At 36.8% G+C, this 138,158-nt stretch overlaps 5 protein-coding genes across 18 annotated transcripts; 2 read left to right on the forward strand and 3 right to left on the reverse strand.

The window, feature by feature from the left end:
* Positions 1 to 20,332: 20,332 nt before the first annotated feature.
* Positions 20,333 to 50,529, forward strand: LOC131156615 (probable hexosyltransferase MUCI70). 7 transcript variants are annotated; one of them, XM_058110431.1, is made up of 10 exons: positions 20,413 to 20,687; positions 20,847 to 20,885; positions 20,984 to 21,140; positions 21,691 to 21,822; positions 21,929 to 22,108; positions 27,234 to 27,305; positions 27,393 to 27,592; positions 32,257 to 32,672; positions 33,960 to 34,144; positions 49,856 to 50,529. In XM_058110431.1, the coding sequence occupies exons 4-10, from the start codon at positions 21,741 to 21,743 to the stop codon at positions 50,230 to 50,232; spliced, it is 1,512 nt and encodes a 503-aa protein (XP_057966414.1). In that variant the 5' UTR covers positions 20,413 to 20,687; positions 20,847 to 20,885; positions 20,984 to 21,140; positions 21,691 to 21,740; the 3' UTR covers positions 50,233 to 50,529. The 7 variants fall into 7 exon arrangements, with proteins under 7 accessions (XP_057966412.1, XP_057966418.1, XP_057966413.1 ...); XM_058110436.1 differs by having other exon boundaries at positions 20,548 to 20,687; positions 20,852 to 20,903; XM_058110433.1 differs by having other exon boundaries at positions 20,548 to 20,687; positions 20,852 to 20,885.
* Positions 50,530 to 52,887: 2,358 nt separating this feature from the next.
* On the reverse strand, positions 52,888 to 64,310 carry LOC131156616 (V-type proton ATPase subunit B 2). The gene is made up of 16 exons (XM_058110437.1): positions 64,268 to 64,310; positions 64,100 to 64,169; positions 63,566 to 63,628; positions 60,584 to 60,639; positions 60,382 to 60,480; positions 56,783 to 56,842; positions 56,100 to 56,211; positions 55,786 to 55,994; positions 55,189 to 55,317; positions 54,916 to 55,053; positions 54,581 to 54,731; positions 54,407 to 54,489; positions 53,932 to 53,979; positions 53,732 to 53,785; positions 53,549 to 53,632; positions 52,888 to 53,454 (listed from the first exon to the last, which is right to left on the reverse strand). Exons 3-16 carry the CDS (start codon positions 63,618 to 63,620, stop codon positions 53,269 to 53,271), a joined length of 1,464 nt encoding a protein of 487 aa, XP_057966420.1. The 5' UTR covers positions 63,621 to 63,628; positions 64,100 to 64,169; positions 64,268 to 64,310; the 3' UTR covers positions 52,888 to 53,268.
* Positions 64,311 to 66,546: 2,236 nt separating this feature from the next.
* Positions 66,547 to 82,290, reverse strand: LOC131156618 (uncharacterized). Of its 7 annotated transcripts, none has more exons than XM_058110439.1 (13): positions 81,866 to 82,290; positions 81,649 to 81,733; positions 71,401 to 71,507; positions 70,913 to 70,981; positions 70,769 to 70,823; positions 70,398 to 70,445; positions 70,107 to 70,264; positions 69,078 to 69,316; positions 68,801 to 68,891; positions 67,531 to 67,659; positions 67,272 to 67,425; positions 66,991 to 67,085; positions 66,547 to 66,895 (listed from the first exon to the last, which is right to left on the reverse strand). In XM_058110439.1, the coding sequence occupies exons 1-13, from the start codon at positions 82,076 to 82,078 to the stop codon at positions 66,710 to 66,712; spliced, it is 1,629 nt and encodes a 542-aa protein (XP_057966422.1). In that variant the 5' UTR covers positions 82,079 to 82,290; the 3' UTR covers positions 66,547 to 66,709. The 7 variants fall into 7 exon arrangements, with proteins under 7 accessions (XP_057966422.1, XP_057966421.1, XP_057966428.1 ...); XM_058110438.1 differs by having other exon boundaries at positions 69,078 to 69,349; XM_058110445.1 differs by having other exon boundaries at positions 69,078 to 69,349; positions 71,401 to 71,514; positions 81,866 to 81,929.
* Positions 82,291 to 82,895: 605 nt separating this feature from the next.
* Positions 82,896 to 99,488, forward strand: LOC131156620 (protein CHAPERONE-LIKE PROTEIN OF POR1, chloroplastic). 2 transcript variants are annotated; one of them, XM_058110447.1, is made up of 3 exons: positions 82,896 to 83,405; positions 91,039 to 91,399; positions 99,148 to 99,488. In XM_058110447.1, exons 1-3 carry the CDS (start codon positions 83,052 to 83,054, stop codon positions 99,321 to 99,323), a joined length of 891 nt encoding a protein of 296 aa, XP_057966430.1. In that variant the 5' UTR covers positions 82,896 to 83,051; the 3' UTR covers positions 99,324 to 99,488. The 2 variants fall into 2 exon arrangements, with proteins under 2 accessions (XP_057966430.1, XP_057966431.1); XM_058110448.1 differs by having other exon boundaries at positions 82,909 to 83,405; positions 91,039 to 91,394.
* A 1,389-nt stretch (positions 99,489 to 100,877) lies between these two features.
* On the reverse strand, positions 100,878 to 111,148 carry LOC131156619 (protein ALTERED PHOSPHATE STARVATION RESPONSE 1-like). Its single transcript, XM_058110446.1, has 4 exons — positions 109,427 to 111,148; positions 108,263 to 108,483; positions 102,142 to 102,362; positions 100,878 to 102,044 (listed from the first exon to the last, which is right to left on the reverse strand). The coding sequence occupies exons 1-4, from the start codon at positions 110,337 to 110,339 to the stop codon at positions 101,210 to 101,212; spliced, it is 2,190 nt and encodes a 729-aa protein (XP_057966429.1). The 5' UTR covers positions 110,340 to 111,148; the 3' UTR covers positions 100,878 to 101,209.
* Between the last annotated feature and the right edge of the window lie 27,010 nt (positions 111,149 to 138,158).

Here is a 138,158-nt window from a genome sequence, read left to right on the forward strand (position 1 = left end):
TCTGACCTTTTCAGAAGCTCGCTATACGAGTTCAAGACCCAATATCTGCAGTTCACCGACCTTATCTCAGTATAGAGGAGACCAACACCTCTGACCATACAATGCCTCGAATGGTGTCATCTCAATACTAGCCTGGAAGCTGTTGTTATAGGCAAACTCCACTAATGGTAGAAATTGAATCCAACTACCACTGAAATCTAATACATAAGCCCGTAACATATCCTCTAAGATCTGTATCGTCCTTTCTGACTGTCCACCAGTATGGGGGTGGAACGTTGTACTAAAAGTAAGTTTCGTCTCCAGTGCTTCCTATAAGCTCTTCCAGAATCGAAAAGTGAATCTCGGGTCTCAATCTGAAACAATGGACACTGGTACCCCGTACATTCTAACTATCTCCTGCACATACAAATTTGCTAGCCTACTTAAAGAGTAGCAAACCTTCAATGATACAAAATGAGCAGATTTAGTCAACTTGTCCACGATTACCCAGATGGCATTATGCCCGTATAGTGTTGGTGGTAACCCGATAACAAAGTTCATGGAGATATGCTCCCATTTCCACTCCAAAATACTCAATGGCTGCAACGGCCCTGCCTATAATGACCCGAATAAAAATGTAATTTAAATAAAAAGGAAAAGGGAAATGGAAGCCGGAAACAAAAGGAAGCAGTCGACGAAATTGAACTTTAGGAGGAAAAACGAAAAAAGGGGATCAGAAAGACTTTGTCGACGAATACTGGGGGTTCATCGACGAAGGCTTAAGAGAATTCATTGACGAACACATGGGACTCGTCGATGAGAAAATACCGAAAGGGGTTTTTGAGCCGACTGAATTTCATTGACGAGGAGCAGATTCATCGACGAAATGTGTGAAGGACTCGTCGATGAAGGACGGGCTCGTCGATGAAATTCCTTGTTCTATAAATATGGGAAATCCGAATTTTAACTTCCTAATTAAGTTATCTTCACCTTCAATCTCTCCTCTTTGGTTTTCTCCCTCTCTCTCTCTCTCTCTTCAATTTTGGGCTCGTTTCTCGCTGGATCGAAGATTTGAAGCTACCACGATACTCCTGGCGAAGTTCTCTACGAGTTTGTCAAAGCAAATCGTTGGGAAAACGAAGTTGGAAATCATCCCTGAGTTAAGGTAAGACTTTTTAAGTCATATTTGGTCTTGCACTAGTTATAAGAAATGTTGTGTGCATGAAAATATTGAAGTTTAATATTGGGAATTTCCATTTTCAAGGTGTTGAGTTGGGAACCCTGCGGGTGTAGGGAAGATTTTCTTAGGAGCTTTGCAAGAATCAGTTAAGGGGATAAACTAAGTTTGTTTGTTTTGAGAAAATGTATGTATTTATATTTAGCATTTGATTTGCGGAAAATGTATATATATTTATATATATATGTTTTATATTTACAAAATACTGTGAAAATGATTGTATGATTGAATATGTGAAAATCCGCTTGTGTGGCATGAGTATAAAATGTTGTGAAATATTGTTTTCTGAGAATATGGATGATATGGATTTTTATGACGAGAAAACCGACGTACGGGCCGAGATTTTTATGATATGGTTTGCCGGCGTACGGGCCGAGCTATGTGTGTGATTGCCAGCGTGTGGGCTGTGCTATGGTTTGCCGGCATACGAGCCGAGCTATGTATGTGATTGCCAGCGTACGGGCTGTGCTATGGTTTGCCAGCATACGGGTCGAGCTATGTGTGTGATTTGCCAGCGTACAAGCTGTGCTATGATTTGTCGGCGTACGAGCCGAGCTATGATAAAATGTGTAATACCGGCGTACGAGCCGATGATTTTCATGATATACGTGTATGTGCAAATTGATATGATTGGTTTGGTAATTAATGATATGAGATATTTATGTATCACGGTTTTGGTATATGTATATGATATCAGAACCTGGTTGGCTTGGTTTAGGCTAGCACTTGCACGGTACCGTTGCTATGTGTCCATGGTCTTCGTGATCATGATATTTGTGTTAACGCCGCTGTACGGAGTGGTGTGAGATTGGATGGTCGATGTGGTTATTTTCAAGAAGTGTGCTGTTATCGCCCCTGGTGTACGGACCAGGTCTGGCAGACTCATCGGACCTACAGACTAGACTATTGACTTGGTAATGGTCGGCCAACCATTGTCAGGTCCCGCCTTCGAGCCACACAACCCAGTCATGTGGGGGTAATACATGACAACAGTCAGCTAACCTACCAGGAATGTTTTATGTCATTATTATTATTATTATTATTATTATTATTATTATTATATGAGATGAAATATGATTATGAAAATGCAGTATGTTCTGCCATATTTTGATGATATATGTATGTTTTCCCAGATTTGATAAACAGTTACTGAGTATGTTATGTACAATATATGTAGAACATAGAATACTCATGTTGTCACACACTGGTATTAGTTTATTTCCCTTACTGAGAGGTGTCTCACCCCTTAATCTTACAAATTTTTAAGGAACCCCTGATAGGAGAGCGTGAAAAGCCCCGCTGATATAAAGTTGTTTATTTGCCCTCTACGAAGGGTAAGTTTTTGTAGGGACAGTTAGGTTTTTGTGGGGATTGTCCCTAGATGTGATTTTTGAGATGTATATAGGAGATACAGTGATTATAGTAACTCTGGTGTTGTAATGCATGTTGTGATGAGTTGTATATGGTTATATGCTTTCTACTGCTTAGGCTTCTGCTATATATATATATATAAATACTCTGATATATCCCTGGTACCCACCGGTCCAGGTGGATTGTGACCTGCTGAGCTGGAATGTGTGATGTGTGGTATTGATTGATGTTGATATTTTTTTTAAAAAAAATATGAAAAAATAAGCAGGTCGTGACACTACTGACCTCTGATGTTAAGTTTTCACCTACTGACACGTTAGACATTGCTCCACGAACTGGGCAATCTCCCGTTTCATGCCACTCCACCAGAAGGACTCACACAAATCTCGATGCATTTCGTACTACTCGGATGTACCGTATACAAAGAATGACGCACCTCCTCCAGGATCGTCCTCTTTATCCCCTCGTCGCTTGGAACACACTATAATGACTTGCTTAGTTTATCATATAATAATACAAATTGAATAAATAAGTCAACCCGAACCCGACGATAGGACACCTCTGACATTCACAGCGGAAACCTAAGCAATTGTAAATATAAATCACATTTTCATAACCATAAAATACAAATATCAGAGTCAACTACATTCCCAAATATTTGTGTTTATGTACAATCTCCAAACATACAACATACATATAAACATATCTAGGAACCCACAATACACATCTACTGTCCCAATATCAAAACTTACCCTCCTAGGGGAGAGTAGTACTACTAACTCAGCGACGGCCTCGACCCGCCGGTTCTTATAGGTTTCCTGAAAATTATTTAAGTTCAGGGTGAGATACCTCTCAGTAAAGGAAAATAAAATAAATACAATTGTGTGACAATATGAACATTTAATGCAATTATTCATATACAGTACATTTCATATACTTGAAACATTCATCATAACATACTAAATAATCATATACTTTCGTATTTTCTATAAATCATATAGTTCATAAAATGTCTGGTATAACTGATAATACTGAAAACATACCCAGGATGAATAGCTAGCTGATGTCAAGTATTACCCCCCATGACGGGTTGTGTAGCCCGAAAGCGGGACCCAACAATGGTTGGTCAACCACTGCCGAGTCAAAAATGTCTGTAAGTACGATGGGCCTGCCACACCTTGGTCCGGACTGCCAAGTAGATGTTTACAACTCTACACTGAAAGCCACATCGACTATCCATCTCCCACCCCCTCATGGGGGGGGGGCAGTTAGCACAAATCTGAACATAGGTATCTAATCTATATAGCTACGGTACCGTGCTTTTGAAACTGAACTAAACTAACATCCGGGTTATGATAACATATAATACATGACACTATAACGTTTAACATAAATGGATTGATAGCACTTTTTATAATTTCATAAATACGGTCTCACGCCGAACATTTTATAAATACGACATCGCGCCAAACATTTCATAAATACAGCCTTGCGCCGAAATCATACGTAAAACACGACCTTGCGCCAAATATCTTATACATATCATTCTAAATAAATAAATCAATTATCATATATTTTCAAAATCATAATGTACTATATTATTTCATAATTCCTGAAAAACATGTTTTACTCGTAAAATTGCCATGATATAATACTTATCACGCACAATACTGAGTAAAATCATACATTTCATTCTAAAATTACATTTCCTGTATAGCAATAGTATTTTCCCCAAATATGCATTTTCTCAATAATATTCAAATATAACACATGCTTTTATGAAAATTAATTTGCTGATAAATAATATTAATTTGCGTGGAAAAATAAATGCTTTAGTTTATTCCTTTACCTGGTACTAAAAAGAAACCCCCTAATTTCACTCGTCTTGCACCCGCAAGGTTCCCCGTTCAACACCCTAAATTCAACAACTCCTAGAACTAAATTTCAGTATTTTCACGTGAATATCATTTCCTATAACTATGAAAAGACCAAATTCTGAATATTTAGCCTTATCTCGAATTAGGGATGAATTTTGAACTAGCCCCACCGACGATCCACTTTGGCAGATATGCATAGAACTTCCCTAGGAGTGTCGTGGTGACTTCTAATCGTCGAACTAGCATAAATCCAACCTAGAAACTTAAAGAGAAGGAGGAGAAACCGAAGGGAGGAGAAAGAGAGTGAATTTCCTGATTTCTTTGCGTTTAAATCCGAGTTTTAGGCTATTTATAGAGCTGGATTTGTCGACGAGACATGTCACTTCGTCGATGAGTCCCTAAAGAGTTTTGTTGAAGAACGTTCACCTTTCGTCGACGAAATTCATAATTGCCAAAATTCTCCTTGGTATTTTCTCGTTGACGAGCCCAATTGCCGCGTCGTCGACGAACGAAGTCTGCTATGCCCTTTTTTCTATTCCCATTTTTTCCTATCTTAGTTATTATTTAAATACCATTATACTTTGGGTCATTACACATACAACCTGGTCCCAAACCTCAGCACACCTCCCTCAAATATGTTAAAATCTGCAGTCAACTGTTGCTACACTTTCTCCATAACCTCGACTAACTCCGCATCATTAGCTTGCGCGACTTTAATCCTCTCAAATAACACAAATAACATCGGCTGGATCACCAAGTTAGCAATGAAAGCCTGATGATTACCATCCACCAACTCCATGCCAAGACTCTCCAGATCCCGTATGATATGATGCTGACCTACCATTGCAGATACTAACGCGTGCTCTGACTTCCAAATCAACGCATCAGCTACCACATTAGCTTTCCTCGGATGATAGCTAATGGTGCAATCGTAGTCCTTAATCAGTTTCAGCCACCTCTTTTGCCTCATGTTCAACTCCTTCTATGTGAAAAAGTATCGGAGACTCTTTTGGTGTATGAAGATCTCGCACTATTCGTCGTACAAATAGTGTCTCTAGATCTTCAATGCATACCGCTACCAACTCCATATCGTGCGTGGGGTAATTTTTCTCGTACTCCTTGAGTTGCTGAGAAGCATAAGAAATTACTTCCCCTTATTGCATCAGCACACATCCCAACCCCTTCAGCAATACATCATTGTAAATCACAAAACCACCGTCCCTAGATGGGATAGTTAAAACTGGAGCAGTGATCAGTCAGTGTTTCAACTCCTAGAAACTCTACTCGCACTCATCGGTCCATTTAAATCTCACACCCTTCCTCATCGCACTCAAGCACCTAATACCATGCAATAACCAAAGCCTCACAGTGATATCATGCTAATACAGTGTCCACTCACACCCACCGGTGACTATACAGAACAAACAAGCGATATTTCACACCCTTGAATATAGAGTCGGACACTCTCGCCCACAGTATTTAGTCGAGACATGGCGTTTGTGTAATAACCCGAGAAAAAAAAATTAATTAATAAATTAAAATTATTAATCAATTAATTAGTTAAACATTATTAAATTAATGTATTAAATAAACAAATACAAAGAAATAATATGGAAAAAATTAAGACTAATTATTAATTAATTAAACATTATTGAATTAATTAATTTAATAAATAAATAAAAAGGAATAGTTAAAAAAATGAAATAAAGATATATAAATATATATATAAGGTTATTATATAATATAAGTTAAAGTAAATATATATATATATAGAATATTAAAATAATATATATTAAATGTAATAAGATAGATTGGATTTCAATGTGAAATCCAATTCCATCATCATCTTCTTCTTCTTCTTCAGCGTCAATCTCTCTCTCTCTCTCTGTAATTCTTTCACGTCCCCGCACCTCTCCGTCTCTACCTCTCTCTCTCCCTTCATTTTTCGACGGATATTCGACCGATCGGGAAATGGAAGGTGTCGTTGGATTCCTAACTCCGCCACCAACATTTCTACTGGAGCAAATTTATTGTGGGAGCGGCGTAGGCACCATTCCTAAGGTAAGACAGTTTTTCCCTAATTTCTCAATTTCTTATTAAATTTGTTATTAAATCGACAATCAGACACCACCATGGGGTCTTAGTCGTGATCGTCGTCATTTTAGCATAGGTAATTTTTCAATTGGGATTTTTTAGGCCCTACTCCAAAGCGAGAGTGAGATTTGAGAAATTTGATAATTTGACTATATTTAAGGGTATATCTATTTATTTAGAATTTATGGGTTTAAAAAAATATTTTATTTAGGATTAATTACATAGAACTAGGATTTTTGATTCAGGGTCTGGGTGAGCGCTGCAGGTATTTTTCGGGATCCCTGGTGGCGTAGTTTAAGAAACCAGGTAAGTAGAAATTATATATTAAATCAGATTTTATGAAATTAAAAGTAATAATTTATGTTATATTATATGTATGTTTTGGTGTGAATTATTAAAATGCCAACTATGTAAAATTATGATTTTTGAACTTAAGACCACTTATTTAGTTATGTATTTGTGGAAATGAACTGAAGAAAGTGGAAGGAATTTTTTGGATAATTATGTAAAAAATGGAAATTATATTTTCAATAATTAAATGTTAAATGTGCGTTGACCTATTTTATAGGAATATGTATGAATTTTACTGTTAAATTGTGTGACATGAGATTCTGTGCAAATATATGTTAAAGGTATGAGATGTAGGTTAAGTAAGTAATGCATTGAAAATAAAATATGATATGAACTATGTTGTTTGTGTGTGTCAACCATGTAAACAGCTGAAAGATGTTGGGTAAAATAGTTGAAAGATGCTAGATAAATGTATGACAGCTGAAAGATGCTGGGTAAAATAGTTGAAAGATGCTGGATAAATGTATGACAGCTGAAAAATATTGGGTAAAACAGCTGAAAGATATTGGGTAAATGTATGACAGCTAAAAAATATTGGGTAAAACTGCTGAAAGATGTTGGGTATGAAATGAAATGAAATGAAAATAGAAATGAATGAAATGGAAATGAAATGTGAAATATGAATAATGTAAAATGAGAAAGAGCCACTTAAAGTGGAATGAAATGCAATGCTTAAGCTATGAACATGAACATATGTGTGTGATTGAATAATGACGGAAAGGAATAAAGTATTATGATATTAGAAGTACCTATGTACATAGAACATGATATGATTGGGCGGGGCGTACTCTTTGCCTGAGGGCTTGCTGAGAAAGGCGAGTGTACTAGTAGCTTCAGATGTGGCAGTAGCCACATAACGCACTATGGCAAAAGGAACCTACTTGTATGGGCGGGTAGATTTCCCTATCCTTAGGGCCTTTGTCGGTAAGTTATTGTTGAACGGTGTGAGTACAAGATCAATCTAACACTTGAGGGCTTACTGAGTAAGGTGAGTGCCCTGGTATGCTTTAGTAATGACCTTAGGGTTACCTAAATATCAGAGTAGAGGGGTACTACTTGTATGGGGGGTAATCACCCCTATTCTTGGGTAATCTCGTGGGTTAAATCTTTGTATGTAATTGATTAGGTTCAAAGAATGATTTCAGTATTATGTTAATAATTTGCAAATGTTTTTAAAATGATATCTACTTACCTTATGTTAGCTACATGCTGTTTTAATATATTATTTATTCCCTTACTGAGATGTGTCTCACCCGAATATGAATTTATCTTTTTCAGAATTTCCTCGAGATCGAGTTTTGAGAGCTCGAGGTTTTTATAGCATTATTGAGAAATAAAAAAATAAAAGGGTATATTTCTATGTTAATTTTGGGATGTAAATATTTATGTTTCATGTCTTTATGTTTTAAGGTTATTGAGTAAGGAATGATTATGAAAATACTGAAATGTTTTGGGAGTTATGTAGATTTATGGAAATGCAGGTGATGGATGATTACTATGGATTATAGTTAGGATTAGTAAACTCTGGTATTATGTTATATGGAGATTATGTTTATGTTTTTCGCTGCATGTATATTGATTTATGGATTATTAGGGTTTTATCAGGTATAACGCACCAGATTGAGGTTTAAGGGTTCGGGGCGTTACAGTTTGCCTACGTTAATTAGCCGAGACGTGGCAAAATTTTACAAAACCTAGAACAATTTTGGAACTCATGTTCCTATACCTATCAGTGTACGGTAATTAGCCGCCCCTAGCTGTTTTACTAAACCTGAAACATTTTACATATAACAGTTCATTCCACACTTATTTGAGTATACAACAATCATATCGTTTTCAATTCAAGAAATACAGTTTAATACAAATACAAGTACGGTCATCTCATTACTACCATTTTATACAACATATAATTTTCCAACCGAAATAGAGATGATACTCGAAATCCCAAAATTTCTCAAAAACTGTAACCCAAAAATATCACATTTTTACTTGATAAATTTTCCCAAATAAGTAACCAAAACATACATACAATTGTAAACTACATGTTTACCGATTCCGATTTCAAAAATAACTAATATAAATAGAATCCCCTTATATTTTCCCGAATACCAAAATATGAACTCCACGGCTCCAAAACTACGAACCGAGTTCCCAAAAGCTAAGCATCCAAGAACTATACTTTACTATAATTCTTATTGCTACATATATATCGACAGGAAACTGAAATCAGACCCTTACCTCGGTTTGGGTCAAAACCCGAAAATCCTCGAAACGAATTTCTGATCTGCTAAAAACGTAAAGATTCCTCCCTTTATCCACGTGGTAACGTCGAATTATTCAATTAAGTGACGAACAATGAAGAATCGAAGAGAGAATGAGAGATTCCGCTGGTTCTAGAAAGAGAGAGAGAGAGTTTTAGCTTTCTTAGCAACTAAGCAATGAAGGAGGATATTTATAACCCCTTTGACCTGGCCAACCTCATTTATGAAACGGCGCATTCATCGACAAATCATCCACACATTTCATTGATGAACCGGCTCCTTCGGCGATGAACCCTATTATGATATTTTACAACTTGTTCGGTATTTCTTCGTCGATGAGAGTCTAAATTTTGGCGACGAAGAGTATAAGGGCCTTCGTTGACGAGAACAATGGCTTCGTCGACGAAGCCTGCTAAATTTACCTTTTTACCCTTTTCTTACCTATTTAGTCCATGTTACTCAGGTCGGGTTCTTACACAGGGCGTGTCTTTTACACATATATGCTAATTTACGTAAATGGTATTATTATTTATTGAACTGGTTTATACTGAGGAAGCAAATGCATTTTTTTCAACTATAAAGGTGTGAGTACTTGTATGTGAATTAAAATGCATGAATGTTTATGGCAAAGTAAACTCTCCGCCTGAGTGCTTATTAAGAAAGGCGAGTGTCCTGATAAATATTAGTTCTAACCATACTAGGTTGCATGACGTATTAGAACTGAGTGAAGCTATATGTATGAGCATAAAATGTCATGCCCCATAAAATGATATGCTTGGGAATGTAAAAAAAATTTAATTAAATAAAATAATTAACTAATTAATAATAATTCTTAATTAAATTATATAATATATTAATATAATAAAATAATAAAATATATTATTATAATATATATATATATATATATATATATATATATATATTAGATTGGTTAAAGCTTTTGGAAGAAGCTTCACAATTCCAAATTGAATTTGGTATTCAATTCACACCTTTCTGTCTCTCAGCATATCTTATGCTTTCATCTCACTCCTTCGTTTCTCCTTCCCTCTGTACTCATTTTCTTATCCAATATTCGGTCGATCGGAGATCGGAAGATACCGTTGGGTTCCTATCTCCGCCACCGACATTCTTATCGGATTAGATTTGTTGTAGTATTTTATTTGAGATTAAATTTATTAAACTATGGTTATTGAATTCGGGGTTCGAGTGAGCGTCGTGTGTATAATTTCGGGATCCCTGCAAGCAGGGTAGGGAACCTAGAGGGTGTTTCCAGGAACTCAGGTAAGATGATGAACAATTTATAATTCAGGAAATATAAGTATGAAAATTATTTTGGATTTTCAGTTGATTGATGGGGAAATATATATGTGTATAATTTCAGGATTTTAGGATTATGAACACCGTGAGTGTCAATTAGAATTAGCAGACGAGCTTAGTTTGCCAGGTAAGGGAAATATGCTCTGCCAGCTGATTTAGAAATACTTACCAATAAAATATGATATTTGATTATGGGTGTTTTCAGAGTTAGAAAATTATATAGTTTTACAAATTTTAGTATATGTGTTTTATTTGATTAATTGTGTGACATGAGAAATTATTAGTACAATACATAATTTATATAGCTTTCATGTTATCGAGATTTATGTAGTTTTACAGAGTTAAAATATTTAGTTTTCTTAGTACCATAAATATGCAGTTTATACAGAAAACACGAGGCGCAGTGTAACGACCCGAAGAATAATGGTATTGAAATAATAAAGAGGGAGGGAAATGGAAATAGAAACAGAAGGAGGCAGTAGGCTTCATCGACGAACGCAAAGCGTTCATCGACGACGTTGCATTTTGAATATAATAACCCAAAAATTTTTTTACACAGGGTCTCGTCGACAAAGCCACTCCTCGTCGACAAGAAGATACCGAGAAGGGTTTTTGAACAGTTTGAATTTCGTCGACGAGGAGGTAGGGTTCGTCGACGAAATTACTTAAGGACTCATCGACGAAATGACGTGTCTCGTCGATGAATTCGGCCTTATAAATAGTTGAAACCTGAATTTTTTTTAATAAAAATTCAACGCAAACTCTCTCTCTCTCTCTCTAAAATGCTTCTCCCTCCTTCTCTCTTCGATCCTGGCCCCATTTCTGACCAAATTGAAGATCTAAGGCCACCACGACGCTTCTGATAAAGTTCTCTGTAAGTCTGCCGAAACTGATCGTGGGAGAAGTTGGTTTGGAATTCATCCCAAATCGAGGGTAAGACATTTTATTCATATTATGCCTTCCTCGTAGTTATAAGAAATGTTGTGGGTAAGAAAATACTGATGTTTTATTATGGGGGATATTGTTTTCAGGGTATTGAGTGGAGAATCCTGCGAGTGTAGGACTAGAGTTCAGTGAGAAGCTTTTCAGATTTAAGCTAAGAGAAATATGCTATGCTAGGAAATTTACTTACGTTATTAGAAATTATATATATATATATATGTGATGACCCAAAAATATATATAATTAAAGTACAATAATAATAAAATAATAAAAATGGTCATTAAGTTAATATTAATACAGAAGTGTTTTTCTGTAGGATCTTTGATTCCATGTTTGATGCCTAAGAAAGACCTTGTCTTAACGAGTGCTCAGAGACCATTGTGGCTCAGTCGCTCCCTGGAGGTCGGCCTGGTCAAAATGGAATTTCATAAGATAAACAGGATAGACACTATTTGTACACGTAAATAAGTATATATACATAAAATAGTGTTTTGACAGACATAATTTGTAAAAATACATACTAAGATGATAATAATATAGGTATCATATGTGGGGCCCACAAGACTATGTGAGGTCCACATAAGTCCCGGAGCCACAAGACACTATTTATATACGTAAATAAATGCATAAAATAATGTTTTGACTGATATAATTTGTAAAAATATATGATAAAATAATAATAATATAGGTATCCTATGCGGTGCCCACTAGACTGTGTGGGGCCCACATGAGTCCCGAAGCTGTATGGAGGTTTACACGAGTCTCAAAGTTATGTAGGATGTATAAAATCGTATAAGAGTTATTCGAATTACGTAGGATTCATTCGAGTTTCGAAGTTGTGTGGAGCTCATAAGACCATGTCGGGCCCACATGAGTTTTCAAAATTTAAATTTAATTTTTTTTCAAAAATAAATAAATACTAAAAATAGTTTAAAAGTAAAAACAATGATAATAATGATTAAGAAAAATAATAACATAATAAAATAATTAATTAACTAATTGACTAATTAATTAGGTAAGTGATTAATTAAAAATTTATTTAATGGGAATAGTGGCAAGCACTCCCACATGGCCTCCATCCCCATCCCATACTCAACCCATACCTTGCCCATTCCTTGCCCATTCTTTAATTTTAAAAAAATTATGATTTCACCAATCTCCCCACACTTTTATAAATTTCATTTCTTCGCCAAAATTTTCCTATAAATAGGGAGCTCTCAACCTTCATTTTTCACAACAATTTTTCAAGGAAGAGAAGGATTAGTGAGTGAAAGAATTTGTGGTGGAGAGAGAATTTTTGAATAAATTCTCAATCACCCACTCTTTCCGATCTCATTTCTTAGAGATAGTTACAGTATTCGTAAGGAATAAGGTAAGTAAATTTTGATTATGTTAGTTTTTTTTTTATTTAAAATTCATACCCAAGTTTATTTTATAAGTAAATTTCAATTATGTTAATTAGTTTCACAAAATTTCCATAAGTTTATTTTTACGTGTATTTAATTATACCAGTTCTATTTTTAATATACTTGCATCTATTTTTGGGTTAAGAAATGTTCTAATCCCCTCGGATAAATTTTCAGCATTTATTTCTATTCAAAAATAAAATTATATATATTTTTAACACAAAAATTGTGTGGCATGAGTTTATTTTTACGTTACATTTTTATGAAAATATGAGTAAAGATGAGATTTTCACGATATTATTTTAAATTGCATAAATTATAATAAGATGATTTTAAAACCCCTTATGGCAACGAAAGTTTAAAGTTACAGATGCTCGGTACCGCAACTTAAAGTTTATACGGATCAAAGTGCACCCACACTATTTACAGAGTGGTTATTTATGTTAGTGAATTTCTCCTGAGTGCACACCTGGTTCTGGACCAGGACTTAATAAGGAAAATCTCACTTAAAGTTTACGTACGTTGATTTAATTTGGTCGGCCAGCCAGCTAAGTCCAGTCTTCGGACCGCACAACCCAGTCATGGGGGTAAACATGACTTACGGCAAACAGACCTAAGGGTAGTTTTTATAATATATGTTTATACATATTTAATTACATGTATAAAGTTACTGATGATTTGAAGGAAAAGTGTAAGTTTACGTGAAAATGATCATTCTGGTGCTTAAATGACTATCTAAGAAAAACGTATAAGGAAAAGTATATGTATGTTTATCATTAAATATTTTTATAGTTTTAAAGTTAAAAGTTTAATTTAACAGTTATAGTATATGATTATAAAATATGACAAAAGTTTTATGTAGAAATTTTTAAATTTTCTGAAAGCAGTCTTGAAGTTATATTATTAAATATTATTTTACGAAATTCTTTAAAAGCTCATTTTGGCCACACACTAATAATAATCTTATTTACTTACTGAGCGTCGTCTCACCTCAATAATATTTTATTTCAGATAACTCTAAAGGACATGTCGGAAATCAGGCTTAGCAAGCATGCGAGAGGGGGATTAGAAAAAATAAAGATTAATTAGAAATATTAGTATGGTTTCAAATATTTATGTTTGTGTAATTTTTATTCTTTCGAAATAAATGATTGTAATATGGATAATTAGCGCTCTGGTTTAATAAAAATTGAGTTTATTTTGCTTCCACTGTAAATCAATGGTAAAAAGTTAATATCCCAGGCCCCTCAGGGTTGAGGTGTTACAATATATGTATGTATGTATGCCAGATATTATACAAAATATGAATTTTTAAAGTATGTGTGGCCTAAGTACATGATATTGATATGAAGTTTTATGCAGTTTTTTTTTTTTTAGTATTTCAAATTATACAAATATATAGTTAGATATTTGCATATTTTATACAGACAAAGTATGTATATATATGCAGTTTTATTCAGATGATTACATAGACAGATATATATATAACAGTATACAGATAATTATTCAGAATAATATATACAGTGTATATAGAAAGCTATGTTTTCCTAAATGTCAAAACACTTAGATTATACAGATAGTTTATACAGACAGTTTATAAAGACAGATTATACAGTTATAACATCCAGATGTTACAGTTATTCCGATATCACGGTATTTATAGTACAAAATTATGGTGTTATGGTTATTTTGGAAACATGATGAAAACAGTATATATATATATATATATATATATATATATATATATGTATGTATGTATTTATATAGTATCACATTCCTGTGGAAAGATTACAAACAGATACAGTTTATAGAGCACGATACCATTGCTAATATAGATAGAGTGCAACCACATATCTTAGATAGTGTGTGGGTACCGTCAAACTGTGCTCGGAGAGGATGCAGCTCCCCGGTACGCTGGGTTAAGGGGGCCAGTTTGACGAGGTAGCAGCTAGTCACGAGCTTAGAAGTGGATGCAGTTTAGCCGGGCTGGGGTAGTGTAGAGTATGATGACTTACCTAGAGGGCCGACTAGGTTAAGTCCCGCCTATGGGCCGCACAACCTTGTCATGAGGGGTCAAATCATGACATACAGAGTCATAGGGAAAGAGCACAATTATTTATATGTATACAGTTTTACAGCTTTTGTCGTATATAGTATGATATAGCAGTATGAATGATAGAAAGTTCAAATGATACAAATGTTTTAAGCTACTATGCATGTGTTTTACAGATTTGCCAGATCATGTAGTTTTATATATTAATGTTATAGTTTTATGACTCGGTCGCCACACACTAGTAATAGCATATTTCCACTTACTGAGCGTTGTCTCACCCTATTACTTTACTATTTTTTAAGTGAGCCAGTTAGGCGAGCAGAGCAGACTCACAGATAGAGTGAATACTTTGTTGCCCTAGTCGTAGGGTAAGTTTTGCAAAAAAATGTATTTTTGAGATATATGATATTGGAGGGAAATGTTTTATGGTTATAGTTTGTATGTACAGAATTTTGGTATTGTATAGTATATGTGGTTGTATGACTTACATTTCCGCTGTTTAGGTATGGTTATATAGATACAAAAAAAAAAATGGAGAAATTTTAAGGTTGTTGCACGCAGTATTAACCAGAGTTATGATTTATGCAAATTTATGATTTTTAAAACTTATACAAAAATAAGAAATTCAGTTCTAGTAATGTAACAACCTGCTCCTTTTTCACATTTTTTTTTATATAAATAAATTATCATCACATCATACATACTCAGCAGGTCACAATCCACCTGGGCCCGTGGGTACCAGGGATATAACAAAACATACAGCAGAAGCCTACGCAGCAGAAAGTATAAAATCATATGCATCTCATCATAATGTGCATAACACATACCAGAGTCACTACAATTACTATCTCACAGTATATACATCTCAAAAATGAAATCTAGGGACAATCCCCACAAAACCTAATTGTCCCTACCAAAAACTTACCCTTCCAAAGAGGGCAACAACTGATCTAGATCAGCGGGGCTTTTCCCGCTCTCCTATTAGGGGCTCCTGAAAAATGTATAAGATTTAGGGGTGAGACACCTCTCAGTAAGGGAAATAAACTAATACCAGTGTGTGACAACGTGAGTATTCTGTGTTTTACATATACCATACATAACATATTCAATACTGTTTATCAAATATGGGAAAACATATGCATATCAAAACATGGCAGAACATACTGCATTGTCATAAACATTTCTCATCTCATATCATAATAATAATAACATAAAAACAATCCTAGTAGGTTAGCTGGCTGTTGTCATGTATTACCCCCACATGACTGGGTTGTGTGGCCCGAAGGCGGGACCTGACAATGGTTGGCCGACTACTACCAAGTCAAACAGTAGTCTATAGGTCCGATGGGTCTACCCAGACTGGTCCGTACACCAGGGGCGATAACAGCAATAGTACCGTGCAAGTGCTAGCCTAGACCAAGCCAACCAAGTTCTGATATCATATACATATACTAAAACCGTGATACATAAATATCTCATATCATTTATTTTCATATCAATCATATCATTTCACATATATACGTGTATCATGAAAATCATCGGCCCGTACGCCGGTATTACACATTTTATCATAGTTCGGCCCGTACGCCGGCAAATCACATAGCACAGCCCGTACGCTGGCAAACCACATAGCACGGCCTGTACGCCGGCAAATCTCATCCACATAGCACGGCCCATACGCCGGCAAATCACATATACATATAAAAATATCTCGGCCCGTACGCCAGTTTTCCATCATAGAAATCCATATCGTCCCCATTCCAAAAAAAAAAAAAACAGTATTTCACAACATTTTTATACTCATGCCACACTAAACAAATTTTCTACGTATTCAACATATCATTATTTAAACAGTATTTTCCAAATATAAATCATATATATAAATATATTTATTTTTCCTGAAACCAGATGCTACATATATATACATGCATTTTTTCAAAACAAAACTAGCTTAGTTTATCCCCTTACCTAATTCCTGAAAAGCCCCTAAGAAAATCTTCCCCGTACTCACAAGGTTCTCAACTCAACACCCTGAAAATAAAAATTCGCAGAATTAAAGTTTAGTATTTTCGTACGTACAACATTTTCTATAACTACCACTAAGTCAAATTCGACTTAAAAAGTCTTACCTCAATTTAGGGATGATTCCCAACGTTCCCAATCAACACCCTGGAACTGAAAAATTCCAGTATTAAAGTTCAGTATTTTTACGCGTATATCACTTTCTTCAACTATCAAAAATCCAAATATTGAATATAAAGCCTTACCTTGGATTTGGGATGAAATCCAACTTCGTTTCCCTGACGATCCGCTCCGGCAGACTTGTAGAGAACTTCGCCAGGAGCGTTGTGGTGGCTTTGGTTTGTCGATCCGGCGTAAAACTAGCCCGGAATCGAAGAGAGAGAGAGTCGTAGGAGAGAGAGAGAGAGAGGAGAGAGAGAGAGAGTGCACTCACGCACACCAAAAATCCAATTCAATTTGGATTTTAACTTTCAAAACTTCTTAAAGAAGCTTGTGTTAGTTTATATATATATATATATATATATATATAATAGTAAACCTTAATTAAAGTAAAGCTTCTTGAAGAAGCTTTCATACTTTATATATATATATATATATATATATATATATACATGCTTTAATATTTATATATATATATATTTGTTTCTTATCATACTATTCATTTTACTTGTTAATTTAATTAATTAAATTTATTTTATTATTTTTTTATTATTTTTATTTTTATTTTTTATTTTTTTCCCGGTTACTATAAGTAAACCATGATATGCAGATTTAGAACCATAACATACAAATACTTCAGTTTATTCAAATCAATTAATTACAAGGTTATGATTATTTCAGTTAAATAGAATCATGGTTAAACAGTAATATAGAAATATCAGTTATATAAATATAAAGAGTATCAGACCCTGATGGACTAGATCAGTTTTTCAGAGCACGGTACCGTTGCTATTTTAGTTCAAAGTGTAACCACATATCTCAGATAGTATGTGGATTTTTAGTAGTCGATCGTGCCTTTGTTGTGGACAGGCTCTTCATTAGTTAGGGTTGAGGTGGCCGATCTGACTATTGGAGTTCAGTTGACTTATCCTGGTCGGCCAAACAGCATTAAGTCCCGCCTACGGGTCGCACAACCTTATCACGAGGGGTTGATTCATGACTTTCAGTTATCCATCCAGGGAAGTTTTCTCATATATTATTATATAGCTAGATTTACAAAAACCACAGTCATACCTATAGATATTAAAAGTATTTTGAATAGAATATTCAAGAAAACAGTTTATGTTAAACAACATATGTGTGAATTATATTGTGTTTTATTTATATGTGTTTTCTCAGACTCAGTTGTTTACAACATACAGTACTTTTAAATAAGATATTACCATTACGCAAACTCATCTGCCACACACTGGTAATAACATATTTCGTCTTACTGAGAGTTATCTCATCCCAGTAATTTAACACTTTTTAGGTGATCTAAGTACGCGAGCAGATCAGACATAGAGATAAAGGGGATCTTGTGTCGCTCAGTATGTAGGGTGAGTATTTTGGGAGAGACATTTTTGAGTGGCCCCTAGGTGATCAAGTGGGGCATTTTGGGTAAGATTTTGTATGTATATTTTGGGAAAGTATTGACATATGGTATTGTATATAATGTGGTTATATGCATTTTTGTATTCCGCTGCATAGGTAGAACAAGGATATACAGGTTCCACAATCCCCACTTGGACCGTGATAATGTTATAAATTATATTACAGGGTATCAGGGCAGTGAAACTTTACAATATATATATATATATATATATATATAAACAAATAAATAGATAAAATGACATGAAAAATTAGGTCGTTACATGTAATCTCCTCTATCCCGAGGAACTTTTGTTTATAAATAATTGAGTGTGTGTGTGAGTATGGTCTGAGAATGATTTTATAACAGTGGTTAATTAACAACTGATGATATTTTGTATACATTAAAATTCATGTTAGCCACACACTGATATTAACTTAATCTGTCTTACTGACAAGTGTCTCACCCCAATATACAAATCATCTTTTCATGACCATCTCGAGATCGAGCTTAGTGAGCTTTGGGCGGGGGTGATAGCTAGTTTCAATTTTTGCGAGTGTCTATAAGAACTCTAATGTATTTAAATTATATTTGAAATCCCCTGATGTGTATAATGGTTGCATGGACTAAGTGAGTTTTTGTATTGTATTATGGTATGTAATATGGATATTTGGAGACCTTTGTGTATAAAGGTAGTTTAGGACTCTTAGTAATGTATTTTATAAGATGTATCATTTATTTTCGCTGCATTTATATAATGAATATGGTATCAAGAACACATACGTCATTAAAGTAACACCTCCGGGCCCCACGTGGCGGGTCGGGGCGTTACAATTACATTGTCACATTCAACTATAGCAGCTAAATGTTTTGAGGCGTTACAATTACTTTAAGTAATATGTTCATCATATGGAAAAAATTCACTAAACACTAAATGTTTTTTTTTTTTTTTTTAATTTTTGTTTATGACCCATGAATTCTAGTCACCATCGCACCACATTGGACACTATGGTATGACACCAAACTCGAATAGACCCCACCACCAACATTCGATTAATATCTTGAGTATGATCTCAGAGGCAGCGGATTCGAACCCTTGACCATGTGGTAGACAAGACTCCCACCTTAATGTTTAAATATTGAATTAAACTAACAGATTATAATCTTCATTGCATAACCTAGGTCCTTTTTTTGTTGAGAAAAAAAATAATAAAAAAAAAAGCATAGGTTTTCCCAAAATATCAAAACATTACACAAAAAACAACAACACATCTCCATAAGCAAGCCCATAATCTTCACTTGAGTTCATCACTATTTTTCTTTTCAAGCATCTTTACTTTTTTTGAAGGAAGGATCACATCATGACATATTCCATATGAAATGGCATGCATTGCTTGGCTACAAATCAAACTTTAGATGTATCTGACTAAATAAAAATAATATATCATTACTCATTTCTTAATATAGCATTAAAGTTCCAAACATTAATTTGAGGTGTAGGATTTCAACAAAATCAAAGGGGAAAATTGAAGTCAAATATTACTTAATATTAATTTGAGAGAGTAGGGTGTTAATAAACCAAAAGAGAAAATAATTTGATGTATGAAATAAAGAATGCCATAGTTTCTACAATTAAGAAACCTTTTTCCAAGATTAATATTAGTTTGTGATATTCTTAATGAAACTATATTTCTATACTAGCAAATCATTATAAGATTATTCATAAAAGCTGCATCTTTAATCGAATTATACATAAATAATAAAAAGGAAAAGATGATAAGTAATTTTGTATAGTCAAATTTACCAAGTGTGAAAAAAAAAAAACTTCTCTCCCAAGAAAATTTCAAAGTTTAATCAGAGATTTCTCTTACCGAGGGAAAGAAAAACCGCTCTCATTACATTTCTCCTCACTCTCTCCCGCTCCTGGTGCCCATCTTTGATCTGCCATCTCCAGCCGGCCGTCTTCTCTAGCTGATCGATCTTTTCCAGTGGATTATCTATTTCTCTCCTCCTTTTCCCTCCGACTCTCACAGCCAGAGGCTGACCTAAGCCACCTCCGGTCGTCAATCTCTGGCCGCGGTCGTCTGCCCCCCACTCTCTCTCGGTTCGTCTTTGCGCAACTGGCCTTGCGCCACTGCTTTCCAGCCGTCTTCTCCAGCGACGGTCCTCCTCCGGCTCTGCGAAGGTCCTCCTCCGGCTCTGCGAAGGTCCTCCTCTTATAGTAATTAAAAAGTGTAGTTAATTTTTAACATAATGCACATATTTTTGAGTAAATTATACAATATATATTGTAATTAATAATTTAATTAAAATAATGTGCAAATATATCCTCACTAATAAAATTATCACTTTCTTTGTTTTTTTAGTTCAGCACCAAATAAGCTATTGTCACGCATGGTGGTGTAGTAAGTGCAGCCTGATGAGTACGATAGCCATTCTTTGCCGGTAGGCGGTAGGGAATCGCAGTCCTCAGGTGTCTCACAAATCAGCGGTGATTTTGTAGGTCCACGGTGGAGGGTTTGTTAGCGGCGCAACGGTTCGGTGCCCATTGATTTATTCTATCGATGAATTGCGAAGTTGCTTGACGTGATTGTTATTGCAGATAATTGTTATTTCTAAAGAATCATTTTGTCCAACAAAGGCACCAATACCTGCCGTTCGTAAGTAATTGCTTCTAGTTTGCAGAACCTGTCATTTGTTTGTGTTTTCTTGGGTGTTTTTTTTTTTTGGGGCTTGCTGAAATATCCGTTCATATAGCTATGCCTTGTTCTGGAAGCACCCTACTTGCCTCAGATTGACTTTAATTTATTTTAAAAGCTTCCGGATCTGGATTCTCCCAAATCATTATATTTAATATTTTCCTCTTCAAAGTTCTGTTCATTTGTTGTTGTTATGTCTTTTTCTAAAGCTTAAATCTTTATCTCTTTTTTCGATGGTAAACTATACGTACATATTGAAGATGCTTAAATCTTGAGAGTTGTTACGACTCATCCTTTGGTTATTTAATTCTTTGATAACTTAGGATTGGCAATGAGGGGTAGGTATTGATAGAGAAGTTCTGAGTTCTTTGGCTTTTTGTTTTTTGAAGGTTTTTTAGACGTTAGCTGTTATATATATGTCCACTAGTTTTGTGTCTATTATTAACTAGCTTGGTTTCAAGAAACTGAACGGGCACTGGATCATTTTGAATGATTTTCATTTTCTACACAGAGGTATTATAATGTCATGGTAATGATGAGATTAAGTACAAGGGGGTGATTATGGAGATGGAACTTCAACGGTCCATTTCTTCACGGGCAAACCGCAGAGGGGACCGAAATAATCAACACTCACAATCTAAAGGTAAGTAAAAATGTTTGTTCTCTCATGGGTTTTGAATGTACAAGGAGTTAATCTTTAGTGGGTTGCCCAACGAAAATGTGAGTGAAATCTGTCGTGGCTTCTGCAGATGTTGAAGGCAGTTTCTTTTCGCCTGGGAGGTTCTCTCCAGATTATCCAATGAAAATTGTTTGGAAGACAGGTTTTATTCGATTGGTTCTGGTAGGGGGAATTTTGTGGATGCTACTCATTCTCACTGCATTATTATTTCATATTTGGTCTTGCCAATCTTCATTGGCCTTTTTTTCAGGTAATTTGTCAACTCTCAGTAGGTTTATAACATTATTAATATTCATTTTTAGTTACTATTTAATTATATTTCAATTTTTTTGCTTGGTAATTGTTGGATATTCTACTAAAAATCTGTGTTCTTACTTTGGACCAGATATTATCATATTAAGAATCAGATTGAGAGGTTTCTGTATTATTTGGGCTCTAGAAAAAGGAAAAACCTTAAGGAGTATTAGCTTACCAAACCTAGTACAATCACTTGGCCTGATTAATGTTGTTCTCGTTGTTTGGAGTCTAGAAACCCTAAGAAGATAAGAGTGGTAGATTTTTTAACATTTTTTTGTCAATGGAGGGTTAGAGAGAATTTTTTCATGGATAAAGTGATCGTGTCAGAACTATTGACATAATATATTCACTACAATTGGGGTTTGCTTTTGATATTTCATCAGGTTCATGTTTTAAGTACTCCTACCATGTTCAATTCTAATTTCCCTAGGCAATGGTTGCCCAAGAAAGTGCAGATCAAGGATGTCCATGGAGGAGAGCTACATTTTATAGTCAATTGGTCACTTTGGGTGCATCTCTTTATTTACTTCTTAATGTCAACTCTAGTTGCCTTCTGTAGCCTCCTGGGCTGATTTGGAAAACTGAAAGGCCGGAACTCCCCCAAGCTTAAAGCTTTAGTGAGGATTGTGGTTTTAAAAGGTTCAAGAATCAAGTAGTTGCAGTCCCTTGCAATAAAAGAAAACATTAGGCTTTGCATTCCACTGTTTATACTATATTCTAAGCTAGTGACGATATTTTTTTCTTTACTATCTCTCGGGGTGATGGTGTCTCACTTGTGGTCCTCCTTTATGACACTTTTTGATAATAGCTGGGTCATAGTTACCAGAAAAGTTGACACTGCAGCAAACCATGAGCTGGCATGAATGATTAAAAAAACTGCACATTCTCTGTTTGGAAAACTAAATCTGGCAATTTAAAGTTTTAATTCAAAATTTCTTGAATGGCATATTTTTATTAATAAAACTGGAGCATAGTCACAGTCGTTACTTACTTCACTATTCACCAATACTCATCAAATAAAATTTGTATTAGATTTAGAAATGCCTTCAATTATAGAAGTGCCATTGTACGTTTTTCACCTTTATATGTATTTAAGCATACCCTTAATGTATCATATTTAGACCATGTTCCATGCCATGGTCCCTTTTCAGTCCCTTAAAACAAGATGTTCCATGTTGCGGTAACTTTCCTCAAGAGACAGCATCCTTCCTCTTCATATTATTCTTCATTGAAATTTTGTTCGATAGTAGCAAAATCTTATGGAAACGTGGTTTTGTGGCTTCTTTACAATGTATATGGGGCAAAAAGTACACTGATATTTTTTAAAGTATCTTTTGATTCATTACTTCTATCTAGAAGACATATTAGCAACCCCCTTCTGGGTATGGTCCATATGGAATGTATGTGTATGTCCCAGATATTTATGCAATATTCAATTGTTGCGGTCTCCTATCGGCCAGTCTAACATGATTAGGGTCTTGAGATCTGATGGCAATGTAAACTTCGTCAAAGCTGAGTTTCTATTCTCTTATCTGGATTAATTTTGAATTAAGTCACTGATTACCAGTATGAATCTTTGGATAAGGGAAGTTTGAGGATGCCCTTGGAGGAAATTTCACTATTTTGAAGAGCGAAAGATGTTGCTTTGTGTAGGGAGGCACTGGCCAAGCTAGCAACATAAGAGGAGGGTTGTACTGAGTTGCTCCAACAAATTAAACCGTATTCAACTCAATTAAATTTAATTTCAAACAATTAAGCAATCACACAGGAGTTATATAGTGCACATACATAAAAGACTCAGGGTAGAAGTACAAAATGAATTTATAGTGGTTTTGCCCAAATTCCTAGGTCCACTTCTCAAGGCTCCTTTTCTTGGAGAAGATTAAGTTATCTTGAGACTAGTCTCTTTGAACCAATGACTATCCCTCCTACACAAGGAGGACTAACTGTCCTCCAATGAGGATAACTGTCCTCACAATCAACAAGGACTAACCTGTCCTCCCGTAAGTCTTACAATTACAAGTTTCAAATGATCTCATACTACAAGGTGTCTAAGGACAAGCTTAAACCTCTCAATAAAGCAATGAAGAGTAGACTTTGGAAGCAGAATCAGGAAGCTCATAGTACTATTCACATTTACTTAGTACTTCTCTCATGTGTAGTCATCAAATACTAGCCATTGGAATAACGATGCCAATGCACAGTCATTACTACCACTTTGTCTATTCATCAAAGCTGGTATGGAACATGACTCAAGAGACTGGCTTGTAGGGCAGCGGATTTTTCCAATCCACTGAATGTCTTTTTAAAAGGAATTATTGCTTTCTATTATTTAACCATGTAGCCGGGGAACATCGAGAGTCACGTATGAGCAAGATTAAGGCATTTGGAGACATTCATGTTAACATATGTGCAGGCAAAATTTACCAAATTATGTTTCCTTATTTAGGGATTTGACATTATTTACTAGTGATGGTTTCATGTACTCATTTAGTATTAGGAGAAAACCTCTATGAAGGCTTGATGTGTAATTGTGAGAGGCAGATGTCTGAATGTTAAGAATTAAACCCTAAATTGAATCTGCCGTTGATTTTCCCCTTCTCTTTATGTTTCTCATTTTATTTTCTATTACCTTATCTTGATTTTCTCTTAATTTCCATCATTTTCTTGCTGATTTTCTGGTGCCAATCTGTCCTGCATCAATTTGGTATCTGAGCCTCATATCAATCCTCCCCTGCTACCGTCATTGAACCGCCATCCATCACTGCAAGCCCAACGATCAGTCCAGTCTTACCAGCCACAGGTGAAACCTTAGCCCATCTTAATTACATCCGCAGGACCCAGGCAGCAGATCTTCCTTGCTGAATGACTCCCAAATCATCCATTGGAATCCCCTTCAATTGTGGGCCATGAACAGAGAACCATCATTGTCGAAGCCTTGCCACTGTTGCCAGCAATATTTATAGCAGTGCAAGCTACCCTGCTGCTCATCTCCAACAGTGCACGTTTGTGGCTTTTCTGTCTTCCATCTGCATGTGCTATTGAACCTGAGAACTTCCCAAATCCCTAACACACAACCTCAATTTTTATCCTCACTGCTGTCATCATCAAACCACCCTGCGCCCCCACAAATCCAAAATTCTTGTATTCTTGCTGTCATCATCCATACCCAAGCCTTGTCAACGACCATGGTGACTAAGGTCCAATTTTTGAGCCCATTCAGCGAGATGTTCTTGAATTGAAGATTTGGAGAGGTATCCATGTCCTTGTAAATCTACAATATAACCATGGACATGAACAGTGAATTAATAAAGTAAAGGTTGGTTTAGATGTGTCAATAAAAAAGGTTGCAGTTGCAATCAACTGAATTCTTCTCACAGTTACTGAGCTCAAGCAATGAACGCGATTTTGTTAGCTCACAATGTAGCTGCTGAAAAGAGTTCTTCCTTGAAGGAGAAAGGGAGAGATGTGTGGAGATGCTTAGTGAGCCCATGTCAAAACAAGCGATTCTCACTGTTGTCATCATCTACCCCTCACTCTCGTATTCTTGCTGTCATCATCCATACCCAATGCTTGCCAACAACCATGGGGACTAAGGACCAATTCGAGCGCATTCAGCGAGATGTTCTTGAATTTAAAATTTGGAGAGGTATCCATGTCCCTGTAAATATACAATATTATAAGAAGGAACCACGGACATGAACAGTGAACTCGTAGAAGTAAAGGTTGATTTAGATATATAGATGAAAGAGGTTGTAGTTACAATTAAGTGAACTATTCTCACAGTTACTGAGCTAAGCAATCAACCTGATGTTATAGCTCACAACGTGGCTGTCAAAAAGAGTTTGTCTTTGATGGAGAAAGGGAGATATATGTGGAGATGCTTAGTGAGCCCATGTCAAAACGAGAGTTGCAACCTGTTGTAGTAGCAATAGGATCTGAGGACATAAAGGACACTCCAAAATTGACATTCCAGCCCGAAGAATCCACAAAGTAACTTGAGGAGGTGAAAATTGTTGAGGTTAAGCCCTCCATGGAGGGTAAGTCCGTTGAGTTCAAGGTTCAAGACATGCGTGAGACTGCATATCTGGAATTTATTATTCCTGATAAGTTTGTCTTTGATGTCTTTGCTCACTTTCATTCATGCTTATTATTGAGAATTGCGGATTGCATCATTCATTTACAATTTTGCACGATCCATTAGTTTGTCATCCTTCAAATGTTTTGAATTTGTGATTGGAATTTTTTCAGTAAGAGAATGATGAGGAGCATCAAAAGGTCGCATATGAGCAAGATTAAGTTATTTGGAGATGTTTGTGTTAACCCTTTGTGTGGGCATAATTGAGAATATTTGGAATTTTAGTCATTCAATTTTCAGAATTTAGGGATTTTCTATTATTTCCCAAATTATGCTTCCTTATTTTGAGATTTGCTATTATTTTATAGAGATTGTTTCCTTATGGGATTGATGTTATTTCCTAGAGTTTGTTCGGTAGTTAGTATTAGGAGAAAGTCTATATAAAGGCTTGGTGGGTAATCCTGGGAAGCTGATCTGAGTGTTGGATTAAACCGTATATTGAGTCTTGCTTTGATTTTCCCTTTTGCTTCAGTTTTCCCATTTATTTTTTGTTACCTTCCTGTGGTTTTCTCTTAATTTCCTATTTTTTTTTTTTCTGTTGATTCTCTGTTTCCAACCAGTCCTGCACCTAGCCCACATCATTTTTGTCCCAGCTCTTATTGTTGTTCCACCAGTGGAGTATATCTCCAGCTCCGTCCCTTGTTATATTTACTTGTTTCTTTGTTATAGATTTTATTATCTTATTATAAAATTAGTAAGCTATGCATGTGAGGGCATTATAGTCATACATTGTCATTCTATTATTCCAAGCTTTTAGAGATCTTAAGAACAATCTGGACTTGCAGACATCTTTCCATATAATGTTCTAATTATTGAAGTATATATGGTTAATTTGAATTATATATGCTTATAACAGGGTCACGTGTAACTTACTGTTTTCTCTGTGATTGTGCAGATATTTTCTTAATAAATTGAAATCGTTTCATGGTTTTTTGTGCAGCCATATGCAACAGAGAAAGCAAAGTATATTTCATGTTAGACACGATGGGACTTGTACCAAAGGCACCGCACCGTAAGACAACTGTTGTTTTATATGAACTATGGAATTTTCCTCTTGTTGAGTCTGGGTCATCAATGTTGATTGTCTTGATATGCATAGGTTGTCCAATTCCTGTTACCCTTGACCCAAACAAAGTAGTTATACCGAAGAGAAGAACTCCTGATGAAACTGTTCTAAATCTATCTTATATTATGGAAGATGAGCTTGTGAATAATGGATCTCAGTCATCTCCTTTATTTGGTGGACATCAAACGTGGTCTCAAAGAGAGGAGAGCTTTAAATTAAAGCCAACCATGGAGGTAAATGTCAATACTTTCTGCTGAGTCCATTTTGTTAGCAATAAATAACTAAATCAATTAGTTGAATTTCTTATTTTGATTGCTTTTCATTCTTTTGTTTTTTGATTTTTTTGTTTTTTTTTTGGTTTTGGTTGTGTTTGGAGGATTTCTTATCCTCGTATTTTATTTCTTTTCTCCATAAAGTGCCTTCATCTATCCCAAGAAAAGAATTTAATAGTCTGAAAAGTGACGGGCTTAAAGTTTAATTGCTATGAATGTGACATGCCTTTTGCATTCACTCAACAAAAATATTGTCTTGTGTGGCTTGCTTTTTGTGGTTATAGAAAAGCAAAGATTCATCATTAGTTGAAAAAGAGGTTCAAGGCAAAAAAAGTGGGAAAATGCTGAGGAATCTCCACGTACATTATGAACTTGGGTGTGGAAAACAGTTTTCATTTTCCACTTTGAGTTTTTCAAAGAATTAAAAAAATGTCATCTTGTTTTCATTTTTTATATGAGAACTTGGAAAATGGAAAATGATAAAAAAAGATTTTTTTCTAGTTGCTATGCAAATGTTGAAAAATTGGAAAACAGGGTGTCGTTTTTGTAATTCTCTAGAAAGCTGGAAATATAAAATGAGAACTGTTCTCCACAACTAATTAGGCTGAATGTTTTCTTTTGAATTGAGTTTCTCTCTCTCTCTCTCCCTGTAGTCTAAACCTTAGAAAAGATGATTCCTACTTAAAAATAGAAAAAAGAGAAAAGGGTAGCCCAGTGCACAAAGCTCCCACGTATGCAGGGTCCAGGGAAGGGGCAGACCACAATGGGTCTATAGTACGCAGCTTTACCTTGCATTCCTACTTACTGTGTCTAAAATAATACTGGGTATTATTTAAGGAAAAGTCTGTAATTGTGCTTACATTGTTGAAGTACTTTTTTTTGAGGAGTTAAATTAAGCTTTTTTACTAAATGTGATAGCACAGGCTTAGCTGTTCTTGTGCAACACCTCAAATAATTTGCGTCCTCAAATTATTATTTTACCACAGATTCACAACAGATGCATTTGCTGTGTTTGGGCTTAGAGAAATCAAAAGAGCAGATAGAAGTGTCTCCCCTGGCTTAAATATAGTAAATAAACAGAATTTGAGCCTTTTAAAACATTTTGTGGCTATGTATATTACTGGCCTATGAGATTTCCTGGTGACAAGTGGTTCTTAATATGGAGTTCTGGCCTTCATCATTTGATCAATAAAAATGGTTTTTACAGTACTTAAAAAATGCTAACAAGGATGATGGTGCTGGGACAGTTTGCATTATTTGGTGATTGTAAAGACTTGAGGACCGTTTAATTGTGGAATACAATTTTCATTTTCCATTTTTTAGTTTTACAAAAAAATTATGAAAACGTTAGTTAATTTTTCATTTTTACAACATTTGTGGGATATAAAATGAACAACAATAAACAATTTTGGCACTATTTCGTTTTGGAAAATGCTTTTGTCTATTTCTAATTTTTTAAATAATTATAAAAATGCCTCCATTTTTCTCAATTTTTCAAATTTATATAGAAAAGTCGGAAAATATTATTATTATTATTATTATTATTATTATTATTATTATTATTATTATCTAAATTTCTAACTCTTCGCATATCGAAGCATGGATTTGGATCTTGGATTTTAATTTGTGTGGATTGTGCATAGAGTTCCTTCTAAATCCACACAAATCCAAATTCAAGCCCCAAAATCCTTGATCCCAATTATTACCGAATATAATTTTTGAAAAATTGAAAAACAAGTTGTCTATTTTGTAATTATTTTGAAATCTGAAAATAAAAAATAAAAAATTGTTTTACACATTTAAATAAACTCTTTATTTTCTAACTTTTTAATACAACCCTTAAAAAACTAAAAAATAAAGTTAAAATTTTTATTATTCTTTAGAAAATTAAAAAAAATAGAAAATGGAAAATGTTTTCCACAACTAAGTGAGCCCTTATTATTTTTTAATGGAAGGCTCTTGCACCTGAACCACAATATCCTCTTGTTTCCCTCTTGAAGATTATAGTAAAAACCAAATATTTAACTGGAGTACTCTGTTATTTCAAACACTTAATTGCTTTTTATGTTAGTTCACTAGAAGGCTAATGTTGGAGTGCCAGAAATCCACTTATGCTGAGGGTCAACTGTAATCTTATTGTATCAATAGGTTGTCTAAGCGAACAAGAAAATATATACGTGTACATTCAGATCTTAGCATTGTACTTCATTAATTGTAGTAAATCATGGGGTTCTTATGTTCTTGAGTTAATGATAACAAATATCACTTACCATGATCTAGTGTAAAAGATGTTCTGTGCAAGTAAAGGATGGGAATAATGTGTAATAACCTTCTACTTGTTAATAATAGTCTTTTTAATGAGCAAAGAAATATACTGTAAGAGCAAAGAGAATGTACAAATGTGAGAAATATCTTGATGAGGCATCGTCCCTATACAAAGAGAAGAAAAAAGGAAAAAGCTAAAAATGTACAGCTCACTAATCCCTTTGCAAATCGATGTACATCATTGCAGAAATAGCACTTGTCCTCCTATTCCTCTCTTTACCCCTGCAAGCCCTAAAGACAAAAGAAAAAGTATGTTCTCCAAAGTAGATGATAATCCCATTGCACACCAAAAACACTGAAAAACTTATTCCAAATCTCCCACGCATAGCAGCAATGCAATAACAAATTAGAGATTGTCTCATGACTTGAAGGCAAAAGTACATCAGGATTCAGGAGACAAAGTTTATTTGGCTTTCTTCTTTGAAGGACACTATTAGTATTAATGTTTCCAAGATGTTCAGCCCAATAGCGCATATAAAAGCCTTCATTTAGAAGGGATATTAGATTTGGGAATAAAGGGATCCAACTGATAAGGAACATTACCTGAAACATGTGTGAGACGAGTAAAGAATGATTTGCAAGAAAAATCCCCAAAAGATCTATGACGATTAAGCACTAACCAAAAAGAGTCTAAGCACATCTAGCAAAGGAACAAGATCATTTGTCTCCCTCTTGTTTAAATTATGGAGAAAAAAATAAGAAAGTTCCAAAAGGCACATTCCCATGATGAAAGAAATGAACAGGATGGGCATCATGAAGACTAAAAAAAACAGATAAAGATGGGGAAAATTTGGGAAAGAAAGGAGTGTCCCCAACCCAACAATCTTCACAAAGATGATCTCTCTCTCCAATATCAACTTTGTGCCACACATAGGGAAAAACCAAGTTGTTGCCCTGTGACCTGGAGGTCACGGGTTCGAGGCGTGGAAACAGCCTCTTGCAAAAATGCAAGGTAAGGCTGCGTACTATGGACCCATTGTGGTCCGCCCCTTCCCCGAACCTCGCATATGCGAGAAATTTAATTAGTTTAGGGTTATTTGTGCATTTGAAGTACTTAGGGATTATTTTGAAATTTCTTGTTTTGTTGGGTTTTCATGTTAATATGTGTTTTAGTGAGTAGTGTGTATAAAGACTGGGCTTGTAAGTTACTTGGACAATTACTGATTTGAATCCAGAATTCCTTTGCAGTCTCTCTCTCTCTCTCGGGCAGACTCTTTCCCTCTCCTCTTTTTCTCCTTTCTCCTCCTTTCTTTCTTCTTCCTTCTTGTTCCCTTACTCTTATTTCTCTAGGTTCTGTTCTATCCCTGCTGCCCAGTGCCTCGTTTCTTCTCTCTTCTTATCTGTTCTTCTCCTCCTCCTCTTCATCTATTCTTCTTTCCACTCTCCCATAATTCTCTCAATTCCCCCTGTTTCTGATTTCAGTTGCTGTCCTACATCACCATACTTGCTTAGGATTATCTTATGCCACAAGACTCAAATTCTAGAGGAAACAACCATACCAGCATACCACTTTCATGAGGAGGAAATATTTATGGACACTGAACTTCCCAGTCCTAAACTACCCACACTCTTAGACCTACACAGAGTCTCACTGAAATTTTTTTCTAAGACTAGATCTCACCACATCGGCACATCCCAACAACTTTAAAAAAAAAAACCCATGGCAAAACCATCAGATAAGTTTGAGAGCCTCTATACTTCAGATCTGAGAATTGTATTTCATTATTATGTGACATTATGGATTTGTTATATTTTAGAGCGAATGGGATAATGTGTAATAGCGTCATTAATAATAGGAAGGAATGTTCTTGATAGGATTTGTATTTCTTTCCTTTTCCGAGTTCATATAGGTTTTAGGCAGTTTGCTGATTTGTTTAATACTTGTGAGAGGTGTTGGAAGGGGAATGTGGGATAAAGAGTGTGTCAGCTATGCAGCAGTTTCCTATTCTGTGAGAAATATGAAATAATTTCTTCAGTGAAAAAAGAAAGCTTGAAATGGGGTATAAGGAAATAGAAAGGATTGCTTTCAAATGGCAATGAGCAAAATCAATTGAAAGTTTCACTTACTCTTGAAGGAGAGAATCTATTGAGGAGATCAGTAGTTGGCTTTTCTTGATATTCTGTAGCTTTAATTAAAACTAAAAAGAAAGGAAGTACAGCTGGGAAGTGCTTTTTGTAGGTACAAAGTACAATGTATGCTAAAAGCACTTTCATATTTGTTGTCTGAGCAAAAGTTTAGTCAGTGTAGCCTTCCACCTGAATTTGATTTTTTGTATAAATAAAATTTATGTTTTCTATAGGTGCACTGTGGTTTCATGCGAAATGGTGGTGCAGAAATGGCTCCAAGAGACATCAAATATGTCAAGAAGTGTAAATATGTGGTTGCTTCTGGGATTTTTGATGCATATGATACACCTAATCAGCCTTCAAATATAAGCCTCCGTTCTCAAAAGCTATTCTGTTTTCTGATGGTGGTGGATGAGATATCTCTTGACTTCATTAAAAAAAATGTTACTGTCACAGAAGATAATGATGGTGGACAATGGGTGGGAATTTGGCGCCTTGTTTTGCTGAAGCATCCACCATATGATGAGCCCAGAAGAAATGGGAAGGTCCCCAAAATATTAACCCACAGGTTGTTTCCTAGAGCGCAATACAGCATCTGGATTGATGGTAAAATGGAACTAATAGTAGACCCATTGCTCATTCTAGAAAGGTATGTAATTGTTTTCTTGAGAAATATTTGTTTTAATATTTAATATTTTTAAGGCGCAGCGGTAAGTTTGTCACCGTGTGACTTGGAGGTCACAAGTTCGAGGCATGGAAACAACCTCTTGCAAAAATGCAAGGTGAGGCTGCGTACTATAGACCCTTTGTGGTCCCCCCCTTCCCCAAACCCCCCATACATGGGAGCTTTGTGCATTGGGCTGCCCTATTTGTTGGGGGGGAAGAGAGGAATGAGTGGGGAGGGGAAGTATACGATGCCTTTTAGACTTTTACCTCCATTCTGCTGGGTGCTGGCATAAGTTTGAGTATTACAAGCACAGAAAATCTACCTAACTAAATGAGGGAAGAATGATGCTTTTTGACCTATGAAAATGCAGTGTTCCTTATATTAAAAAGTGTGATTAGTTGATCACTGAGAGCAAATTAAAAGCCCTCTTGGGTGATGTTTTGTTTGCAAAATAAAAAATTATTCTCATGGAATGACATTTGAGGGAATCTCATTCCCTGATTTAAGTGTAGATAGGATGCCCATTTTAGTGTTTGGTTCAAAATGGAAATCTTGGCATGTATTTAAAAAAATTTCCATTATACATGAAATTTGTGTATGAACAATATATGAGAATAATGATATTTTTAGTACAAAAATCTACTAAGAGTATGTTTCAAATTAAATCCACATCCTAAAAATTTCATCCATCATAAATAAAAAAAATTTGATGCATTTCTACAACAGCAGCAAACAACAAAAATAATTATCTAATTTACAAAAATAATGGGGGCAATATGGTCCCAAAATTTCTAACATTAGATTACATCTTAATAATAACACTGATGATAATAGATTTTACTGATATCTATTTTTATTGCTATAATAACTTACTATTATAAATATATTTATTGTGTTATAGGAGCATTAATCTCTGACCAGCCAAAATAGTAGCAGCAATTTAGTGTCGGAATAGGATAACCATGGGAATGGGAATGGGAATGGGATTGTCATGAAACTTACCCTGGAGAACATGGGAATAGAATTCTCATAATCTGTGGGAACCCTTCATTCTTAAGGAATATGAAATTACTGTTTACTGCCATGCCAGATGCTTAGCCTCCAAAACAAATGTGAGCATGGGATGTCATGGACATCACATCCCAGGATGGTGACAGATGATGCAAATCAGTAGTCACCCACGTAATCCTCCTGTTTAACTTGCAAGCGTGCATTTTCTTAATGAGTTTAATGCAGGAAAAAATAATTGTTATTGAATGTTATTTGCAGATACCTATGGCGTGGGAAGCACACATTTGCTATTGCTCAGCACAAGCACCATCGTAGTATATATGAGGAAGCTGATGCTATCAAGCGGAGAAAACGATATGCTCGGCCTCTTATTGATCTCCACATGAAAATATACCGTTACGAGGGAATGGAGTCATGGAGTCCAATGAAAAAGACCATTAGTGGTAAGGACGGGTTCTACATTTATAGTCTTCTGCATTTTCTGTTTTCATGTCTTGAGCGAAAGTCAGACAAATGAATTCAACATTTTTACACGCCACACCTTGCAAATACAGGCCCAGGATTTTTCATGCCAGCCAAAAGATGGGTCCTGGTAAAGAAAGTTATCTATATTTAACGCTTTAGACCAAAAAATCTCTATGTAGAGAAGTTTGCTGCCCTAACCTTAAAGACTCTTGGGCACTTGCTGCAATATGGAGTGGGGATTTTCATGTTAGTCCCCATGGATAAAGACGGTTTTGATTCTGTTTACTAGTGCCATGTCTCATCCCCTTCCCCCCTGATGGTTGAAGAAAAGTTTTAATTGGCTTGTGGGCTTGTGTGTGTCTTGAGGTTGGACTCTCTGGGGAGCATGAAAACTTGGGAAATACATTATATGTTTGCGCATGGCATAATCATTGGGTCTAAATTTTTTAGAGAAGATAGCGGTGGACACATAGATTGTCTCATCTAACTTCCGCAGTTGTTTCATGGGTAAATTCCATTATGGTCACTGAAATTTTGACTAAATCCCATTGAAACTTTCAATTGCCTTAGTTACATAACTAAACTTCAGTAAGTCTTGCTGTGTCCATTTTTCCATCCAAGGAAAACACCTATCTGTTGCACCTGCCTTCTGGGCAGCCCTATGACTGATGCACACCTCTCTGTCTGTCTCCCCCCCCCAAATCAATTTTTTTGTGTATCAATAGTACATGTTAATAGCACATATTTGTGAAAAAGGAAGGGTTCATCCCCTTCCTCTGGTCCCCTGCAACCACCTGTGAGGTGTTTCTGGAGAGGCACAATGGGCATCCATTGCAGCCCTGTTGCTGCTGCTGCTGCTGCTGCTGCTGCTTCCCTTACACCTTTTCTTTTTCTTCTACTTCTTCCTCTCCTTCTCTTGTAACAGGCAGAGCAGCATAGCCAATTGAATCTCACGACTGCTCCTGCTTTCCCTCCTCTTCCTTGGCTTTGTCATGGTTCTGCTGGAGCCCACCCCCAAGCACAGCTGCCTCACTACAGTTGACAACCCCAGCAACACAACTCCTGCCCCAACCCAAGCGACGTAACTGGAGATGGACCACCTACCTTAAAGGGCTGCTCCTGTCCGTTGGTCTCCAGTTTCTGGCCAGCACCATTCCCATCATGAAGTTCAACCTCTCCTACGTCACAACCATCAACAACCACCTGTAGGGCACCAGATCTGTGCCACCCTCAGCAGTGGTGCTTCTAGCATTCACAGTTATTAGAATTGTATGACTCTTGATTCTAATCGTACAATTTGTATCGAGAAAGGCATAAGTCCGTTCAAATCAGATGGGAGAATCACAGAATGCTGTGAATCGAGGTGAATCATATGATTCATGTAGATTCACCAGGTGAATTGATGAATCGAACTGAATCAGAAGAATCTGAAGATTCAGATCTGTCTCTTCTAAAATCCAACTTAAAGGCTTCTAAACTTTTTTTTTTTGGTGTGATGGCCTTCTACTTGCTATTTACATGATTTCTGTACTCCCAAGAGAAAAGTAAGAAGTCTGTTGGCCTTCTTATTCTGCACCTTTCTTTTCTGCCATTGGATGAGATTTGAAAAAAAAAGAAGAAAAAGCGAGGGTTAGAGAAGGAAACCAGTCTTGAGAAGAGACCAAAGTCGACTAAGGTGGGTGAGCTTTTGCTTGGCATGTTTCCTTTTCCACTCCAGATTTGTAGTTCTGATTTTTTATTAGATGATTTTTTATATTAATTTTTTTTTATTTCAAAAAATTTATTAATGTTTTTTATTTGCTACTTGTTTTAGTTGTTAGAGAAAGCACATGCACCATTGCCGGCGCGTGGGCCACTGGCAATGGTGCTCCGGCAATGACTTTTCAGGCAAGGGTAGATCAGGGGGTGAGGAATATGGTGGTGGTGGCTGTATGTCAAAAGAACTCTGGAAAGGGTGGATTTTGAAGGGGTCGGCAGCTGGAGAAGTTTGGCTGGCACATGGGCCACATGACTGGTCAGACAGTGATGAAATTTTCAGGGGAAGGGTTTCGGAGGTTTCTGTTTTCAATGGAATGGGTGGTGCTCCAGGATGGTGGCTGGAGATTGCTGTTTGAATAAATGGGGACACGACTGGAATTTTTGAAGAAGTTCAGAAACTGCAGAACTACTTTTTTTCATTTTTTATTTTTTAAACTGAAATTTCAGAAAAGAGAAGAATGAGAGAGAGAATGATGGAATGGAATCAAAGAGAAGAAGACAAGAAGGAAGAATGAAGAAGAAGATGGAAGATTGGAGGAATTGCTGGACAGAGACTGCTGCAAGTAGAGGAGCAACAGAATTCAGAAATCAGAAAGAAAGAGGGCAGAATGCTACTGGGCAGCAGGGGATTAGGGACAGAACTGGAGATCAGAACACAGAAAAGAAAGAAGAAGAAGAGAGGATGAAGAAGAAGAGAAGAGGAGAAGAGTGAAGGAAAAATGGTTGCTCTGACATCAAATGATGCAGGGGCAGCATCAAGGTTCTGCAGCCATGGAGGAATTAGAAGAGGAGAAGGAAGGGGAAGGGAGGAGAGAGGAGATACCGGGGGGAACTCACGTTCACTTCAATTCAAATTCATCATCAACTGCCTACATCATGGCTTTCACACACTATTTATAAGAAAGCCTCTAAAATTACATTGCATTACAAACATATCCCTAGAGCACACAAATATTACAAACAAGCCTCCAAATACACATTATACTATCTTAATTAAACTAAACATATAGTAAATTACTAATTAAACCCAACAATTATCAATCCAATTCTTCTTAAGTAGTCTCCAACATGGATCTTCCCAAGATCTTGCTTCTTGTCCTACATCAACTCTCCCCTAGTTAGAAAAAATTCGGCCTCGAATTTGAAATGTTGGAGGATCAAGTTGGATTTTTCAAAAGCCAACGCTTGAATGAGGCAAGAAACTACGTTTCATTGGCAGTAACATAGACTTGACTTGAGAATTAGCATCATGAACTCATTGGGGTTGACAAACTCTACAATTGGAATGTTTGAAAGACTTTGGATGTCTTTCAAACACATTCATTTCCTTGCCTTGTAATGTCTTCAAGTTGAGTAGCTTTGACATGATCGATAATCTCATATTCTTTGTCCTAGTTGGTTGGTAGAGCAGGCTTCAAAATGATTTTCTTTCTATTATAGTGGAAGACATGTGTTCTCATGTCCTTGAGTCACCTAAATCATCCAACCAAGGAGAACCAAGGAGTACATGGCCAATCTTCATAGGTATAATATCACACCAAACGTTATAAAAAATAGTCACCCATTTGAATAGGAACCGAACATCTTTCATAAACATGTACAGTAGAGTTATCAACCCAAGGAATCTCATAAGGCTCTAGGTGAGGTTCTAAATGATGCTGCATCCAAGTGACTCCATTTATGGAAACCACATTCATTGGAAATCTTCCATCAATGATGATTTTGCATACATTTTCTCTGCATTTGAGAAAGGTACTGAAGACCTTGAAATTGTGTCCAAGGTTTGGAAAATGGCATTCATTTTTCTTATAATTTGTCACCATCTGGCTGAATTTATGGATATATATGCTGCAACACATATATCACCAACAGCCCTCCAACACAATTTTCTACAAGCCTTAAATCCCAATTTCTTAAAAACTATCTTCAATTCACCTTGATATTGATTGTCCTGCTGAAATGAAACAAATTCATGGAGAAAATTCACAAATTACAGCAGCAAAAGCTGATTTTTAGTGCTGGAGTGACAGTTTCTAGGGTTCCATGCCTAAAATTATTGTTTATGCTTGCAATATATTGTTACACAATCAAAATATCTTCTTGCAGCTCAAAATATTGCAAATAAAACCCAAAATATTGTGGCTGGGCAATTTCTCACAAGACTGGAAACAGGAAATTCTGGCAGACACTCTTATTGGCAGTTGCCAGTGCGTGGGGTGCCAGCAGTGGTGTTCTGGGAGGACTATTCAGGCAAGGGTAGATCAGGGGTGGGGAATACAGTGGTGGTGGCTGTATGCTAAAAGAACTCCAGCGGATGGATTTTGAAGGGTTCAGCAGCTGGAGAAGTTTGGCTGGCATGTGGGGCCATGTGACTGGTCTGATGGTGATGAAATTTTCAGGGGAAGCATTTTGAGGTTTCTATTTTCAATGGAATGGGCGGTGTTGCAGGATGGTGGCTGGAGAGTGGTGTTTGAACTAATGGGGACACAACTGGAATTTTTGAAGAAGTTCAGAAACTGCAGAACTACTTTTCGTTTTTTTTTTTTTCAACTGAAATGTCAGAGAAGAGAAGAATGAGAGTGAGAGAGAATGATGGAAGGGAGACAGAGAGAAGAAGACAAGAAGGAGGAATAATGAAGAAGAAAAGAAGAAAAAGAAGGAAGATTGGAGGAATTGCTGGACAGAGACTGCTGCAAGTAGAGGAGACAGCAACAGAATTCAGAAATCAGAAAGAGAGTCGAGAGAATTAAAAGAAGAAGAAGAAGAGAAGGAGAAGAGAAACAGAGAAGAAGAAAGAGGGCAGAATGCTGCTGGGCAGCAGGGGATTAGGGACAGAACAAGAGATCAGAATTGAGAAAAGAAAGAAGAGAGGAGGAAGAAGAAGAGAGAGGAGGAAAGTGAAGAGAAAATGGTTGGACTAAAATGGGAGAATGGAGATCGAGTTTGGGCTCTGACACCAAATGATGTAGGGGCAGCATCAAGGTTCTGCGGCCATGGAGAAATTAGACAAGAAGAAGGGGAAGGGAGGAGAGAGTTGCCAGGGGGTAACTAACATTCACTTCAATTCAAATTTATCAACAACTGCCTACATCATGGCTTCACACACTATTTATAAGAAAGCCTCTAAACACATGAAATTATCAACATACCCCTAAAAATACATTGCATTACAAACATACCCCTAGAATGCACAAATATTACGAACAAACCCCCAAATACTCATAATGCTGTCTTAATTAAACTAAACTCATAGTAAACTACTAATTAAACCCAACAATTATCAATCCAATTCATCTTAAGTAGTCTCTGACATGGATCTTCCCAAGGTCTTGCTTCTTGTCCTGCATCACAACGGTTCCAACTCAACACTCACTACCTCCAAAAATAACTCACTATCACACTCTGGAGACATGTTAATTGTCACGATACCACTCTTCCCCATATTAATTATAAGCCCCAAATACTCTTTCAAAAATATGGAGAGACCCCCAATATATTCAAAATAGAAGGCATGTGATCCTCGAAGAAAAAATATAATATCGTCAGCATATTGAAGGGATGAAACCTTAATCTCCTCCCTCCCCACTCCCAAACCTTTCACTAAACCTCGATCCACCGCCCTATTGACCATCTTAATCAAAGCATCCACTACTGAAACAAACAAAAACTGGGAAAGAGGATCCACTTGTCTAATCCTCCTTGTGGCCCTAAACCAAGATTTAGGCTCACCATTCACTATCACCGAGTAAAACACGTTAGACATACAGCCTTTCACCCATCTACAGCATCTCTCTCCAAATCCTTTACTCATAAAAAAGTTTCAACTCTATCAAAAGCATTTTCGATATTCAACTTAATGATGAAGCCCTTATTTTTCCTCCTAATGTCCTCAATAGTTTTCACAATCAAAATGGCATCCATAATTTCTCTTCCTCACCCCCTCACTAGGGAAAAAAACATTTTGGGCCTTAGAAATAGTCTTATCAAGCACCACACTCAACCTATTAGCTCGTACTTCACTGATTATTTTAGGCCTATACTCATAAATTTTAATAGGCCTACTTTTCTTCGGAACGAAAGCAATAAAGGTAGAATTAATACTCTTACTTAAAGTCCCCATTCCCATAAAATTCGTTGAAAACCTTCATTAAGTCATTCTTCCCTATTGGCTAATGATCTTGATAAAAAGCTAAATTAAAACCATCTGGCCAAGAGCTTTATCCCTCTCCATTTCGAAAATTGTAGACCTAACTTCCTCTTCCTCAAAAGGTCTCTTTAACCAGACTATCTTGTCAACAAAAAGAGGATCTCACTCCAACCTTTCCACCATCAGTCTGCTCATCCTCCTCAAAAAACAAATTGTATTAAAATTAGTGATCTCAAAGGCAATCCTGCTCGTATCTGAGATTTTAACCCCTTTTTCCACCTCCAAATCCCTAATCAAATTCTTTCTCATATTCCCACTGGCTAAGAAAAAATCTAGAATTACAATCACCCTCTCTTACCTATTTAAACTTTGTTTTTTGCTCCAACTTCTCATTTTCTTAAAAATCAGCTCTTCGAATATGTTCTTCAAGGAAAACCTTCTTAGCTCCCCCTCCCTTGAAAGAGTAGCGCTTTCTTCCTTTGTATCCATCTCCTCCAAATCTCCTAATATTCTAGTCTTTTTAAACCTAATATCGCCGAACACCTTCTTGTTCCATTCTTCTAGTTTTTCTTTCAAACTCTTCAACTTTTTTATAAATCTAAACCCCTCACAACCTCTTTCCACATTCGTAGTTCAAGAATTCCTTACAAAGTTTGAAGGAGCCATGGTCCAATCACATAGTTTTGAACTTAAAAAGGAGTGGGACCCTAAGGCACCTTCATTGATTCCAATAAGATGGGAAAATGATCGGAGTGTGTCTAGATAGCACGATTGCGAATAGATTAGGAAACCCCTTCTCCACTTGGTACACAAAACCTGTCAATGCTACTCGCCACCTCCCTGGCTCCACCTACCGACCACGTAAAATTAGCATTATCCAAAGGAAGATCGCTCAAACCACACTCCCTAACAACCAAATCAAACTTCTACATAGTTGCAGTAGCCCTACCACCCCCTTCTTCTCCTGCAGGAACATCATCGCATTAAAATCACCACCCATAGTCCACCTAGGAGAACAAAAGCCAGAGACAAAATAAAGCTCATTCCAAAAAGAGCCCCTAAGAGTAAGTCTAGAAGGACCATACACAGAGGAAACCCACCATTGACCCTTGTCTCTAACTTCTAACTGGATAGAAAGAGAAAAAAAAACCTCTAGACTATCCACTCTGGTAATAGAACAAGTATCCCACAACATGGGGATGCCTCCTGTCGACTCCCATGAGGATACATAAATCGAATCCTTGCAACGCTCTTCCTAAATCCCTCAAACAACCTTCCCATCGACTAAGTCAAGCTTAGTCTCTTGGATCAAAACAATGTCAGGAGAATTGCAAAACCTCCCTAACTAAATTTTCTTCCTAACATCCCTAGACCCCTAATGTTCCAACTTATAATCTTCATAATCTACCACGTTTTCCCCCCTTTCCTTGTAACCTTACTGCTCCCATAATTGATGGAAGAAACCAAATTCTTTAATTCTTTTTGCACCTTCATTTTCTGCTCCTCACTTTTTGGACTCATCCCCAACTTAACTTGAGCTCTAGCAGGAATCACTAATTTTAAACCCATCTTGTTCATAAGTTCATTTGGGTCTCTATAGTCCCTCTCATTATCCCCTAGACCAAAACCAGAGGCGCTAACCCCAATAGATCCCTCATTATGGCATAAAGCATCAAAAGGTAAAAAGGGCTGAACAGGAAGAGGAAGAATACCTTTTCCCGGTTTTGAAGAATTTAGATCACTCGATGGAACTGCTACTTCTTCATCATTACCCTTCCCATTATTGGAAGGTATAGCAACATTCTCCACCTTATTAGGAATAGGCTAAGGAACAAGGGGAAAATATGCTGAATTGCATGAAAGGGTTTCTCACTCTGTATCAAGTTTCCTTCCCTTTCTTAGAAATGAAGTCCTCTTGAAAGTTCTGCCCATTTGTCTTCTTCTTCCATATCTATCTCACCTCTCAACTGGTCAACTAGCAAGCCATTATTAGAATTGCGGAAGCTGTTTAGGTCGTCTTCTGAATCTGAGTTTTCCTCATTGTCAGTAATCGCTTCCCCTGCCGTCTTCAATTTATGCTAGATCTTGAGAGCCAATTTTCAAATGGTATTGCCATCTTTGGTGTGGCGAGCTAATTTCCTGTTCATCTTTTCTCTCACTCTTTGTAACCCTGCAGCTACTTTAACTTTATCACTATTCTCCTCCCCTATCTTCAAAATAGGATCATTGATAAGATCAATCTTATTTTCCTGAAAGAATTTCTTCTGGTTAATATTGCTGGAATCATCTTTTTCTGAATTGACTTCAGTTAAAGATACTCTAGTCTTTGCCAAATTTTTGACCTTAGTGCCTGCATCTCTAGCGTCTCTAGTACTTATTTGGCTTTGGTTACCAAGCCTGATTTTGTTTCTTTTGTGGAAGGCTCATCACCCTGTTGACCTATGCTTGGCCCATTTCCCCCCTTTATCTTTTATGACCCATTTAGTGTTGAACTAAAAAGCCTACTATTGTCAGGCCCAAACCTCCCTCTCCTGAGTCCATAATTATAATTATTAACTGGTTTAAAAGTTGCACTGGAAGGGAAGTTTAAAATTTTATTCCTGATTTCATGGGATTCCCAATCACTTCTTCCTGATTCCCTCCTCCCATCACCAGCGCATTACTGACAACCTTTGCAGAAGTGTGCTTCTCCGACTGTCTCGAACCGCAGCTCTGCTTCATCGCCAACCTCTCATGGCATATTAGGTTCAAGGAACCACACTCCGTATCTGATTGTGAAGTCTTTGCCATGTTCAGACGAAAGCTTTAGTAGGGTTTCAAACAAGCTTCCCTTGGCTTTGCTGTTCTCACTCTTAGGGTCGGGAACATGATGATTTCCTCCTATGAACTCCTTTCTCTAAATGAAGGAATCTCCCCATAACATTGAAATGCAGCTTGATTGAGTCCTATGCACCTTCACCTTTAAGATACAGTCCTCCTCAATTGAGCTCATTGACTCCTTGCTTCCATATGCAGATCACCCTCAGTGGCTTAATGATCCAGAGGAATCCCTCTTTCGTAGTAAAATATGAGAAACTTTTTCCCAAAGAACTCTGAAATCTGGAAGACCCTAATGGCTCTATATTATTTGTGGAATGACGGCTAGCAATGTGAACAACGGCCACGGTTGGTGAATGATGGCCAGCAGTGTGAACGACGGCCACTGTTGGTGAATGACGGCTACCTACCATGGTAGGTGAGCCACTGCCACCTACCATGGTGTGTGAGCCACCACCACCTACCATGACATCTTGCCACAAGCCAGAGGCTATAAATTGAGACCCCCCACCGAAGCTAAACTACACATCTCAACTGCAAGTTGTGTCCTCTTCTATTTTTCCATATGTTATTCTTTCTGTACATGTTAAATAGGGACCCGAGTATGTGAAGAATACACAATTGAATATACAGTTGATTCATTCTCATTCTCTACATGGTATCAGAGCTTGGTTTACTCCATGGCTGCCCAAAAAGGAGACAGCCATGAGTCTAGCCTGTCGGCAACCCAGGAAGGAGAGTCAGAGATAACCTCCTCCATGGGCTCGGCTGGCATATTCAAGAATTCCCCACTCCATCTTATTGTTGAAAAATTCAATGGTAAGAATTACAGAGAATGGGCATAGTTAATCAAGCTCGTTATCGATTTTAAGGGAAATCTTGGCTTTCTTATTGATGAGACTCGGCGACCACTTCCTACCAATGCAGTGGCATCCCAAAAAGGGCGGTCCAAGAACTCCTTGATAATGTCATGCTTGATAAACTCTATGAAGCCAGCCATTGGCAAAATGTACCTGTTTCTCCCGATGGCAAAGGACGTGTGGGATGCGGTGCGTGAGACATACTCCGATGCTGAAAATGCTTCCCATATTTTCGAGTTGAAGATGCAGCTATGGCAGACAAAGCAAGGAGATTGGGAAGTCACGGAATACTACACTGAGATGTTCGGACTTTGGCAAGAACTCGATCCAAGCTACAAAGAGGAATGAGAATGCACGGGTGAAAGTGTATGTTTAAAAAAGAAGACGGAGAACGAGAGAGTATTCGAGTTTCTGGCAGGACTGAACCGAGAGCTTGACGATGCGAGGAGCAGGATTCTAGGTCGTTGGTCGCTGCCCTCCATCCGAGAAGTCTTCTCTGAGGTTCGGCGTGAGGAAAGTAGGAGGAACATGATATTGAAGGAGCAAAACAAGTCTTGGCCCGAGGCATAAGCTTATAACCCATGGGCCTCATACTAGATCCTGCCCAAAACAGTCTAGAAGGCCCTATTGTGAGCATTGTAAGAAAACGAGCCATACTAAAGACATTTGCTAGACCTTACATGGCAAGCCCGCAGATTGGAAGCCCAGACAGCCCAATAAAGCCCATGGTCATCAATCCTCCACCGAAACCTAGGAAAAAAAATTACCCACAGAAGCCTATGGCTCAACAGCTTCTAGTGGGGGATTTAATTTCGACCAACTTGCGAAAATATATGATCTATTTTCCAATTTCCAAGCCTCGGGTCAGTCCGCTAATACTCTGTCATCTGGCTCTTTAGCCCGCAAAGGAACTTTTTTGACAGCCCTTAGTACCACTCCTCATTTTACCCCTTGGATATTGACTCTAGTGCATTTGACCGTATGACTGATGCTCATAATTTATTTTCAACATACTCACTTTGTGCCAGTAATTTAAAAGTCAAAATTGTAGATGAGACTCTATCCCTTGTCGCTGGCGAAGGGAGTATTCATATTTTAGAATCTATTACTCTTGAATCTATCCTCCATGTTCCTAATTTATTGTGCAATTTGCTGTCTATTAGTCAATTAACCAAACAGTCTAATTGCTCAACTAAATTCCTTCCCTCTCATTGTGTCTTTCAAGACCTATCATCAGGGAAGACGATTGGCAATGCTAAGGAATGTGACAGGCTCTACTGCTTCGACAAAGCTAATGTGAATGGATCGTCTCTTCCTACTGTTTGTAATTTTGCATCTCGTCCTAGGGAAAGTGAACTTTTGTTATGGCACAAAAGGATGGGACATCTTAGTTTTCAGTATTTGCAGCACTTATTTCCTTCAATATGTTCGAATAAAATTGCCTTGGATTTTCAGTGTGAAGTGTGTGAACTTGCCAAACACCATCATACTACTTTTCCTAGATCTCAGTATAAACCATCCATGCCATTTAGTCTGATTCACAGTGATCTATTGGGACCTTCTCGTACTCCTAATAGGATCCATGCAAAATGGTTTATTACTTTTATTGATGATCACACTTGTCTGTGTAGGGTATATTTATTGACTGATAAAATTGAGGTTCGATTAGTCTTCATGAATTTTCACTCTATGATACAAACCCAATTTCACTCAAAAATCCAAATCCTTTGTACTGACAATGGTACTGAGTATTTCAATCACTCCTTGGGCACGTATCTTCAAGAGAATGGTATTATCCTTGCATTGACCCCTCAACAAAATGGGGTTGCTGAATGGAAAAATCGACATATCCTTGAAGTTGCTCGTGCCCTGTTGTTCACCTCTCACATGCCAACAAAATTTTGGGGTGACTCAATTTTGACAACCACATACCTCATTAACCGAAGAGTCCTGTCCCTTGCAACTCCGCTCCAGAAACTCCAAGAGACTTTTCCCAATTCTAGGCTCGGCTCACATCTTCCTCTTCGTGTCTTTGGGACCACTGTATTTGTTCACATTCACGCACCCAAGCGAAACAAATTGGATCCCAGAGCACTTAAATGTATCTTTCTTGGTTACTCTCCCACACATAAGGGTTACAAATGCTATGACTTGATCTCCTAGAAACTCTATGTTAGCGTGGATTTCACCTTCTTCGAACATACCCCCTACTACTCGCTTCAGGGGGAGTCCTTGAGCAAAGCTCGACCCTCAAACTTGGACTACTTCGATATTGCTGTTTTCGAGACCACTTCATACCCTATATCCGCTCCTTCGCCTAGTACAGAAGGAAACTTGAGTTTAGGGGGAGATGTGGAAATACAAACAAATAGGGAAACACTTGTCTACTCAAGGAGGCCAAAATCGAAGTCCAATGAGACACTCACTTCCGAAGCACCAAAAGAGTTAGAACCGGTGATAGTTCCAACTCCTCATGAGTCCAACTCCAATCCCGACCAGGTAAAACATGACTTACCATTGCTCTTAGAAAACAACGTCGTTCATGTACTCTCCACCCTATCTCAAAATTTGTATCTTACAATGCTCTTTCTGCCAAGTGTCATCCTTTTACTACTAACCTTGATAGAATCCAGATTCCTAAAAACATTCAAGAAGCCTTGGAGATTCTAGAGTGGAGAGAGGTAGTGATGGAAGAGATAAGGGCACTAGAAAAGAATGGAACTTGGGAGGTGGTGACTTTGCCAAGGGGGAAGAAACTAGTGGGCTGTAAGTGGGTGTTCATAGTAAAGTAAAAGGCTCATGGCACAGTAGAACGATACAAAGCCTGGCTTGTGGCAAAGGGGTTCACTCAGACATACGGTATTGACTACGTTGAGACATTTGCACCAGTAGCAAAGCTGAACACTATGCGGGTTCTCTTGTTGTCCCTAGTAGCAAACTTGGACTGGCCACTCCATTAGTTTGACATCAAGAATGCTTTTCTAAATGGTGAGCTAGAAGAAGAAGTGTTCATGACGCTACCACTAGGATTTTGTAAGGAGGGAGAAGAAACCAGTGTGTGTAAATTGAAGAAATCCTTGTATGGACTCAAGCAATCACCGAGGGCGTGGTTTGATAGATTTGCAAAGATGATAAAGAATCAAGGATACCGACAGGGGCTCAGATCACTTCAAACAGTCCAATGAGGGAAGAAGGACCATCCTGATTGTGTACGTTGATTACATCATTCTCATTGGAGATGACACAGGAGGGGTTGAGAGATTGAAGAAGATCTTAGCCACAGAGTTTGAGGTAAAAGACCTAGGTCAAATGCGACATTTCTTGTGAATGGAGGTCACCAGATCAAGGAAGGGAACTAGTGTCTCCCAGAGAAAGTATGTACTTGACCTTTTGACCGAGATTGGCATGCTTGGTTGTAAACCAAGTGATACTCCTATCGAGGCAGGAAAAAGAACGAAAGACATAGGAAAGCCTGTGGACAGAGAGAGATATCAGAGACTAGAAGGTGAATTGATCTACCTCTCTCTCACTAGACCTGACATTGCTTTCGTTGTAAGCGTGGTCAATCAACACATGCATTCACCAAAGGAGAGTCACCTAGAAGCAGTATATAAGATTCTTAGATATTTGAAAGGCTCTCTAGGGCAAGGACTATTCTTCAAGAAAGGTGACAGTAAGAAGCTTGAGATCTACACAGATGCGGATTGAGCAGGATTAGCAGAAGACAGAAGGTCTACTACCGACTATTGTACCTATGTTTGGGGAAATCTAGTAACATGGAGGTGTAAGAAGCAGAGTGTGGTAGCCAAAAGCAATGTTGAGGCTGAATTTAGAGGTGTTGCACAATGGATGTGTGAAGGGCTATGGTTACAAAAACTTTTGGAAGAACTACACATCACAGTAGAGCTCCCCATCAAACTCTATTGCAACAACAAAGCCGCCATTAGTATTTCTCATAATCTTGTTCAACACAACAGGGCTAAACATATAGAAGTGGACAGGCATTTTATCAGGAGAAAATTGAGAAGGGGGGCAATTTGCATGACCTATATCCCTACAAGTGAAAAATTAGCAGATATTTTCACCAAGGGATTGCAGAGATCTAGCTTTGAAGAGTTTATTTGCAATTTGGACATGATCAATATCTATGATCCAACTTGAGGGGGAGTGTGTGCAAGTTGTGTCCTCTTCTTTTTTTCCATATTTTATTCTCTGTGTACATGTTAAATAGGGACCTGAGTTTGTAAAGAATACACAATTGAATATACAATTGATTCATTCTCGTTTTCTACACTATTCACATAGAAGACCTTTCATTCCATCCTAACCGATGAATGTATTCCCCACACGAACGCCTTCCTTGGGTTGCTGCCTGAAACCCCTCCCACTAGTTCAATCACCTTCTGGAGTCCCAAGGGTGAATTTTGTTGGCGAGGAGACTGGTGAGTGCATTGATTCTAGTTGCACGAGGAATTTGAACGATCGCTGATGGCCAAGGAGGACTTACCAATGGATGCCACGAGAGATTCCAGTGGCAAAATAAAATTTGTGGAGGTATAATCGAAATAAGTTTGAAAGCTGAGGTTTTGTTGATATTTGGGTTGGATCCTGGGTTAGGATATCAATTAAGGGAGATTTCAAGGAGTAGGATTTAGGAGAGGGAGAAGAGAAGTGTCTTGCATGCTCGCTGTCTCAAAGGTGTCGAGGGGGAACCATCGCAACATTATTTTTGTTAAAAGAAAGCATACACATGAATTTTTATTGTTCAACATGTGAACTTACACCATAAACATAAAGTTTAATTTTTTATAATTTTTTGGATCCTTATCTTATTCTTTTAGTGTATCTTGAACCTGTTAGATTTAGTGCTTTAGTTTTGAGTTACTTAACAGATGCTGTAGAAAATAGGAACTAGCTTAACTTGATACTTGATAGAGGTGGAATAATTAGATCATGGTATATTTTTTCTATATGTACTTTTCCCTTTTACATCAATGTAAGATCATGGTAGGATTTAGACCTACAAAACTTGCTTCAAAGGCAAGCACAATTCTAATTATCAACATGGTTGATCCATATTTTTTGAAATTTCAATGTATTTTTTACTTGTTGCACATGTGTGCAAGTCATTTGGGGTCGATTTTTCCAACTTTGTATTGGTCTTACAATTCGATTCAATTCTCAATTCATGAAAGTGTAATTTCAATTCATGATTTGAATCTCGATTTGACAACCATGCTTGTATTGATAAAGGCAGCAGGGTAGGCAACTCTTGAACGGAATTTCGGTAATGGAAGAAACAGGAATAGAACAAGGTTTGCTGGGAAAACATTTAGATCCTTGTTGTACCAGACCTGGTGCCTAAAAAAAGAGAAAATAAAACAAGAATGTGATGCAGCTTTGTTTTACTACTGTTTTTTCCATGACAGAAATTTGTGTATATAAGAGAGAGAGAGAGAAGAAATGGCTTCAGTATAATCTAAGCAAAGGTCTTTTTCGATCAAGAGAGTTAGAAAAGGAAACAAAACCGTTTGGTCTCTTTACTTCGTCATAGGGGTTTTGTCTCAATTTTGGTTCTTTCTTGGGGGAGTCTCAATTTTAATTTTGCGATTTTTGGGGGGAAGGGGAGGGGTGGGGGGAAGCGGTTGAGTGCACAAGCAAGAGAGGGAACAAAGGGGGTTGCTGGACTGGTTCATTGGTATAGCATTGTTCGCTGCAGGATGATGGATGAGATCCGGTCGGTGGCTGGATTTCATGGAGGAGAAAGGGGAGTTGCTGGGGCTGGTGGGGCGGGGACAGAGGAAAGGAAGAACACACACACTCACCCCATTTCTTAAATAAGTGCTAGTAATATTATATATAAAAAATCCAACAAGAAGAGAGTTATGCTTGGTCGCAAGGCTGCCATATAAGCCATTCTGACAGAGGGGCGTTTTCCTTTGACAGAAGAATAATGGACATTGCAACATTCTAAAGTTTAGTGACTTAATTAAATTAAGTTCAGGGACCTCATTGAATTTAGCTAATAATTTAGTGATTAGATGGTATTTACCTATCATTTTTCCCACTCATTTTGTTATTGACATATTTATGTTTACCAAGTGCAGATGTACCAGAAGGAGCCATTATCATAAGGGAACATACAGCACTGAATAACCTGTTTAGTTGCTTGTGGTTTAACGAGGTTAACCTCTTTACTCCGAGAGACCAGCTCAGCTTTGGGTATGTTGTGTATAGGCTAGGGGGTTTGTTCAAGTTCTTTATGTTTCCAAACTGTGAGTACAACTCGCTGTTTGTGCTGCACCCACACATACGAGAGCATTCTTCAAAAATTGAGTGGGTCAAAACGATGGACGAGTTCAAGAAAAATAAAAATGGTGTTTTGAAAGAGGGCAGGGGAGGATTAGGCCTGTGGATGCCGTATCCTGGGAACCTGGATTTGGTTGTTCTGCCGCCTGTAGCCAGGACCTCACAAGCAGGATGAAAAAAATTGTAATCTTCAGTCATTTTTCCCAGATTTCTTTTCCTCTAGAATTCTCACATAATTTCACTTTATTTCTTTGTCCCGGCTTTGCTTGGGGAGCGTAGAGACACCCCTGCTAAATTCCAAATGAGAATGTTGAAGCTATTGATGGCTTTTGAATGTAAATGTCCACCAAGTACCTTAGCTGATGGATTGTTTATCATATTTCTTGATGCCTTAAGGTAAAACTACTCGGTAGCACTTTGTACAAGCCCTTAAAACATCAATGCTGATTACTGGTACATAACCATTTACTAAGCGTTTGGTTCTGAGAAATTGAGAATGTTGGATGCTTGGAAATCCATGCTTGGGAATTAGAATGCCATTTTCATTAGAATTCTTATTAACATAAAATAAGGAGGAAAGGTTTGTGCCAGTTGCAGGGAATTTTTAGATGCTTGGAAATCCATGCTTGGGAATAGAATGCCATTTTCATTGGAGTTCTTATTAACAGAAAATAAGTTTGTGTGAGTTCCAGGGAATCCTTTCTTTAGACGTTTGGAAATCCATGCTTGGGCATATAGAATGCCCTTCTTGGCCTTTTTCAGCGCCCCCTACTCTCTTCATGAGGCAGTGATGAAAAAAAAAAAAAATGGAAAAGGATGCTGCCTTTGGTAAGCAGTGCAGTGTGGAAATCTTTTTTCCTCATCTTCTCCACTTGGAGATATTAAAGAAAATTTATTAGGTCATGTTTGACTTCTGAATGACTATTAAATTTAAGAAATAAAATATAATGAAAAATTTAAAAGTTAGAGGTAATAATTATAATGTATTTCTTTTATATCTATTCCTTATATTTGATGAACATGGAATATGAAAGAAATAAACATTCTTATTGTGAAGTTAAGAATAATTATTTCTTATTATACATTTGTAAAAAATTTTAAATGCAAATTAGTGATTAGCCTGCTTTACGCATCGCGAAGGGAAATGAATGAAATAAAAAAAAATTAATCAAATAAAGTGAGATTGTCATAATTTGGTTCATAGCAGTATTAAGTGTGAAAATAAAATGCCAAAGAGTTCATGTGAGTACTTTTTATACTAAAAAAAATAAAAATATAAAATGAAGGAAACCAATGGAGGACTCAACCGAGCTTGTGGTACCATTAAGAAACCAAAAATGGTATTTATGTTAGAATTTATTTATAAAAAGCTAAAAAAAAAAGGACAAACTGTTCTTTACGAAAAAGAGACACATGGCAAGTGAAATGTCGTTGGACATTTTATACTAGGAAAAAAAAGGAATAAAATAAATCATTAAAAAAAAGATATGTAGCAAGTTGTAGAAATTTGATATGTGCCGCTGGTCACATTTTAATTGCATAAAAAAAAATTAAGAAAAAATTAAAAAAATAAGTCTATTTTGGCAAAATTTGAAAAGGAAAATATGCGTGAAAATCTTAGGTACATTAAGTGTATATATCAAATTTAATATAATTTTATAATGTATAAAAAATTATTTATATACAATTAAAAAAATTATATTAGATTTTGTGTATATATTCATGATATCTAATAAAGTTTCAGGGAATTCGCTCCCTCATCACGGACACGTGTTTTGTCCAGAAGTGCCTGGGCTCTACATATTCATGGTGGTGAGATGCAGGGTGGGGGGCATCAATTGCAAAGTACAACTACACAAAAAACAAAGCTAATTAAGAGATCTTGTAGTCTCAGAGAATCCGAGTCTCCCTCTTTCATCATGGACACGTGTCGTGTTAAAAATGCTATTCTCAACTTTAGTATTGGGTCTAGATTATCAAAACTGGAATAATCATTTTATGAGACAAACATATAACTTATTGTATTGTAAATTATTTAATTTCAATTCAACAAAAATTAAGGGGAGTAATATTGTATATTATAGATTCATTGTGGTTAACCCCTTCATCCTATATACAATCATCATATATACGTGACAGTTGTGTAACAAGTGTCCTATGTAAAGGGGAAAAAAAAGAAAATAAAAAAACAACAGCAGCTGCGGCAACAACCACCACTAGATCTTCCCTTCCACATCCCCTGCTTTCTGAAGTTTGAGATACAAAAATGATTGAATGTTTAGAAAGGAATGATTTGAAATTTAATCTTTCATATTATTTTCAGTTAACCTCAAGTATTATAAACAATAAAAAATCTATTCCAACTATAACTTTTAAAAATATACATTGCAATAAAACTCATAAGTCAAATATTATATTCTGTTGCTTTCTTAAATAATCAAACATAAAAAGAAAAATTATTTATATATATATATATATATATATATATATATATATTTCACTAGTAAATGCCCTGATTTTTTTTTTCTTTTGTACTTTTTTTCTTGGCCTCTTCATGCTTTACCGAGTTCAGGCCTTACCATGGATTTGTCATAAGTTCAAAATCAGTAATAACTCTAATCTGAAGGGATTTTGAATTTAAATTTATATTAATTTTAAATTAAATATAATATAAAATTATATTAAAATTTATCAAAATCTACTCAAATCCAAATCTAAGATAGGTTGAATGTACAACCCACAATTGAGTCTCAATTATATCCATATTCAATAGAGTAACTATGAGGCATTTTGAAAAAAAAAAAGCAAAACAAACCATACGGCTAAGAGATTAAAAATAGATGTTACAGCACATGCATAAATAGTAAACAAGCACCCCACCTGGGTAAAACACCAAAACCAAAACCAACACGTGGCTGGGTAAGTTGGGTAACATAATCATCTTAATTTTTTTTATAAAAAAAATAAATACAGAAACTACGAGTACTAAAACAATCCTCAACAAAAAGAATATCGGTGTCTATTTTAACTTGCTGAACAGCTTTCGCTTTCAAGCCTCAGAAAGAATACAAACTTCATTATTTATGCTCAATGGTGGTGGAGACTGGGGAGAGATCCAAACTAGCAAGGCAAACCAAGGCAAGGAAATGGTCCGAAGATCCCGCTGGAAATGAGCAAGAGACACAAGAGAGTACAGAGCCTGTTTGCTTCCTCAATTGGCTGCATCTCGACTATAGAACAAATCGAGGGTCTTTCCAGGTATACGGTGGAGAAGCTCCCGTGGGAAGATTCGAAGCAGTGTCCACGCCAAATCGAGCGATTGGAAGATGTTGCGGGTGTCATAGGCTCCTTGGGCGACAAACTTCCTCTCAAATTTGTCTAAAAACTCTAGATATAGCTGTTTCATCCAAGAAACTGGTTAGTCCTCATGCTCAATTTCTCTCATTAGAAGAAAGGAAAAGCAAAAAAAATCATTATGAGAAGAGATAGACCAGGTCCTCAGAAGAAAGTGCTTCTTCTCCCACAACAGCTTTCATTGCCTGGACATCCTTCCCAATAGCATAATTTGCATAAAGCTGAAAATAGAAAATTTAAGATTATTATGATGCTGGTAATAAAGAGAAAGTTTAAGGCCAAAAATAAAAATTAAACTACTTATGGTTACCCAATCAGACCTGGTTGGACACATCAGAGTGATCACGGCGAGTCATTCCCTCCCCAATGGCACTCTGCAACAATGAGCAAAAACAAAACATTTAGTCTCCACTCCTCTCTCTCTCTCTCTCTCTCGCTCTCTCCACATGAATAAGTGGGCCGATAAATGCATATTGAGATTCTAAAATTAAGCAGAGATTTATATGCTCAACAAAATTACCTTCATTAATCGAGACAGCGATGGGAGGACATTAATCGGTGGGTATATCTGCCCATTTAAAGAAAGGGGGTCAAACCCAAACAAGAAAAAGAATAATTAACACCTCTAAAATTTAATGAGCCTCAAGGTTCCTGAAGGCATCTGGGCGCTTATTGAAACTTGACTGTGACCTATAGCTAACCTCAATCTGCCTCTAATATCAACACTGAGATGCTATACTAGCAAAGTCATGCCTTAGCGAGCCCCAGTGAGAACTCATATCATCACTAAGAAAAAGGATTAAATTATGCAAGAATATACTGTAGCAGTATAATCACACAAGGCTAACCTTGAATCATTTCCCAAAAAATGGCCAAAAAAAGCCCAAGCCACAATACCATGTTTTCTGTCAATAATTTTCTGTTCTCTTCCGATTTTTCCCATCATTTGAACCCAAAAAATACATTTAAGTGCAAAATCTTCAGTTTTGTAATACCTGCCGATTATAGAGCTGTCTGTCAATATATATCTGACCCTCGGTGATGTAACCCGTAAGATCCGGTGTGGGATGCGTGATATCTGGTCAAGCAGGTTTAGACATTCTATTACTACTCTAACAAGAAGAAATAATATGCTAAACAGCAATTTATATTGGGAAGGTTAACAGTACCATCATTTGGCATAGTTAAAATAGGGATTTGCGTGATGGAACCCTTTCGTCCTTCAATACGTCCAGCACGCTCATAAATTTGTGCAAGATCTGTATACATATACCCAGGATACCCACGCCTCCCTGGCACTTCCTCACGAGCAGCTGATACCTGAAGTCACAACGAGTAAATTGTGTCATTTACATATTTTAGGCTTCAAATATAATTTTTGAAAGCCATTATAATGGCCCCTGAAAGTTTCGTAGTGTCTGAAGGCAATAAAAGATAATTCATTTCATTGAATGGTCAACTACAGTTGAATGACACCAGGGGCACACATTAATAATTCATTTACCTCACGAAGAGCATCTGCATAGGAGCTCATATCTGTCAATATGACAAGAACGTGCTTCCCACATTCATATGCTAAATATTCCGCAGTTGTAAGAGCAATTCGAGGAGTGATGATGCGTTCAATTGTAGGGTCATTGGCCTGCACAATCAGCCATATAAAAAATAGTTCCACACTTCTGAACTAGAAGATGTCAAAACCCATCTATCTAAATCACAAAGGAGTTCTTGAAAAAAATACTACATAGTTTTTTTTGCATATATTAAATAAATATACCAGGTTCAGAAAAAGGGTCACTCTTTCCATCGAACCATTTTCCTCAAAATCACGTTTGAAAAATTGTGCCGTTTCCATGTTTACTCCCATAGCTGCAAAAACAATGGCAAAATTGTCCTCTTCTCCATCCTGTAAATTCATGAAGCAGGAAAAAATAGTCAGCTCATTACAACCTTACCATACAGAATGACGATCAGAAGAGCCAAGGACGTCAAAACAGATATTTTAAAACAACTCATTTTACTTCAAAACAAAAAATTTCCATTGTAAGGTTGTAGCAACACAATATAACACAGCACTTAAACCAGTTAAAACTCAAAAGCATTTGATCCATTTCAACTACTTCAAAGCTTAAGGAAATATTCTGGATGACAAATCATGGGATTTTAAAACAAGGAATGCTAAATCTTAATTTTACAAGGCCAAGAAACAATATCAAAAGTTTCTTATTATATTAATATTCTAATGTTTTATAAACCAAGCATAAAGCATTCACTCAAAATAGCATTATAGTTTTTCTGCTTGCAGTCCTCGGCTCATTAAAGATGTTCGTTATTAAATATTATTAATTGATGAAGACCAGGAAGCTAAAGACACCTCGAGGAGACTTGCGGACTTCTCCAACCGCTTTACTAGACCAGCTTGACGACATATCTGAGCTGCTATTTCATTGTGGGGAAGACCAGCAGCAGAGAAAAGAGGGATCTTTTGTCCCCTAGCAATGGAATTCATCACATCAATTGTAGAAATCCCTGTCTGAATCATCTCTTCAGGGTAAGTTCTCTCACTAGGGTTGATGGAACTTCCTGAGGAAAGCAGACGAATGATAGAGCGAATGATATGAGAATAAACAAAGGATCAAAAGGCACACGTCAATGATTCACATATCTTTGCCTCCTTAAACCACTCACCAGAAATATCCAAGTAAGCCTCAGGCAAGATCGGAGGACCATTATCAATGGGTTTCCCAGAACCATTGAATATGCGTCCAAGCATATCTGATGAGACAGGAGTTTTCAAAACCTGCATCAATCACATGGAAATTTTCAAGGTAGCGGTGCAAAATACATGGAAAACTTGCACTGAAAAAAATTTTGAAAAACAACAACAGCTGGAATCCATAGGTAAATATCAAAACAGAGTTAAAAAGCTCAAGCACAATGTGCATTTTCTTAATTTTTTTCACAGTTCTAATAATTAGGGACGAGGATTATTTGATACTGCATAAATTAATCCTTTAAGAGAAACTAAGATGTAGGCAGTCAGACCTATATGATGAACAAACTACAATTTAGCAGAAGTTATTTCTTTCTTCTATTTTTCCCCCCGAGATTACATGAAAAGGAGTGGTTTCAATCCATGCATTCTGTTCCAGCATTCTATTTAGCATATCATCTGCATACTTTCTCCTGCATTGACTCAATAAATACAAAATACATCCCCCTCAGATTTTTTACATGAATTAAGCTCACCACCAAGAGATTGCATTTAAGTGGCTCAACTCAGTATGTCACACGTTCAGTAATATGTGCTGGGTATACCAAATACAGAAAATTATATAAAATCTCAAAAATTTTAAAAAAAGAATTTATACCTCTCCTGTGAATTGCACAGTTGTGTATTTGTTGTCAATTCCAGAAGTTCCTTCGAAAACCTAGCAAAATAACACCAAATAAAAACAGTAAATCAACAAGTCAAATTCATTTTAAGAACAACACAATCGCATCAAATTGCATCATATACAAGATATTAATGTGAAGATGTCTCCACAGTACAGGATCCAAGGAATTTATAATAAAAACTTGTAATGGAGGATTTTGAAGCTTCCTTAAGATGTCCACATGGTATTGTTTTATTTTTATTATTTTTTAATTATATTTAAATATGGCATTCATTTCACCATGCTTCTCTCTCTTTGTTTAATTTTTTTCCCCATGTGACCTTTATGTCTTTCAATGTGTGTTCCTTTCACATTTCTTCCTTTGTTTGGCATAAGCATGGTTAACATAACATTGAATTTTTTTTTTTATTTTTATCTTTTATTATTTTATTGACATTGACAACCCATGTGATGCTTTTCAAATTTCATAGTTAACTTTTCATTTCACATATGAAAATTCATGAATCTTTTCATTTTTATTAACGTTTAAAAGTCCAATATCACCATGCATATATAAAAGAATCCCTTCTCCCACTTTTACCATCAGGTTCCTTTTTTTTTTTTTTTCTCTTCTCAATCCCAATACCTCATAATTTTTATTTACTCGATTATAGTGGTGTTATAAAAAATCTTACATATCTTAAATATTTAATTCATCACCAGTACATTTGCTTATATAAACACATCTTCTTATAAGCAATCTATCAATTTGTTACCTTCACTCATTTTCTCACTTAGATTGAACTATCACTCTTTGCTACCACAAGCCAAGTACTATTAGAGCTCTCTCCCGAGTCCCGAATGCTTTTTGGGTTCACAAGTTTTAGTTCACAGATTTGTTACCATTTTTTCCTAACTCATGTCTCGTGGCTATTTTTTTTTTTCCAATCATGAATTTTTATTAATATTTTTTCTAATCATAAATTCTTATTTATGCTATAGACTTCATACTTACAGGCTATAACCTCAGATGGCAATATACGAAGGTAAAAACTAATTATAAGTTATGAATTTTTAATTTTATAGTTGATATTCTATAAATTGAAAGCATTAGATTCAACAATTGTACATTCATGTCAAGTTAAAAAAAATTTATTTTCCCCATATATTAAACAATCATGTTATGTTATGTGCAGACATATGACCAAGTGTATATTATACATAATTTTGATGGCAGATATATGGCACAATGTGTTGTGTATGTTAGATTAATGTGTTTGCACAATCAAGAATGTGTATATGAAGGTACTTAACATTGCATTAGTCAATTAATAACATTACTAACACAGCAATGGTTAATTAATAACACTGCTATTTTTAATTATAATTTTATGATGTCATTTGTAAGAACCACCGTATTTGCAATGTAAATTTGAAATTTTAATTTGTTTCATTTTAATTCTATGAGTAATTAAACAATTTAAAATCAACCAACAAGGTAAGTATATAAAATATAAATTATTAGAAATTAATATAAGAAATAAAAAAATAGTTTGGAAGATTATAGACATTAACATGCTTTGTTGTATCAAATGCAGAAATCAAGCTTGAAAAATGAGAAGCAAAATATTGCAAAAAAGTCTATCACTTGAACGAAAAATATTGAGATGCTGACAGACAATAATAAAAAATGATACAAGAGGCAAAAAAGAAAATTTGATTGATATGAAAATAATGCAACACAATTGAAGAATTAAGTGCCAATGGAAGAATTTATAATTATGTAAATTATAGTTCTTAATGATGATACAAGAGGCAAAAAAGAAAATTTGATTGATGTGAAAATAATGCACACAATTGAAGAATTAAGTGCAGATGGAAGAATTTATAATTATGTAAATTATAGTTCTTAATGAATAGACCCATATGCATTTGAATACATAAATAGATAAATACATACATACATACATTGGAGATTAAGTCCTCAAATAATTATATTTTTCATATTTTCTACTGATTTATTCTGATTCTTTACAACTAAAATACTAACAATTTAGTAATATAATTTTGTTATTTTTATTAACATAAATTGAAAGTAGCATTGTTGCATTAAAGTTCAAATTTATAAATTATGTTTAGTAATCTTTATTTTCACTGTTAAAAATTTATAAAATATTTAATAGAAAAAATTTCATGGTTTTTACTGAAAAAATATGACAATATATTAAGTTCATTTAATACTTTTGAAAAGAAGAATATATATATATATATATATATATATATGTATATATATAAATAATTTTTTTAATATTTTGATTAGCAAGGAAAATTCAAGGGTGTCAATTTACAGAAATTTCAATTCAATTCAAAATTTTCAGCAATTCACAGGAAAATTATGAATAAAAAAGTTTAAATTGATGATTATGCATAATTTAAAACCAAATAAATTGAAGGAAATGCACATACAAGAATGTAAGGTAAGGCTACATGCTATAGACCCATGGTCCGCCCCTTCCCCGGACCCACATATGCAGGAGCTTTGAGCACCAGGCTGCCTTTTGTTTTTTTGTTTTTTTCAAATCAAAAGTTAGGGCCCATTTGGTTAAGGTTTCAGATACAGATTTTAGTACCTGAAACCATAAGATACAAAGAGTATGCAAAATTCATGTTTGGTTAAATAATCTCAAAAGAACCATTTTCAGAAATGTATCAAAAAATGCCCCTAAAAACTACAGGTTTTCAGATGATTTTCTAGTGTTCACTATGTTTTCGGATACAGTTTTCCAGATACAATGAAAACAAGGGTTATGAAATATAATCCACTTTATAATGATAATAGTAATTATCATTATTATTATTATTATTATTAACAAATTGCCACTTGGATCAAACTTAACCAAATGCAATTCTGCTGTTTTCATTTTTCGAAACAATTTCAAGAACAGATAAACAAACATGTTTTCGAGTATTGAAAAAAATTACAATATACAATCTCTTATTTTCGTTTCAAAAACAACAATACAAAAACTTGTTTACGATCTCAAGCAAACAGCTCTATACTTTCGATCAACAACAACTTGGTGGAAAGGTCACTGAAATTTCTCAAAAGGTAGTGCTATTCACATGTCTTTTCCCTCTATTAAACTGTGGAGAAACTTATCCATATCTAGTAAGTGTGTTCCACCAAAAGCTCACTTTGAAACAAGAAGTTAAACACATACAACAGCATGCAGGTACATTCTAAGCAAGAATAATATTAGACATCACTACTAAAACAAATTACATAGAAGCATAATGTAGCATATATCTATTATTTTATATTTGCTAATGTCATAATAGTAGAATACCATCCTAACCGAAACAGTGAACCAGGGATAGAATAAGGCAAGAGAAATTTTATGTCCCTCAAGTGGCAGGGTGCAGGGTTGATAACAGATTTTGAGCTACATGTGCAAAGATGAATTCCATCCTATTAAAATAAATATAGGCTCACAACTAAATGCAGTACGTTGTCAAAAATATAGAAACATGCACAATGTACTGTTAAAAAACTTAACAAAAGCAAATAAAGGGGAGCACCAAACAGCAATCACCTGCACAACGGCCTTTTCCCCATCCACTTCCAAGACTTCACCACGGCGAGTTGATCCATCTCCCAGACAAATATTTACAATCTCTTTATATTTAGGTCCCTGACATGTTTACTCAAAGAATGCATGAGTCATTATGGTTCACAAAAGAATATACACACAAGTGTCTGAAGTATGGAGAGAGAAGAATGCATGAAGTATTCACCTTAACTTTGTCGAGAATAACCAGCGGCCCAGCAACTCCAGATACAGTTCTATACTCTGCAATTTCCAGAAAGGGATACAGGTCGTAGTCAATATTCATAAGCTTCAAGCATGTCTAGGAAAACTTTGAGTAAAGCTCTAGCAATATGTTACTCATTCACATAACCAACACTGAAAGAATAACACAGAATTAGAACACCTCCAACTTTTGGAAGATGTTGCATGGATCAAGCAAAATGGAGCAATGTTTAAAAGGTCAAGGTGAAGTGCGGGCATTTTAACCCTAATAAGGCGAGGCAAGCCTTTGAGAATTTTATTTTACATAAATATTTTGAAAAAATAACTAAAATTTAAAATAAATTATGGAAAAAAAATAAAATTATGCAAACAAATTTAAATTCATTCAAGCAAATGATGCTAACGATGATTATAGCATTATAAAAATTCAAATTGATTGTGATTAAAGATGCAACTCTCAATTATTTTGAAAAGGCTTAGGTTCAAGAGTCTATAGAGTCACTCCAATTAGAGCATACCTCAATACTTTCATACATACATCTCACTAACTTTTGCTACTCCTGGTTTACAAACCAAATTTGCCTCTCACAAATCCAAAATGCGTAAGCCTCTAGCAAAAATGTGCAAAAAGAGGACATTTTGCACAAATGCATAAGCATGACCACATTATGCATTTGCGCTCCAGCTCATGGCATTTGATATGCCTTGTCTTGATGCATTTAGCCTCTATTGCACCTTTCAAAGCATTGGAATGGAGGAAAGGACTCATACAGCTAACCCACATAGAGAGACTTAAAGCTTTGGTCCAGCAATAGGCCGTATGAACTACTTGTGCCAAATTTTCTCTCTTCCGAGGAAAAAGTAACTGAAAATGTCACCTAACAAGAAAAGATAGCCACAAATGAAACCAAACTTTTACAATATTAACATATGATGATCCACCAAACTTGAGCCAATTACTCTATCTTCCATTAGAAGGAGTAGGCGATGGAAATTATGGATATTGAGCTACTGCCAACAGCGAAAACAATTGCAAGTAAAAACTCCTACGCCAGTGTAATTACTAATTAGATCTTCTGAACAGACAAACAAGGTCATCTTTTGTTTGCAAACCGCTGGAATAATATTATAAATCACATTTGGGAGTCTAGGACCATAGAAGACCATTAATTTATTTCTAATCCCCCTCCCCCTTCAGTTTTTCAATGCTTGAAAATGTTGATAGAACCAATGATTGCAAGTTCCAAGGTCATGGTTCCATTTATTGTGTTCTAAGATGTGGAGTTGCTGCCTTTAATCTATTTTGGTCAGCTCAGACCACTTAGTTTTTATTGTACTTAACTTTTATGCCCAGATGGAAGAACTTTTGAGTGTTCTCCTATGAAAGTGCTTGCACAATCGAATGGTCATTTGGTATCACTGTCAAAAATTATGAAACTAAAAAAATCAGAAACAAAAACCAAATATTTAAAGCTAGCAATCTGTTTGGTTAATATTTCTAAAACTAAAACAAATTAAAAACTTGATTAACAACTGCTTATTTTTGGCATTAAATCAAATAACAATTTCAAAAATATGATAAAAATAATAAAAAATACAAAATAATACAAATTAAAAATTCTATAATAAAAAATAAAAATTATTATACAATTTTTTATTATACATGACAATTGAAAAATAGTAAAAATATTTTGTAAATGGCTTTTACTATTTTTAAAAATTTTATGGACATGATTATTTTGATTATATTTCAAATTCATATGATCATTTTATTTTTATTTTAATTAAGCACGTTGGATGTTAAAAATATCTTGGCCACAGGTTGCTAGAACAACTAAAAACCACAAAATCTAATTTTCAATTTTCTCATAGATAATTGAAAATCGACAACAAACATAGGCAAATGGCAACATAAACAAATGTGTTTTCATTATTTGTTTATTCACTATGTAGAAACAAAAATTGAAAATAGAAATGATACTAGACATACCCTAAATTAGCAAAAAAGCTCACAAAATATGACTGGAACATTAGTATAGTATAACATACACCAAAAAAAGGAAAATTGACCTCAAAAAATATGGAACAATTTTGAGATACTATAACTATCCATTGTCTTCATGACTCTTCTATACTATATAAAGGATGATAACACCACTGCAATTAGAAGGAATACATTGTTTTATAAGTCCTACTAATGCATACATGTGCAAAACCTCAACAACCAAAGTATATGCTATATATACATTTTATACCTTATTATTCAATATTTCTATTATGCCTAATTCCAAATATTAGAGACCCATAACACAAGCTGATCCAACATTCCCACATGCCAAATCTCATTTCCATAGTGAATTATGTCCATCTTGACCAATTATTGACAACTTTCACATACTCTAGCCATCTAGTTCATAAGTCCTGAACAGAGCTGTCACCATTTTCAATCTAAAGTCTGAACTCTCCAATGACCACAATAATGTACAAGTTCATTTCTTATTTAACATTTCCTAAAACCCACAGCCACCGACTTAATTCTTCATATCCATGACAAAAAATCATAAAAATACAACTTTTTTTGGTAGTCCAACATTTAGCAGTTAGCACCATAATACACACTGATATTAGATAAACCCTGGTCTTGTGAGACACTGTGAAATCACATAAATAACTTGAATACACATCCCTATTCAGCCACACTGTTCCAAACTTTGACCACAGCATTCTCCTCAACCTATTCCTCATAGCGAAACAATCGATCAGGTACCAAAGTACCAAAAAATAGTAGGTCTAACCTATTCCAACTTGATTTGTTCCCTTGATTAACATGTCAATAATTTCAACCATTTTAACGTGCATCTCGACCCAAAAATATAGGTATTTGTATTTGCACACTTTTTATTTTCGAATGCCACTGAACAAACCAACACATTTCGAAGGACAGTGAACGTAATGAAAAACTTACCCATGCCGACCGCCAGCGTGTCCTCCTCCATTAAATTGTTTTTTTCCACACCCATACTTGTTGCTGCAATTACAAAAGGAAACCCAAACCAAAATTTCAACTACGGCTTTAAGAAATGATAACTAGTATTACAAAGAAAACTGCAGAACAGTCCATCAAATTTTCAAAAGGTCAAATAATTTATTCATCAAAGAGTTAGTACAAAGAAATAAAACCTCGAGGGCCTTAATATTCAATAAAATAAAATAAATAAATAAATAAATCAAAGCCACAGCTTCCAAACTTCGTTCGATCCAAAAACGAAGTAATACTCAACCGAAAACCAGAAAGACGAAAGCAAATCAGCTTCAAATTGAAGACAATCAATAACTCTGCATCGGTCTGGCGCGACCGATCATTGGACTTGAATTCCAGGAATAGGATGCAGAGACAACACTAGAATTGAAGAAATCACTTCGATTCTCAAAAGAAACAGAAAGAAACTACAGAGAGCGAGCAAGTACTAATTGAGAAAAGATCTGAAGTAGAACGCACCTTTCGATCGCAGGCTTAGGGGGAGAAAGAGAGAGAACGAGCGAGAGGCACAGGAGGAGAAGAGCGAGATCTGGTGGACACGGAAATGAAAATAAGTAAATATAATAAATAAATGATAATAATTAATAAGTGGTTAAAATTTTTGAAAAATCAGCTCTACAAAAGCACCCTCGTGTTCGTGAGCCGTGGTGCGCAGTGCGCAGTGCGCAGTTGGGCAGGCGTGGATCCTCTACGTCAGCGAACATTTTCTAACTGTGATGATGACAACGTGGCCCACTGTGACTGGTCACATATGGGTTTACAATCATCATTCTGTAAACGGGTATGAAAAAATATTTATTATTATGCTCATAGGGAAAAGCCCAATGATAGTAAAATGGATGCTTTTTTATTAAAATTTGAATTTTTTTTTAAAAATAAATTATATGAGCTTTATTTCAAGATTACACCCTGTTTGGTGCTTGTAAATAAGTATTTATATTATTTATAGCTTACAAGAAGTACTTATGAGGCACCGTGTAGTGTTTTTAGCCTTTTGGAGAATATAATAATAAGGTTGTCTTTGTAAATATTTTCTCATTTAAAATTTTTTTTTTTTTAATTAGTTAGAGATCTCATCCTCAAAACCTAAGTATTAAGGAGAAATAGTTAAAAGAATTTTATACTAACTTGAGATTGCCCACAGAGGCGATGTGAGACTCGACGCACACTAACACTCCCCCCTCGAGCCCATGGAAGGAAAAGAGGCGAGGAGTCATCTAGCTCATAGAGGAGCCAAGCAGCCCAAGACCTAGCTATGATACCAAGTTAAAAAGTTAAGAGGATCTTATACTAATTTGGGTCATCAACTGAGGTGATGTGGGACTGGACACACACCAACATAATTGATGCAAAAGTGATGATTTTTTAGTTAATGTTTCTAAGAAAAATATCCAAAACCATGCTTGTGTGCATTGTTAATATATATATATATATATATATATATATATATATATATAACACTCCTATAATTAAGATCTAAAAGGCTATAAACTTTTACGAAACCTGCTTATGTGGGGATTAATAATTTGATTCCAGAAACTAAATAATACTATGACTAATATCATTTACGAGATGTAATTTTTTATGTGGAAACTTCCATTTATGAAAATGCAAGAACTCAATGTCCAATTTTATGACATTCTTAATGTTGTGATACTATTCGAGAAGTGTACCTAGAAAAATAAGCACTCTAGAATTATGATGAGAATAGTGAAACGATGATACTAGAAGGGTCTCAAGATTTCTTTAAGAAAAAGAAAAAAAAAAAAGAAAAAACTTATTTCTTGCCATATTTTTTCTCATTACAAAAAAAAAACTATTAAAAATATTTTTTATAATATAATTAAAATATTAAGAAATGTTAGATATTAATAACTCGTAAAATTAACTTTTTGTTAGCAAATCCATATATATATATATATATATATATATATATATGCTTTCCTTAATAACCAAACATGAACAGAAAGATTTCTTCACATGTTTATTTTATTTCCCTAACAACTTCCCAATTCCACATAGGTCATAAAAATAATAACTCTATGTTTGGAAAGTATTAAATTTGGACTAATATTAGGTTTGAATAAAAAATAATATAAAATTATATTAAAATATGTCTAATCCATTCAAATCCAAATTTAAGGTCCAAAATTCATGCTCCCAAACTCAGCGCAAGCCTTCCACAAGAAACAATTTGAGCAAACCTACACACTAACACTAATATGATTTTTACAGAGAGAATGCTGCTTGAATGAGACCTTCCAGAGTTCTTTTGAAAGAGATTCCTCTTCTAAAGAGCTAGGAAGCTTCCCTTGAGAGTGTGACAGCTCCAAATAATTTTTTTTGTCACCCCCACCTCCCCACCCCCGGCGCGGGGGGGCTTTTTAGAGAGAGACGGAGAGAAGCACAATAAGCAAATGCAACACCTAAAACTATTGAGCCATTTGATGGCTAAATTGCTTTCTACCCATCAAATCATTGCAACTCCTGAAAGCATTGGGACAAGTTTATGAGGTCATTATTTAATCGAACAAGCTCATCATGAGAATGGCTATAACACTTGCTGCAGTAAAAGCCCATCATGATCTACCCTGCAAGAAGTTGTTACTCCTAGGATTATTTTATAAGCAACCCTCTGCATCATCTGAAGGGCAAAGTACAGGAAACGGCCTGAATGGATAGAACAAATTTGGCCAATCAAACAAATTAAATGGACAAGTGAGACTATCTGATTTTTATACATTCTAAAGGTCCAGACTATTGGACAACTAGAGTGTCCTATCATTATTCAGAAAACCCTGAAGCATAATTAAGGGGCTTTAGAGCATTGCTTTCACTACCACTTGTGGGGTAAGACTCAAGCTGGAGTATAAACAAAAGCCAACGTCAACTACCAACCCCATCTGTCAATAGGAATGTGGTTCTATGCACGATTTCTTAATCAATGGATACCAATTACCTGTTTCTTCTATATTGCTACTATACAACTTACAAAGTGACATGCAGCCATAGCAAAAAACACAGAATAATTTACACATTTCCAGTCCTGAATATAAACCAATGATGGGTTCACTGGAGGAAATAATCAAACAATGGAATCTGGGCTCTTATATCATTAAGGTTTCTGTTGAGGCTGCGAAGCGTTTGGATATGAGGTTCATCTTCTTGAACAGGTATTATTTTGGCGAAGGTACCTTCCTCAAGATAGTCCACGACTCTGTTGGCCGATTCAAGTCCAGTGACATAGGATTTCTCCTGTGAAGAAACAAGTAAATGCACACTTTCAGTTTATCCTGATTAAATTAAATCAGCAGAGGATTCATCTATTAAAGAGAGATCAGTTTTATGACCTGTGACCACGAACCATGTCTGTTTGTTATCCAATCTCCAGCCATGAACAAGTTTGGGAAAGATGTGGACCCACGCATCATGTGCTTGTATGAACCTTGAACATGAATTCAAAAGATCAGTACGGTCAAAATATGTTGGATGTACAGCTGAATAGGAAAACTAGTTCTGAAAATTCCTTTTTAACTCAAAGAAACGCAGCTAAGACTAATTTGTGATGAAACCCTCAGCTAAGATTATTGTGAATCATTGTAGTCATCATAAAAGGCCTTTAAAAAGTTACCTGGAAAGAAGTGAGTCAAAGATTTTGGATATCTTCTGATTTCTTTGACAACAACTGTGGAATTCTCAAAATCCTTAATGCACTTTGACATGTAAGACATTACTTTTGGAACTATTACCTCATCCTTCAGCAGTAACAACTCATTGGCATGATACTGGGCAAAAAAGATACCATGTGAAATAGAGATCGTTTCACAATTTTGAGGTTAGTTCTGTTAAAGTTCCCTCTTTTAGGGAATGTAGAAGGATGCAACACTCACAAAATCAGCTTGTATGACTGTCACTGGATTGTTTTTATGCTCGTCATGGATTGCATTCAAATCAAAGAAAGTCCATCCACTTGAATCATCAAATCCAGAGCACACATTGCTTGCTTTGGGAATGTTGACCTTGTGATACATGGAAATTATAACACAGAATTAATATATTATCATAAGAGAGGAATGTAATGATATTTGGAAAGGACTTTCATAATTTGTTGTTTGCACACTTAACAATAGGCGCAACACCAACTGATGCCCAAAAAGGTGAAGATTAAACACCAGAAACTTCTCACCAGATTGCAGTATAAGAGAAGGTTGTTAATTTTCTCTTCCTGTATCATACACAAGAAACATCTACTGGCTAAAGGGACTTTACTTTTCCACCTGTGGGTGACTCCCCCTTGGAGTCCTTACTATTTCATATTGTTCAGTTATATAAATTTTTTTAAAAAAGTACTTCAATGCAGTGAATTGGAAGCAATATGTTGCCCATGTATCTATCAAAGAACAAAATGGCAGGCCCATTACCTGTCCTTATAAATCAGACAAAGTAGCTACCATAACAATTGAAACAGAAAACAGGTTTAACATACAGATGGTAAAATGCTTGCTTCATTTAAATTTCTTCAGTGATCTCCTCATTATTTTTCTTTGTATAATATTATTAGAAATTTGTTTCATATTTCATGAACTGGTGATGCAGCTAATCAAGCCTGAGCTGTTTTACTTTTTCTAATTTTTATTTTATTTTGTACAATGTGACAACCCTACCCTCACAAAGTGGGAAGCCTTGTGGCCCAAGTATGCCCTTATTTTTTTTTGCTTTTTTATTGGGGTATCTTTATTAGGATCATATCTTCAATATTTTAGGGTATTATTTAAGAAACTAGTATTTTAGTTTATTTAAGTCTCTAAAATTTATTTTTATTATTCTCCAAGTGTTGTAGCCTATAAAAAGCCTCCTATGTATTAGGTTTAGGGGGTCTTGAATTGAAAATTACAGTTGCTGGACATAGGTCTTAAATCAATCAGAAAAGGGAATCGGAAGCCCTTTTACGTGTCGACCATCAGTTATGTTCCAATATCACCAAACCCATGTCTGGCGTGCATATGAATATGTAAGCAAGGAAGAAGAAAGCTTGCACACTATTTTATCCATTTCTACAGTCAGCAGGCCTTTTTTTTTTTTTTTGAAGTTTATTGATTTTATGTCCAATTCTGGGGAATCAAATGCAGCAAGAGTAAAGGAAGACTATCCCTTGTGTACCTTCCTGTCTAGCTGGAGTTTAACAGTCAGAACATCAATGCCAGATAAATTCAGAACTTTCAAGAACTCCTCCCTCGTACGTAGTGCTGCACTACACAAAACTTGGCTGATTAATTCATGGGTGATAGAGAAGGTGAGTCTAAGTCCAGTTTGATGAAGAGTACCATCAACCAATTCATAAATAAACCTTGGCAAAACTAAGACAAAAATCTGACTCAACAAAAATATCCAATAATCAAAACTGCATCAGTAAGATAAGTTTTTCAGTAGAATACACCTGTTCTTAATGATCTCCTGAAGTGTAGTGATTCCAATTGCCAAGATTACTGCATCAGCCTTATAGCTCTCTTTACCACAAACAACTTCCGAAATGCATCCTGTATCTTCATTCATAGAGAAGTTTGTCACTCCTTGGCAATCCAGAATTTCACAATCTCTATTTCTCATAGATTCCATCCATGGCTTGAAAATCTTTTCTCTAACCATCCCCCGACACCATACAAGATCGATATCCTTCTGTAGCCATGGACCAAAGTAAAATCCACAAATCTATATCAAGAACACCAAAATAAATTTTAAAAAATAAAAATAAAGAAACTGATATAATTAAATAACCATAAGACATTTCCAAATTATGTTGCAGATAAAGATAAAAACACCCCTTAAAGGTTTACGGTTGGGTTGGGTCTGCTTCCCAGAATTTGTCTTCTCAACATAAAGAGGTCTCATAGCTAAAATCTTTTCTTAGAGCTCTGTTACAAAGTGCTTGCAAAGAACCAATAGGCAGCTGCAGACTAATCTAATTTTCAGATACTAAACACCAGTACTATCAATAATCTGACAAAGTCTCAGAAACACACTTCAAACTCTCCTAATAGATCCTCTAGCGGTCCAATGGGGCTGTTGTGCCGACTCTGAGTGTTCAATCAGACTCTTTCAACTAAGTTGATGAGAGATGCAAAAGAATTCAAATGATGACATTATTTTTTTTAATATACTGATTGACTGATGGGTTCATTGTTTTACAATTTTAAACTTTATGAAATGGTTGCAGACACCTAGTCATTTTAATAACATCATAATGAATTTGTAAAATTATTTTTTGTTGGGGACCATTGGATGATTTAATAATGGATTTTTAGCTATTATCATTCAAATTCAAGAATTTTTTAATCTAGACTGTTGGCAATGTTACACTTACAGTCCTTAGCTACAGTTTATCTCTGTGAGACAACCTTATCAAAAGGGCTAAAGATATTTGTCAAAAAATTCTCTTTATTCTAGAACATTAGTCAACCCCTCGCACCTGGTGAGCAAGAATGTAATAATATAGCATTCCAAGAGTTGCAGCTGCACTACATTGTTCGGCTGGAGCAAACAAACCAACTTGAAGAAGTGGAGCAAAAATATCCTGATAAATCCTTTTTGAGCAGCCAAACTGTTTAAAAAGCTCCCTTGCAGTAACTGGCAATGGAAATCTCTAAATGAGGCACTTTAACTATTCATCTCTCAAATCTCAATTCATTAAAAGTACAATCCACTAATCATTTAATGCTGGAATTCCCTGAATCTGACTAAAACTCACTAATGTCCTTACTCGAATCATATTTTCTCCAGGCGGTGTCTGTGTTGTCAAAGTCAATTACTGCAAACAGAAGGGTGCAGATGAGAGGACCAATTACATACAGTGCAAAACTACTATGTTTTAACAAATTTTACACAACTAGCAACAAGATTATATACATAGCCATGTATTTCTGTTTCCTAACACATGATGGGATTTCAAAAATAAAATGTTGCCAATCATTTCTTTCCATCATTACTATGAAATTTTATGATAGAGACAACTAGGTACAAGTGGCTCAGTGAGGCATGCACTGTGTTAATCCTACAGAACCCCATAGTATGTTTTTTTTTTTTTTTAAGCCTTATTTAATTTCTACATTCAGATATAACAGGAAACCATACCTGCAGCCATTATAGGAAGTGATGTCAACCGATCCGCCAATGGGAGCCGAATGAACTGTACGAATATGATTGATTTTGGAAGGAGTTAATAAACTGCTATTGTGTATGAAGAAATGAGATAAACAGATGAGCTGAAATGCATACTTGAGTATAGAAGAAGGCACCTAATGGAGCAGGCAATTGAGGTAGATCTTGAAATATTGGAAATTCAACCTGCAGAATAGTCCTGGTTCTTAAGATATTTCAAAGCATGTTACATGAGCTAAATGGCCTTGTAGTTTGTTAAAAAACTAATATCTAGGGTATTCGGAATGATGAATAAAATGAGTTATGTGGCTTTTAACTCAAATAAATAGTTTTCCTTATTTCAGTTATTAAGAAAGAGTTAGTTATTTGAGTCATATGCCACATAAATCATTTCACAAGTAATCTGAAATATCCCACTGTTTGAGCATTTGACATGATTGTGAATAAATGTATCACATTCAAAAATTTTGTTTCATGGAATGCGTTCAACTGCAAAATGGAATTGGAATGCTTTTCAAAAATGTTGCAATACCAAATATTGGTGAATTGGGTTGGATATAGGCACATATCTGGCAAATTCAGACAGCAGACTTGAAGTAAATTACCTCTAATCCCTCTCTAGAATATTGGGCAGAACTTGTCCAACTTGTGAATGGCTTGATATCAAGCTCATCGATGAGGCTAAATATATTATGATAAGAATACCAGAAACCTGGATGCTGAATAGATAATTTAAGTTACCTTCCAAAAAAAAAAAAAAAAAAAACAAATATAAAATGGTTCAAGTTGAATCGAAAGAAAAAAATTAATAAAAAAATGAATAAAGAATATGATAAATACAAGCATATTTAAAACTTAAAATTAAGGAAGCAGTAGAAAAAAATAGTTAAGAATAGCTCCCAAATCAGCTTTTCTGCTTCCTATCGCAATGCCAGGCCTCCAATATAGCCTGCTAACAACATCCCTTCATCTTTCTTTTAAACCAATACCTGTCTGCAAAATTTTCAAACCATTTTTTGGGTTGAACAAATGAAATCTTGTTGTAGTCGTTCTGATTTTTCTATAGAGACGCATCTTCATGACTATGAATATTCAATATTGCATAATTCATACTTTTTTTATAGAAAAAGAAGTTCATTAATAGAAAAGAAAGAAATTCAGAAAGTGGAGGATAAGTAATCCTCGTAAAAATAAATAAAAAAATAAAAACAATGCGAGAGGCCCTTTCCAATACTGCTGAAGATCTAATATAGTTATTCCTTGGAAAAAAAAACCAAGAATGAGCCTGAAAAGAAGCCATAAAAATAACTCTACCCCAACGACAAGTAAAGAATTTGTTGTCATTAAATATTCTTGCATTCCTTTCAATCCACAGAGTCCAAAATAGAGCAAAATCTGCACATCTCCATAGGGCTATTACTTTCTTACTGCTCCCAAACCTGTGTATTGCACCAATGAAAAAGCATCAACAATTCAACAGTCTTTGGCATCACCAAAGTTTCCTCAAAAATCAAAACTAGATAAACCCAAAGCAGCTTAGCCACATGACAATAAAGAAACAAGTGGTCATTCATTCGCCTCCAAACACCTAATACAAATATTGGGACTGATAGTCTTGTAAGGCCTCCTCACCTGCAACAAATCAAGGGTTTTAAGCCTATTAAGAACCATAGTCCACATAAAAACCCTGATTCCAAGACGAACCTTAGCCTTCTATAACCTCAAATCACTCCCCATTTGATGAATAAAGGATTCCAGCACTCACCAAAATAGTCAAATCATCAACCTCTCTCTTATTGAGATTTATGAAAAAAAGAACATCTCAAGAGAAATCCCCCCCCCCCCCTCTCAAAAGAATGAAAAGCATTAATCGGTGCATTATGCATGGAAGGCAATTGAGAAAGATAAAGGAGCAAAGACTCCAACAAAATCTCACCCACCCAAACATCCTCCCAAAACCGAATAAGATTTCCATTCCCAACTCGAAAACAAGTAAAGAGATAAAAGAAGTTGAGCAGCTTGAGAAATAAACGTCCAAGGACATGCTTGAGAAACATTGCCACTCCCTCTAGTATACCAACTAATACTTACTTTTAATAATCTTGTGTCATAAGGAATCAACTTCCAAGGGAACCTCCACAACCAGCTCCCAACTAGCAAGATGTTTATAGACAACAAATTTCCTTCACCTAAATCCCCTTCAGACTAAGGTCTTCTAATCTTCTCCCAACTAACACAATGATCTCTCTTCTCTTCCCCTATACACAACCACAGAAAGTCTCATAACCCTATCCAAGGCAGCAACTGCCCTTGCTGGAATTCTAAAAAAGGAGAGAAAATAAATAGGGATATTAAAGAGATTCAAGAGAACAACGCTAATGACAGTAACACAGCCCCTTAAAGATAACTACGCCACCTTCTAACCTTCCAATCTGCTTTCCACTCTCTCCACCACCCGACCTCAAAAAGGCAAAAGGTAGAAGAATTAGCATTTCCACCTAAAGGGAGACCCATAAGTAAGAGGACAATCTAGAATAGTACAACAACAACAACAAATCAAGCCTTAAGTCCAACTTGGTGGGGTTAGCTAAAAGCTTAAGCCATTGGGTCTAGCTTAGTACAATCAGCTACATCAATGAAAACCTCAATTTCACCCCCATCAAAATTCAAACCCGCAACCCCGCTCTTAGACATGTTGATCATTAATTCTGTTTTCTTAAAAATACTAATCAGGGTAGGGTTAAAACCTTTCAGAATTTCACAACAATGTCCTCAAGAAAGAGAAGGGTATTATTAGCAAATTGTTAAGGCTTGATATAAAGTGTTGGCAACTCGGCCCACAACCTAACAGCTTAATCTTTCAAGTTAAATGGCGATCTAACAAAACCACAACCTCCTCCTTGCCAACCTCAAGTCCTTGAGTCACATCAAGGCCGTAAGCTAGTCTCAAAGACTCAGCACTTCAACAACTAGAGAGAAAAGAAAAGGGGATAAGGGATCCCTCTGTCTCAACCTCACCAAAAGCCCTAAACCACCATTTGTAATGATATACATAGTTACCAAGGATAAGCACCCATTAGTACATCCCCTCCAAACACTTCTTAGTCATCACATTGTCCAAAAAATCCCCAACTCACCATATCACACAAGCTTGTCCAAAAAACACTAGTGCAAATAAAACACCCTTCCTCCACTCCACCTCACATCCTCCACTTCATTAGCCACCAAAACAACATCTAAAATCTCTCTATCCTTGATGAAAGAAGACTGCTCCAATGAAACTTTAACCCTAACACCTCTCACAGCCTCCTAGACAAAACCTTAGCTAGGATTTTGTAAAGGCTAGTAAATAGATCAGCCTAAAATTTCTCACTTTCATCGAACATTCTTAGGAAGAAGGGCAATAACAGTAGAGTCAACACTCTTCCCCACCACCCCATTTCGATGAAACTTGTAAAAAAAATCCTTAAGATCCTCCTAAATCACCTCCATAAAGCCACCAAGGTCAAGAGTCTTATCAGTTATCATCCCCCCCCCCCCCACCCCCCCCCCCCAAAAAACCAAACAGCAAGGTCCATGTTGATAAGATACCAATCAAAGCCCTCTATAATCAACATGTGTTTGTGACTCTCAATATACAAACTCCTATAGAAGTCTGCAATATCCATCCTAATACTATTGGAATTACACACCACAACTCCCGAGTCAATTTGCAATTCTTTGATAAGGTTTTCCCGCCTCCAATTAGCCACCCTAAGGAACAACTTGGAGTTAAAATCCCCCTTTGTCAACCACTTAATCCAAGACTTCAATCTCCAACCAATACCTTTCCGAGAAAGGATCAAATCCAAGTCATTACTAGGGTGACCCCTCCAAATGAGAGCAACTAAAGTTTCCAAAATCCCTACCTTGTTTGGTTGCTAAGAAACTCGAGGTGATATAGAAAAAAATAATTGAAATAATATATTTTTTATTGATTTACTGCCCAAGACAACATTTCAATATTTGGGGAGGGGGTCGGACCAAGTTTTATATGATTAATGACTTATCACGTGTTGAAACACTTTCAACAAATGTTAGCCTACTTGAAAAACACATTACTAAAACCATTTAGATTATCTTATCGCCCCCTAAGCGATTAAAAAGTCATAACACCTCCAAAACTAAAAGCTCTTCTCCCCGCCATTGTGTAAGGCTTACTAGTTAGCTGGTGTTTTGGGCAAACCCCATGAAGAATGGCACACACCATACCAAAGGGGGTTGGGCTTGATCCCTTTCACAAGGAAAGATTTAAGTAGGAGCCTATACACAAGTTAATTGAGACGAGAGTTAGAGGCAACAAGAGGGGTTTTGCCTTCTTCAGATTGTGTTGGCGTTCAAGACACAAGGATTTATTCTTTTCCATTCTTCTTATCTACAACGGCATTTTTGGAACCATTATAAAGTTAGGATTTCTTCCATTGGGAGATAGTCCATCACATTTGTAAGTTTAAAGCTACTTAAGGTAGTGTTTGGGAGCATGAATTTCGAAGTTTGGATTTGGATTTCTATAGATTTGGAAGAAACTCAATACAACTTTATTCTACGTTTTGTCAAAATCCATATAAATCCAAATCCAAGTCCCAAAATCTACACTCCTAAGCACAAAGTTAGTGTATTTCGTGTAGAGGGATGTTCTTGTGTTATTGTCCATTGAGGGTGTAATTGTTGGAATCAGTAGATTCTAGGTAAATGCCCCGTGGTTTTCCACATTCTTGGAAAGGTTTCAACATAAATATTGGTGTTCTTAGTTTATTGATCATTTGATTTGCTTTAGCTACTTCTACTGTTATTGGTTGTTCTTGTGATATTATCCATAGAATTACTTGGGTGGAGAAGTAAACTTCCCAACACATCTGCCTTAGCATCGCTTCTACCATCTAAGAGCGGCTTCTACATTCTTGATCTAGATTTTAACTTATAACCATTTTGTAACTTAGATGAATAAAAAGTAATTTATAAGATTGTGATTACAAGTTTTTCAAGTGGGTTAATGCCAATTAGCCAGTTTTACCATGTGAAGGACAGATTGCAAATTTAAGTTCAAAAAGTAAAATGACAAAATTAAAACTTCGGAGATTGAAATGTAATCTTGGAAGCACTGATATCAACACGAGATACGGATACGACATGATAACGACAAAGCGATATGACAATTTCGAAAAATTGAGGATACGACACTTTTGGGATATGCTAATTAATTGATGTAAAAGTATACATATAGGGATATGTAATTTCATATTGCAGAGTATTGGTCCAACAATATATATAAAATGGAGGCAATGGGCATATCTTATCAATAAATTTTTTTTAAAAAAAGACAGAGAGCAGCAAACGAACAATAGTTTTATTCTATTCTATTTTTATTTTTTTGGAGAGGGGTGGGGTTCTAGGAGTCGGGAGGTCCAGCAGTGCTCTACAAGGCTGGCACACAGGCACTAGTGCTTCAAATCCTAACCACTCAAATGTCAAAGAATCTCTAGACTCTCAGTCTTTCAACTTCTCCTCAATTGTTTTATGGGGTTTTATTAAAAGAATTAAAGAGTGCAACCAAATACAGCATTTCAGACTTTTCAGTACAAGAACTGTCCTGGAGGTGGAGATGTCCTAGTCGGGTGCTGGAGAGTGTTTTAGTCATGTCCAAAAATAAAAATAAGTTAATTAATTCCGACATGTGTTGAATACGCTCTCAAGATTCATGGAAATTGAGAGGTGAGTCAGCAGATAATCCGCCTCATAATCCTCAACCAACGACACAATCAGTGCAGCTCCTTGGAAACATAACTGCCATTTTTGGAAAGACAGTGCCCACACCCCACCCTCCTTGATTTACTCTATGCTTCTGTTAGACAACTTGTATAGGGATTTGTGTTGATCTCTCTTATCTTCTTTATTAGCCACTGCCAGTATTTTTTTTTAGCTAGATTAATTTATTCTTTTTTGGCCTGTATAAATAACCCTCCTGGGTTCCTCTGTAATTAAGTTTTTACAGCATATTTGAATATATTTAAACTCTCATAATCTCCTTGTTTCATGCCATCTTTTTCTCAAAATAATTATGGCTAATCTTCTTTATTCCTCATCCAATTCTAACATGGAATCAGAGCAGGATCTTTGACCTTTTCTTTTGCTCACCTTCCTCATTCTGATTTCCTTCTGCTGCTGTCAACTCTCATTCAAGTTTCATCATGTCTACAGATGAAAGTATCGTTAATCCTTTTGCCAGAAATCTCTCACCATCCGAAGACCCCAACAGCCCATATTTCCTTCACCATTCTGATGGCATTAATACTGTTGTCATTACTCCACCTCTATCTGGCCCCAACTACCTATCATGGAGCCGATCCTTCACTCTTGCTCTCTCTGTCAAGAATAAATTAGGCTTCCTTGATGGAAGCATCACCACTACTGCTGGAACCAGCAATCTTTATGGACCATGGGTCAGATGTAATAATATCATCCTCTCTTGGATCCTTCATTCCATCTCCCCGGAGATATCATCAAATGTTTGCTTCATAGGTGATGCCAAGAAAGTATGGGACAAACTCAAAGACAGGTTTGCACAACCTGACAATGCTCGCATTTATCAACTTCAGCAACAACTTGGGACCATCATACAAGGAACTCAATTTGTAAATGAATATTTCACTCAATTGAATGCAGTATGGGAAGAGATACACAACTATCGACCATCACCAAACTGCTCATGTGGTTTATGCACTTGTAATGCACTTGGTTCTGTTGGAGAGAGGCAGCAAACGGACTATGTCTTTAAGTTCCTTATGGGCTTAAATGAGACATATGATGGCATTCGAGGTCAAATCATCATTATGAGCCCCATGCCCTGACTTGACAAGGCCTTCTCGGTTGTACTACAAGAGGAGGGACAGAGGCAGGCGCGGGTTGCAATTCTTCCTGCTGCAGAATCTTGTGCTTTGGCAGCATCTCACAATCAGACCAAGAAGAAAGATAAGTCTGACCTCACTTGTTACACCAAAACACATCACATGGATAGAGGATACTGGAGCCACAGATCACATGGTCTGCTCCACCACTCTCCTCTTTTCCATCACTTCCACTTCTCAAGCTTATGTACAAATGCCAAATGGAGAAAAAGCACAAGTCACTCGCATAGGCACTGTCCAGATCAGTAACACCTTAACCCTCCATGGAGTACTGTGTATACCATCTTTTACTTTTAATCTTCTCAGTCAGAAAATTAACTCAAAACTCTTCTCTGTGTCTTATTTTCTCTCAAAAATAGTGTCTCATTCGGGACCTAGCTACATGGACAATGATTGGAGTTGCTAGAGTACGAGAGGGACTCTACATCCTGATTCCAATTCACTAGGAAGTCCTTTTGTCAATCAAAGTCCAGCAGCGACTAATTCTGATCCCAGCCATTTATTTTGCATCCAACAAGTTTCAGCAAGTGAAGATTTTCATTTATGACATTTTAGACTAGGGCATAAATCAAATCAGAGGTTAAATTTGATTTCTTCTCATGCCTCAGATGTAAAATGTATTGATTTCAATCAATGTAATGTCTGTCATTTTGCAAAACAGAAAAGAAATCCCTTTCCTCGTAGTGTTTCTTCCACTTCTTCTCCTTTTGAGTTAATCCACTGTGACATTTGGGGACCATATTCACAAGCCACACCTCAAGGACATCAATATTTTCTCACTATAGTAGATGACTATAGCCAAATGACATGGATTTTTTTGATGACGTTTAAATCTGAAACTTGAAGCCTCTTGCAGTTCTTCATCCAAATGACACAAACTCAATACAATCTCAAGGTCAAACAAGTCAGATCTGACAATGGAACAGAATTTTTGATGCAAGAAGTCTATAATAAACATGGAATCCTTCATCAAAAGACATGCATTCATACCCCTCAGCAAAATGGGGTAGTTGAAAGGAAGCATCAGCACCTCCTTTCCACCACTCGGGCTTTGCTGCTCCAAGCCTCTCTCCCAACCAAGTTTTGGGGAGATGCTGTTCTAACAGCAGTTCATTTGATTTTCAGCTCATCCTTCATATTCGCATTTAAGAGTCTTTGGTTGCTTATGTTTTGTCTCCACTCTCAAACACAACCGAACCAAGCTAGATCCAAGAGCTAGGAGGTGTGTGTTCATAGGATATCCACCAGGGGTTAAGGGGTACAAGGTTTATGATCTGGACAGTCACAAGTATAGCATCTCAAGAGACATCGTTTTCCATGAAACTCATTTTCCTTTCCAGCATCATCACTACAATTCTACATCTGCTCCATCTCCAGACTCCATTCTACCTCCACTCCCTTCAGATGTAGACTTCCAAAATCCCCTTCCCTCATCTCCCTTTCCTTCTTTCAATGACAAAGATCCACTCTCACCTCATTCCCCTGATCTTGCCTCTCCAACTGACCCTTCTTCCCCTCCTTCTGATCCTATTCCTTCAACCACTTTGCCAGCCACCACCTTACCCTCACTTTCTCCTTTACCACAAAATTCACCATCCCCTCCACCCCTAAGAAGATCAGATAGGGTCAAAAACCCACCTAAATACCTCCTTGATTATCACTGCAACTCAGCATCTTCACCATCACCTCATCACTCCACTGCTCATCCACTTGAGCATTACCTCTCCTACACTCATTTCTCTCCTTCTCACAAGGCTTATACACTCTCCCTCTCCTCTGCCCAAGACCCCACCACCTATGCAGAGGCTGTTTTTCCTGAGCGTTGGATCAAAGCCATGGCAGATAAGTTAAATGCCTTGGAGGCCAACAACACTTGGACAGTCACTACTCTTCCAAAAGGAAAGAAAGCAATCGGCTGTAGAATATGTCTACAAGACCAAATTGCACTCTGATGGTTCTATAGAAAGGCACAAGGCCTGGTTGGTAGCCAAGGGCTACACTCAAAGAGAGGGATTCGACTTCCATGAAACCTTTAGTCCGGTTGCAAAGCTTACTACTGTTTGCGTCTTCCTTGCTTTGGCAGCACTTCATAATTGGCATTTGAACCACTTGGATGTTCACAATGCCTTTCTCCAGGGGATCTAGAAGAGGAGATCTACATGGATTTACCTCCGGGATTTCAGCCTAAGGGGGAGTCGGTTACAAATCAAAATTTAGTTTGTAGGTTGCACAAATCCCTTTATGGCCTTAAGCAAGCCTCAAGGCAATGGCACTCAAAATTTTACGCATCTCTCATTGCCATTGGTTTCCAACAATCCAGGTCAGATTACTCTTTGTTTACAAATATTCACAATGGCTAGTTTATTGCATTATTAGTGTATGTTGATGACATTCTCATTGGAAGCAATGATCTCAAAACAATTGACTCCGTCAAGACATATCTGCACAGTCAATTTAAGATCAAATATCTTGGGAATCTAAAGTATTTCCTTGGCTTAGAAATAGCAAGATCAGAAAAAGGAATTCCTTTGAATCAAAGGAAGTACACTCTTGAGATTTTAGAGGATGCTGGTATGCTCAGATGCAAGCCTTTCGGCACACCAATGGAACTGAATCATAAACTTTCTCATTTGACAGCAGATCCTCTTATTGACATTACAGGTTATAGGAGGTTGGTTGGAAGGTTGATTTATTTGCCCATTACAAGACCGGATATCACATATTCTGGTAACATCTTGAGTCAATTTATGGATCGATCTTCACAGATCCATCAGCAAACTGCACATCGGGTCTTGAGATATCTCAAAGGATCCATAGGCCAAGGTCTCATATATTCTTCCAAGTCTGAACCACTTCGCAGGGCGTTTAGCGAGTCTGATTGGGCTGCTTGCCCTGAGACCCAAAGATCTACCACTGGTTTTTGCATCTTCTTAGGAGATTCTTTGATTAGCTGGAAATCAAAGAAGCAAACCACCATATCTAGGTCCTCTGCCGAAGCTGAATACCGTGCATTGGCCAACACCAGCTGTGAGATTGTATGGCTGATGAACCTACTGCAAGATTTTAACACAAGTCATCCAGACCTGCCCGCCTATATTGTGATAACCAGACAGCTCTACATCTCACCAAAAATCCAATGTTCCATGAAAGAACAAAGCACATTGAGCTGGACTGTCATTTTATTAGAGAGAAAGTGCTTGCTGAAACCATTACACCAGTACATGTGAGTTCAAAGTTACAGATTGCAAATATCCTGACAAAGGCTCTACCTACTGCTACATTCCATTTTCTACTGTCCAAGATGAACACACTTAATCTGTGACTGTGTGTCCACCTTGAGGGGGAATCTCAAGATTCAAGGAAATTGAGAGGTGAGTCAGCAGATAATCCGCCCCATAATCCTCAACCAACGGCACAATCAGTGCAGCTCCTTGGAAACATAACTGCCATTTTTGGAAAGACAATGCCCACACCCCACCCTCCTTGATTTACTCTATGCTTCTGTTAAACAACTTGTATAGGGATTTGTTTTGATCTCTCTTATCTTCTTTATTAGCCACCGCCAGTAATTTTTTTTAGCCAGATTAATTTATTCTTTCTTGGCCTGTATAAATAACCCTCCTGGGTTCCTCTGTAATTAAGTTTTTGCAGCATATTTGAATATATTCAAACTCTCACAATCTCCTTGTTTCATGCCATTTTTTCTCAACAGAATTATGGCTTATCTTCTTCATTCCTCATCCAATTCCAACATACGCGTCGGGGAGTGTCAGGCAGGTATCTGTATCCAATACATGTTGGACACTGACACTTCAGGCATTCAGAAGTGTCGGCGTGTCCTAGAATGCAATCATGCAAAATTTTATTCACAAACTGCGTAATTTACCTCCCAACAAAAAAATTAATTACCGCGGATACCGATATCATCAGGACTACCGAACGTGCTGTTCAGTCCAGAATCATTAGCTTCTTGAAGGAGGGTGATATCAAAGCCCTAAAACAAGATCCCCAAATCACATATTCCACCTTTTTGAAAACAAAGAAAACAGTTTCATAAACTAAAACAGAATTAACGCGGGTTAGCATGGATATACTTCTAGCCAGCGAGGGAGGTGGAAGAGAATACCTGCTTGGAGAGGTGGTGAGCAGCGCCCAGGGCGGCCCAGCCGGAACCGACGATCACTATCTTCTTCTTGTTGTTATTCTTCTGTTGCGAGCGTGAATGTCCATCGCCACTGCTGGGCAAAGAAGCATTTGCTCTGCAACAAAACCCGCCACTGCGCGTGTATCTGCCTGAGGGGAAGCAAGGCCTTGCACTTGCACTCCCATATCCCAACATCTCTCTCTCTCACACAGACACACACACAAAGCAGGGATGCAGAGAGAGAGAGAGAGAGAGAGAGAGAGAGAGATGGAAATGGAAATGGCCGCAACTGTGCTGCCGTGCTAGAATTAGAATCCACCGCCCTCGTGACCATGCGTTGCAGATTTTTCTTGACACACCTTTCTCTTTTCATTCAGTATTATTAAAAAAACAAAACAGAGAAAAAAAAAAGTGAACAACCTTGCATTTTGCAGTATTAAATTAATATATCAAACTTAAATGTATATAGATTAGATAAAATATAATATAAATTTGTCTTTAAATTTACGCGAATCAAAATTTAAATATTAAAATTTTTATTTTTAAATAATATTAAATTAAATTATACATTTTTAATTTAGGGATATTGAAATTTCAAATTCCACCTTAATTGCTTGCAAGTAGGGGTACAAATAAATCGAGTTTACTCGTAAATTATCTGAACTTGACTTGTTTAGCCCTAACTTGATTTAATTATTACTCAATTTGAATTAAATTTGAGTTACTTTCATATTTTAACAAATCGAGTTCAAATTTATAATAGTACTTAGACTCAAGTTTCAAGTCTAATCGAGTGTTTAAATTTTATTATTTTTATATTATATATATCATATATTTTATAAATATATTTAATATTATATGCACATTATATATATTTAATATTAATTTATATCAAAGTTTTATGAAGTTGCATTCAGTCGAAGTTGAATTTAGAATTTCATATTTCTAACTCGATTTGAATTCAAATATTTTATTACTCAATTCACCTTGAATTTAGTATTTTTATTACATCCGAGATTACACCTTCACTTGAGTCTGTCTTTTCCTCTCGTGACACATCAAAGGCGGGCGGACTCGAGAACAAGATCACCTCATTTCCCTTCATTGTGCTGCGAAGCCCAAAACAAAAAGCCAGCCTCACGCTAGTGCTGATCAACGTCACGAACCAATGGCCGCAACTCTCTCCGTCCGGCCCAACCGTGCCATCGTCGACCGGGCTCAGTCCGGTCTATGCAGGCCTCGGCCGCCGGCTCACCACGCGGCTCGGATGCCGGGGACGGCCAAGAGCAACAACGGCTGGTGGGGCGCGGTGCTCTTTTCTCCCCGGCGCCCGTTAGCGAGGACCGCCATGGCCTCCGCCGGCGGCTCGAGAGCTGACGACTCGTCGGCACCGTTCGAGATGTCGGTGGAGAATGCTCTGAAGCTACTCGGAGTCTCTGAAGGGGCTTCCTTCGACGATATACTTAGCGCCAAGAACTCTATACTGGCCAACTGTAAAGACGACCAGGAGGCCGTTGCGCAGGTTAATTTTGCTGACTTATTCTTTCTATGCGTGTTAAATTCAGTTGCTTTTCAGGCTTCTTTTTTTGTTTTTTTTGTTTTGTTTTAAACGTATGCTTTTGAAGTTCCGACATGGAAAGTTAGAGAGCTGGTTTATTCAATTCGATTTTGGAAATTCGCAATTAGTGGGGTTTGTGAGTGAGTGTGTGGAGTTATATGTGAGGTTTTTCGGTGTGAAACAATGAGATTTGACTGGAATAATTATTCCAGATTCGTCCATTGAGTGCTTTGATGTGTATTCTATTCAATTTCATCCACACGGATTGGTTTGGCTAATCCTTATCTTGAGGGGATTCAAAGTACAAGTAACTAACCCTTATTGAAGGAATTTAAACGTAAGTGGAATCACAAAGTTGTTGCAACAGCATCTAAAGATAAGTGGCGTGATTGCATGGCAACTCTTGAAGAAATGAATGCTTGGGTGGGCACTTGTAGAAGAACCTACATGCATGGGCATGGTGGAATAGAGTCATTGGGGCTTGCCTAACATGCCCCTTCAAGCTCAGTGGGAAAGGCTGTTTAGTGAGCTTGGATGGAAGAAACGTAAAGCAAGAGCTTGGGAACCCCTTGGTGCAATTTTGGCAACGTGCAATTTTTAGGGGATATGTTGTGCAATTAAGTCCCAATGGAGCCTTTCTCAAACAAAGTAATGGTCAATCTTTGTGTGTTTAGACTGAGCATGAAAGCATGATTTGGTGTGAGATACATAGTATTTAGGTATCATATAATTAAAGCAGAGAGAGAGAGAGAGAGATGCTAAACCCAAACTATCTCAGTGGTGGTAAAAGCAAGAGCTTGATATAATGTTCGAGCAAAACATGATCTACACCTTGTGGAAAGCCCAACCGATGAGGTTGGGGCTGAGAAAATACAATATCGTGCATGGAGCATCAGTCATTTGGGTCCTTGGCCCTATCAGCATTGGAATAGTATGCTAAATCAAAGTTTGTGGGAGCCTAGAAGGTTGGAGGACCATGCTAGAGTTGATGATACCTTTGAGAGAGTATGTGTTCCTGACTCACGATAGAGGAGATAAAAAGATGAGCAATGGGAACACATTGAAGGGAACCACAACACTAGGGTGATATAGAGTGATGTCAGACTTGAGATCTTCTTAGATAAATGAGAACCTGCCCCAGCAAAAAGTAGATAGGTTTGGCACCATCCATTTGGATGCGCTCGAGGATGTTGCAGATATATTTTGTCTAGGATAAGTTTAAGCTAGAATAAGAGTTGTGAACTTCAAAACCAAGGAAATAGGTGAGATCACTGAGGTCTTTGAGTGAAAACTTGGTGTCCAAAGCATGTAGTTGCATTCATTGTCAGCAATGGTTGTCATCAACATAGACCAATAAAATTGTATTGAAGGTGTCTGAGTGTTGGATAAAAAATGATGAGTTAGAAGAGGAGTTGTTGTAGCCCAATTGAAGAAAATGATCATGTAGCTTATAAAACCACATGAGGGGCTTGCTGAAGGCCATAGAGAGATTTTTGGAGATGCAAACATAGATGGGATGCTGTTTGCTAATGAATTGTGGTAATTGATGCATATCTATTTCAAGTATCAGTTCTGAGATAAAGAGAGAGCGCCAAACAGATGGTGTTTGGTTTCACCACTGGACTGAAATATCAAAGAGATCCATGTCAAGACATTAGGTAAATCTTTTGGTAACAATTTGAGCATCATAGAGTGCATCAGTCCTTTGGGTCTGTGTTTGACCCAAGCAAGCCACTTACAAAGTTGCAGCTGAAATATTTTGAATGTGAAGTGGTGACACAAGGGGCCAAGAATGATTCTGAAGTAAGGCATCAAATTCAGTTTGCATGGATTTTGGAATAGCAAGTGGGTTGTATGGGGTGGAAGGTTAGTAAAATATGGGATGTTTGGTGGTGTGGTAAAACTTGAGCTTGAAAGAACTAGTTTTGGGATGGGTGGATAAGGAGGCAAGAGGTGGTTGAAATTGGATAGAATTGGAGTTTGGGGAAACACATGTGAGATGGGTGGAATAGTGGAAGGTAATGTGATAAGCAGAGAGAAGATACGGGAAATAAATTTGAGGGAGGAGGTGAGATAGAATGAGGGGACGGATTTGTTGGAGAGACATAAGGAGAGGAGTTGGTGGAAGAAGGTGGGACCATTAAAGGGGGAGAAGTGGATGGAAGCATTAAGATAGGGAGAGGAGATGAATTGGAGAAAAAACAAAATAGGAAATGAGTTGGTTGAGGAGTGGGAACCAATGTGGAATATCGACATTGAGTTTCATGGAAGATAACATGGGGGAGAGAGAGAGATATATTTAGAAGTGGGATGGAAATAAAGGTAATCCTTGTGCTTGTTGCTGTGCCCAAGACAAACGCATGAGGTACTGCAGTACTCTTGCTTGTGGTAATTATATGGCCTACTGTGCAGATAATGCAATCATCCAAAAACCTTAACGAATTTATAATTAGGAGAGCGGCTGTATAATTTTTCAATGGGGGAGACTTGAGAGAGTATGGGAATTTGTAGTCTATTAATGAGATAAAACTGTAGATTGAGAAGCAAAATCCCAAATTTGAAGTGGCAGAGAAGCATGATAGAGAAGGACATGGCCAGTTTCAACAATGTGTCTACGCTTTTGTTTTGCAGAACCATCTTGTGCATATGCATAATGGCAAGAAACTCAATGGTCAATACCATGTTGATCCAAGAAGGTGGAAACATTGTGAAATTCAACCCCCACCCCCCAAAATTTTTGATATGTTGAATGATATTGGAGACCTCAGACTTCTATTTCATTAAGAATAACCAGATAAATCTGGTGCAATCATTGAGAAAATGAATGAAATAACAGTAACCATTAAAGGACTCAATAGGAACAGAGTCCCATACATAACAGCGAACAAAAGAAAAAGGAACATTAGATATGGTGGTCCATAATGGAAGGTGTTGAAGATGACTTTGGTTCAATTGACATACGGAGCATATCTTCATGTGTTTACTATTGGGAAGTGGGAGACGAGGATGGTTGATAGAGTAATTGACGAGGTGAGTAGACAGGTGACTAATATAACGTCCTCTAGGTATCAAATGTGGTTTATTGACCAAGGAAAACAGATGGCATGGATGTTGAGGTGGAGTGGCGTGAGTAGGGGAATTTGTAGAGGCCCTGGTTAAGCTTCCCTTGGAGGAGGATTGTTCTTTGTGGTCCCTCACAAAACAAGCACAGGGGTGAAATTCAAGATACACATTATTATCTTAAGCAAATTGAGAAACACTTAATATATTTGTTTTGATTTAGGGCACTTGGAGAACATCCTTGAGAACTAGTTGGTGCGAACTAGAAGGAATAGAAATGTGTTCGACATGCTGTATGGATAATGCTCAGTGCCATTTCCTACTATGATGTTTTCGGTGTCATGGGAGTCTAAATATATCAGGAGATTATTGAGATCAGTAGGGATGTGATTGGAAGCCCCACTATCCACATACCAGGATGAATTATTTACTTTTTCAAGTGTAGTAAGTACTGCAGAAAGTCCCTGACGTGCTTGAGCTGTGTCTCTGTTATCCAATTGGTTATAAGACTATATGGTCTTGTTTGTTGCAGATCCGACATTGTGGTTATGACCTAGAGTTACGAGGCTGTTTTTTTTTTTTAGGATTTGGAGAGTATTTAGCTGTGGTGGATTTTTCCTGATTTTAGTTGCACCTCACCTTGATTCTGGGACTGATTAGATGCAGATTTGTGAGTAGTAGATGGAGAAGGTTGAGCATTATTTTTGGTTTATATATTGAGGGACTATTCTCTGTGTCTGAATATGCTTAAGTGGCATCTCATATGTGAGTAACATATCTGTTAGATCATCAAGTGAAACCAGATCGAGTTGTGAGAGAGCAATTAACAGATCATTTTGTGACCCAAGACTGCCAAAATAGATGACAAACAGCTCTCTGCTTATTCATGGTTGCAGCAAGGCTGTCCACAAGATTTGTCATAACTCACAAATAGTCAGTCATGGATTTGCCATCCTTCTGAGTATGTTGAAGTTCAGACGTGTTCTAGATTTGGAGAAGAACATCTTCTCCAATGAGATCAATAATGCATGTGAAGTTTTGCATCCAAGGACATGGTCCAAGATTGGCTTGGATAGGAAAGCTGAGTGTTAGATTACCATTATCAAGCCTTAACAAGAAGATTCAACTTAAGAGGACGATGTTGTTTGAATTTTGTTTTTGTTATAAAATCAACTCTTAGTTTGGCCCAGCAGATTAAGCACTGTTGTCACGAGAGGATGAGGCTTCTGTGATAAATTGTGTCAAGCAACTCTTTTACTTGTAATGAAACCATCTAGTTCATAGCCATTTAGCGCCAGTAGCAATTGGGAATGCCAAAGAAGGTAATTGGCTTGATCAAGTTTGATTGGAATTGTGTCGTTGAAGTTGGTGACATGAGTGATGGTTGATTCAAATAGTTAAGTGTTTTGGTTGGGGGAAACCATGGATTGAAGTTTATTTTGTCTCTGTTGCTATGCAAAACAAGTGAGATTTGGTTGGAATAATTTCTTCCTCCGTCTTCATTGATTGCTTTCATGTGTATTTGTGTACTGGAATGGGTTGGCTATTCCTGAGTTTTTTCCCGATTTATCCTTCTTTTTTTTAAAAAAATATATTAAATAATACATTTTTTGAGAAAATAATTTTCGGAATGACTTTGACGTAATCTCGCTACTTGAAGTAGCAAGATTTAAACAAATCTCGCTACTTCAAGTAGCGAGATTTGCCACGTGTCATTCCGGGAATTATTTTCCCAAAAAAGATATGATTTAATATTTTTTTTGAAAAAAAATATTAAATCGGGAAAAAACTCCTACTCACTCACCCTCTCCTCTCTATCATGTTTAGCAAAGATTTTTGTTGTTTTATGGCAGCGATGAATCTGACAAGAGTAATAAATAGATTATAAATTCTTTTGTGTAATTTTTTTTATTTATTCGTTTGCTTTTGTTTTCGTTGTCTTGTTCCAATGCCCTGTTCAGTCAGAAGTCATCAATGGACTCGACGCCGAAGACGGCAACGACGGCGACGCCCTTATAGGCGGCCATCCCATAACTTAACTGCTCCCAAGGAACAAAATTAATTATAGTAATGACTAATGAGTAATAGTTAATAGTTTTAAATAATATTTAAATTTTTTTTTTTTTTTTGAAATGACTCTTGTTTCGGTCTGATCCGCACCTTCCAATTTCGCTTCATTTTTTTTTTCCTGCCATTTCGATTTGCGTGTCTATTCTCCAGCAACATCGTAGCTTTCCACAATGGGTGAATCTCCATCGCTCCTATCTTTGTGCATGGAAGCAGTGACTAAAGAGATAATCTCTGGTAATCTCATGGTCATTGCTCTTTGTGTGCTGCAATGAAGCGTGCAAGCAGTTATACAATGAAATTATTTTTCTTTTGTGTTTTTGTTTTTGATATTGTGGTTGTAGGTGATGATGCTTTTTCGGAGATATACGATCTTCCCTCGGAGCTATCCAATTGCTTATTGATGCGCTCGCCTCCTCTAGCCTTGCAGAAGTTACAAGAACAGTTTAGACAAATTATTAGATAAAGAAATTATAACTCATATTAAACTTAATATTAAGCAATGAATTTATGATGGATAATTTATTACAAATGATGGATAATCGTTCATTCTCATTTTAAGTTCAAGCTTTTTTTTTACCATCATAATTTATTTCGTAATATAATCACTAAGTTATTTTTAAAATTATAATTTGATAAAATGTTAAGTATTTAAAAAGCTATCACAAAAGTTTTATATTATATATATATTCTAAGTCATTTAATGTATAAATTAATTATAATTTGATTCTGATTAACAAATTTGTATTTGTATGATTTGATCTAGGCTTTAAATAAAAGTTTGCTCTACATTACATGATCTAATGAGTAATTTTTTAATGTTGAAAACTAATATATTACTCATTAGTCATTACTATAATTAATTTTGTTCATTGGGAGTAGTCAGGTTGTGGGATGGCCGCCTATAAGGGCGTCGCCGTCTTCGGCGTCGAGTCCATTGATGACTTCTGACTGAACAAGGCATTGGAACAAGACAACAAAAGCAAAAGCAAACGAATAAATAAAAAAAAATTACACAGAAAAATTTATTATCTATTTATTACTCTTGTCAGATTCATCGTTGCCATAAAACAACAAAAATCTTTACTAAACACGACAGAGAGGAGAGGGTGAGTGAGTAGGAGTTTTTTCCCGGTTTATCACTTAAAAAAAAAAATATTGAATAATATCTTTTTTGGGAAAATAATTCTCGGAATGACATGTGGCAAATCTCGCTACTTGAAGTAGCGAGATTTAAACTTAAAAAAAGGATAAATTGGAAAATCTTGAAAGAATTCAAAATATAACTAACCCTTATCTTGAAGAAATTAAATACAAGTGGAATAACAGAGTGGTTGCAACAGCATGTGAAAATAAGATCAAGGTAAGTGGCATACATGCATGGATACTCAGAGTAGGGCCTATATGCACGGGCACTGTGGAATGGAGGCATGATGCTTTGCTAACATCTGGAATATCAACTTCTGATTTTTGGGTTTTATGAATGGAGAAAAGCTATTAGTTTTTGAAAGTCAATTTTCTTTTAAGAAGGCTAGGAAACCTATTTTTGGATTGTTGTAGTTTAGCTATGGAACAAATTTTCCCTATAAAACTCTCTTTTTCTTTGAAAAGCTAAATAATTCATCTTTTTTTGAAAGGAAGATATCTATGTTTATGTCAAAGGGGGAGGAATATACAGCTTTGTATTTTTATTGAAATTTCTGAATATTTCTGTATGGTTTAGCTGAGTTGTGAAGTTTAGCTCCGGAAATTACATTTTTGGTTCTGAGTGCTATTACCGTTATTTGTGGATCGCCGTGTAGCACTTCTTGCTTTTTAACCAATTGAAAAGCTGAATGAGTCCAAGTCAATGCTATTGAAAACTTGGGTTGATTGTTCCAAGGCCTCTGTTTGTTTGGGATTTGAACTTGATAACATTTCTTAGATTTGAGAAGGGAACTTGAGAGTAGTCAAGGAAATTTCTGCATGAGGTTGTTCGTTAGAAACTTTCGGTTGGGTGTTTGGCCTTTAGAATCATTTACTTTTTTATTTGAGAGGGGGGAAAACTTGCTTCTGATCTTAACTCTGAAGCTTGGAAAAAACAAGATGGAATAAAGTTTTCATCGGTAATAGATTTAGTTTTCTTTATTACTCTTTTCATAATTGTTTTATCGTAATTATTTTTTTCGTCACTCTATCCATCCTTGCTTTAGGTCATCTTGTTATTTTCTTATTGTGGCTTATAATTTTATTTAAAATATGTGATATTTAATGTGCCAATAGAAATGTATTTTGTAGCTGTCATCTTTTACTCTGTCTACCCATTATTATTATTTTTTAAATCTAGACGTCTTATTATATGGTTTGTCACATGTTATTTCATTTGATGTTTTATTTTCTTAATTATATTTTTTATTGGCCACAGCACCATTTTATTTTATTGTCATTTGCCACTACTTCCGTGGATGTGACTGGGTCAAATGTCTTGCAGGTAGAGGCTGCATATGACATGTTGCTTATGCAGAGTTTAACACAGCGGCGAGCAGGAAAAGTTGTAAATAGTGGCATACGCTATGCTGATGTTAAACCAATAAATCCTCGTGGGTTGGGACCAATGCCTCAATGGATGCAAGCTGCGGTTAAGAATTCACCCATTTCACTTGAAACACCACCAACTGGTAACTTGGGCATACAAGCAGGTGTATATGGAGCTTTAATGGTCTTAACTTATGTCAACGGTACATTTCCATCTACTGGAAGGCTATATACAGGGGCTGACGTTCCTGGACTGATTTTAGCGACAAGTTTTGGAGCATCATTATACTTTATGACTAAAAAGAATGTTAAGTTGGGTAATTAGCCTTTACTTTTAGATGCTTAATTTTTTTTTTCTTTCATTTTGTGGATCAAAGAAAGTCGTTGATATTTGCCTTTTTTTTTTTGTCTCTGTTTTTTTTATTTTTGCAATGGGTGTTTTAACTAGTTGAGTCATGGTTTGTAATGCATATTGTCAGCTTAGCACATCAGTTGATAAGGATGCTGAGTTGTTATTTCTTGGCACAAGTTTACGATTGATGCTTGCTTACCGGTTAAATTGGGGTAACATCAGTTCAATTATCTGTGACTCAGATGATTTGAACTGTTTTCAGCTGATGAAGACTGCTTCTGTTGGGAATTTTAGCTATCTAGCATCTCTTTGATTGATCACTTTCCATAATTAGGGGAGAATTCTAGGTGTAAGCAGAAGTTGTCACTATGTGTTGCTGGTATGAGTGTAACTTGAGTCTCTGAAGCTGGTTGATGGTTGCTTTCTAGATGGCAGTCCATGTGTCTGCTAAAGCTTGAACTCCCTCCTCTGCCCTCATAAGAAAAGGGACAATTATGCGTTGTTAGTAAATGAGAAGAAAATGAAAATGGTTTTCTGGAGATAGAATTTCATTGGATTTCTGCACAATAGGAACAAATACTGTTTAAAAAAATCAAAAAACCGCTGCTCTCAAAGGAAATGCATGTATCTATTTTAATGTCTTCAAATTAATAGAAGTGTCATGGACCCCCAAAATGGGACTCAAGTAAGGGCCGTGTGGCACTTGTTGAGAGCTCTCCCTCGACAAGTCAGTCAAGTCTCACACGTTCAAGCCTGCAAGCACGAGCACCAGGTGAGTCTCAATACTCAAGAAAAACAAGGAACAATAGGATATCACACGAGCAATATATTCTTATACACCGAATAAGACTATAACAATCAGAGACATCACAATCTAAGGCAACAAAACACGACAATGAAAAGGACTACTTGTATTATTCAACTACAAGAGAATAACCATACAAACGATGACACAGATAATCATATATTCATTCTAAATCCTTGAAGAATACAATTATAGCAGTATCTCACTCCGCCTTTTCCCCATTACATTGTCACTCCCTAACATCCTCCCCCACTCATTTTATCGACGTCCTCGTTGATGTGTTGTAGAAGGCCTTCTCACTCTTCTAATGTCGAAGTTGATGTCGCTGTCTTCGAATTTCTGAAATCTTCAATCTTCTGTATGGCATGCTGAAGGTTTTCTGCCTTTTCCTAACTATTCTCTTCTTCCCCCAGCCCCAGCCACTGAACCATAAATTGTTGTTGTTGATGACCTTCTGCATTGACGACTCTGTCTGCACTGATCTCCTGGACTTCTTTGTTGACAGGCTGCCTTCTGGATATTGTTGATCTCCTTAACTTTTATCGGTGCGGATCTGCTTCATCTGTGTGGTATGACTTTAAATTGCTTACATGAAACATGGGATGGATTGGACGTCTGTGGCTTTTCATCCACTCGGGTTGCTCAAGCCGATAAGATGCATGTCCCACCTTCTCGATCACTCTGATTGGACCTTCGTAATGGTGTAACAGCCTTTTATCCTTGCCGCGAAGAAAGTGAAATGTCTCTGGTGGCACTTTTACAAGAGCCAGATCTCCAATTTCAAATTGTTGTGGTCGTCTCTTTTTGTCAGCCCATTTCTTCATGTGCTTCAATGCTTTTTCTAACTGAGCTCGGGTGATTTCGATGTTTTGCAACCAATTTTCGTGAATTGGTATGCTTTCGGGCAATTTCCTTTGTATGGACCATCCAGAGTGTGGGAGAATCGGTTGTTGACCTGTCACAATCTCAAAAGGGCTTTTATTAGTCGCAGGAGATTTCATAGAATTAAAACAGAATTGTGCCGCGTCCAGTAAAGTAACCCAATTCTTCTAATTGGAGTTAACAAAATGTCGCAAGTATTCTTCCAGCATCCCATTAAAACGTTCGGTTTAACCATCTGTCTATGGGTGATAGCTGGTAGACAGATTAAGGTTTGAACCCATCAAGCGAAAGAGTTCACCCCAAAATCCCCCCATGAATCTAACATCCCTATCACTGATTAGGCTTTCTGGAACACCCCAATATTTCACCACATGCTTGAAGAATAGCTGAGCTGTCTTATTTGTTGAACATGGTTTCGAGACTGGTACGAAAGTTGCATACTTTGAGAACCGGTCAATCACCACCAAAATTGTGTCATAGTCCTCTACTTTTGGCAACGAGGAAATGAAATCCAAAGAGACACTCTCCCATGGCCTGGCAGGAACTAGCAATGGCTCTAATAAACCTGAGGTCTTCTTTCTTTGTACCTTGTCTTGTTGACAGATCAAGCAAGTTTTGGTATAACTCATCACATCATCTTGCATATTTGGCCAATAGTACCCCTGTGTAATCAATGCTTGAGTTCTTCGCCACCCCGGATGACCAGCCCACAATGTATCATGACACTCTTTTAGTAAGTTTTTCCTCAAGTTTCCAGCTTTAGGCACATAGACTCTCCTGCCTTTAGTCATTATTAGTCCTTCTTCTACCCAGAATTGTCGTGTCTTCCCTTCTTCTATTAGTTTGCTTAGTGACTGCGCCTGCTGGTATGTACTTAAATGTTCCTTGATAAGATTCTTCAAAGGTAACCCCACCCTATTAGTTGATAGATGACTGATGAGTTTCAATGCTGCCAATTCGGTTTTTCTACTTAAAGCATCGGCCACTTCATTCGTCTTTCCTACTTTATATTCAAAATCAAAATTAAATTCAGCTAGCTTCTCCTGCCAATGGGCTTGTTTTGACGTTAGTCCAGGTTGTGACAAAAAGTGAGTAACTGCCACATTATCGGTTTTACACAAATTTGGACCCCAAGAGATAGTGCCTCCCTACCCGAAGACAGTGTACCATCGCGAGAAGCTCCTTTTCCTGTGCTGTATAGTTCCGTTCGGCACTCGATAATTTTCTACTTTCAAAAGCAACTGGATGCCCTTCCTGCAAGAGAACTTCCCCTAATGCAAAGTCTGAGGCATCTACTTGCACTTCAAACGGCTTTGTCACATCAGGAAGGATTAGCACAGGATCTCCTACAATCTTTTCCTTTCATTCAACGAATACTGATTAACACTCTTCTAACCACCCCCATGGTACCCCCTTCCTCAGTAAATTTGTTAACAATACAACTCTTCTGGAGTACCCCTTTATAAACTTTCGATAGTAGTTGGCTAGGCCCAAAAAAGATCACAGTTCTCTAACAGATGTAGGTGCTCGCCACTCCTTGATGGTTTCTACTTTAGCTGAATCCATCCGTATTTGGCCCTCTCCTCAATGATATGCCCCAAGAATTTAATACGCTTTTGAGCGAAAGTACACTTCTCCCTTTTTACATATAACTGATTTTCTTTGAGTTTTTGAAAAACCTTTCGAAGATGATCTTTATGTTCTTCTAAGGATGCGTTGAAAACCATTATGTCATCAAGGTAAACAACCACAAATTGATGAAGGTAGTCCTCAAAAACCTGATTCATTAGAGAACAAAAGGTAGTAGGTGCATTTGTTAGCCCAAAAGGCATGACAAGGAATTCAAATGCTCCATACCGGGTGACACAATTGGTCTTCGGTTCATTTCACTCTACAATGCGCACTTGATGATATCCCGATTTCAAGTCCAGTTTAGTAAAATATCTAGCTATACTTAACTGGTAAAAAATATCAGCAATCAGTAGAATGGGATACTTGTTGCGAATCGTCATCTTATTAAGAGTACGATAATCTACACACAAGCGCAAACTACCATCTTGTTTCTTCTGGAATAACACTGGGGCCCCAAAAGGTGCTTTTGAAGGACAAATGAACCCTGCTGCAATTAGATCATTCAGTTGCCTTCTAAGTTTAGCTAACTCAGGCGGCGCCATTCGATAATGGGCACATGCTGACGGCTTTACTCTTGGAAAAAGCTCAATTTCGTGGTCAATTTGTCGTCGAGGTGGTAAAACCCTAGGTAGCTGTTCTAGGATTACCTCCTTGAATTCTTCTAAAACTTCCTTAATCTCAACTGGATATTTTCCTATCTCTTCATCTTCTGAGACCATCGGTAGAACCACGAAAGAAGGTTCTTCCCTTTTTACTCCCTTTTTGAATTGGATGGCTAAAAGCAACTTACTCTTATCGAAATTGTTGTAGGTTACGGGGATCGCACAAGGTGTACTTCCCATTATTACAAGACAATCCGTAGCTGGGATTGGCATTGAGCGTATCACTTAAAGAAAATCCATCCCCAATACCACGTCAAAGTCATCGAGGGGTGCCACGGTGAAATCAACTGTTCCAGACCATTACCCCATTTGGCAGGCCACTTTATGTGCCACCCCCACCGTGGTTAACACTTGAGAATTCACTACTTTTAACTTACCCACATCCTTATTTACTTGTAATTCTAACAGTTGAGCTTCAGAATCAGCAATGAACTTATGGGTGGCCCCTGTATCAATCATGGCCTTGATTTTCCTTCCGTTCACAAGTATATCAACGTACATTAACCCCTTCTCTTGAGACTTGTTGGTAACTACTTGGCGCTCTAATGCCCCCAAAAATCTCAATGCTCCTACCATATTCTGTTGTTCTTCTGGGGTTGTTGTCGGGGTTTTGGTTTCCCCTCGAAGGGCCTTTAAAGCATTCAAAGCCTTTTGTTCAGGGCACTCCGCCACTCGATGCGGTCCCATGCAAAGAAAACAAGAGACCGGTCGACGCTCTCCACCCCCCGTTCATCCGCCCCTCCACTCCTTATTCATGGGCGCTCTTTTATCTTTCCAAGAACTATTTGTCTCCCTATTCCTTCCCCCATTTGTGAGCTTATACACTTTACTGGGCCTGGAATCATTATTGGCAGACGTAGGAAAATTTCGCTTCCCAGAATTGTCTAAAAAATCATCCAACCGTTCGGCAGCAGCGAGGGCAGAAGAGAGATCACTGGCACCTTGCCGACGCAATTCATTCCTTGGCCATGTCTTCAAACCCCGAAGAAAATGAAACAGTCTATTTGATTCGGTCATGTCTATGATGCCCAACATCAAGGCTTGGTATTCTCGTACATAACTCCTTATTGAGTCGGTCTGTTGCAATTCCATTACTTTACACTTTGCTATGTACTCCACATTTTCTGGATAGACTTGGGTCTTCAACGCCTGTTTCAACCCCTCCCACGTGTTAATAATACATCTATTGTGCTGAATATCATTCCATTTAGTTCTTCACCACAATTTTGCATCCTCAACCAGGCATACCGTTGCCATATTTACCCGGTCCACTTCTAGATCCACTTGTGAGCACGTGAAGTAGTGCTCCATATCAAAGAAGAAATTGTCCAGCTCCTTTGCATCTCGCGTACCCCCAAAACTTTTAGGTTCCGGTACCTTCAATCGAAAACCCTCACTTGTATCTACGACCGGCCTTCGGGCTATCTGTGCCATTGCATTCACTTTCACAGTTATCTCTTGTAAATCCCTCTAGACCTGGACGACCGCACTTTGGACATTGCCCATCTCCTTCAAATCTTCCTTCAAAGCAGTAATGGACTCCTTAACATCTTCTACAAGGAAATCAAAATTATCCGTTAGCTCCCATAAGGAGGCCTCAAGCTCTATTGGCTCTCCCCGTTGGGACGAAAGAGATGGCAATATGCCCTCAATATGTTCCAGCCTGCTCTTAAAGGCTTCCAACTGCTCGATACTCTTCTGGAAGGCCTCAAGCTCTCTTGGCTGTTTCTCCAGGGATTTCATACGTGGAATGAATTTTTCAAGTTCCTCAAGTCTCTCTACAACTTTTGATACCCCATAGAGATTTTCTCTAGGGTTTTCTTCAGCGGCCTCAAGCTCTGTTGGCACGCCTTTCTCCTTTATCAATGTTGCCACCAACCCTTGGAGTTCACCGCACATTGTCTCCAGCATTACAAGTTTCGTCTCAAGCGCCTTAATGCGTTCCACTTTTCCTGACTTGTTTCTCATATTACCACTCAAGTAAGGGCCATGTGGCACTCGTTGAGAGCTCTCCCTCGACAAGTCAGCCAAGTCTCACACGTTCAAGCCTGCAAGCACGAGCACCAGGTGAGTCTCAATACTCAAGAAAAGTAAGGAACAATAGGATATCACACGAGCAATATATTCTTATACACCGAATAAGACTATAACAATCAAAGACATTACAATCCAAGGCAACAAAACACCACAATGAAAAGGACTACTTGTATTATTCAACTACAAGAGAATAACCATACAAACGATAACACAGATATTCATATATTCATTCTAAATCCTTGAAGAATACAATTATAGCAGTATCTCACTCCCCCTTTTCCCCATTACATTGTCACTCCCTAACAAGAAGCCTTATGAGGAGTGTCATGGAGAACATGTTGAGAACTCATTGAAAGAAAAGTGGTTTTGTGAAATATGTTCTTTAAGGTATATGAGTATCTCTCTGGTTATTAATTGCATGATAAATTGTAAAAGCAAGTCTTGCTTTGACTATCATCTCATATTTTTGACATGGACTGCATTGAGCTGATTGGATGCATTTTCAGATTCTGGTTTAGTCATGAGGATGCAGGTCTGTATCATATTTGTGACTGAGATGGACCAGTTTAGGTCTGGTTTTTCCAATTGTGCAAGATGATATTCCTGTCCTGGTTTGTCAACAAGCACGTTCTCTTTTACTTTCCCTGGCTTCAATTGGTTTTTAAAGGGTTAGCAATGATGTAGATGTCATAAATGGGGTCTGTGTTATTAGGTTTACAATTGCCTTGCTTGCATATGCTATTTAGTTTACTCTTAGGAATCTGTGTTGTCTGAATTTCCAGTGCTGGCCTGGAGTTTTATGATGTAAACCTTAAAATAAATGCTGCCTTTGGATGTGTAAGAATTAAAACTACTATGTGAGTGCCTGTGAAGGTTTGGTGTGAAGTGGTTATAACTCTAATTGAATGACAGGCTAGACAACTTACTTAGGCATTTCCATGACTAGATTTTGGCATATTGCTTGTGCATGAAGCACGAATGTCTAATTTACTCGATGTAAAATTCCTTGTTGGTAGATGGCTTTTGAAGTTGGTCATGTGAATTATTTTAGGGACAAATCTTTTCATCATATTGGAAAGCTCTTTATTTTATTTTATTTTATTTTATTTTATTTTTATTTTTTTGACATCAAATGATAGTGTAGATGCCTGAAGTTTATACATTTGGTAGAAGAAAATTGTTCTGCATGGAAACGGCCACTGAATCTGATCACTTATTTCCCAATACGAGCATTACTTTCTCACGATGCTTGATATGAAACATTTTGTTAGTGTTGAATTTGTCTTGGATCTGCTGATTGGAATATTTTTTAACTATGCTAATCCTGAAATTTACCATGAATGTTTGGAGTTGAAGGTTGAAAGTTCTGTCTGTTGAAAAGCAATGCTGCCAAGGCAGAAGGCTGCATTTTGATTGCTTATATTGAGCTTTATTTTTATTTTGTTCTGTGTCACAAACATGACTGAACAAATATCTCTTGTTTTGATCAAAGTACAATTTATTCTAGATCTTCCACAAAAAAAGTTCATCTTTGAACTAGTGTTTCTAAACACTGTTTCAGCTACTATGTGTGTGTGTGTGTATTTAAAAGAAACCCCAACAAAACGGTAAAGTTTCCAAATGCAAATTTTTGTTTCTTTCAATGCTTCATATTTGGTGAAAATGTTTGAATGTGATCAAATTTTAATTTGGCAGGGAAGGCTACTGTAATAACTGTTGGGGGGCTTGTTGCTGGTGCAGTGGTGGGATCAGCTGTTGAAAACTGGTTGCAAGTGGACATAGTCCCTTTTCTTGGTCTACATTCCCCAGCTGCTGTAGTAAGCGAATTCATAGTTTTCTCTCAGTTCTTGGTCTCTATGTACTTAAGGTAGGGTTAGTAGAAGATCATAGTGCAGACTTAAAGATAGGAACTGTAATTATTTTCTTATTTGCATGATCATACCCGTTATTTTTTCTAGGATGTGTATCATCGCTTATTGTACAAATGGAATGTAGTTGAACCAAATTGGTCAATAAATTTGCTACAAGTGCTCCAACATGTGCGCATTTTCTTCGGTCTTGTTTTCTTTTGTTTTTTTCCCTGCAAGGGAATGGTGCTGTTCACCATGGTTCCAGTCTTAACACCAAAGGTCCCAAAAATATTTATACATATGTTACAGGATACAACATAATGCATACCGGATGTTTAAATGCAGGGCTGGCTTGGATCATCAAGCCCATGCTTCTCTTGAGAGTATGTGAATCTTCAATTGCTAAATTGTTATGGGAATAGTGGTAAGATGAACCTTCTGAGAGCTTTGAGCTTGTTTTTCAGTGGTGACCCATGAATTGATAATTCAGGGGGCAGAACAGTAGAAAGGAAGACTTGATAGTTGGGAAAAGCTACCCCCCCAAATCCTCTATTTTCAGTAAAAACAATTATAGACTCGGTTTAGTTGTTTAAGCAGAATATTTCTTCATTTGTGGTTATATTTGTTTTGCTGGATGTCTACTCTTAGAAGCAAAGTAGTTGTGGTATAAAGATTTGATAATTTTAGAAGAAAAAATCATTGTCGTCATAAATGATAACACAAAATTTTTTATTGATCCATAGCATGAATTTGACGAGGAATGATTATTCTTAAATTACTATTATTATGTTTCATATTTGATGGAATAACACATTTGCATGGTCATTTGTTTTATGGTGACAATAATTCTTCTTTTTAAATTATTAAAATACCTATATTATGACCATTATTCCAAAGCATAGATATTTCAATTATCAAATATCATCAAATGTGTATTCTTATGAATAGAATGAATCTAATATAAGAATTTGACAGCTTACAAAAAATGTGCTGTCATTGTAAAATAAATAATAATACAATTCTTTTGTTAATTTATTATAAGGAATAGGCAAAGGATTGACCATATCAAGATTTTACTATCAAAATGGCTATTCTTATCCAATTTCATGTTTGTTGAAACAACATAAACATTTACAGGAGTAACTTTTGTCTGAGTTATTGTTTCTCTATACAATTGTTATTACATTCTCACATCATTCTGTTTTTCATAATTCTCTAAATAACCTTTAAGTTTGGTTTGTATATATAAACAAGGGAAGTTAGTTCAGAATGATTTTGACTAGCCTGAAAAGATCAGCATTTGGGCTATGGAATGATGCCCTTACCCAAGCATAGAACAAAGATATTGTCAGAAACAAGATCAGAGTTATTATTTATCACTTTTTAAAGTTCTCCAGCACCAAAAAATATCTGCCTTAAGAGAATTTTTCCACCCTTTGTATTTTGAAGCTTAGGATACCTATTTGGGACTCACCAAAAGTTTACACACGGCAACCTTCAAGAGCAGAAATCACGCCTTAGCCACCATTTGTACCAAAGTATTTAAATTAATTATCACTCTAAGAACTTATAGTAAATATTAATTTCTCAAGCCTCCTAGAGAACTTGAAAATTTGTAATATTGAACACCCATACCACTATTTACAAGGACTGTCCACCTACTTGCTGTCTCAATACAACATCCTGGGGCACTTGCCAAGAAAGTAGAGAAATCAGGTAACTTACAAATTCTGCACCAAAATTTTGGGCAATCATTAAATCTATTGATAATTAACAATCAATAGATCCACTCCACTTAAATTTGCAAAAAACTGTCTTCAAAGAGTCTCAGCGAGCTGCTTCAACACAATTTAATATACAAACCTTACTACACAATTCCCCCCCTTTTTTTTTTCTGGCTTCTTGTATCATTTGTTGCTACCCTCATCAATCTGGGAGCCCTCAATGTATGATGGGTTCCCAACTTCCTGTGTAGTATCACTAAAACTGGTCACAAGGTCATTGTACATTTTCAGAGAAGCCTTGGAGAAATCTGTTAAGGACTCAAAAATCATAGAGAATCCCATCTGAAATCCATCCAGCATGACCCTCTGTGTTTCTTGTGTGCAATTGTGGTGTTTTGCTTTTTCTGCATCTAGCTTCATCGTGAAAACATCCAACAGGTCTTTCTTCTCTGTCAAGTAATCTGGGGCATCTGTGTCCAACTTTGGTTTTGAGATACTGGATTCAAGAACCTTTTTCTCAGCCTTCTGGAACCCTAGAATTCTTCGATCAAGTTCTTTCGCTAGAGTGTCAACTTTCCTCTTCTGCTGCTGTTCCTCTCCTTGGTGAAGCCACAAGGCTCTCACATCCTTTGCAAAGCTTTTCATGGCACAGGCAACTGTCTTCTCTGGCAACTTCTCCAAAGAGGCTAGCCAGTCATGGCATATTACAAGCAACAGTGGCCCATTGGCTCGATATGATACAGCCTCGCTCCTGCCTCTCGAGTAGGATTCAACTTCTGGAACTACAAACTTGGACAGCCATCCATAGATTGCTTCAATATATGCCTTTTGTGCAGCAGTGTATTCTGTAAAGCAGGCATGCCAATTCTGAAGCTCAGCTTCAAGTTGAAGTGTTGCAAGTCGGTGAGAATCATTGCAAAATTTTCCAGAGGTGGGACAGGCAAAGGCATTCACTTCAGCTAGAATTCTGCTCTGGGTTTCATGGGATTCCAGCATAATTTTCCAGGTTCTCATTAGGCTGCACAACAGAAGGAAAAATTGAATCAGAGGAAACTGACAGCTGAAACTTAAATTCCAATGCACTAGATATCTTTGTTTATGTGATGCTTCCTAACCCTTGCAGCAGCTCAACAATTTGTGGTTGCAGTTCTTCATCCCTTAGTTTCTCAATTCTTTTTGAGATTGACTCGGCGCTTCTAATTGTGACCAAGATTCTAGCATGTAAATCTTTTACTGCGGCTCTGGTTTTGTCCATGTTGAGTACATCTCCTCTGACATCCTGGTTTCTCAGTTGTGAGCACCTCCTCTCATAGATTTTCCGCATGCTATCTCCAGCCTGATGGTGAAATAAGCTAACATGTCAAATACAGAAAAAAAATACTAATAAATAATCTTCTTGATTTTGCATTTTAGATTACGTAGTGCAACAATCTGAACTAAAATGGAGATAATGATTATGACTTCACAATCTAGCATTCTGGAAAATAAACCATGCATATTATAGCTTCAGCAAGAGGCAGAGGACCACAATCTCAGCTTAATAGAATCACCTAAAGGAAGGTAAAGAAATTTTAACTCCTTATAAACTGGGAGATCTAAAGGAGATGTGCTACTGGATTTGAAGGAGAAAAAGAAAAACCCAGCAGCCAGTCCTGCTGCACTACCCGTTGTTCTGGGAAAACCCTTGTAGCCTCCATTTGTCAAGGAGCAAGAGATGGTCAAGATTAGACATGACATGTTTTGAATTTTAGACTGATTTCTGTTCCCTCCCACTCCCTTCTCTCCTTCATCCTCCCTTGTTCTTCCTTTTTCCCTTTATCCTATTTTCCTCTCTCCCTTTCTCCTCTTTTCCTACATCAGTTTGGTGCCAGAGCCACTTTGATTCATATCTACAATCTTCCACAGTACACTCTTCCGCAAACCAGAACAAAGTTACATGCACTTCCATTGCTGATTTTGCTGCCAAAAGTGTTACAGTCACAAGTTACACAGAGCAATCAAGGAAAATTGCAAAATCAGGATACTGTTCATCATCCTGCAAGTTTACCAGAAAATTACAGTTGTGCTGCTAATTTTCGAATGTCAATTTCACAAACATTGTTGTAGCACTCCCACCACCATCAACAACAAAGACCTCTAAAAAAGCCCCTCTGCCAAAATCAACGTATTATTCATCTCCTAGGTATGTTGCTCAGGAGGATGGTAAGGCATGTCGATTGTATAAGACCGTTTATGGTCTTAAGAGCAGTCTCCTCAAGCTTGGTTTGACAAATTTTGTGAGATGGCCTCTACATTTGGTTTCATTCAGTGTTACTCTCATCATTCAATCTTTATTTTCCAAAACAAGATAAGTGTGGTGCTTCTAGTAGTTTATGTTGATGACATCATCATCACTAGAAGTGACCAGAGCAGGATTGTGGATGTCAAGCAGTGACTTCAAGAAAAAGATCAGATCAAGGACTGGGTACTCTCAGTTACTTTTTTCTTGATATTGAGATTGTATGGTGAAACAAGGGGTTAAATCTATCTCAATGAAAATATACCTTGGACTTGCTATTGCTAAGCGAGATTGCTAAATGAGATTGGTACGTTGGGAGCTAAACCAATTGATACTATGTGGATCCCAGTGTGAAGTTACCTAGGGATATTGGATTGGTCCTTGAAGATAAACATTGATATAGGCAATTGGTTGACAAGTGGATCCACCTGACTATCACTAGACTTGGCATTTCCATTGTAGTCAGGGTGGTGAGTCAGTTTATGGAAAATTCCAACAACCATACTAGGATGTTTGTAAGATTCTAAGGTATCTCAAAGCTTTCCAAGTTGAGGTTTGATATATAAATATAATAGAAACTATGAGATCATGGGATACTCTAATGCAGATTGGATTGGCTTAGTTGATGATTGAAGGCCTATTATTGGATAAAGTACACTTGCGAGAGGTAAGCTTGTTAATTCTTGTAGCAAGAAACAAACTACTATAGCTAGATCTAGTGCTAAAGTAGAATATTAAATCAAGGCTCATGTTACGAGTGAGCTTATGTAGTTGAAGTCTCTTATGTCAGAGATAGGATTCTTGTTCAAGAAGCCTATGTATATGTTGTGTGATAATCAAGCTGCCATTTATATTGGAAGCAACTCAGTGTTTCATGAGAGGACAAAGCAGGTTGAAGTTTGCTGTTATTTTGTGAAAGATATTCTGTTGAAAAAAAGAAGGTAGTAAGAACTCCATTTGTGAAATCTATGGATCAATTAGGTGATGTTTTCAATTAGGTTTTATTTAAGCCTGTCTTGTCTAGTGGTAACAAGCTGGGGTTAGATGAATATTTATACACCTCCAGCTTAGGGGGGAGTTTTTGAAGAGATAGGCATTTTCAGTAATTATGTGGTGCGAGTAAGGACATTTTTTATTTTAAGATTTTTTTTATTATTAATATATTGGGCAGACTTGGTGCTGATCACTCACCAGAAACTGCCGCCTCCTTCTTTCTCTTGCTTTCTTCTTCTTTTCTCCTCTTTCTTCTTTTCTTTTCTTCTTCTTGCCTCCATCTCTAACTTTACAACAAGATATATCTTAAAATCATAATATACTCCACATTCTTACATATAGCAATTAGTTTTGCCTGTTAGGCAATTTTCTTTTAAAGTCTCTGATTATTTTCTTAAATTTAGAGAGACCTTAGACCTCATGTGTTGGTGTATCCTTAGCAAGAAGCTATAATGGTGATTCTGTTCAAGAAAGGATTTTGTGATGAAATTGAAATTCATATTATTTTGCAAAGCCTAATCATCCCACTATTTGTTTGCGGTTGACCACATGGCTTTGGAAGTTGTGAGATATCTCTGGCTGACAACCACAACAATACTTCTATGTTAAAGAGTTTCATTAGCCTAGAACAATTTCTAGGGGGTCAAGAGGTAGCCGGTAGCCCCACCCAAGTTGTTAAACTCAAATTGTTGAGGATAAACATTTAAATATTAGTAGTGCTGCAATCAGTGTGATGCTTCTAGGCCTGAGATGGACCCTAACTTGTCAACAAACTTGGTTGTAGAGACTTGCACCATACTTCGAGATGAGTCACGAACTACTAGGACATTATGTTTTTCAATGACCCGACTCTCCAACCTCAATTTTCCATTTCTAACCCAAAGACTAAGCAACAATTAGTTGACAAACATGGATCTGATTGTTGAAAATCCCCTCAAGGTGATATCTCCTCCATCTAGTGAATATGTGTAACGCCCCAACCTGGGTCTGCCAAGGAGCATTGCGTCTCTTCTCCTCCACCTGAACCAGACAACAGGGGGGCGGGCCTTATCGGACTAATGACTGGCCCTACAGACCAACACGTGTCATTTTTAGTGTGTTTTGTCTTCACTCACACATTTCCTAAGAAAACTTCCCAAAATGTCACCCATCCCTAGATTACTCCAAGTCAAGCACGCTTAACTATGGAATTCTTATAAGAAGGCTCTCGAAAAGAAAGGTACAGCTTATTGATATGAGTAGTAACATCTAATCCTTTAACTCTTTCATTCACGAGGTATCACATTCTCCCCCACTTATAAAACGTAACGTTCTCGTTGCGAACCCACATTTCCAAACTCAGGCAATGTGAATCTCATCACACTTTCGACTGGGTGTTGGCTCTGATACCATTCTGTAATACTCCAACCTGGGTTTGTTAGGGAGCACTGCGTCTTTCCTCCTCCACCTAGCCTAGACAACAAGGGGGCGGGCCTTATCGGACTAATGACTGGCCCCATAGACCAACACGTGTTATTTTCAGTATGTTTTGTCTTCACTCACACACTTCTTGAGAAAACTTCCCAAAAGGTCACCCATCCCAAGATTACTCCAAGTCAAGCACGCTTAACAGTAGAGTTCTTACGGGAAGACTCCCGAAAAGAAAGGTATACCTTGTTGATATGGGTAGTAACATCTAATCCTTTAAGTTTTTCATCCACGGGGTATCACAATATGTGCCTTCGTTAACCAAATCTAGTGAAATATTTTGCAACATTCTAGAATATGGGCTGAAGCATACCTACTTGAATTGCCAATTAATGTGGATAATAAATTGATTTCTTGTTTGGAGGACATATTTTATTGGAAGACATCAGAGCCTTCTATGCTACTTGCGATTGGAGGAGCATTTAAAAACTCTCTCAACGTGATTGATGATGCAATGCATTTCATGACACCTCTTATTTTCCTAATTGACTTTGTTCTTGCTCATGGAGTTAATGCGCGTGATTGCAGAACTCAAGATTGAGTTTTCTCTAGCAAGAATAGTTTGACTAAGGACCACCTATAGAACTTCAGATGCTTACATTATAGCTATAACTTCATAAATTAGTTTAGTTTGAACTTCTTTTTTTTTTTGTTATTTAGAAGTTTAGTTAATTTAGGGCACCTTGTGTATTTTAAGCATTCATTTTAGTTGTAACATTGGGTGAAACAAAGTATCAAGATTGAAATAGAAAGCTGACTAAAAGAAGAGAAGTAAATTGCATTATTCAATCTAAACCAATTACAAATGAATGCTCTGTATTTATACAAAGTTGAATGTAACTAACACTAACTAACTTTGTTATAAACCAATGAAAAATATCCACATGTTTAATCTATATTATATCAATCTATAATAGTCTCCCTCAAGATGATGTGTATATATTATGCATATTCATCTTAGACAACAGAATATCAAATGGCTTAGAACCGAGCGACTTTGTCATTAAGTCTGCTACTTGATGAGAAAAATTAACATGAAGAACAGTTAATGATCCTTCTTGAATTTTCTCTCGCACTAAGTGGCAATCTATTTCGATGTGTTTGGTGTGTTCATGATAAACTTGGTTAGCTACTATGTGAATTGCCGCCTTATTATCACAGAACAATGCTGGTTGACTATGTGGCTGATGCAAATCATTAAGTAATGCTTTAATCCATGTAATCTCGCATAGACAAATCTGCTTGAACCAAAACTGATAAATCTTTTTGCAATTCATAGATTCTTGGACTATTACCTTGAGTAAATCGATTCTTTAAATCTAGCCACATATCTCTCGCTGTTTTTGCACATATTATGCTACAACCAATCTCCTTCGAAACAGAGTTGATCAACCAAGAAGACACTATATTGTTGCATCTTTCCCATAATTCATACGAATCATCTGTGAAGCTCGATTGAGAAATTGATCCATCCACAAATCTAATTTTGTTCTTTGCTTTGAACGCCATAATCATGGACCTGCTCCATGTGTGATAATTGTCCCCGGTGAGGATATTTGACACCAGAACTATTCCTGGCGAATCACCATTTTGGAGGTGATAGCAGCTTGGAATATTATCCATGCTGGATGTAGAAACGGAAGCTTAAGTATTTCTCTCTGATACCATGAAACAGAGTATCAAGATTGAAACATAAAGCAGACTAAAAGAAGAGAAGTAAATCGCATTATTCAATCTAAACCAATTACAAATGAATGCTCTGTATTTATACAGAGTTGAATGTAACTAACACTAACTAACTTCGTTATAAACCAATGAAAAATATCCACATGTTTAATCTATATTATATCAATCTATAATATTGGGTGCATTAAATATTTTTTTTGTCTTACAGGTAATCTTCTTTATCTCTCTATCTCCTCTTCTTCTTTCTTCTTCCTTCTTCCCTTCTCTTTTCCTTTCTCTCCCTTAATTCTCTCTGTTCTATTCCTGTTGCTGCTCTCTCTAGTTGTTCCATTTTCACCTCAGATACTTCTCTCTCAACCATCAATCTAGAGCAAAGACATCCAAAAAATAATTAAAGAACACTTTGACAACAACCCCTCCGGCCTCCGCCCCCTTTTACATCCTCTCGATTAGCATTCACGCAATGAGATAACATTCTCATACTCGGGATGAATAACAATATAGAGCATGGACCAAGCAGGAACCATTAAGGGAGAAATAAGCTCATCATCAGTCAAAAAAATCTAATAATGAGCATGAGTGTGTTCTGTTCTGTCCAACCATATATAAAAAACTGTAGCAAAATCAGCAAAGTTACTGTTATGTGGCACAAGCAAATTATAAACCAGCCGTGGTTTATCCTCTGTTTGGTTTCTTCTATCAGATAAAAGCATCCAAAAAGTTGCAAAAATATTGGTCTAATAGCAAAAAAATTAAAATAAAATTGCAAAGAACAAGATGGGTGAGACAAGTTTTGAGCAGTAATAATTTACCTTAACCTCTTCGTATAGCTTCTTCTCCCATGCATATAACCTTCCGAGCGTTAGCGAATGGCTTCCAGAAACCATTCCCCCATGATCATCAAAGATATCATTCTTGTATTCTTTCCATGCTGAATTTTTAGAACCGGTTGCTACAAGACTCTTGCAGGATGAAGACCGAGATGAAGTGGACCGGTGCCAAGTGATAGCTTGAATGAGTTTTGTCGAATTCTCTGCATCAAAATGGGTCAAGTGAAGAAGAAATATGTTACTGCAGTGGAAATTGACAGTAATGAAGGCAACTCAGACTGAAGTTCTCAAATTACATGGTGGGAAAAACTAAAATACATGAAAGAAAAGTTGAAATTAAGAGAGGAAAGATTCGTAGGATAATTTCCCAATATAATAAAAACACCACAAAAAGAGAATCTAGCACCCACATGTGAAAAGGGATACCATGAAGGTTCACACATTTACTAGAACCTCTATATTTTATAACAAGCCTTACTTGAAGTTGGCAAGGAAAACATATTGAACAAATAATACAGAAGAGGCCCACAAACCAACCATGGAAGGTGCTCAAAAAGAAACCAGTGAATTTTCATCTCTCTCTCTGCATCATTATATACAAACCAACAAAGTTTAGGCTAGATTACACGAAAGTAACAGAAAAGTATCAACTTTCCCAAAGAAAGATAAGAGCATAAGCTTCACCCTATTGTCCCTTTCTAAAAGATGAGGAAAAAGCATGCCAGTAGTAATGGAACAACTTCAGGGACCACTTGTAGTTACAAGCCAAATAAAAGGCAAAGGAGTTGAATGAAGTTTTTACACATCAATCTCCTTGTTAGTTCATTAAAGCCCAGAAATCCAATATTTTTGGCTCAATCTGCCCAATATTTTTGGCTCAATCTGCATAATTAGATTATAAAAGCTGACAGGAATGAAAATTATTCAAACTAAGAGGGGTAAAGGATAAGCACCACCACCACCATACCAGACCTTAGGAGTGGCATAATGGACCCAAAAAGAAAAAGACAATAATATTGATGCGAAATAACAGTGTAAGATCAACTCAGGAATTGGACTGCAACTCTGCTATAAGATCAACTTATGCAGAGCAAACACAGAAATGTTAAATGCTAAAGAAACTCAATAACAAAGCAAAGTAGCCACCTTTAATTTCCCCGAGACCAGACTGCAGATGAACTCTATTGGCCTCCAGCATCCTGGAGACATCTTTGCCAGAATCATAAGCCCTGATGAAATGGTACTCAATATCCTTCAAAGCTTCTAGCATTTCCCTCCCGGTCGCCGGATTATGGATAACTATTGGGCCTCTCTGCTCCCCCTGGCTCACATTAGCACCATCCATTACCACCCTCACAACTTCAACCCTACTCTCCTCACACTCTTCACTGCCATTCTCTTCAACAGCCGCCACCTTTTCTTCCTCTCTTCTATCTCCTTCCTCCTCCAGGTCTGGAATACCTTCCTCTTCTCTCACTGCCCTTAAATTATCATCATCAGAACAAGGGCTATACCTGTACCCATTTATCACCTCCGGCCTAACCCCATCAAAGGGGTTGAAGAAGTCCCACCCAAAATCTCTCCCTGGCGAATGCATTGGTGGTGGCATTTGCATATAGAAATACCCACAAACCTGTTCTTGTTTTGTGTCTCTTGTTTCTTCTTTTCCCTTTTCTTCATCTTCTTCTTCTTCTTCTTCTTCTTCTTCTTTGGACGAGGATGTTGAAGAATCAGGTGACGGGCAAGCAATGGTCTCTTGGGTGGACTCTGACGGCCTCTGCTGGAGGAACAATGGGTTGGTGGAGATGGTATTTTCAGGAGGGGGAGGAGAAGCAGGGCAAGGGGGTGGGAAGGTGATGAGAAACGGGCAAGAAGGAGAGGAGTGACGAGCTACAAAAAGCCTAATGGCTGCTGCAACTGCGTAAAGAGCCAGACAGTACCTAGAATGCGCCTCTGCGAGAACAAATCTTCTCTCAACCGCTAACTTCAGCTGGCGTTTTCTTTCCCTACAGATGAAGACTACTTCTTCCTCCTCTAACTTAGAGGCCACACAGCCCATCTCTTCTCTTTTCGTCTCGTTGAAGTTGCAGCAGGCAATTGTTTCCTGCTTCAGTATGTGATGGGGCTGCTTTTAGGAAATGGGTCGAGAAGAAAGCACAGGAAAGTTCGTTGTTTTTGTGGAATCTGGTGTTTTTTTTGTTTGTTTCTTTTATTCTTGTCTTTTGGAGAAAAGGAGGTAAGGTTCTGCCAAAATGGAGGTTTTGTTCATTCTTTCTTGGAGATTTTTGACTAGGGTTTTAGAGGAGGAAATCTTTGCTTTTTGGGGAAGTTCCAGAGCAACCCATTTCATCTTTTGATAAATGGGAATGAGTTCCTACTGGAAATGTAGCTTATGAAGAAGCTTTTTTAGAGAAACCCATCTCATGTATTGGTTTTGTAAAACACAAACATGGATTCTACGAAAAAGAAAAAGGTAATGGTGCTGGTCCTGGAACTATGATATAAAGAAGAAAGAAGGGCTTGGAGTGAAGCAGCTTCTAAAGGGTTAGCACAAGACCACACAACAGAGTGCTCTGAGAATGGAGACATAAAAGTTTCCTTTAATTCTGCTAAACAGCATTGGCAGAGGAGATGTTCCTGGCGATTTTTAACTTTCCCTCCCTACAAACAGCAATTTAATTTTCAGGACGAGAGAGAGAGGGAGAGAGATAGAGAGAAGCAGAGAAGGCGGGCACTGGGTAGACTAGAGAGTGGCAAGGAGGTAGGGGCTCGAGAGAGAACTTAAAAATGGATTTTCTTATCTTGTGTTCGATAACTGCTGCTAACCAATCCACATTCCACTCTGCTAAAATTTGACAATGAACCTTCCGTTCCACTAAACTTAGCAGTTAGCAAAGATTTGAGAGAGAGAGAGAGAGAGAGAGAGAGGAGAGAGAGACAGAGAGAGAGGAATGGAATACAGACAGGCAAACTCGTGAATAAAGAGGAGTCAAACGGAGTTAAATAATTTATTGACATGAGATGCTGACGAGAGTAGTGATAGAGCGAGAGTGTGTTTCCGGTACCTTGTCTTGTTTTTGGTGTCCTTTGTTGTTTATTGTTCAAAAACCAGTAGTACTCTTTCTTTAATCATCTCGTGAGAAAACAATTCAGCATCCTTAATAAAATTAAGTCTGTGTTTGGATGCACGATTTTTAATTTTAAATTTAAATTTAAGTAAATTTAAATAAATTTCAATATAAATTTTGTATTACATCTTATTCAAATCTAATATAATTCTAAATTAAATATAATATTAAATATAGGTTAGATTAAAAGTATAAAGATAAGTATATCAGACAATTTAAATACCTAAATTGACAGATTGTTTTAGTTTAATAATTGTTTTTACTTTAATCATCCCTATGTTGTTTTTCCCTTACTAAAATACTTGACTGATGTCATGTTTGTTACTTTTTTTCTTCTCTCTCTCTCCCCGGAAGGAAACAACAAAAGGAAAAGAGTATTTTACCCCCAGGGTGTGGTTCAGGTGGTAGTGTGGGCTGTGGGAGTGCCTCTCATGAGGTCAGGTGTTCAAACCCTCCTGAGCTCATTTCCGCCCCTGAACTCCTGAATTTACCCTCCCTTTGGAGTTGTAGAGTCAACTTCAAGGGACGCAAAATTAGTTACATGAACCGTAAAACGGACACGTGGATACCCGGTGCGTAATCCAAAAAAAAAAAAGGAAAAGAGTATTTTTTATTTTTTTTTTAAGGTGGGTTTGAGCTCAATAGTTTGCCCCCTTAGCTGTGATTTGGGAGATTGTGGGTTGCACTTAAGTGTGGGTTGGAATGAGACATTGGACTCTTTACCGACGAGAGTTTAAAGAAAAAAGAATACTTTTTTTTCTTTGCAAGTGTGGCTTATAGAGTGGTTGGACCACACCACAGCTACCCTATCCAAAATTCGCTTATGGATTTGAATTTACACCGGTATGGACAAAACACATTGAAACTGTATTGATTTTCTCATAGATTCTCACAAAATTAATTTGAGCCCTAAAATTCATATTCTCAAATACTATTCTGATCTCCGATTTCAACTCTAAAGTCTCCCTTTCATGAACCTTGTTAGGAAGTCAAATAATAAATTAAAAGAGTTAAGTTCAAGACCAAAAGAATACTATTTTGATTGACAGGCTTCAACCATTGACATTGCAAAATATAAAATTTACTAACTTTCGTTAAAAATTTTAAGTTTACCTAAAATTTTAAGATTTTCACAAACCTTTTCTTAAGATTTGTTAAAAAAATACAAATTTTCTCTTGTATTTTGTGAAAACACGAATCTTTTGAAAGGTGCAAGTGTCGTTAAAATCAAATAACAATGAGGTTTATGATACTTTAAAAATCTCAGAGGAAATATCTTCTGCTCTTTAATTTTTTTTTTATTTTTTTTTTTTGAGTAATCTCTTGGTTTGGTTTGGGATGGTGCTCCAACACAAATAGCTCCCAAAAGGGTAACCTTAATCCCAAAGCTCTCTTAATATCATTCTCCATCTGGGGATTTGGACACCCACCTCTTGTCAGAAAGGGTGAGCACATGGCAGCTCGGCTGAAGGCATGGTTCAACTTTTCATCCTTGAAAATAATAAAGAAGTAAATAGATAATTACACCAAGAACAAGTTTGAATGAGGGAACAACTGATATTTTTCTTATCAAATAGTTGGATCACAAGAAAAATTTTGCTTGTGATACTTTAAAAAATATTCTTACAATTTAATAATATTAAATTGATCTTGAACCAATGTAATGAATGAAAAATATTTCTCAAAGTATTAACATGAACATTGAAACATATCAAATTTGCTTATTATAAATTTCAAACGTTTCCCAAAAAGATGTAAATTTCTATTAATATTTGATTTCATAGATACTATTTTTTTATAAAAATGAATTTTAAAAAATTTTACTAAGCCACTTGATGGTAAATGAACAGAAGAAGTACAAATATATATATTTTTTTAAATTAAAACTTAAAAAAGATTAATTTGATTTTTAAAAGTTTAGTAGAATTTTTTTTGTTGGGTTAACTATTTTAAAAAAGATTTATAAGGAATAAAGTCAGATAGTGTCATTGTCCCAATAGGGACAACTCCATTATTGAAGAATGGCATTTTAGGAGGAAGGAAGGAAGCAAGCAAGCTTTGTTTGGGACGGCAATAGACTTCGCCACTGAAAGGACCTCTGGTTTTCGATCAATGATTATTATAAATGAACCAGGTGCTGCCAATGCCATTGAGAAGTGGGCATTCAACTCAAAGCACGTTGACCTGACCTCTGGCAGGTCTCATTAACTTTAGCTGCACCGGCAAATAAATGCCACCAGTTCATGAGTTTTTTCCCATTTTAACTTTTTTTTAAAAAAATATATTAAATAATATCTCATTCTGGGAAGTATTTTCCAGAATGATCCTAACGTAATCTCGCTACTCCAAGTAGCGATATTTTTCCACGTGTCAACTGGAGAAATATTTTTTAAAAAACAAATCTCGCTACTTGAAATAGTGATATTTTACCAAATCTCGCTACTCCAAGTAGCGAGATTTTCCACGTGTCAATTTAAGAATTAGTTTTGTAAAAAAATATTATTTAATATCTATATTTTAAAAAATGATAAATAAGGAAAAAACTCGGTTCTTTGTGCTGTGGTGTTTTTTGGTTCGTTAAATGGATCGTCTCGGGTGGACAGCCCCAAAAATGATAAATAAAGATGTAGTCATCGATTCTCCCGAGAGGCCGCAATTACTGCGAGCAAGCGTATTAATGACGAAAGATGCATTTTTTATACTAATACTTGTACTTGCTCCGCTATTCAGCCCAAGCCTGGCTGAGGAAGAGTTACGAGGCGTAAAACAAAAAAAATATGCGGATTGGCCCATGCATACTATATTAAATATAATGATTCCATCATTCACGACAAGATCAATAATAAGATAAATAAGAAATCAAAAGAAAAAAAGTAAGGCCATTCCATTTCCCATTTCAACAGAAGACCCATACCCAAGTTCCATAGCTTCGGGTCCGCTCTCCCGATCATGATTTTCTTACCCCCAGAGGGAAAGGTCCTTCCCCTTTAGGCCGATTGTGGGCGAGGAGGGATTCGAACCCCCGACACCATGGTTCGTAGCCACCGTGGAGTAGCGAGATTTTCCACGTGTCAATTTAAGAATTAGTTTTGTAAAAAAAATATTATTTAATATCTATATTTTAAAAAATGATAAATAAGGAAAAAACTCGGTTCCTTGTGCTGTGATGTTTTTTGGTTCGTTGGATGGATCGTCTCGGGTGGACAGCCCCAAAATGTGCAGAGTTGGATTGCCCACGTTAGCCCAGATTTGTCAGTATCTGATTGGACAATATCAAATGGTTGACAGAGAACTTAGTCTCTTTGGACGGCAGCAAATTCCAAGATGGGATTTAAAATTTTTTATAGAAATAATTACTAAATATGTTTATATAAATTAAATTATTTTTATTGCTTATTAGTATTCGTAGTTGATGGATGCTAGCAAAAATAGGATGGTAGGAAATAATGACTATATGCAGGCTATTGTGCATGCTCTGCAGCAACTGTTCAGAATTCTGACCTGCAGATCACATCCATTATACTGACATGCACAATAAAAATGTAATTCACCTTTTTAGTAATTCATTTCTTAAAAAAAAAAAGTTACTTTAATAGGGAGGCCTAAGGGTGGTTATCGCTTGAGAATAATTAAGAAAGAGGAAGAGGAGGCCATCTGTAACACAATTCCTTAGTCCCAATTTTAAGTCTTAGTTACTTTTAAAAATAAAAATAAAAAAATTAAATCTAATTTTTTTGATTTTAGCCTATTTTTTAAAAATATCTTTAGTCATATTAATATTTAAATTAGAAGGATCCGACAGTTTCATTTATTAAGTCAAATGACAAAAATACTTATCATAGATAGTGCTGGATCTTGGGGATAATAATAATAATAATAATAATAATAATAATAATAATAATAATAATAATAATAATAATAATGCAATTATAATTTTACAAAAAATTCATTAATATTGTATTGCTACCCCCTTATGTTTTTGGATCCATTTAAATATTTATTAAGATCAGGCAAGACAACAAAATTAAGAAGTGTATCCTCATTTCAAAATTGTTTCATATACTATTCAAAATTTTGAATTTAATATTTTTCATATCAAATTTGTATGATATCCCCCCCATAGTACAAGCATGAAGTTATCTTTTACTTTACAAGCATGAAGTTAGACTTGAGTTCATGGACATATTAAACTATATAGAATGTTGAATTCAAGACCATTCAGTGTCAACCTGAAATCTTTAAGAGTTCAGACTTTAGACTAGAACAATGACATAATAAAAAGGATAAATGACATGAAATCTTGCATGCATGCCTTTCAGAGATAGCCCCATCACATATCATGATAAAATCAAGAATAAGCCTGCAACCTATAAGCCCCAAGACTTCCAGCTTCTAAGCACCAGTCCCATGCAGGATGATTAATGGCGCTAAATTTTTGAGATTGATCTGCTCTTACCTTCCACATTTAAATTTACCAACAAATGTTCTAAACTTCAATTATAATTTCAGAATGTAGGAAATTTCCCCAACAAATGAGAACCAAGAAGCTCCCCAAACCCCCAGTAAAAAGATAATATATCCATTATTAGATTACCACTTATAGGAAATATAATAGTTTTAAAAACCACACAATAAACGCAAGCAACAAGACTAGACCCCAAGACCTCCTGGTAACCAGCTCCAATACCATGTTACATTATCACTTTACCTAAAAGCTTAAGCTATTATGTTTTGGGACAACAATGTATATCAAGCTTTAACATCCATATCCCTCAATATAAAGGAGACATAAATGAATATAACATTCCATATGTAACTTATGGTTGTATGCCTGTAAATATTTGTGAATGACTAATTGAGAGGCTTCAAAATACAATGAGATGAAAACACGAAGAGAAGTTGTAAAATAAAACATGAATGATCTAAAAGCAAGAGGTGAGTGGGGAAAAGGATGTCTCTAAGGCACCATGTATTTTACAAGAACTTGGCTCTTACTCGGTTTAAGATAGAATGGGATTGTGTTCTCCAACCAGCAACTTGGGTCAAGACACTCTAGCTTAATAATATAAACAATATTTCAGAATAAAAAATGCAAAATATAATATATCTTACCGACAGTTCTTCCCTAAAATTTCTTCGCGCGTATACTTCGTCAATTCAAGAAAGCTATCAGATGCAAATATTTGAACATCAAGGACCATATTGAGTTGATTTCCAGAAAAAAAAAAAAAATGCACAATATCACAAATTGAAACTGCAAACTAGACATTCCATATTGGTTGTAAAAATACCACTTTACCTAAAAGTTTAAACTGTTAGGTTGTGGGCTAACAATGTATTGCAAGCTTTAGCACTGCCCCGCACATGCAGCCTGACAGCACGTGAAGAGATGGACACTTGATAAATAACCCTCATTACAGGGAATACAATAATTTTTTAAACACCACCACAGCAAGCATTAAGACTAGAACCCAGGTCCTTTTGATACCCAGCTCCACTACCAAGTTAGAATACCACTTTACCTAAATGCTTAAACTATTAGGTTGTGGGCCAACAATGCATATCAAACATTAACAGAGGCAAACAAATCAAGCACCATTTGGATGTAGAAACCAACAAGAGCTTGAGAAGAAATTTAAACAAATATATATTTAAATGTTATGTTCCATTTATTACCGCTATCTGTAGCACAAAGAGAGTCGATGATCTATCAATTTATCATATTGTTATTTTGATCGAAAAGTAAATATATTGATCAAAATGAGTATTTACATGGAACACTGGGCAGATATAGGGGGGGAAATGAACTCCATCAAAATTACAAGCAATAAAGTTAACACTCAGGATCTTAAGACAGCCTGAGCAAATGTAGGGACCTTTTGGCCTAGTACTGTGTATATATGTTTCTAAACGGTCACAATCAACTCCATTGGGGATATGAATTTTCCTTCAAACCTTTTCCTATTTCTGGCATTGCATATGAGATAAACAGTATAGGCCAAACCAAGTCTCTTACCAACCAAAAGGAACAATACAGGTTTCCTTCAAACCCAATACGCCTATCACAAGTAGGTAGTTTATTTATAATTCCCAGCAAAAGAGTGAAAGCATGTATAGGGGTACTTCCACTCTTCCAAACCACCATGGACCAAGGAACTGGTCTCATAGTTCCTTTACTTATCCAGAAGTTATAGCAAATGAAAGAGCTAGAATGATCAAGGTCCCATTCCTCAAAAAGTTGAAACAATGGATCCAGGTGGTTCGCACATCTTCACATAATCTGATTCTTAATTCTATTGAGCTTTTTGTATAGTGAGAATTCATCATTTGATATCCTGGCCTCCCACAGACTTGAACCTTTCAGGTAGATTTGATTGACGCATTTGGACCAGACAAAGCCTTTTTAGAGTGGATATTGCAGAGTGTTTTTGTGAGCAAGGAAAGATGCCAGGCTTTCACATCCAGCACACTCAGACCACCTATCATTTCACATTCCCTCTCCTTTCCCATCTATAATTTCACAGTCCCTCTCCTTTCATTCAGTAGTAGTTGCAGGTCACCATCCGAGGGAATGTTGTGCAGTTTTTGTTGGGAGAAGTGGGATGCATTAAGAGCCTTGACAGGTTTTTTTAGGCCCTCAGATCCCCCAGAATCCATCTCTAATTAGCAATCACCCTGGCCAATTTGCTCCAAACCGTACCATTTGTCCAACTAAGGGAACACCCTAATGATCTTAGATCAGATAAACTAGTCATTACTCCTCCAATGACTACTACAATTATACTTATGGAGTCTTTTGCTCATTTCAAAACTTATTGTTCTTTATGTTGGGAATTAACATGAAATTCCCCAAGTGTCTGCGAGGAAGAAAGTATCAAAGGCTGCAGCACAGAAAAATCGTTAACTGTTACAGAGATATCTGATGGGGAAGATGAAAACGATGATTTTAGCGATAAAGATTCTAAGGTGGATGTGGTAGCTGGTCGCCCAGAATATGGAAAGAATGGGGGTAGATGAAAACAAGTAGCAACAAATGCTAAATCGACAGCAACAGCTGCATGAAAAAAAAGAGGACAAAATAATAAGCAACAGCCTCAGCTAGTAAGCCAGAAGCTGCTGACGGACATTTTGATACCTGCAGAGAATCCATGTATTTCACCAGAGAAGAATAGCAGTTCAGTGTCCTGCAGGGTAGGTGGTAATGAAGAGAAGGCATCGAGGAGCTGAGAGAAGGTGAATTCTGATTCTGCTTCTCCTTCAGACAACAATCCCCCTTCGGATTGTCTTCACATTTCCGAATGTTAAACGGTTTCACCCTTCAAGAATCATACAAAATGAGCTAAAATTTGTAAATTGTTTCCTTCTTCTATGTTATTAACATGTTCTAGCATATAGAGTTGGGACAACACTGTCCTACATTTAATGTTTTTTAACTTTTACTTCTTCATCATATATGTATCCATTATCGATAGGAGTTAATAGAACTTCCTCCTTTACAGATCATAGGTTATTATTTTCATCTGGCTTATGTTTAACTTTCTATATTTTGGATTGTCATTACATTTCTGATTTAATGATTGGTTCTATTGTGCCTTTGCTTAGCATTTGGTTTGTGCATTCAATGATTCCAAAGTATTCCAATGTTTTCCCTTGTTTAGTTCGAATTCCATTTCATCGAAGCTGTTCATTCATATCTAAATTCGCAACTTGGTATTAATTAACAAAAAATCTTACTTTATATGTAAAATAAGAAGACATACCCTCCTTTCCATATCAATCTTATTATGAACAAAAGATTAATTCTCCATGCGAAGGAATCTATTAGCAATATGTTTGTGGTCAAAACATTAAAATTCTTATGTTCATGAAAATTTTGTATCTTTAGTAACACAATTATGAAGCATCCGAAAGTCGAAGGATACAATGATGCCACGAACCAACTGTTGTAGAAATACAAATGGCTCGGTATACACTTTTTAGGATTATATTTTTTTTGTTAGTTCTAAAGATAAATCATCATATCATACAGCTCTTTTACTGAGTATACATTTCAACCCTATTCAAGTTGAATTGCACCTAATTGAATTCTTTCCTTTTTCCTCGGGGGCCCGTTTGGTGTTACTTTCAATATTGTGAAATTAAAAGTAGAAATAAAACCTAAGAAACATACATAGAGAGACTAAATTATATTTCATGACGTTACATTCACGAGATTTGTATACATTGAACCTATCAAAATAGTATACTAATTTCGGTAGAGTCCTGTTTCAAAATTGAGCATATCCATCCACGCACCTGTGCAAATAAAACATTATTCAAATACAGTTGATACCAGTATGTTCACAACATTACATTCACGAGAATCGTATACATTGAACCTATCAAAATACTATACTAATTTCGGCAGAGTCCTGTTTACAAATTGAGCATATCCATCCACGCACCTATGCAAATAAAACATTATTCAAATACAGTTGATACCAGTATGTTCACAACGTTACATTCACGAGAATCGTATACATTGAACCTATCAAAATACTATACTAATTTCGGCATAGTCCTGTTTACAAATTGAGCATATCCATCCACGCACCTGTGCAAATAAAACATTCTTCAAATACAGTTGATACCAGTATGTTCACAACGTTACATTCATCAGATTCGTATACATTCAACATATCAAATTAGTACACTAAATGATACCTGCTTGTCACTTTACCTATTGCTGCTCTATAGATTCAGAATTAAGAAAATTACATTATGTACAAATGATACTCCAAACAATTACATTATGTACAAATGATACTCCAAACAAGTAGAAATAAAGGACAAATGATATATTCTATACAAATAGATGTTGTACAAATGAAGTCATTAATAAATACATTATGCCCAAATGAATAATGAATAAACACATTATGTACAAATGAAGCTGTAAACATATATTTGATGTACAAATGAAAGTATGAACTAATTAACAAATACATATATCAGCTACTCGGTACCGCATGGAGGTCGTCTCCGGTGTCGGGGTGGCTTCCGTCTACGTCTGCCCTCACCTGGCTGCTCCTCCGCGTCTGGCGTCCGGTCACGTCGAGGGGCTACATGTCTGTCGTCTCCGCCCATACGTCCTGGATAATCCCTCTCTAGGTGAAGCGGACGGGGAGCTATGTCGTATGTAGTCTCTGGACGAATCCGAGCTGGCAAGCCGGGTGCGTCCACCTCCTCCGCATCAAAGCATTAATTAAAACCATACAATTTACATGTTATGTTCACAACTTTAGTGGATGTGCCCAATTATATTAAAAACAGTACAAGAAAATTCAAGAATTGAATAACAAAATTTCCCATTTTGAAAGTAAACCATATGATCTAATTATAATTGCACAATTATATTCAAAAGAGTAGAAGGAAATTCAACAAATTTAGTGAGTGGAGGAAACTTCAACAATTTCTAGGGCAGGAAAGATAATACATTTTACAATGAAACAACAATCCAAAAAAAAAATAAATAAATATTGAACAACAGTTTGAATGGAAAAAATAAAATATTATCAGCAAAAAATTAAATTCAAATACCGAAACAATGAAATACAAATAAAATATTATCAGCAAAAAATTAAATTTAAATACCAAAACAATGAAATACAAACCTTAAGAGTAATGTTTGTCCACGAATCTTTTAACACAAATCACAAACTCTCTATCGGATTATCAAAACTTTCGATGAAATAAAAATAATGTAAAAATCTAAGCACTGAACATGGAAAACATAACTTACCCCATCTCCTTATATAACTTTCGATTTGATGAAGCCCGCAACGGTCACCTGCTCCGGAGTCTTCCTTCAACGATCACCTGCTCGGCTCTGCAACAGGTACTCTGTTCACGCAAGAAAGGAGGAAGAACGGGCGAGGTTATTCTGAAGAAAATCTCGCTACTTGGAGTAGCGAGATTTGCCACGCGTCGAAAGCCAGGTGGAGGTAATTCAAAAGGTGGTCGGTAGAGCATTAATAATCCCAACAAAATCTCGCTACTTGGAGTAGCGAGATTTACCATGCGTCAAATGGTGGTTAGCAGAGATTTACCACGCGTCGAAAGGCGGCTGACAGAGCATTAATTCTCCCAATTAAATCTCGCTACTTGGAGTAGCGAGATTTGCCACGCGTTAGCACAAGCCCTTCAGGCAAAAGTAAATCTCGCTACTTCAAGTAGCGAGATTTGGTTAAATATCGCTACTTGGAGTAGCGAGATTATGTCAGAGTCATTTTGGGAAATACTTCCCAGAATGAGGTATTATTTAATATATTCTTTTAAAAAAAAGTTAAAACGGGAAAAAACTCACCAGTTCATCTCCTAATTAGAAGAGCTAGCTTCCACTCCCTATGCTCAATTACTGTGGTCTTATCCGAACTTAAGTCTTGAGTTATGTGCATTTATTCTCCACTTTTAGCCAATAAAATTTTAGTTAATGCAAACAAATCGACTTATTGATGTGTTGCTCGGTGTTCAACTTTATAATAGTTCAAGTACTTGAACTCATTTATTAAGTTAAATGAGGTAAGTTTGAGTTCAAATTTCGAACTTATCAACTAAGCGAGTCAAGTTCAAACGGAATATTACTCGACTTTTTAGGCTCGCGAGTTACTTGTGAATCATCTCAACATTAGATTTATTTAATACACGAGTTTTAAATTTTGAAATATGTTTTCCCTCAAATTATCATAGATTCATTGTTAAATATAAATTATGCTTAGCATATTTATTGTTGGGGAATAATCATGGAGCAATAATCACACACGAAGAAAAATTCAAGTACATCCACAATGGAACACCGGATTTACGTGGTTCGGTCCAAACTGACCTACGTCCACGGGAGCACACACCACTGCAGTATAAACTGGAGAATAAATACAACGAGGAGGAGTCACACTGCTCAACTCTACTCTCTCTCTATCACACCTCAACTCTCTGCACAACAACACAACTCACAGCATCTCTCTGCACTTCTCTTTGCACTCTCAACACACTGCAATACACACAATACTCACGCAGCTCACAGCTTACCTCTGCCTCTCACAGCTACACTGCTGCACAACTCCACTACACTCACACACTTCCACACTTAACACCACATACTACACCTATATATATACAGAAGGGGGGAGTAAAAAATCAAAGAAGGTGGCTGCTGTTTCAGCAATGTCTGCAGAGTAGGTGGCCGCCAGTCTTCAACGTCCAAGTTGGCGGCTGGGCTGGTGCGGCTGCCGATGGTTCCACACCAGCAATCCTAACATTTATTAATGTGAAACGAGTTTAAGTTGAACTGAACTCTAGCTGGACTCGAGTTATATACATGTTAAACCAAATACTTTAAGGTTGACTAAGTTCAAACTCTTTTTCAAGCGATTGACCAAGCTTGAGTTTGTCAAAGCTCAGCTGGACTAGGCTTCTTTACAACTCTATTATGAACTAGTCCATCTCCCCCTAACATATAGCCTTTCAAACTTTAAAAATTCAAACTCAAAGCCTTGAAGATAAATCCACCAAGATAAACCCACCCAAGATTTTGGACCTTCTCAATTTTCAAGTTCCCAATTTTCTACACATCATAAATATTTCTTTTTTATTAATTGGAAGCCTACACTAAGTTTGAGCTACATAATGGGATAAAACTCATCTAACTTTCTTGTGTTTTTCTATTGCTCGCAAAATTCAAATTCAAGATTATAAAAGTTTCAAACTTTAAATATCAGTTTGTATCAAGGATTTTATTTGGGCAAAGGATAAGGAAGGAAAATAAGATGGAAATTCATTTTTCACTATATTTTCTCTTTATATCATTTATCATTAAAAATAAATAAAAAATTCTAAACATGACAATATACAAATTCTTCCTCTTTTACTTTTTTTTTTAAAAAATATTTTTCAAACTTCAAATGCGCTATAATTATTATAACTATTAGAATATTCTTAATAATAAACAATTTTCGGACTCCAAGTGACTCTTTGAGTAGAAATCTCTGAAAATATTAAACCAATTTTCCATACAATAGAAGTTAGTAGCTAGCTAGCTCACATGGCAAGTATCCTCATCTCTGAAATTAGCTTTCTGTTATAAACAAAAGCAAACATATTACCATATGAGTTTATGTTGGGGATTTTTGGGAGGGAGGGGGGGGGGGGGGGGAGGTTTTTTTTTAATTTTGAGTCATGTGACTGTCTAAGTACTGACTGGATTTGACTGTCATAACATTGCTTTGCCCTTTAATGCATGGTAGAGAAGGTACCTTCTTATACACAACTCATTAAAGTAAAAGTAGCGTTTTAAGACTTTAAGACTTTAAATTATGTAACTTCCAAGTTAGGTCTTACACAGATTAGGTCATTCTAAAACAAAATGGGTTCTCTCACATGGACAATAAGGGAGCTTGATTGGTACAGACCAGTTACTCTTTTCAGAGCAATTAGGGCATAGTCCATGAGGAACTTGACATTTCTTTCTAGTACAATTTTATTTTACATTTTTTTATGCAAATAATATAAAAATATGTATATTTATTGCAAAAAATATATATTTTTTAAAAAATTAATTTTAAATATATGTTTTTTTTATTTAAAATAATCAGTAATAATCAATTACTTTTGGCTATTTATAAGTTAGTATCATTCTCATGAATTTTAAAAACTTAAGGGCATGATAGTCATTTTCCTCTATCTCCACCATTGTGCGCGAGACCGTGGCCGTGGTGGCCGCGTCAACCTCCTCCTTCACCTGTGCCAACCTTCTCCTCATCAGCCTCTACCGCCTCCTCCACTAGGCATCTCCATCTCCTCCCTTGTTCAGCCACCTATTAGTGCACCAAATCTAGTTATCCTACTAGATCCACTAATTTGTATAATTAATAACATTTAAAATGATAATTAAAATATTAATCAATTTTTTAATAAGAAAAATACTTAAATGTTAGTTCATTCAATAATATTATTAACATAATTTTAATAATGACATTAATTATATTTGAATTTTTGAAATGCAATAATAATATTATTATAATAAATTCATATCACTTATAACAAAAGCAAATATCCAAGATCAAACATCACTATCTTAGGAATTTCACAAAATGAACAATACTTCCAATTTTCAATACTTTTCCTTTTCTAATTCAATGCTAGTTATTAGTATTTACCCATTCAATATTTTTCGTTAGTGCTCCCAAACCACCCCTTTCTGTCCCATGCACAATGTCCTCATTTGAAAGATGCATTTTTTTCTCCAACCCTTTTCATAAAACCCAAGTTGGAAGAGTAAAAAAATAAAAAATAAAAAGCAGCTGGGCAGTGGCATTGAGAATTGTGCCTTCAGTTAAAGGGACGTTTGGATGAAACTGTGGTGGGGGTTAAGGGTTACTGTGGGGTTGCAGGCATATGCCCTAAAAAGATAAGACAGCAGATGGGAAAAAGAGGTTCCCTCCCCATCCCTACACAGTCCCCAGAGTTAATTTAGTTCCTTATGTCCAAACCCTGAAAATTATAGCCATCAAAGACAAAGCTTAGATACAAACCCGCCATCACCAACCCCACAAAAGAAAAAGAACAAAAAAATCACCTTATCTCTGCCTTTGATGTGCCTTATTAACAAACAAAAGGGCATTCTGAAAAGATGTAGAACCATAAAAGCAGCATCTCAGAGACTGGAGGATACCTAATTGTGGAAATGGATTTGACCCAAATGAGTCCATGGAGGAGTTTGCAGGATTGGCAGCTGAGCTGGGGATTTTCATGCCCATAGTAGCTTGACACTGAGTATGTATCCACCCATAGAGCAGGTTCTCTATAGTCCTGGCTCTCGGGAGACTGCATTATTTTTCCAGATATATAATTTCTGCACAACCAAAAACTATCATTTATTCTACTTCTGCCACCTCTGCCGCCAACCAGCCATATCACTCTAGGGATTACAGAAATTTTTGTAAATAAAATGACAGCACTTTTTTTGGGGTGAGGGGGTAAGAAACTTCAGCAGTCCACTTGTCCACGAAAGAAAGCACAACTGGATATGCACTTTATAGTATAGAGAATATAAATAACAGTAACAGAAGACTCAGCAAGAAAAACTGCTCCAGGTAGAAAATTTCTACAATCATGCACATGAACAACTGAATAGCTCTGTTTGTCATAAACACCATCTTTGAAAAGGCATAAAATTTATCAGCAACTTGTCCATGAAACATTGTACTGTATTGCAATATTGTGTTTGCCAACCGTGTGCATCAGATGAAAGCATGCCTGATCGACGTTACCTGACAATCCTCCATCTTTAATTTGTTTCCCTATATAACAATTACTCCATGCCTGATCTACCGTCTCATGCCATCACACAAAAAGTGACAATCACTCTACAGCTGAAACTTTTTTTCATGTTAGCACCAGTTGACTGTACTGTACTGTAGGAATAAACAAGCAAAGGGAAGGAAAACTTAGATTGCCATGTCTTATGTTAGAAATACTAATAATGTAAAATGATAAATTTACAAATAAAAAATAAAAAAAATAAATAACGATTCACAAATAGGCTGAGGCACGGATATCTCGCTCTCTTTAAGGAGATTCAAGCCCTCTGCGGCTTATTGGTTCAGTCCACGAATCGGTGTAACAGATTTCCTCAAGACGTATCTCCCCTAGGATACAACAGTTTGATCTGAATCGTACGACTCACTCTAATTCTGTACAAACAGAGGAGTCCAAAGCTCCACAAAAAACACCTTTCTTTACTTGCCAAACTCTCTAGATTCAAGATAAGAATTATATGATGAGAATGAAGAGAAAAAAATGGTGTATTGTGGTAATACTTCAAGGGTCTATTTATAAGCACAAAATGACCCTTCATTCTCCTTGTACTTAATAAATATGATATGTATATATTAAGTAAATGCATACTTAGATCCAAGGTAAATTCATATAATTAATTATGCATTTATCAAATACATGAATGAATGACCATAATTAAAGGTGGAGGCATCACCCAATCCAAGGTACATGATTCTTTTCCAAGATAACAATAAAATAATATAATAATATTAAAATACACCAACAATTCCCCCTCATTTTAATATTATGTATGTACCATGCATGTAGAGAGTTTAACAATCAAAGATGAACAATTATGCATAATGTGGGTGTGCTCTGCATTGCACCTTCACATAGTGAACAATAATCTTTACTCCAGAGTCAGTAGTGGTCTTAAACTTGAACTATGACTGCTTAAGGAAAATAAAGTATTACTGCTCACACATAATCATTCAGGTGTTGACGTGAGCTTTAATAGCCAGCACGTTTCGGTCTTGTGCTAATCCCAGTTTCATGAGCATATTTGAGAATAAGCACAATTCTCGTAGAGAGCGGCCCCACTCCCATGCTCACATAGGTGAAATCTATCAAGGGTACTCCTGTAACTCTAATACCCCACTCATAAGAGACACAAATTATCATTAAGAGTTTTAAAACTCAACCTCCTTAATTACAGGATAAAAGCACTTACACCATAGGGATGGGTAAAAAATAATAATGCATTTATTATGACCACCATATGATTCGTTCTTCCCATTGAACCCAATTACAGGATCTCTGGTCCTTGGATTGGGTATCCTCATACGTGGTTCATGATTTTATGAGCTTTAATCCCATCCCCCTCAATGTATTCCAGACCATTTCTCTTGCTAAGGCCTTAGTTAATGGATCCGCAAGATTTTCAGAAGATTTTATATAACTCACATTAATGATATCACTACTCAAACATGAGCTCACAGTACTGTGTTTTCTTCTTATGAGTCTAGATTTACCGTTACAATAACGGTTGTTCACTCTACCAATTGCAGCAGTACTATCATAGTTATTAGGATAGGTGGTATTGGTTTTTCCTAAAATGGGATTTCATGCAACATATCTCTTAACCAACTTGCTTCTTCACTAGCTGATGTTAAAGCAATAAAGTTAGCTTCCATAGTTGAGTTAGCAATTATTGTTTATTTTTTAGATTTCCAGCAAATAGCACCACCACCTAAAGTAAAAATATAACCTGTGGTAGAGAGAGAATCACCTGACAAAGTATTCCAATCAACATTACAAAAACCTTCAAGTACAGCAGGATACTTGGCAAAAGATAAGCCATAATTTTTTGGTACCAACTAAATATTTCATTACACGTTCGAGAACATTCGAATGTTCTCTTCCTGGCTTGCTCGAAAATCTACTAAGTATTCCTATTGCATATATAATGTCAGGTCTAGTTAAATCAGTTGCATATCTCAGGCTACTAATAATGCTATTATATTCCCCTTGATTAACCATTTCATTCTCATTCTTAGCAGGAAATAAGTGATTACTTGAATCAAAAGGAGTAGTAACATGTTTGCAATTATTATAGCCATATTTATTCAAAATTTTTCAATGTAATGCGACTGATCAAGAAATATACCATCAGATGATCTTGTAATTTTGATGCCTAAAATAATATTAGCCTCACTTAAATCTTTCATCTCAAAATATTATTTTTTAGCATAGTTTTTGGTTCCTCAAAAAGGAGTGTACATGTTGAACCAAGATTTATCATAACAGACATGCCTATTAGCACCTGAGTCTGCCCACCACCCCTCAATATTGTGGACCATATTTATATCAATAAACATCGCCACAAATTGTTCCTCAATAATATTAGATTGAGGAATAGGTTCACGTTTTTTAAATTTTCAAATTCGAGTAATATGCCCACTTTTGCCACAAACATTACAAACATTGTTGTTTTGCTTGTAAGGGGTCCTTTGTTCAAATTCTTTTGATTAGGGTTGCCCCTATTCATTTTGTGAGGTCTATTGTTATTTTTCATATTTCTCCTCTTAGGCTTTAATTGAGGGTTTTTAGGAAAAAGACCTTTGGGTAAAATATTATGTTCGGAAGCAATAAAATTTACCTTTGTGGTATTACCGTTATTGGTTTTACCATTTTCTTACAGAATTACATCTTACCTTTTCCCTCCTTAGTGTCATACTTATTATGTAAAACCTTTTGTCTTTCCATTTTTTGAAGTGGGCTCCTCTAAACCGAAAAGGCTTGTCGTGATCTCCAACATTTTCATTCGGTTTCTCAAGGACTGTAGGCTCTATACTTTGAATCTCCTTAAAATTGTTAGAAATACTAATAATATAAAATGATAAATTTACAAATAAAAAATAATAAAAAAATCACGATTCACAAATAGGCTGAGGCACGGATATCTCGCTCTCTTTAAGGAGATTCAAGCCCTCTGCGATTTATTGGTTTAGCCCACGAACCGGTGCAGCAGATTTCCTAAAGACTTATCTCCCCAGGATACAACAGCTTGATCTAATTTGTACGACTCACTCTAATTCTACACCTCCGAAGCTCCACTAAAAATATCTTTCTTTACTTGCCAAACTCTTTAGATTCAAGATAAGAATTATATGATGAGAATGAAGAGAAGAAATTGGTATATTGTGCTAATACTTAAAGGGTTTATTTATAAGCATAAAATGACCTTTCATTCTCCATGTACTTAATAAATATGATATGTATATATCAAGTAAATACATACTTAGATCCAAGGTAAGTAAATTCATATAATTAATTATGCATTTATCAAATACATGAATGAATGACCCTAATTAAATGTTGATGCATCACTCAATCCAAGGTATATGATTTTTTCCCAAGATAATAATAAAATAATATAATAATATTAAAATACACCAACGACTTACAATTTACAGAGCTGAAGATCTCCACAGAAGAAAGAGAAAAATAAAAAGGAAAGGGGAAAAAAGGGTAGAAATAACTGTCCCGAGGAATACTATAACAGCTGACACCTTCAAGTTTCCTTCCCCAATTCTTTTTGATTTTGTTTTCACCCCACTCTGGCACAAATGAAGCTACTCAGAAGTATCAGTTCGCCATTGATGTTGTAGGGTACATTAAAGAATTGAAGGCCTGCTCCTCATATCTTGTTTGGAATTGGAGGCCATCTTGTATTCACACAGAGAGTAGTACAACAGAGAACAACATGAGAAGTAGCAACATCAGGATGTAATGCCAGTTTTCGTGGGTGCAGAGCAAGGAGCAAGAGTGTTAGGGCGGACGAATTCCACCTCCTCTCACAAATACACTAGGGGATTTGACTGAGCTAGCCCTGCTCACAAGATTTGAGTCAAGAAACAAAACAACCACCGTGATGTCATCGTGGAAATGCCGACGTGCCCCGCGCTCAATCTTCTTCAAATCTGAGTATCTCATTTCTCTCTTCCTTACTGCTTCTTGCAATGCAGATTTAACCAGTCTCCTGGCAATTCCCTGCATAAAGAAGCAAATAAAAATAAAAATAAAAATTTCCCCCTTTACTTCTCATTAATCTGTTGGGTCCAGCTCCACATAAAAAAAAAGAGGGCCATGTGCGTGGAAGCCCATTAAGGCAATTAAAGTGTGTGCGCGGTATGAAGTGCCGGCCAATAGAGAGAGAAAAATTAAATCAGGAGCGTCGCAACAGTGCGTGAGGCAGTGTGTGAGGCAGTGTGCAGTCTTTATCAATTCGATGATCGGAAGGTATTTTATGATCCGATTTTGCTGAAATTTGGAGAGAACGTTCAGGATTTGTCGACCTTCGATCTGGATGGTGGAGATCTATTTTAGAACTTTGGAGGACCTAATTTTGTATTACTGATTGTAACTGCATTCAGGTGACTTCTTTCTGCTCATTCTTATTTTATCGCGATTCTTTTGAAAATCCTTTTTCGCTCTAAGTTTGTGAGCATTTTTTGTGATTATACTACTATAATTTTTGCCTGTATTATTATGAAAATTTTATTGGATCTCATAGGTCCCGTGATTTTTACCCTTCACATTAGAGGGGTTTTTCACATTAAAAATTGTAGTATTCCTATTGTGGTGTGTGATTTATTATTATTGTTGGTTAGTTATTTTTTCTTGTCACATATTTAATTTTTGGGAAATATTTATCCACTATACTAGTTGTCTTGTTACTTTCCCAACAAGTGGTATCAGAGCTTGATTCATATAAAATATGAAAGACAACTTCGTACTATGTGCAAGCTCACAGTTTCAAATTATTCTATTTGGAAATCAAAGATGGAGGATATTCTTTATTGTAAGGATTTATTTGATCCGATTGAGTTGGGTAGCGATAAGCCGAAAAAACAAACTAAAGCTGCCTTAAAGAAAATGCATAGGAAAGTAGCTGGAAAAATCAGACAGTGGATGGATAATTGTATTTTTCATCATATGGCTTAAGAGACAGATACTCAAATACTTTGGAAGAAGTTTGAGAGTCTTTAAGAGGGAAAGACTGCTCACAACAAAGCTTTTGCAATTGGAAAGCTTGTAAATTTGAAACTTAGAGAAGCAAAATCTGTTACTGAGCATTTGAACGATTTTCAGAATTTGGTAAACCAATTAACCAATATGAAGATAATTTTAGATGATGAACTATAAGCTTTGTTGTTATTAAGTTCTTTGCCAAATAGTTGAGAGACTCATGTAGTATCTCTTAGCAACTCAACCCCAAACGGTGTGTTGATCCTGTCGTTTGTTAAAGATAACTTATTTAATGAAGAGACCAAAAGGAAAAAAATGAGTACAGATAATACCCAGGTACTTGTTACATAAGATAGGGGGAGAAACCGATACGAAAATGAAAGGGGTAGAAGTAAAAGTAGAAGCAAGTCAAGGTCAAGATTTAAAAATCTTGAGTGTCATTATTGTGGTAAAAATGCTCATATCAAGAAGTACTGTTACAAGTGGAAGAAAGAAAATAAAAGTAACAGTAACAAGCAAAAAAAAAAAGGATCAGGATAATAATGATCGTGTTGCCACTACTATTGGAAATAATTTGATTCTTGCTTATGATGATAATGTAATTAGTGTTGGCTGTAATGAAAATAGTTGGGTGGTTGACAACAGTGCCTCTTTTCACGTGACATCAAGGAAGGATTTCTTTAGTTTATATACTTCCGATGATTTTGGAGTTTTGAAGATGGGAAACAATGTTGTGGTACCGATAGTTGGCACTGAACTGTTTACTTAAAGACTGACAAAAAAACATAATTGGTACTCAATAATGTCAAGCATGCTCCTAGTGTTCGTCTGCATTTGATATCTGCTGGAAGACTTGATGATGATGGATATTGCAACTTCTTTGGTAATGGACAATGGAGACTTACGAGAGGAAATTTAATTGTGGTCCAAGGTAACTTGGAGTAACTTTTCATATATATTGTTATATACAAAGATCATACATTCTTTCATTGCAAAAGAAATTTTATTGAGAATATTACATTCACTACATTGAGCTTCAAGTTATATCTTAAGAGTGTGTTTAGGACTTCACTTGTACACATTAGCTTGTTAAGAAGCATTTGAGTGTATCCGAAAAGTTTTATCAATTGCATTTACGGTTCCGGATGTGAATAGGGGAGGAGGAAGCTACGCCTCTTGTAAGCAGCAGATTGTAAGGAGGAAGTTGTGCCTCTTGTAAGCAGCCGATTGTAACAGGAAGTTCCATCCCAATTTAAGGAGCAAATTAGTGAATCCTTGGGTAGTTTTCCCAAGGTGAGGACGTAGGCCGGAGTAGGCCGAACCTTGTGAAAATCCGGAGTTTGTCTCTCTCTATTTCTTTATCTCTTTTTAATTTCGACTCGCGTTTAACTATTTATTTCATATTTGCTTATTGTGAATGTCCTAAATATTTGTCATGTTTGGAATTGATTGGGTAATACTGATTGTTTGGGATATACACTGATTGAATCTATTGAGTTGTGTGATACTGAAATCTGTGCATCTCCAAACTTGTGTTTGTATGGTTGTTCCATTTTAAAATTAAGGCTTAAAGACTTAAAAATTAAAAAATACCCAATTCACCCCCTCTTGGGATTACACCTAATTTCATACGATCTCCAATCCCATTCATTTCAGCATTACAATGCGCACCGACCAATTTGTCAGGTCTGCAACAAGGTCGGCCATATTGCTCTTCAGTTTTGATAACGTTTCAACCATGCGTACCAATTTGAAGCTCCCAGCAATTTCTCTGCTCACTACACTGCTCAGACTCCATTTTCTAAATCGATTTGGTACCCCGATTCTACAACCACTCATCATATCACAAATGACCTCTTTAACTTGAACTTATCTTTTGAAGCATATGCAGGTGGTGAGACCATGCGGGTGGGTGATGACAATGGACTTCCTGTAACGATCTACTACTTATATAACATTTTTTTCCTTTTCTTTATATAAACATAATTACCATCTGTCTGAGATACTACCGAAAACATCTTAGGCTCAAAAGAGCATCGAGGAAACTCTGTATGTCATACACACCTAAGCAGCGGTATACAAGAAATTATAAACTGTCATCTATACAATACCAGAAAGCTGTAATATTCTGCAGTATATTTACAACACAAAATACCCAGTGACAACATGAAAAACCTAGGATCTACCCCAACTCACTGGCACCAAAATACACCTACCCTTTTAGCAAGGGCAGCACAAGACAACTTCCACCCGCGAGCTTGATTTGCTCGCCTAACTGGATCTTCTAAAAAATAATAAGTCACTAGGATGAGACAACGCTCAGTAAGAGGAAATATGTTATTACTAGTGTGTGGCGGCTGAGTTATACGTTTAATATACTAAAATAATACTAATATTGTAATATGAGTAAGTTGATAAATTTTACAGAGCATATGCAATGTAGTTTAAAATACAACTGTGTATCTGAGTTTGCTATCTGTACATACAACTAATATGATAATATAAATTACTGCTATGTGATATATTTGTACATATAACCCCTCATGACAGGGTTGTGCGGCCCGTAGGCTGGACTTACTCTCGTTGGCCTACCAGGTAAGTCAATATGAATCTAACATCTGCCAATCTGGTCCACTGGTACAAACCATGGCATACATGAGACTTCCAATGGTTGAGGTGTAAGGTACCTTAGCCATGAAATCCTTCTCTTCATCTGTCTGGGGAATCTAATCCTTGGAGAGGCGAAAGTGTCCTACCAAAGGTGTACTTACCACTTTGGCGCTACTCATGTTAAACCTTTGTAAAACATGGCTAATGTACTCCGATTGAGATAACTGCAACGTTCCCTATCGCTTATCTCTAGAAATTTGCATTCCAAGTATCTGCTTCGTTGAGCCTAAGTCCTTCATGTCAAACTCTTTTGACAATTGCTACTTCAATTTCTTGATCTCTTCTATATTTGGTCCTGTGATTAGCACGTCATCCATATATTACAACAGAATGATATAGATATATTGATACCTCTTGAAGTAGTAAAAGTGGTCGGCGTTGCACTTTAGAAAATCATTCCTGTGCATAAAGCCATCAAATTTTCGATACCATTGTCTAGGAGCTTGTTTGATACCGTACAAGCTTTTCTTTAACCTGCACACTAGATTCTCTTTACCTTTATCTGAGAATCCTTCTAGCTGATGCATGTAAATTTTCTCATCAAGATCACCATGAAGAAATGTCATCTTCACATCCAACTGCTCGAGATGTAAGCCCTCTAAGGCAATAGTGTTCAAGACTGATCTGATGGTTGTCAGCTCCACAACTGGTGCAAAGATGTCAATGTGGTCAATTCCTTCCTTCTGTTCGAAGCCTTCGACTACCAACCGAGCCTTGTACCTCCTAGAACTGTCATGCTCCTCTTTGATTTTGTACACCCACTTGTTTTGAAGGGCATTCTTACCTTTGGGCAACTCAGCTAGTTCCCACGTTCTATTGGAGGTGAAGAACTTCATCTCGTCCTTCATCGCAAGCTCTCACTTGCTCACTTCTGCCACCTGACATGCTTTATCATAGCATTCGAACTCTCCTCCATTTGTAAGAAGTAAAAAAATATATACCTTCTATTTGGTACATGGGACCGAGAAGATCTCCTAAGCTCTGGAGCTGGAGTAGGAGGTTTTAGTGCAACGATCTACTCCATTAGTTCCTCTGCCTGAGGATTCTTGGCATTCTATTGTTGTATCCCGACACATTATGGGACATCATCCATATCTACATAGGTTGACTATCTCTGAACTAGTTCGGTGGATTCTGCTGCGTACCTGTCTTTGTACATCACCTTTCTGTTGAAAATCACGTCTCTGCTTCTGATCACTTCTTGTTTTCATCATCCCAAATGTGATACCCATATTCTTCTTCATTGTAACCGACGAAGGTGCATTTCCAAGATTTAGGATCAAGCTTGTTTCTGACTTGATCACTGATATGTACATATGCAACACAACCAAAAACTTTCAAATGTGAAAGTCTCACCTTTTTTTCACTCCATACCTCTTTTGGTATACGGTGGTACAATGGTACTAATGAACCCTTGTTAATCAAGTATGCTACTGTGCTGACTACTTCTGCCCAGAACTGCAATGGTAAGTCTGACTGTATACACATGCCTCTGGCTCTTTCAATCAACGTTCAGTTTATCCGCTCAGCTACGCCGTTGTGTTGACGTGTACCTGGCACAGTTCTTTCAATCCTTATACCGTGTTCATAGCAGAATTTCTTGAACCTAGTGTCTTCATTCTCACCACCATTGTCTGTTCTCGGCTTCTTGATTCGTTTTCAACCATAGCTTTTCATACCCTGAAAGTTTCAAAGACTTTCGACTTATACTTCAAAAAGTGAACTCATACCGTCCGAGAATGATCATCAATGAACGTGACGAAGTAATTCCTTCTGCCTATGGATGAGATGGACATCAGTCCCCATACATCTGAGTGGAGTAATTCTAATCTCTTATTCTTTGGGGCATGAGTGTTTGTCTGGAAACTGACCCTCTTCTGTTTCCCGAATATGCAATTCTCACACATGTCAATCTCGATCGATCATAGACCACTTAATTTTCCCTTTGAGTGCATCACCCTGAGTCCTTTCTCACTCTTGTGACCGAATCGTTAGTGCCAGATGTTACTATCATCATTACCTGCAACAACTGAAATAGACATGGAGGCATTGGAGGTTAGATAAAGTGTTCTGCTTTTCTTACCTCGCGCAATCTTTAATACACCCTTTGAAACCTTGCATTCATCTCCAATGAATGTCGTCATGTATCCCTTATCTGCTAGTTGACCAAATGAAATCAAATTCCTTCTCAAGTCTAGAATATATCTAACATCCTTCAGCTTCCATACTGACATGTTTATCTTGATCTTCACAACTCCCTTACCGGCTATGTCGCAGGGTTGATCGTGCCAAGGTCCACCTTACCGAAATTACCTGGTGTGTACTTCTTTAAGCAATCTCTGTTGCAAGTGGCATGAAATGAGGCTCCAGAGTCTAAGACCCAAGAATCCTGCTTGCTTTCCAGAGAGCATATCAATGCATCTTTTTCTCCTAAGGAAGAGGTGAGATTTGTTTCTGTCTTCACCTCAGATTCCTTTCTTGGACTTTTGCACTAGTTTCTGAAATGTCTGGCCTTTCCACAGTTCCAGTACTCAACGTTCTTTGTGCCCTAGGAACCTCTGGGATTTCTGAATCTAGATCGCCTGGTCCTAGATTTGTCGCGATTGTTCGATCGTCTATGCCCGTTTCCTTTTCCTCGACTTTCCACATTCAAGGCTAAACTTGAAGTGGAGGCATTGTTCGGCTGCATTCTGATCTCTTTTGTCAAAATCATACTAATGATCTCGTCGTACTTTAGCTTCGATTTTCTTACGGAGCTACTGATTGCAGTAACAATACCTTTCCAACTCTTAGGCAACTGATTGAGAATCAGTAGGGCACGGATCTCACTGTCAAATGTAATTCCAACTAAGGCGAGTTGATTTAATAGCTCGTTGAAATTATTCAAGTGTCTACTAAAACTTTCACCTGCAGACATGCTCATAGTAAACAATCTTTTCATCAAGTGTACCTTATTCGCGGCTCATGACTGCTCGTCCATATTAGATAGCGCATACATAAGGGACTTGGTGGTTGTCAAGTACTTGATGTTGAAAACAACAGACTCTACCAACGTCATTCTGATAGCTCCAAGAGCTTTTTGGTCAAACAACTCCCACTCGCTTTCCTTAATGGATTCTGGCTTCTCCTTCAATGGTAAGTGCAACTCCTTACCAAACAAGTAGTATTCAATCTGCATTTTCTAGAAACCAAAATTTGTGTCATCAAACATCTCGATTTGTGAGCTCTTTTCATTTGACATCTCGATTTGCCAATCTAGATACGGAATCAACTCAAACGGACAGCACGGTTGGATCTGAAATGGCTGAAAACCTTAGAAATTGTTCAAGTAGTTTAAAAAACGGACCCGAAATGGCTCTGAAAAGCCTGCTTAAAGATCTGGTCAAATCTAGTCAACTATAACGGAATATTCATATGACTGTCGGAATATTCCAAAAGGTGTTAGTAACGCCATTAACTGACGTCGTTTGTTGGCGCGGTAGTGTGGGGCCCACTGCTGACTTGGCTCTGCAGGGCCCACCTGTTGGCATGTTACTATGGGTCCCAGTGGCTGACGTGGCAGCTTACATGGCGTGGGCCTAGGGTGACAAGGCAGCTAACTTAGCCGCTGACTCAACGCTGAGGTGGGGCTGACTAGGCGCTGACAGTGGGTTGACGAGGCATGGGGCCCAACTGACTTTGCACTGACGTGGACGGGTGATGTGGCACTGATGTCACGTCATCTTCTTCCTTCCATTGCTTCACTAGCCGTTTGCCGGCGCGTGGCCGCGCGTGGAATGACCTGCCGATCACTTGCCGGTGCGTGAAGGCGCGTGCGGGCGTGTGGAAACGTCGTCTATATGTTGGTGGCGCGTGCGGTGCCATCTGAGCTCGTTTCGAGCTCCGGTTACCACTATTGGCTTCTTCTCAATGAGAGGAACACGGTGGTGGGCTCAAAACTGAGTTTTAGGCTACTGGACAAAGGTTTCAATCCAGGAATTTTTTTTCCCAACTGACGATTTTGCTCCAACCTCGCTCTGATACCAATTGTTGGGGTGGATATCTAGAAGCAATAATCACACAAGGGAAAATAACAAACAAAATGGAACACCGGATTTACGTGGTTCGATCGAATCGACCTACGTCCACGAAGCACACACCACTTTACTATAATTGGAAGAACAATACTACACTCCCTACACACTTCCACCCGCATATATATATACACGGATGGGGGAGTAAAATTTAAACAAGGTAGCTACAATTTCAACATAGTCGGCAGAGCTTGGTGGCCTTCGGTCTTCAATGTCAAAGAACACGGCTAGGTTGGTGTGGTTGTCGACGACTCCACACCTGCAATCTTAACAATGCATTCCAAGCTACTATTACTGCTGCAGCTGGAGGTTTTGCTTCCAACAAATCCTTTAATGTTGCGATAAAGTCAGAGGAAGGGAAATAGATGAGAGGGCTACTCCTTCAATGGGCAAGGAGAAAGAAGCAAATGGGCATCCTTCAATGACCAAGGAGATGCCAACACATGACCGATCCAAATCAGGACAAGAGGATCAAACCCCCATTAAATTAGGCACGGGCAAGCAGTAGAGAACAAAACTGAGAGTTGTAGCACTTGAACTTCTGAATGGTTGAGATCCAATTTATTGGCGGTAGAGCCCAAGAGATGGTTTGTAAGCATTAGAGTGTTCGAAAGTTCCATTTGACCAGACAACTCTTTGGAAGTATAGTAGTGAGAGGTGCCA

The sequence above is a fragment of the Malania oleifera genome, chromosome 5, assembly GCF_029873635.1.
Source record: "Malania oleifera isolate guangnan ecotype guangnan chromosome 5, ASM2987363v1, whole genome shotgun sequence".
In the NCBI taxonomy this organism is placed as follows: domain Eukaryota; kingdom Viridiplantae; phylum Streptophyta; class Magnoliopsida; order Santalales; family Ximeniaceae; genus Malania; species Malania oleifera.

What these genes read in the sequence shown, in the direction of transcription:
- LOC131156618 (XM_058110438.1), bottom strand. Translation starts at nt 82,078, where the DNA reads ATGTTGGGATATGGGAGTGCAAGTGCAAGGCCTTGCTTCCCCTCAGGC. An exon ending in ATTCTAGAGAGGGATTAGAG is followed by an intron (nt 70,982 to 71,400) that starts GTAATTTACTTC and finishes ACTATTCTGCAG; the next exon opens with GTTGAATTTCCAATATTTCA. An exon ending in TTTGACTCACTTCTTTCCAG is followed by an intron (nt 67,086 to 67,271) that starts GTAACTTTTTAA and finishes TTCATGTTCAAG; the next exon opens with GTTCATACAAGCACATGATG.
- LOC131156616 (XM_058110437.1), bottom strand. Translation starts at nt 63,620, where the DNA reads ATGGGTGTGGAAAAAAACAATTTAATGGAGGAGGACACGCTGGCGGTC. An exon ending in GACAGCTCTATAATCGGCAG is followed by an intron (nt 53,980 to 54,406) that starts GTATTACAAAAC and finishes TTAAATGGGCAG; the next exon opens with ATATACCCACCGATTAATGT. An exon ending in CACTTTCTTCTGAGGACCTG is followed by an intron (nt 53,455 to 53,548) that starts GTCTATCTCTTC and finishes TGGATGAAACAG; the next exon opens with CTATATCTAGAGTTTTTAGA.
- LOC131156619 (XM_058110446.1), bottom strand. Translation starts at nt 110,339, where the DNA reads ATGGGCTGTGTGGCCTCTAAGTTAGAGGAGGAAGAAGTAGTCTTCATC. An exon ending in TGGTCTCGGGGAAATTAAAG is followed by an intron (nt 108,484 to 109,426) that starts GTGGCTACTTTG and finishes ATTTTGATGCAG; the next exon opens with AGAATTCGACAAAACTCATT. An exon ending in ATTGTTGAGCTGCTGCAAGG is followed by an intron (nt 102,045 to 102,141) that starts GTTAGGAAGCAT and finishes TCTGTTGTGCAG; the next exon opens with CCTAATGAGAACCTGGAAAA.
- LOC131156620 (XM_058110447.1), top strand. Translation starts at nt 83,052, where the DNA reads ATGGCCGCAACTCTCTCCGTCCGGCCCAACCGTGCCATCGTCGACCGG. An exon ending in ACCAGGAGGCCGTTGCGCAG is followed by an intron (nt 83,406 to 91,038) that starts GTTAATTTTGCT and finishes AATGTCTTGCAG; the next exon opens with GTAGAGGCTGCATATGACAT. An exon ending in TAAAAAGAATGTTAAGTTGG is followed by an intron (nt 91,400 to 99,147) that starts GTAATTAGCCTT and finishes TTAATTTGGCAG; the next exon opens with GGAAGGCTACTGTAATAACT.
- LOC131156615 (XM_058110429.1), top strand. Translation starts at nt 21,741, where the DNA reads ATGGAGATGGAACTTCAACGGTCCATTTCTTCACGGGCAAACCGCAGA. An exon ending in TTCATTGGCCTTTTTTTCAG is followed by an intron (nt 22,109 to 27,233) that starts GTAATTTGTCAA and finishes TTTTTTGTGCAG; the next exon opens with CCATATGCAACAGAGAAAGC. An exon ending in AATGAAAAAGACCATTAGTG is followed by an intron (nt 34,145 to 49,855) that starts GTAAGGACGGGT and finishes TACCAAGTGCAG; the next exon opens with ATGTACCAGAAGGAGCCATT.